At 38.9% G+C, this 144,179-nt stretch overlaps 3 protein-coding genes and 2 pseudogenes across 20 annotated transcripts; 1 reads left to right on the forward strand and 4 right to left on the reverse strand.

Annotated features, from left to right (window-relative positions):
- Window positions 1–4,344: 4,344 nt before the first annotated feature.
- LOC129040191 (zinc finger protein 479-like) lies at window positions 4,345–61,630 on the reverse strand. Its single transcript, XM_054494303.1, has 6 exons — window positions 61,510–61,630; window positions 17,050–17,145; window positions 16,884–16,936; window positions 11,226–11,352; window positions 10,652–10,747; window positions 4,345–5,751 (listed from the first exon to the last, which is right to left on the reverse strand). Exons 1-6 carry the CDS (start codon window positions 61,550–61,552, stop codon window positions 4,607–4,609), a joined length of 1,560 nt encoding a protein of 519 aa, XP_054350278.1. The 5' UTR covers window positions 61,553–61,630; the 3' UTR covers window positions 4,345–4,606.
- On the reverse strand, window positions 55,759–57,603 carry LOC129040769 (tricarboxylate transport protein, mitochondrial-like; annotated as a pseudogene).
- Window positions 61,631–71,355: 9,725 nt separating the features above from the next.
- LOC129040192 (putative vomeronasal receptor-like protein 4) lies at window positions 71,356–105,322 on the reverse strand. 18 transcript variants are annotated; one of them, XM_054494317.1, is made up of 9 exons: window positions 104,584–104,879; window positions 103,852–104,015; window positions 96,442–96,551; window positions 87,003–87,140; window positions 82,668–82,782; window positions 81,168–81,398; window positions 81,037–81,075; window positions 79,097–79,180; window positions 71,356–71,464 (listed from the first exon to the last, which is right to left on the reverse strand). In XM_054494317.1, the coding sequence occupies exons 3-9, from the start codon at window positions 96,452–96,454 to the stop codon at window positions 71,455–71,457; spliced, it is 630 nt and encodes a 209-aa protein (XP_054350292.1). In that variant the 5' UTR covers window positions 96,455–96,551; window positions 103,852–104,015; window positions 104,584–104,879; the 3' UTR covers window positions 71,356–71,454. The 18 variants fall into 18 exon arrangements, 15 of the variants coding, with proteins under 15 accessions (XP_054350292.1, XP_054350294.1, XP_054350293.1 ...); XM_054494319.1 differs by lacking the exon at window positions 71,356–71,464 and having other exon boundaries at window positions 75,569–79,180; window positions 81,037–81,101; XM_054494318.1 differs by lacking the exons at window positions 71,356–71,464; window positions 79,097–79,180 and adding an exon at window positions 80,568–80,903 and having other exon boundaries at window positions 81,037–81,101.
- A 4,389-nt stretch (window positions 105,323–109,711) lies between these two features.
- Window positions 109,712–110,080, forward strand: LOC129040194 (tricarboxylate transport protein A, mitochondrial-like). Its single transcript, XM_054494322.2, has one exon. The coding sequence runs from the start codon at window positions 109,712–109,714 to the stop codon at window positions 110,078–110,080; it is 369 nt and encodes a 122-aa protein (XP_054350297.1).
- Window positions 110,081–112,409: 2,329 nt separating this feature from the next.
- LOC129041500 (vomeronasal type-1 receptor 94-like) lies at window positions 112,410–113,146 on the reverse strand (annotated as a pseudogene).
- Between the last annotated feature and the right edge of the window lie 31,033 nt (window positions 113,147–144,179).

The following is a 144,179-nucleotide window of genomic DNA, read 5'->3' on the forward strand; positions in this document are numbered from 1 at the left end:
GCCACCAAGGCTTGAGGATTGCACTTTCTGAAGAAACAACCCAAGCTGTACTTTGGCCCCTTTTAGCCACAGCTGGATCTGGAGCAGCTGGGATGCAGGGCACCCAGACCATGTCTTCATAAAGCAGTGGGGCCCTCCCTGGGCCTCGACCATGAAACCATTTTTTCCTCCTAGGGTTCCTGGCCTGTGATAGAAGAACCTGTCTCAGATCTTTGACATAACCTGAAGACATTTTCCCCATTGTCTTGGCTATTAACATTCAGCTTCTCTTTACTTTTGCAAATTTCTGCAGTGGCTTCAATTTCTTTCCAAAAAAATGGGGTTTTATATTTTACCTCATGGTCAGGTGCAAACTTTCCAAACTTTTATGTTCTGCTTCCATTTTAAACATAAGTTTCTCATCTCCATCTGAGACAACCTCAGCCTGGACCTTATCATCTATATCACTATTAGCATTTGGGTCAAAAGCATTCAACACGTCTCTAGGAAGTTCCAAACTTTCCCACATTTTTCTATTTTTTTTCTGAGTTCTCTAAACTGTTTCAACCTCTGCCTATTATCTGGTTCCAAAGTAACTTCCACATTTTCAATTATCTTTATAACAGTGCCCCAAACTACCTGTATTAATTTTCTGTATTAGTTTGTTTTCACACTACTATAAAGATACTACCAGAGAATGGGTAATTTATACAGAAAGGAAGTTTAATTTACTCACGATTCTGCATGGCTGGGGAGGTCTCAGGAAACCTACAGTTATGGTGGAAGGCAAAGGAGAAGCAAGTACCTTCTTTACTAGGCAGCAAGAGAGAGGCAGAGCAGAAAAAAACACCACTTATAAAACCTTTGAGAACTCACTATCATGAGAACAGCATGGGGGAAAATTACCCCCATATTCCAATCACCTCCCACCAAGTCACTCCCTTGAAACATGGGGGTTACAATTTGAGATAAGATTTGGGTGGGATAAAATTTTACAGTAATGAATTCAATACAAGTCACAGAATATAGAGTTTTTTGAGAATCTCTGAGGTTTCCTGGTTTCTCTTTAATTATCCACCTTATTAAAATAATCTTTTTTTCAATATTGTTCTGAAAATGCATACAAACTCACACACAAACACACTCACTTGCTACATAACTTTCTTATATGTGTGTGTATATATATATATATATATATTTTTTTTTTAATGATGTCTCACTCTGTCATCCTGGCTGGAGTGCAGGTCTGCCACCTTGGCTCACTGCAACCTCTGCCTCCCAGGAGCAAGCGATTCTCCTGCCCCAGCCTCCCTAGTCACTGGGAATACAGGCACATACCACCACACCCAGCTAATTTTTTGTATTTTTAGTAGAGATGGGGTTTCACCATGTTGGCCAGGCTGGTCTTGAACTCCTGACCTCAAATTATCTGCCCCATTCAGCCTCCCAAACTGCTGAGATTACAGGCATGAGCCACCGTGCCTGGCTGATATATCTTTAGAGTAATATATTTGTATATATAACTCTATGTAAATCAAAACTAAAAGTCTGTTTTTGTTTGTCAGCAGAGAGGCCACATGTACAAAAATATACAAAACAATTTTTTAAAAATATTTAATCAAGACTCAGAAATGTATATTAATTATACTCATGCAATTTTTATGACCATAAAATGACCCTATGGTTAGTAATAATTCAATTGCACATATTAAAATAAAAATGTATAATGAGATTGTAATACAAAGGATAAATACATGCTCGAGTTGATGAATACCTCATATACACTGCTGTGATCATTAACTAATGTATGCCTGTGTTAAAACATCTCATATATGCCATGAGTGTGTATGTACACTATCTACCCACAAAATTTTTTTAAAAATCTAAATAGGGTAAAAAAGAATACAAATTTGATTTATGAGAAAAAAATTATTCTACTTTTTTGCAGTTTAAACCACTGGCAGGACAGGTGTGGTGACCCACGCCTGTAACCCCACCAATTTGGGGCACTGAGGCAGGTGGATCACCTGAGATCAGGAGTTAAAGACCAGCCTGGCCAACATGGTGAAACCCCATCTCTCCTAAAAATACAAAAATTAGCCAGGCATGGTGGCATGTGCATGTAGTCCCTGCTACTTGGCAGACTGAAGGCAGGAGAATCGCTTGGACCCGGGAGGTAAAGTTTGCAGTGAGCCAACATCATGCCACTGCACTCCAGCCTAAGCAACAGAGCAAGACTCCATTTCAAAACAAACAAACAAAAAACACTGGCAAAAAAGAGATTACTAGAGATGTCATTCCCCTACATTAACAAATAGTATACTGTTACCATCTTTTACGTAGAACCTTAAGTAAAATGGGAACCATTAAATTTGATGACAAATTAACACTTCATTCAAAGCACAATAGTTTTAACACATTAAAAACAACTTTGTTTAATGAAAAAATTAAGCTGACACATAATCTTTGAAAAATTTTTAAATTTATTGCATTTTATTACATAAACGTACAATTGATAAAAAACAATCTCTCCTATCTCTGATGAAACAACTGATCAAATACTTTCACAAACAATGGGAAGAGTCAATATGACGGAATCTGAGACTTGAGTTACATTTTTATTTGCTTTTCAGAAACTATTTTTTTACAGAAGAAAGAAGCATACCTCAAAGGTAATTATAAATCTCCAAAAAAATCTACTTCTTTAACATGTATATGGTGTTAGCTTTGGATCTCTTTTACACTCAACACTGATTTCGTGTAATGTCTGAAGTTTCAGTGCCTTCATCTTTCTACTGTGCCTCCTCAGATGTTTATATAGACTTAATTTTTGATTTAATATGTTTTCTCCATTTACTGCTTCTGCAAAAATATTTAGTATAAACTGGTGTTTTCTAAGCTGTAGTTTTTGAACAAATGTTTTTCACATTCATTACATGTTTAGACTTTCTCTCCAATATAAATTCTCTAATGTTCAACAAAGTTTGAGCATCTTCTCCAGATCTTCAAATTTTTCCTTTAATATAAAATGTGTACAATAAAATCTGTAATGGAGGTAAAGGTACAACAATCCTCTTTATGTTTGTATGTTTGTCTTCAGAATAACTAGTCTTTACTTTAAAGGCCTATATTTTCCAAAAGGTCTTTTTACAGTAATCACATTTATAATTTTTTTTGAGATGGAGTCTCGCTCTGTCACCCAGGCTGTAGTGTAGTGGCTCTATCTCAGCTCACTGCAACCTCTGCCTCCTTGGTTCAAGTAATTTTCCTGCCTCAGCCTGCCGAGTAGCTGGGATTACAGGTGCACGCCACCACACCCGGCTAGTTTTTGTATTTTTAGTAGAGATGGGGTTTCACCATGTTGGCCAGGCTGGTCTTGAACTCCTGACCTCATGATCCACCAACCTTGGCCTCCCAAAGGCTGGAATTATAGGCATGAGCCAACACACCTGACCTATAATCCCTTTATTAAGTACAAACTTTCTGATATTGAGTAAGATGTGACCTGATATTAATGGCTTTTCACATTCTTTGTACAATTTTTCTCTAGTATAAATGCTTTCCTGTACCATAAGGTGTGAGAATTTGTTAAAAGTTTTGCCACATTCTTCATATTTGTGGGAGTTTTCTTCAGTTTAAATTATCTTACCTACCGTAACGTGTGACTACCATTTAAAGTCCTTGCCACATTTTACACATTTCTAGAGTTACTCACCACTATGATTTCTCTTTTTCAGAAAAGTTTGAGGTGTGCTTAAATGCTCTGTCACATTTTTATGTATGCAGAGTTTCTCTCCAGTATAAAATTTTTTAGTGAGTAAGCATGGAGAACCAGTTAAAGGGTTTGCCACATTTTTTTCTACAATTGCAGGGTTTCTCTCCAATATCAATTATCTCACATTTATTCATGTTTGAGGACTTTTTAAAGACATTTCCATATTCCTTATTGCAGGGTTTCTCTTCAGTATTAATTCTGTTATGTATAATAAGGGTGCAAGACTAGTTAACAGCTTTACCACATTCTTTGCTTTTGTAGAGTTTCTCTCCTGAATGAATGATCAGATATTATGTAAGGCCTGAGATGTGCTTAAAGGTTTTGTCACTTTTTTTAATGTTTCTAGGGTCTCTCTAATATACATTCTCTTAGGCTTTGGGAGGCTGACAAAGGTGGATCACCTGAGGTCAGGAGTTCAAGAACAGCCTGGCCAACATGGTGAAACTCTATCTATACTAAAAATAAAAAAATCAGCCAGTGTGGTGGCACACGCCTGTAATCCCAGCTACTCAGGAGGCTGAGGCAGGAGAATCACTAGAACCCGGAAGGCAGAGGTTACAGTGAGCTGAGATCATGCCACTGCACTCCAGCCTGGGTGACACAGGGAGACTCCATCTCAAAAATTTTTTTTTTAAATAAATTCTCTTAGGTTCATTAAGGTTTGAGGGTTGGTTAGAGGCTTTGTTACTTTTTTTTTACGTTTATAAAATTTTTGTCTAATATGAATTCTCTTACGTTCAATTAAGGTTTGGAACTGGTTAAAGGCCTGGCTACATTCTCTACACTTGTAGTGTTTTTTTCCAGTATAAATTATTTTATGTATTATAAGGCCTGAGAGTGGACTTTGCCACATTATTCACATTTGTAGGATTTCTCTCCAGTATGAATTACCTTATGTTTAGTAAGGCTTGAATGCCACTTAAAAGCTTGGTCACATTCTTCACATTTGTAGGGTTTCTCTCCAGTATGAATTCTCTTGTGGTCAGTGAGGGTTGAGGATAAGCTAAAGGCTTTGCCACATTCTTCACATTTGTAGGGTCTCTCTCCAGTATGAATTCTCTTGTGGATAGTAAGTGCTGAGGAGCGCCTGAAGTCTTGGCCACATTCTTCACATGTGTAGGGTTTCTCTCCAGTATGAATTCTCTTATGTCTAGTCAGGTTCGAGGATAAGCTAAAGGCTTGGCCACATTCTTCACATGCATAGGGTTTCTCTCTAGTATGAATTCTCTTATGTCTAGTAAGGTTTGAGGAACAGCTAAAGGCTTTGCCACATTCCTCACATCTGCAGGGTTTCTCTCCAGTATGAATTCTCTTGTGGTCAGTGAGGGTTGAGGATATGCTAAAGGCTTTGCCACATTCTTCACATTTGTAGGGTCTCTCTCCAGTATGAATCCTCTTGTGGTTAGTAAGTGTTGAGGAGCACCTAAAGGCTTGGCCACATTCTTCACATGTGTAGGGTTTCTCTCCAGTATGAGTTCTCTTATGTCTAGTAAGGTTTGCGGACCAGCTAAAGGCTTTGCCACATTCCTCACATCTATATGGTTTCTCTCCAGTATGAATTATTTTATGTGTAGTATGGTTTGAGGAGCAGTTAAAGGATTTGCCACATTCTTCATATTTGTAGGACTTCTCCCTAGTATGAATTACCTGCTGTTGATTTAGGTGTGAAAGCATGCAAAATGATTTGCCACATTTTTTACATTTGAAATGTTTCTTTCCAGTATATCTTGTTTTATGTCTATTGGAATTTGAAAATTTACCAAAGACTTTGACATATTTATGAGTCTGAAATATTTTGTTTTGGGTAGTTGACGAACATTGGTTAACTTCATTATAACCTCCTTTGTGCACCTCACATTCACCCACAATTTTACAGCATTTTTTAAATTGTAAATTCTCATGTCCGCATTTTCCATATGTTCTTGGTATTACTTTTTGGAGTGAATCTTTTATGCCCTGCTCTGGCTGAAAGTCTTGGGTGAAATGGGAACACGTAACTGAAAGACATAAAAAGCACAAGTTACTCCACTTTCTGGACTCATATAAATATATTCCACAGATGAAATATATAAAATTATACAAGGTACATTAGCAAAATGCCATATCAAAATACCACAGGCCATAATTCCTTCATAGATGTATAAATGTAACAAAATCATAGTGATCAAAACACCTTTGTTGGAAATTTATACAAAAAGTAAGTGTGGGCACCATGTGAGCACAATATCCAGAGCCATACAGACAGAAAAGAAAAGCCTGCTGTATTTACCCAACACAGCCCTTCCTCATCCCCAATAGAAGAACATGGTGCCTTTAATAACAGCTTTAAGTCTTCTGAGCTCAAAAGTGAATGTTACAACCACAGAAAGACTGCAGTATCATGGGCAGAAGACAGGTGTAGAACGTAGTTACTGACCACTAAGAAGAAATATGAAGAAGTCTTTTAATTGAAAAATAAATACAAATTGCAGACAAAACACATCCTGAGAACATGTTTGTGAGAATCCCAGAATCTCTACCAAAGACAATTGGTGTCATGCTATGACAGGAAGGAGCTGCATTATCAAGATCATGAAAGGTAGTTTTATGTTAGTGTCTAAATCTCAAACAAAGATTACAATGTATATAAAACATGAGGACAACATGGTCCAATCAAAAAAATCAAAAATTTTGTAAAAGCAACTATAAAAATAAAGATGTATATCTTGATTTTTAAAATTTAAGATAATACATATTATGCTCGATGAGAAAAATGGAAAACCAGACACCTAAATAAAATAAGAAAAATAAGAATACCAACAAAACTTGCAATAATAAAAATAAACGATGTGGAGGTAAAAAAGAATAACTGAAAAAATTTAAAAGTAAGAATAAAGTATGTAAAAAATGAAGAAGCTAAACAAACAAACTAGGATGTATACAAAAAGATCTGCAACACAAATTTAAGCAAAGTTTCAGAAGTCACAAACCAGAAGATAATCTTGGGAGCTGCAAGATAAAAGTGAGGTATTATTTATAAGCATAGTCCTCTGAGACAACCAGTGAATTTGTAAACAGAAACCTTGCAGGTCAGAAAAGAACTGTGTAAAATGGTCAAAGGCTGAAAAAAATTTTCATGGTGAGAGTAATAAAACCAGAAAAAATGTACTACAACATAAAGAAAAATAAAACTCTTCCAGAATGAATAAATGCTGGAAAAGCATATAATCATTGCATTTGTCCTAAATAAAATGCTGCAAAGAGGTCTTTCCACTTAAAATAACATGATGAAAAATATATGTAATCATATGAAAATACATAACTTTCTGAAAAACATATGCATATACAAAAAGTAAAATTCTGTGGCATTATTGTGATGGTGCAGAAAATACTTTTAGCTATTTTTTAAAATTTGAAAAATATAAGCATAAAAATAATCATAGAACATAAAAAGATATAATCAGCAACATCAATAAGAAGTATAGGGTAGAATAATGAGGACAAATTTTTCTATGCAACTGAAGTCATTTTTTTACCAATTTAAAATATACTGTTGTAACATTTAAGATGGTTTACAGAATCTACAATGTAGCACAAAGAAAAAATCTTTATAGACACACCAAAGCAAATAAGTCAATTACTAGCATGAGACAAAGATTGATATTATATAATGGTAAAATGAGTCCATTTACTAGGAATCTATAATTATTATGTCTATCTATATGTATACGCATATATAACATCAGGGCTTCAAAATAAACAAAGCAAATATTGACAGAAATAAAGCAAGAAATAAAATAGCAACACAAAATTATAAACATTAAGACCTCATTTTCAATAATAAAAAATTTAAATAAAAAATCAATTAAAAAAACTGAAAACCTGAAGAATATTATATTGTGTATGAATTTATTTTGCATTGCTATAGAAAATAACCTTAGACTGGATAATTTATAAAGAAAAAGATTTTTTTGATTCACAGTTCAGTAGACTGTACAAGAAGTATATGCCAGCATCTGCTTCTGGTGAGGATATGAAGAAGCTTACAATTATAGTGGAAGGCAAAGAAGAACCAAACATGTCACATGCTGAAAGATGATGCGAGGATGAGGTGGAGGAGCCAGGTTTCTTTAAGCAACCAGCTCTCATGTTAATTAATAGAGTGAGAACCCTATGATTACCAAGGGGATTGTGCCAAGTCATTCATGAGGGATTTGTCTCCATGATGCAAACAGCTCTCATTAGGCCCCACATCCAACAGTGGAGATTACATTTCAACATGAGATTTGGAGGGCATCTACACCATATCACAAACCAAAGAGGCTAAACAGACATGTACAGAACTCTCCAGTCAAAAGTGAGTGGATACACAATATTCTTATTTGCACCTGTTGTGTTCTGTTAGAACACATAAGTCTTAGTAAATTTCAAAAGATCAGCCAGGTGCAGTGGCTCACAGGTGTAATCCCAGCAGTTTGGGAGGCCAAGGTGGAAGAATCACTTGGGGCAAGAAGTTTGATACTAGCCTTGGGAACACAGTGAGACCCTGTCTCTACAAATAATTAAAAATTAGCTGGGCATGGTGGGGTATGCCTGTAGTGCCAGCCACTCAGTAGGCCAAGGTGAAAGGATTACTTGAGTCCAAGAGGTTGAGGCTGCAGTGAGCCAAGATTGTGCTACTGCACTACAGTCTGGGCAACAGAGTGAGAAACTCTGAGTCAAAAAAAAAATAAGAAGAGCAAAATCATACAGTATATGTTTTCTAACCCAAACTGATAAAACTAAAAAGAAAAAAAGTAATACTGGCAAATCAAAAATACATGGAAATAAACACACTCTTCACTGTATTCTTGCACAGGGTCAAATAATTTAAATTAATTTAATATTTTTTCTCAAGGGCCAGCATATTTAAGTGATGACTTAATTTGTTAAGATGTCAACATAACCCACAGTGGGGAACAAATTTAATATAATCTGTATCAAAATTCCAAAAGTACATTTATTCCTGAAATATTGTTTAAAATTTTTAAATTTTATTATGAACCAAATCTAGAGAAACACACATGAAAAACACAGAGGCACTATACTTCATAATTTCAAAACATAATAAAAAGCTGCAATAACAGTAACTATGTGGTATTCACAAAAAGACAGATAAAGACATGATAGAGCAAAATAGAAAGCCCAGCAATGAACTCTTCTGTGTATGACCAAATAATCTGCCTCAAGGTTGCCATGAGCAGACAATGGAGAAAATATAATCCCTTCAACAGATAATGTTGAAAACTGGACATCTACATTGAAAAAATGAAGCTGAATGGTTTAATTGCATCACATACAAAAAAATTTTAAACGAAGTACTTAAGACTAAAAAAAACCCAATGAAACTCTTAGAAAAAAAGTATAGTGCAAAGACATGACATTGGTCTTGGCACATTTTCTTAGATATGCCATCAAATGCATGAGCAACAAAGAGGAGAACAGAAAAATTTAATTGGGCTAAACTTCAAAATTTCTGCAATCAAATAGAACATTTAATAGAGTGACAGTGTCTCCCAAGAAATCGGTGACAATATTTGAAAATCACACGTGATAAGACTTAATATTGAGAATATATAAACTACTCCTAGAACTAGACAACAATAATTGAATTACTTGATTTAGAAATGGACAAATGAGCCTGCTGTGGTGGCTCACACATGTGATCCCAGAACTTTGGGAGGCTGAGGTGGGCAGATCACCTGAGGTCAGGAATTCAAGACCAGCCTGACCAACATGGCGAAACCCATCCCTACTATAAATACAAAATAAGCTGGGTGTGGTGGCACATCCCTGATCCCAGCTACTCAGGAGGCTGAGACAGGAGAATCATTTGAATCCAGGAGGCAGAGGTTGCTGTGAGCTGAAATCGCGCCATTGCTCTTGTTGCCTGGGAAACAAGAGCGAAACTCCGTCTCAAAAAAAAAAAAAAGAAAGAAAGAAATGGAAAAATGATTAAACTAAATTTTAATAAAAAAGATATACAAATGGGAAGAAGCATTTGAAAGGTTGCACAGAATTAATAATTTATAGAAAAATGCAAAACATAATCACAGTACAAAACAAAATTACCTTACATCAATTAGGATGGCCACTATAAATTTTTTTAAAACACCAACTGTTGATGATGTAAAGAAATTGAAACCTATGTAAGTTGTTTTTTATGAGAAAAAAGATATATAGGCATCATAAAAATATCATGTGTTCTTTAAATAATTTAAAATGAAATTATTATATAATACAGCAATACCATTTATGAATCTATATCTAAAATGTGCAACACAGTAAAATGAAGACATAAAAGGTACCCTGCTTGCATATTTCCCCACAGCAAGTGGGGGGATAACCAAGCCTCTAAATAAATAAATACATATAAAAAATTAAAAAATTTTCAAAAAATTTGTAAAAACTTTAAAATGTATTTCAAGGCTACAGTAATAAAAACAGAATGGCATGTGCAGAAAAATGGATGACCACCAATGAAAGAGAAACTACTATTCTCACACATTTTAGACATGATGCAAAAAAAATTTTTTTTAATGGTTTAGAGTTTTTCAAAAATATGCAGATATTAGTGTGTCCCCAAAAGCAATGGCAAAGCAGTCAGTTTGTGCAGTCCCTGATAACCTTTAAAGAAAACTTTGGCTCACACTGCGAACTTGAAGAAAGATTATTGAAGCAAAAGTGGAATCCTTAGAGAATTTAACAGCATGAGGCAGAAGGTGTCCCTATGTGAGAGCAAAAGAAAAAAATGACTTGAGCTTCTCAGAAACTCTTTCCATCAAAGCACAGCTCCCCAGACCACACTTTAAGGACTGGCTGCCTCCTTGATTTGTGTACTTGTCATCTGTCTCATCTGCTTCATTCGCTTTCACCTACCTGGGTGTTTGACTACCATCTCATTTCTCTTTATATTCTGGAACTCTTTATGTTGCTCCAGACAGGTGATCAAGTCTGGCTTAGAGACAGCAATACCTGTTTTATTAAGAAAAAAAAGTAACATAGATCATGCTGAATTCTTTAATTACCAAATTAGTATTATGCTTACAGGATATAATAGAAAATTCTAGAAAATTAATAATGATTCATAATAGAACTTCCTAAATATTCAGAAAATATTTTAAATTTGTAGGTCCTTAATTTCACTACTCAGTACTACTGAATCAAAAATTGGTGGCAGCAACTGAATTCTAATGTGTGGGCAACGATATTTTATGCCATGGCATTTTTGGAATTCCCACTAACCTAGAGCAAAAGATACATAAGCTCAGGAAAGGCAAAAGTTCTGGTCAAGATAAAACATCTTGAAGAATTTGTTCTACACCAATGAATCCCCAAGATTTTCTTAAAATCGGAGATCTAAAATTCATTCTTGAAAAGCAGAAATTACCAAAAACATCTTAGAAAAGAGAAAAGAAATATATTAGGAACTATGTATTTAAGTTATCCTCACCCAGGGAGACCAGGTTTCTGTAGTTCTCTAACATCACATCTCTATATAAATTCCGCTGAGCACAATCCAGGCATTGCCATTCCTCTAGAGAGAATTCTATAGCTATGTCTCTGAATGTCAACAGTCCCTGGAAAACAAACAAACAAAACCACTCATGAACACACAAGCACTTACCACATGGCCATAGGCAGAGATTTTTATTTGACTCAAGTTAAAAAAGAGAGTAAAAAGAAGTGGTTCTCACTTATAAGACTGACTAAAATTATTCAATAAGATAATTTTTAACACTGAAGTATTCTCTAACTCTGAGAAAAGAGGATAGCATTAGATCCACAATACCACTGTAGATTTGATACTTTTCTGGATGATACATTATAAAATTAAGGGCATCAACATGGACATGTCTTTTTTTTTCTGTTTTTCTTTTCTTCTTCTTTTTTTCTTTTTGAGACCGAGTCTCACTCTGTTGCCCAGGCTGGAGTGCAGTGGTATGATCTTGGCTCAGTTCAACCTCCACCTCCCGGGTTCGATCGATTCTCCTGCCTCAACCTCCTGAGTAGCTGGGACTACAGGCATGAGCCACCATGACTTGCTAATTTTTGTATTTTTAGTAGAGATGGGGTTTCTCCATGTGGACCTGGCAGGTCTTGCACTCCTTACCTCAGGTGATCCACCCACCTCAGCCTCCCAAAGTGCTGGGATGGCAGGCATGAGCCACTTGCGCCTGGCCGGACATGTCTATTTTTGAGTGCTATATTTACATCATATAGAATAAGTTGTGTATATTTCTCAGATAGAACAGTCATGATGAGTTGGAAGATACCTCTCAAGTCTTGGTATGTGCAATAAACTAAAGATCTTGTGAGATTTTGTTTCAGGAGATTTCGGAGAAAGTCTGAATTTCTGAATTTTTAGCAAGCTCACCAATGTTTCTAGCCTAGTAAGAATATTTCGTCAAATATCCAGTAAATGGCAGAGTCTGGGTTTTTCCCAGTTTCTCTCACCTGTAAATAAAGATAAGAGCCTTCATTTTTAAAAGACAAATATAAGCAAAAGTCATCTAAAAGGAAAGGACAGCTTCCAGATTAAATGAGATGGTTTATGCACTTCAGCTAGTAAATCTCCTAAGTGTCCTTAATAATTAAGAGAATAAGAATTAACTCTAGAGTGGAAAAAATGTCATAGAGATATTGAACCAAGTGAATAAAATTGTTATCAACTTTATTAGGACACATTTTTATTACGTGCTGATGCACACACAATACAACATCACTGCTGTGGCATTTCTCTCCTCTCAGGAAAGTAAATTGTAATCTACGTTTAATTATATATATATATATATATTTTTTTTTTTTTGAGACAGTCTCACTGTGTCACTCAGGCTGGAGTGCAGTGGTGCCATCTCATCTCACCGCAACCTCCACTTCCTGAGTTGAAGGAATTCTCCTGCCTCAACCTCCCGAGTAGCTGAGATTACAGGTGCATGCACCATGCCTGGTTAATTTTTGTTTTTTTTTTTAGTAGAGTTGGGGTTTCACCACGTTGGTCAGGCTGGCCTCGAACTCCTGACCTCATGTGATCTGCCTGCCTCGGCCTACCAATTCTGCTGGGATTACAAGCCAAAGCCATTGAGCCTGGCCTAAATTTAATTATAAAGAAACATCAGTTTTATGCAAAGTTGAAGGTGCAGATAACTTCCCTGTTCTGTAATTTTTACTAGTAATTTTAAGTAGTCTTTCCTTGGCACCCTGGAAAGCAAGTATCTCCTAACAGTTTTTTCAGAACTTCCTGGGTAATAAATGCCACCCTGTTTAAATGAGCATTTTCTAAACCATGTTCTGCATGGAACTAATAGAGCACACAGATGAAACCTCAATATAACATGTTTCATTTTTCACTAATATCCAAAGACAACGGTGTTTCCCCAATAGAAATCTTGAGTATCCACACCTTCTAATGTTCAACAGCTACAATGGGAACATTTTATATATGGTAGGTCATAAATTTATGGTAAGAATTCTGCATGATATACAAGAATTTAAGGTGAAGAGAAATGTATAGAATGCTATGGCATATAGAAAACAAATATTTTTTTCAGAACCCTTTGACTATCATAAAAATCACAAAAAATAGTTGAAACAAACTCACTAGAGATCAACAGCACAAGTAGAGAAGTAAAAACTTCCAAGTTCTGAACACAAGGCATTCCAAAAGGCAGAGTGGACACTGCACTTGATCTGAGACAGGCTCACCCGAGAAAAAGTGATTTGTTTCTTTTCCTCCTCTTTCTCTGAAATGTATTTTCAGGTAAGATGCCCTGGACATATCAAACCTGCATCTTGAGAACATGACTTTAAAGCACAACCTATTCACCTGCTACCACCACACACACCCACGGGCAGAAAGACCGAGGCTTGCAGAAAACATTCACCCATTTTTGTTGTTTATAACTGAAAAGATTTAAGAGCAATGAGAGAACAATGAGCTTCTCCACAACTATTAAAATATAAGTTTCTTTGTCCCTGCCCTCCCCTATCAGAAACCAGCAATTTTCTTTAGAGTAATAGGAGCATGAACCACACTGACCTCTTCCTACCAAACTTAAACAGGGCAGGCAGTGCAGCCTTCCTTTGATGCAAAGGTTGAACTAAACTATCCTGAAAGTATCTTGAACCCCTCAAGTTTATAAGTCACTTGGTAATCTCGGCCCCGCTCTATGCAATGTGATTCTGCAGGATCCAAAAGGGTCCAGGAATGGGCTTTTACAAGTCCCCTGTAAATGCTGATTGTGCTTTCCCAGACACATTATTAGCATTAGCGAGAGAAAGCAGGCACAGCAGAGTCCCTTACACACACCACATTTGTCACAATACTAATACTTCTGCTACAAATAAAGACAACCAATTTCCACCCTGAAATACTATATTTTTGTTGGCTTTTTTAAGTTTACAGGGACAACAGAAGACAGCAATGTCTGAGTAAATCTGCACTTGGTTAACCTGTACACATGTACTAATAAAATGGTTATTAAGCAGGTACTATGTGCTCAGGAGCATGTCACAGAACCCTGTGCTGGGAGTAACACATTCTGTGATTTAATTTTCATAGCACCCTGGGAGTTGGTATTAAGTGCTGAATAATTTTTAACATTTAGATTAAGAGCACAGCACTTTTATTTCTTCTTATCTTTCTCATTAATTTTAAAAAGAAAATGTATAGAATAATTCAATACAAAAAACATGTGAAATGATGCAATTACATAAAAATGGAATAATCAGCTTCCAAATGGCTATTTTGGAAATAATGAAATTAAGGCAGAAATAAAATTTTTGAAACTAATTACAACCAAAATACAACATACCAGAATCTCAGGGTTACAGCTAAGGCAGTGTTAAGAATAAAATGTATATCACTAAACATCCACATCAAAAAGTTAGAAAGATCTCAATTTAAAAATCTAATGTTACAATTAAAAGAATTTCAAAAGTAAGAGCAAACCAACTTCAAAGCTCACAAAAGTCAAGAAATAACCAAAATCAGAGCTGAAATGAAGAAGTTTGAGACATAAATAACTATAAGAAGTTCAACGGGCCACACATGTGCTGTGGCTCGCTCCTGTAATCCCAGCACTTAGGGAGGCCAGGGCGGGAAGATCACGAGTTCAGGAGTCTGAGACCAGCCTAGTCAACATGGTGAAAGCCTGTCTCTACTAAAAACACAAAAATATGCCGTGGTGGCACATGACTGTAATCCCAGCTACTCAGGAGGCTGAGGCAGGAGAATCACTTGAAACTGGAAGGCAGAGGTTGCAGTGAGCCAAGACCGCACCACTGCACTCCAGCCTGGGTGTAAGAGTGAAATTCTGTCTTAAAAAAAAAGTTCAAAGTAACCAGAAGTTAATTCTATGTAAACATAATAAGATAGATAAAACACTAGGCTAATGGAAAAAAAAGAAATAATTCAAATAAAAACAATTAGAATAAAAAGTAAAAACAAAAACAAAAACAAAAACAGATGCTTGTGAAGTTGTGGAGAAACTGAATACTTATACGCTGCTGGTGAAAGTATAAATTTATTTAACCATTGAGAAAAGCAGCTTGGCATTTTGTCAAAAACCTGAAAACAGAATTACCATTCCCAATCCCGCAATTGGGAATTTACCCAGTGAATGTTAGCTTTCTACCATGAAGACACATGCACGTATATGTTTATTACAGCACGATTCACAATAGCAAAAACAAGAAATAATCCTGTACGTCTTCAATGGTAGACTGGATAAAGAAAACGTGGTATGTAAACACCACGAAATATGATGCAACTATAAGAAAGAACATCATGTCCTTTGGAGAAACGTCGATGGAACTGGAGACTGTTATTTTTAGAAAACTAGTGCTGGAACAGAAAATAAAAAACTGTATGTTGTCACTTCTAAGTGGGAGCAAAATAATGAGAACACGTGGACACAAATAAGAGAACAACAGACACTGAGGCTCAGTTCAGGGTGGAGGGTCAGAGGATGGAGAAAATCAGAAAACAAATCTGTTGGATACTATGCTTAGTACCTGAGTGATAAAATAATCTGTACACAAAAACTTCATGATATGATTTTACCTATATAACAAACCTGCACATGTACCCCTGAACCTAAAATAAAAGGTAAAAAAAAAAAATCAGCTGGGTGCAGTGGCTCACACCTGTAACCCCAGCCCATTGGGAGGCTGAGGCAGGCAGATCACCTGAGGCCAAAAGTTGGAGACCAACCTGGCCAACATGGTGAAATCCCGTCTCTACTACAAATACAAAAATTAGTTGGGCGTGGTGGCACACACCTGTAATTCCAGCTACTCGGGAGGCTGAGGCAGGACAATTACTTGAACCTGGGAGGCGGAGGTTGTAATGAGGTGAGATCGCACCACTGCACTCCAGCCTGGAGGACAGAGCGAGACTCCCTCTCAAAAAACAAAATAAAAAAAGCATTTCTTGGAAATTACTATCTTGAAGAAAATATTCAGGCCTAGGCAACCACAGACTGCCAATTAATCTCTGATGACATAACCAAGAAATTTTCACCTGGATCTTACAAATAAGGAAACTACATAACTGTACCAAACCAATTATTGAATCTGGTTTGTTTCATCATGCAACTTATAACAGACTTTTCTTCAAGTCTCTCCCATGGATCACAACCCACAAACCACAGCTGGGCGCTCTATGATTCTTGAATCACACTTTGATCAGATTCTCATTTTTAGAGTGACTCCCATACATCTCTAAAAGGAAAAATGAGGAACTAGGGACCCCAGGACCACAGCTCTTTCCACACATGAATCCTGCACCCTGAGTCAGGATCCTCCCCTGATGACTTTCCCATCCCTGTACAATCTGGGTGAGGTGAGGCGCTGGGAGTGCAGAGCACACCAGAGAGGCCTCCAGTCCAGGGCAAAGCCAGTGCAGAGGAAAAAGAACTCCCAGGGTCCCAGGCCCTGGCCCAGGCACTATCTTGCGGCTGGAGGGGACGAGAGACGAGCTGGGCCAAAGAGGATTTGGGTCGTCAGGCTCTGGAACTGACTGCGAGAAAGTTTGGGTCCTGCTACAGCCACTTTCAGCCGGTTCTAACCAGCCCCCACCCCTCTCTCACGATGACGGACCAGCACTCACCATTTCTCGGCTTCCAGGGGGTCCCGGTCTTTTAGCCATAAATCTGCAGATACCTGCAGGACACAAGGACAAATAGGCTTGGCGTCTAGGAGCAGAGGACACAGAGCAGTGAAGAGAAGAACTGCAGCTCTGGACGCAGAGAAACACAAAGGACCGGCAAACTTACGGAAGTAGCCCGTTCTTTCCAGCTGCATGCCTGATTGGACAGTTTCTAGTCCACGGCTCCTGATTGGATAAGGTTTCAGGCCCCACCCTTCATGCCCTGAGTGAGGGAATATTTGATCAGACACGGGGCTGAGTGAAGCAAAAATAACAGCCTAGGCTGCAGCCTTTACAGGCAGGGCTTCTTCCTTGATCTGAGCCAGGCCAACTTCAGAGGATATTTGCATTTAACCTTGTGTATAATGTCATATGCATTTATAAATGATATATAATATTTATTCATACATTGAAATAATGACAATTATTTTAAAATTTAGGATTTTATGACCTTCCTTGCTGCGGATCCTTTGCAGTGATATGGTGTGACTTTCTGGCTCCACCCAAATCTAATCTCAAATTGTAATTCCCATCCGTGCGCGGTGGCTCACGCCTGTAAACCTAGCACTTTGGGAGGCCGAGGCAGGCAGGTCACTAGTTCAGGAGTTCGAGACAGGCCTGGCAAATATGGTGAAACCCCGTCTCTCCTAAAAATGCAAAAATTAGCTGGGCATGGCTATGTGTGCCTGTAGTCCCAGCTACTCAGGAGGCTGAGGCAGGAGAATTGCTTGAACCCAGGAGGCAGAGGTTGCAGTGAGCCAAGATGGTGCCATTGCACTCCAGCATGGGTGACAGAGAAAGACTTCATCTGAAAGAAAAGAAAAATTGTAATTCCCATTTGTCAGGGCAGGGACTGGGTAGGAGGTGATTGGATCATCGGTGTGGATTATCCTCATGCTGTTCTTGCAGTAGTAAGGGAGCTCTCAAGATACCTAATGGTTTAAAAATGTGGCACGTCCTCCCCGGTTCTCTCTCTTTTTCCACCATTTAAGATGGGCCTTGCTTTCCCTTCACCTTCTGTCATGGTCATGATTTTAAGTTTCCCAAGTATTCTTCAGCCATGTAGGACTATGATTCAATTAAACCACTTAAAAAAATTACGCAGCTTGAGGTATTTGTTTGTAGCAGTGTGAAAATGGACTAATACATGCAGGCAGCCTGAGATTTCAAAAGGGAGGCAATCCTCTGCAGTAAAATATGAGCCACATGTAAATTATGAATTTTCTAGTAGCCAAATGTTAAAAAGTAAAAAGAAAAAGGTGGAGCCAGGCACAGTGGCTCATGCCTGTAATCCCAGCACTTTGAGAGGCCAAGGTGGCGAACCACCTGAGGTCAGGAGTTTGAGACCAGCCTGGCTTACATGACGAAACCCCTACTCTACCAAAAATAGAAAAATTAGCTGGGCGTGGTGACAAGCATTTGCAATCCCAGCTACTAAGGAAGCTGAGACAGGAGAATCGCTTGAACCCAGGAGGTAGGGGTTGCAGTGAGCCGAGATCACACCACAGCACTCCAGCCTGGCGACAGAGAAATTATGTCCCAAAATAACAAAGAAAGAAACAGATGGAATAACAGGTGGAATTGATTGCAACAATTTAATCAGCCCAATATATCCACATTATTATTATTTTAATATGTGATTAGCATGTAATGGTTAATAAAGCATATACATTTTTGAAGGTAAGTCTTCGAATGTAACCTTGTATTTTACCTTTCTAGCACATTGCAGTTCAGACCAGCCACATTCCAGCATTCTGTAGCCATGTCAGAGGTGTTTAAACTAGAGCGACTGCATCTAGAATAGGTGCTGGGTAAAATGGGGCTGAGACCTACAGGACTGCTTTTCCATGAGGTCGGGCATTCTAAGTCACAGATAAATAGGAGATTGGCACAAAATGCAGTTCACAAAGACCTTGCTGATAAAACAGTTTGCAGTAAAAAAGCTACAAAAATCCACCAGTACCAAGATGGAAATGAAAGAGACCTCTGATTGTCCTTACAAATCATTACACACTAATTTTAATGCATTAGCATGCTAAAGACATTCCCACCAGTGCCATGACAGTTAACGAATGCCATGGCAACATCAGAAAGTTACCTTACACGGTCTAAAAAGAAGAGAAACACTCAGTTCTGGGAATTGCCCACCCCTTTCTTGTAAAACTCATGAATAATCCACCCCTTGGTTGGCATATAATCAAGAAATAACTGTAAGTATCCTTAGTGGAGCGGCCCACACTGCTGCTCTGCCTACAGAGTAGCTATTCTTTTATTTCTTTACTTTCCTAATAAATTTGCTTTTGCTTTGCACTGCAGACTCACCCAAAATTCTTTCTGTTCTTTTTTTTTTTTTGTCTTTGAGACAGTTGTCCTGCTCTGTCGCCCAGGCTGGAGGGCGACAATCTCTGCCTCCTGAGTTCAAGAGATTCTCCTGCCTCAGCCTCTGGAGTAGCTGGGATCAGCACTCCAATCGGCTCACCGCAATCTCTGCCTCCTGAGTTCAAGAGGTTCTCCTGCCTCAGCCTCTGGAGTAGCTGGGATTACAGGCATGTGCCACCATGCCTGGCTAATTTTTGTATTTTTAGTAGAGATGGGGGTTCACCATGTTGGCCAGGCTGGTCTTGGACTCCTGACCTCAAGTGATCCTCCTACCTCTGCCTCCCAAATTGCCAGAGTTACAGGCATAAGCCACTACCCCCAGCTCTAAATTATTTCTTGTATCAGATCCAAGAACCCAATCTTCATTTCTGGATTGGGACCATTTCTGGAAGCTTTTTTTCAGTGAATCACAAAGGGATGATCCTAAGGAAACCCCCAACCCAAAGGAAATAGATTGAATCACCAATTGGCTAACCTTTTGTAAGTGGTGGCGTACCCAGGTAAAGAATGCGATCAGGTTAGTAGCCCAATTTAGTGGAGTTAGAGTGTCTCCTAAGACAGATAAGATAAAAGGTCCCTTTTAATAAAAGGCAAGAACACTTGAAAAACTTGTGTTTGAGGTGCAACTTAGAAAGGTTAGAGTCTTTCCTAAGATTTAGGGGGTTAGAGGCCCCTCTCAGTAAAGTCCCTCTCAGCTAAGATTAGATTTGGCATTACGGAATGTTAACCACTATTGTCTTTGTGTTTGTTTGTTTGTTTGTTTTGAGATGGAGTCTCACTCTAGTCGCCCAGGCTGGAGTGCAATGGCGAGATCTTGGCTCACTGCAACCTCCACCTCCCAGGTTCAAGTGATTCTCCTGCCTCAGCCTCCTGAGTAGCTGGGATTACAGGCGCCCACCACCGCACCTGGCTAATTTTTGTATTTTTAGTAGAGACAGGGTTTCACTGTGTTGGCCAGGCTGGTCTCCAACTCCTGACCTCAGCTAATCCACCCGCCTCAGCCTTCCAAAGTGCTGGGATTAGAGGCATGAGCCACTGTACCCAGCCTTGTATTTGTATTAATTTGCCTTGCACTTTTTGCTAATGGCTGTGGCTGACAGAATTAGGTGAGTACAGAATCATGGAACATGTGGAGCTTTTTCCTCCCTAAAGTGGGAAACTTGAGAGCAGATGGGACTGCAAAAAAGACTCTTTCACAACCAAAAGGTGGCCACCTAAACTTTTGATTCAGTGCAATGCATGGGTCTTTCTCTGGCTTTCCTGAGCTCCTCACCTCTCCTGCCCTGCCATAGGCAATGCTTGTGTGTGTGTATCTCTCTCTCTCCCTTTCCTATCTTTTCTGTTACTCTGGGCCACCATCTTGCCCAGAGATCACATGTTGAAACTTCTGGTCAGAAGTCCCTGTAACAGGCCAGGCATGGTGATTCACACCTGTAATCTCAGCACTTTGGGATGCCAAGATGGGCGAATCACCTGAGGTCAGGAGTTGAAGACCAGCTTGGCCAACATGGCGAAACCTCATCTCTACAAAAAATACAAAAATTACCCAGGGTTCTGGTGAATGCTGGCAGTTGCAGCTACTCAGGAGGCTGAGGCAGGGAGAATTGCTTGAACCTGGGAGGCAGAGATTGCAGTGGGCTGAGATTGTGCTACTGCACTCCAGCCTGGGAGACAGAGCAAGACTCAGTCTCAAAAAAAAAAACCCAAAGAAACAAAAAAGAAGTCCCTGAAACAAACAACAACAACAAAATAATGGATGAAGTTTCCCTCTTGTTTTATGTTCTTGGGAGCTTGACCCTGTAGCCATGTGGCAGTATTCTCTCTAGGTTTCTACCATGCAGCATAGAGAAATTTTGAAATTTATGTTATACTTAACTCTAAAAATGATCTTGAGCAGTTATAAACCTTTACGAGCTCAAAATTGGCTGCTGGAGGCTTCTTCTGGGAGACTCCAATGGAGACTGCTCCATGCTGTAGCTCATGCTCTGTCACTCAGGCTGGAGTGCAGTGGCACATTCTTGGCTCACTGCAACCTCCACCTCCTGCGATCAAGTAATTCTTCTGCCTTAGCCTCCTGAGTAGCAGGGATTACAGACACCCACCACCACTCACGGCTAATTTTTGTATTTTTAGTAGAGATGAGGTTTCACCATGTTGGCCAGGCTGGTCTTGAATTCCTGACCTCAATTGATCTGCCTGCCTCTGCCTCCCAAAGTGCCGGGATTACAGGCGTTAGCCACCACGTCTGGCCCAAAAGTCGGCTTAATTAATTGCAGATATTCAAGCTCTAACAGCTGGAGGTCCTTGGAAAAAACAGAGGCAGTGCCACGATAGGCATTTTGGGAAAAACATCTGTTTTCTTCATGAAACCCCAGGAACTGGAACTGGATAGATTACTCTCAAAGTCTAAGGCTCTGTTCCATTTTTGCATTGCATTATCTGATGGTTTTTACCTTCCGGGGTATCAGAAATTACTTCACATTATGAGACAAATTAGATATGTAATAAGTAGGTAGGAAATATACATTTAAGGATGGCTAATGGCAGCTATGGGGAGATACTTGGCTTTTTGCATATTTGAATCAGAGAAGTGTGCTCTTGGCCACCTAGAAGGCATGGAAATGTCCCCGCCCCCCACTGACAGGTAAGATGCCAATGGGAGATGGGCTGATTCCCTCTTTTTGGGATCCAGGTTCCAGTATGAAAATAGGAGTCTTAATTTGGGGGGATCTGTTTTGCCTTCCAGCTGTGCCTACTTATTAAGCTGTGGAAACTGCTTAGTTTTTGCTTTCCTGGCCCTGTTTCTCCTATGGATCCATCTTGAAGCCAGTGTGGTAATCCAATTAAGAAACTGACAAATGAAAAATCTTACAGGTACTTGATCCTCTTCCATCTGTGTATTTATATGTGCTGTGTGTGTAATATGAAGGATATTTGATTAATTGGTTTAAAAAAATAAGAGCTCAAATCAAATATTTTCTCAGAAAAATAGAAACCATGGTGTATTTTAGTTTATATCACTTTAGTAATCATTGGGAAATAAAAACAGATTCACATGCTAGGTATGTAAAAAAAGTCAAATGTGTTTTTGGTAAAAGATTACAAGAAGTCATGGGAATGTAGATTACTTTTGTCCTAAATTAAAGGGTTAAAGGATTGTTTTAAGTTAGATAAAATAGCGCTGAAGGATTAACCAAGTTGTGAAAGGTTTGTAAAAATTTACATCTGGTAAAAGAAATTCTGTGTGTTAACATATTGGCTAAAGTTAAAGGGGTATTCGGTTTTTTATAAATTGAACACTGGAATAAAAGTACAACTGGTTTTCTTTAGAGCACTAATCTGCTCTTTCACAAAATTATAAAGTATTATAAAAGGGTTATAGGAATCTTACCTTATTGTCAAACTGATTAAGACTAGATAGATTTATCTATAAGGTTTTATTAAGAATTAGGTTTGACATCAATAGTACATTAATGCAAGGGTGAGATTTAGCTTTTTTTCATGAACAAGATTTTCATGTAATATTTAAAAAATGAAATATTTTTGTCTGCCCTTTTGAATAAACTGGAGCAAAAGGAAAGGAAAAAAAGATTGTGTGGAAAGTGAAGTCTTCCCTCTATTAGTGAGTAAAGGTTTTTGTCTTTTTAAAATTTTTGAGTTATCATTTTGGTTAGTGAGTGACTTATGATAACCTGGGGTTTGATATTTGACAAACCTTTAAAAAATCAAATTATAAATTATGTATTTTTCTTACCTAAATATCTTTTAGATATTAGGTCTTCTAAAATACAAAAATGACGTTTGGCTTATTTGGTATAAAAATCAAACAGGAAGAAATGTCAGAAAGCATTGTCAGGCCGGGTGCAGTGGCTCACACCTGTAATCCCAGCACTTTGGGAGGTCAAGGAGGGTGGATCACCTGAGATCAGGAGTTAGAGACCAGCCTGGCCAACATGGTGAAACCCTGTCTCTACTAAAAATACAAAAAAAGTAGCCAGGCGTGGTGGCATGCACCTGTAATCCCAGCTACTCAGGAGGCTGAGGCAGGAGAATCACTTGAACCCAGGAGACGGAGGTTGCAGTAGGCAGAGATTGCAGCATTGCACTCCAGTCTGGGCAACAAGAGTGATACTCTACCTCAAAAAAAAAAAAAAAAAAAAAAAGGAAAGAAAGAAAGCATTGTCAAATATGAAATGGTGTTTGGTTTTCCTTGGGCTGTATTTGTATAAATATGTTATTTGTATGTGATTCAAAAAAATGGAAGACTCCCATAATTCCAATATGACTTAGTGTATTTTATTAATAGTAATAATTGTTATATAAAATCATTGTATGCAACAGAAGTAACCAAAATTTGTCAATTGTAGCTTTAATAGTGGCTGTCCTAAGACTTCTTTGTCATCCACAGACAATTGTTGTCTTGTTTTAATCCTCTTTGAAAGGTGATTTATAATCAGGTTTACGACATTGACAGGTGCTCTTAAATGCAGATTTCTGATAACTTTGGAAATTTTGGCAATAGAATAAAGAAAAAACTTTCAGGACTCTCATGGAGAGGTGAAATGTTCATCAATATCAAGCAGAACAGGAGATAACTGCATGGAGTGAACTAATGTAAGACTAAAGTAATCTTTTTGACTTTGCTTAAAATATTACTGATCCATTGTTTTGTTTTTCAGAGTCCTGGAAAATTTTATTTTGAGCTATTTACAGCTTTTAGCAATTGAACAAAATATACTTCTGTAAACAACATTTGGAGCACATTTGTTTCTATCTGTTTTCTCCAGAATTTGGAAACTATTTGTGAGTATTCTTAACTTATGGCAATATAATTTGCATAAGTGCAAAATAATGTTTTCTTCTGCAACAGGACACTGTTGGAGAAATTAGTTATTTTGCCAAGGCTTTGGCTGGAATGACGTGCTTTCCTTTAAGGAATCAAACTTGACTTACAGAGCCAATAAAAGCCCCTTGGGAAAACTGGCTTTATGCCTTGTCTACACAGTCCCTATACAGGGTTCCTAACCTGGGGTAAGTAAATAATGTCACTTTTTGACAGGTTCATGAGCCCCAAGTTATCCCGTGATATCAAAAAAGAAATTTATGCAACTCATATTTGAGGGTATAGACTCATGGCTGGCTCAGCTTTAAAAAGTCTTATCTGAGATTCATTTTATGGAACAGTTTCATCAAATCCAATTTTTAAAACCTATGTAAAAATAATTATTCTTGCTGCACTTCTTACAAATAATCAGGCCAAGTATAATAAAGCAACTTGGTCATACCATGATTTGTCTTTAGTAAAATGGCAGATGGGGGAGAGTAAAAAATTATACTTTAAGAACTATGGTACATCTGTTATTAAATTCTAGATTTATCTGTTGTTGTTGAATTTTTTTTGAAAGAAGTTGAATCTTTGAATAAGCCAGTAACAAGTTCTAAAATTGAGGCAGTAATAAATAGCCTACTAACCAGAAAAACCCAGGACCAGACGTATTCACAGCCAAATTCTACGAGAGGTACAAAGAGGAGCTGGTACCATTTCTCTTCTGAAAGTATTCCAAACAATTGACAAAGAGGGGCTCCTCCCTAACTCATTTAGTGAGGCCTGCATCATCCTGATACCAAAACCTGTCCCTGGTGGGACTGGTGGTAGTGCAGCATGAGAGGGAGTGGGGATGGGGTTTATCCATGGGCCAGGGGTTAGAGGATTCCCTGGGCAGCACACTGCCTGGCTCCATTCTCTTCATATTAGATATATTTGGAGGGTTCGATACACAGAGAAAGAGGAGACCCATCTCAAAAAGTGTGTGAATAGGGGACTGAAATCAAGGACCAATCTTTGGAGGAGGGCTGCTTGTATCCATCTAACTCTGAAAACAGATTGGGGCAGCATGGGATTGGAGGAGAGGAGGGAGCCTCTTAAGAGAAAGGCCCCAAGAGGCTGGGTCCCTGCTCCCTCCCTTCCCCACAAGGCCCCTTGAGCATCTTCCACGGAGGCCCTGTGAGTATCCTGTCCTTCGCTCTGTGTCTAGAAAATCAAAGTTCTCCAGGAGATGTAGCCACTCCAGGTGGCTGGAAAAAATGACTATTTTCAGCCCAAGGAGCAATTTTGGGTCTGTTTTCAGGCAATGAAGTGGTTAAGTGAGAATGAGAGAAGAGGACCCAGTAAATTAGCAGAAGGGAGGAGAAGACTGACCCAGAGCCTGGAGTTCCACCAGACAATTCTCAAACTAGGGTCTAGAAACTCTTCCTCAAAACGGCTAGTGTTCAATATTTGCAGCTTTGCCAACCCATGTCGATTGCAATGACTCAAATCTGCAGCTGTAGCATGACAGCAGCCTCTCGCAGACAACCCGTGAATGAAGCTGCATGGCTGCAATCTCATAGAACTTTCCTTACAGGCACTGAAAACTCCAATTTCAAAACATCAAGTATGATTCTTCTTTTGGTTTGTTCGACCATTTGGAAATGTAAAATTCATCCTTGGCTCATGGGAGACAGAAAAGCAGGCAGGTACAGGCTGCACTTTGAAAAGCAGGCAGGGACAGGCTGCACTTTGATGACCTCTGGCAGAAATAAAGGTCAGAGGAGGAGATGACAGGAGGGGGCAAGCCCAGCCACCTCACAGCTGAGATTTACCCCAGGAGGGGTCCCTGCCAGCACCACCCTACTTATCCCTCATCTTGGCTTCAAGAGCAGTTCAGGTGAAGAGCAGGGGAACAGAAAATATCTCAGCAATGAAAAGGAAGGAGATGCAGGGTCGGGCAGCCATGTGGATGGATGGCACTCAACAGTGCATGCTACCACAGCCATTGTTTTTATTTTTTATTTATTTTTTATTTTTTGAGACACAGTCTTACTCTGTCGCCCACGCTGGAGTGCAGTGGTGTGATCTTGGCTCACTGCAACCTCCACCTGCTGGGCTCAAGCAATTCTCCTGCCTCAGCCTCCTGAGTAGCTGGGATTACAGGGGTGCACCACCATGCCTGGCTAATTTTGTAATTTTAGTAGAGACGGGGTTTCACCATATTGGCCAGACTGGTCTCAAACTCCCGACCTCGTGCTCCGCCTGCTTTGGCCTCCCAAAGTGCTGGGTTTATAGGCATGAGCCACTGCACCCAGCCTAATTTTTATATTTTTAGTAGAGATGAGGTTTTGCCATGTTGGCCAGGCTGGTCTTGAACTCCTGATCACAGGTGATCCACTCGCCTTGGCCTCCCAAGTGCTAGGATTACAGGTGTGAGCCACTGCACCCGGCCAACAGCAGCCATTTACACCAAGTTGAGCAAGGTGTGACCATCCCCAGGGGGACCGTGGTGGGGGCTCTGTGTGGTAGAGGACATTCTGTATTCTGCACTTACATGGAAGCTCCACATAGGGAGCCACTGAGGCCTGAGACCCAGGGACACACCACCCGATCATCACCCCCAGGCCTTTCTGCCAAGACCAGACAATGCCCAGTGCAGGCAGGTGGTCTGGGATTGGGGTCTAGGGTAGGAGTGCATGTTCCTACCTGGCCGGTGCCCTGACCTAGACCTGTCTGAGCTGGCTGCATCATCTCTTGTTATTCTGCCTATGTCTGGCCTATATTCAAAGGTCCAGCTGGCCATTCTGGCCACACCATTCCCTGGCTCCTCTGCCAGGCCCAATTGTGCCTGACCTACCTAAGCCAGCCCTACCTGCCCTGTGATCACCAGAATCCTGCCAGCCAGAAGGACCCCTTTTTTCCCCTGAAATATCCACAGGAGCCTGTCTTTTTTATGCATCTATTTATCAAGACGGAGTCTTGCTCTGTCGCCCAGGCTGGAGTGCAGTGGTACGATCTCAGAGGAGCCTGTCTTTTGCAGGGGCCACAGCTCAGGGCCAGCTTTCTGGAAGCCCCAGAGTCAGATGTACTCCTGTCCTGACTTCCAGCCTTCCAGTACTGGCTATCATGTCTTTTGGGGATCACTCAGCACTGGGAGCTGCCTGAGGCCCCCACATGGCAGAGAATATGCTGGTCATGACAGCCTCAGCCCAAGACCCTGGCCCAAGAGCAACAACCAGTTGGTTCTAGTGTCTGGATAGTGACAACAGGTGAAGCCATCTGCACAAACACTGCCTTCAATCTGGTCCAGTGACAGACTGGGGGGCCACAGACCAGCCCCCAGGCCAGCCCTGCCCAGTGTCTCCATCAGTGTGCCATGAAAAAAGGACCCTGTACTCAGCCAAAAGCTGAGCCCTGACCTGCCCACCCACCCTGCCCACGAGGGACTCTGACTTCAGGCAGAGGCAGGCAGCAGAGTTGTCAACTTCTGTGATTCTATCCCAGGGCCCACAAGGGCCTCAGGAGACCCAAAATGAGCTGAGCTGAAGGAGTCAGGGAGGGGCCTGCTGAGTGACGGGCAGTGTGGGCCTGGGCATGAGTCGGCACTACGAGCACATGGCCTGGATCCCACTGGAGAGGAGGCAGCAGGGGAGAGTCCTGCAGAGCCCTCACACACTCCACTCACCTCCCAGGTACATACAGGGCCCATAAGCCTCCCAGGAGACCCAGGAATGGATCTTTCTTGATCAAGAAAAGAGGCAACCCCACCCATACCCACACAGGCCCTGATGCCCACACACATCAGAGAACAAAGCTTTTGTGCCCACGGTGGGGCAAAGGGGGAATGTCCGCTTCTTCCCCCTGTGGATCCCATAACACTTGCTCCTCCTGGTGCTCCACCCCCACCCAACAGGGTGCTGACTGCAACCAAAGTGCCGCATGGAAAGAACAGCCCATGGATGGAGCACAAGAGGCGCTATGTCCTGAACGGGCCATGCTGGGTCTAAGGTGATATTTCCCAATCACAGAGTCTCTAACTTTGCCACCCACTGGCCCTGTGCTTCCGCTTCCCTTGGTGGTCCAGGGTAACAATCCCACCCTGAAGGCTGGAGGACCACAGAGGCCACCACCCCCGGTTAAATGTCTGCATTGTGAAAGTGGGGGGCAAGAGACATTCCCTGCCTTGGGTCTCTTGCCTTGGGACTGATGTGCATCAGGCCACGGCCAGCCCAGCCTGCTGGAGAGGGCTGTGCTCCCTGTGCTCTGTGTGGGGAATGGTGCTCACAGTTCTGGGTCACTACCGTTGACTCCCCCAAAACACAGGGCAGATGTGCTCCATTATATAAGCCTTCGGTCAATACCAGAGAATGAGCATCAAATTCACTCCTGTGTGAAGCTGGCTGCCCCAAGGCATTTGGGTTTTGGGGTGAGATAAGGGTCTGGAGTCAGCATCAAAGTGTTCTGGTTTTGGAAACGCAAGAAGTTCTCTGCAGCAATCTGAGGTACAGGACATGGTGCTAGGTCTGTGCTTTAAAAAAGTCTAAGAGGAGGGGGTGCCTGGGAGGAACCCTGAAGCCAAGGGTAAGCGTTTCACCTTTCCTACCTCCCCACCCCACCAGAGACATTCCACAAAGTCTCATGACAAACTCAGAATAGCAAAAAAAAAAAAAAAAAAAAAAGGAGGCAGGATGCAGGAAAGTGGAGGGGAGGGAGGGGGTAATAAGAGATTACAGGGGATCATCTGGCCCAATCCTGAAACACCCCTGCCACATAATGCCCTATCAGTCCTCTCAGACACCTGTGGAATCTGAGGTCTGGAGGAGGCGCCCAGAGCCTGGATAGGCAGCTGGCAGTCTGGAGCCCCCGAGGTCCAAGCAGACACCCTCCAACCCTCAGCCGGAGGTAGCCAGACCCCCAGCTCATTCACTTGGAAATCACTCAAGTTGGCTGGGCCACTGCCCCTCCCTAGACCCTCCCCTTTCACTTATCAGGCAACAGCCTTCCTGCAAAGCTGCCAGGCTAGGGATGAGGATGCCTCGGTCCCCCTAGGAATTGGCTGTCCCCAAGGGGCAGGTGCCCGGCAGCCGCCCACCAGGCCACTGCTCTCTGCTTACTGCCTGGAGCCTGGAGCCCGGAGCCCATGTGAGGAGCAGGTGGCTCACGGAGCACTTAGCCTGGCCAGGTACTGTAGGCACTGCATTATGGGTACCATGGTACCCCTGCAGGTTGGGGTTGGCACACCCTTCCCCGGCTGACCCCACAAACCCTTCTCAAAGACCCACCAAGTTCCACCTGACTTTGACAGCCGGGGCCCCACAGCCCTGGGACATTGGCCCGCTACCCTACTCCTAGCGTTCAGCACCCCTGGAGGGGAGACCCATTAGCTCGCCAGGTAGGAAAGCAGGGTGGGGTCAGTGGTGACACTAGACGGTGTCACCTTGTCGTGCCGAGCACTGGGGGGCTGGACATGAGCTCACACACTCACACTCACACCCTCCAAAGTCCAACCTCTTGCTTTGGCCAAAGCTGGCCAGAAACTGGGGCCTGGGGACAGAGGAGATAGACATCTCCGTGCCGGCTTCCTGCAGTGTCCCCATGGTTGGGTGTCAGTTCTGCCGCTGCAGGTGCCACATCAACCGCTGCACCCAGGTGGCTCCAGCCGCCATCTTCAGGAAGCGAGGGCAGCAAAACCGGGCACTGGCCCCACGGTGTCACTCACACCTGGCAACCACTTTCCACGCAGGTGCCTCTTCCGCCTCCTCAAAGCCTCAACCCGCTGAACCCAGGCCTTTTCCTTGTGCTGGCTGAGTCTTTCTTCACCTGCTGCTCTCCAGGAGCTTTGAGGAGGCGCTGGCCACAGGGGTCACAGCCAGGCAGAGCACAATGGCGCAGGCCGAGACGCCCAAGGCGGAGAGGGCACCTTAGCATCTTTAACTGGTGCCTTCCACTACCGGAAGCTATGCTGCCCCCCAGGCCCGTCTATGGCATCCGCAGAAGGAGGGTTATGAGAAGCAGGCTGCTCATTATAACTCCAGTTCTGGGCCCCTTAGACGTGGGATAGAGGGGGACAGGCAGAGCTGGGATGTGACTGTAATGGAGATGGGTCTGTCAAGGGCTGGCTGGGAGCTCCAGCCTCCTCTCTCCTTGGTAGGGGGCCTGAGGCCCATCCGCAGCTCTCTTTGACTCCTTTTATTCTGCAGAACACCCAGACCCCAGCCTTCTCATGGGAATCATAAGACGCATGAGGCCCAGGGTTCTTTCTGCCTCTTCCCAACCATGGTCTTTGTATTTCCCCCAAGGAGTGTCTAACTCCTCGAACAGAATTGAGGCCCAGAGATCTGTATGCTGTAGTCATTGAATTATGCCAAGGTTCTAGAAAGTAACCACACAAAATGAAGTGCTTAATATTTCTGTGTTAAATGAATGAATCCCAACCAGAACCTTCTTAGATATCTGAGTGGGCACAGGACCCCTTTTCCAGCATGCAGGGACCCTGATCTGTCTATATAACTGATGGCGACTAGCTGGAAAAAAGAGAGTCACACTTTCTTTAAAATGGAAAACAGGTTATTAATTTGTCTTGATGAATAAAACAGATTTGCTTTCTATGTGCTATTTTAAATACAGTGTAAAAAACGTGGCAAAGCCTTTATTGTTCACACTTTACTCAACATCAGATAATTCATACTAGAGAAACACTATACATGTAATGGATGTAGAAAGAGTTTGATTTAAAATATAAACCTTAGAAATGACCAGAATTCATACGGAATTCTTCCATAGGGAAACTTTTCAAATGCAATAAATGTGAGGAAGTATTCAAAAATCAAGTCTAAATAAACATCAGAGAATTTCCACGAGAAAGTACAAAGGCATTAAAATTTTAAAACTTCACATTAAACAAGAATATCTAATATAGAGACTAATCTAAAGTCAAAACAATTAGATCATTTATTTGTATGTTTCAATGAAGCAAGGGCTTTGTATTTGGACAGGTATAATTATATTTCAATGGATACTCATTTTGTATTGTCATTATTCGCATTTTTTTTTTAGAAACAACTATTATTGATGTAATTCAACTTTCAATTTGGTTGACCCTATCCCTACATTCCTAGTGTTTATATGAAAACATGTGACCTATTGTTGCTGCATCAGAGCTGGGAGAGGCCATTCTACATGAATTTCTCCATGGAACCTTCATGGCAAATGTAAAATTAAGAAATAAAAATAAAAATAAAAGTGCCAGGCACTGTGGCTCATGCCTGTAATCCCAGAACTTTGGAAGGCCATGGCAGGTGGATCATCTGAGGCCAAGAGTTCAAGATTAGCCTGGCCAACATAGTGAAACCTCATCTCTACTAAAAATACAAAAAATTAGCCAGAAGTGGTGGCAGGCACTTGTAATCCCAGCTACTTGGGAGGCTGAGTCAGGAGAATTGCTTGAACCCAGGAGGCTGAAGTTGCAGTGAGCAGAGATTGCGCCATTGCACTCTAGCCTGGGCAACAGGAGTGAAACTCCATCTCAAAAAAAAAAAAGAAAAAACAAATTTAAGGAGAGATCCTCTTTGTGGTTTACTTAAAGTCTGCATGAGGGAGGTGTTCTGGAAGTTATTCTTCTCTATTAAAGCAAGAGTGAAAAATCCTGAATTTTTGAAATAAATAATTTTACCAATCATCTCTCCTTAAAGGATAAAAAAGCTGGCCAGTCTATTAAAATACCAGTGTATTATAGTAAAAATTTAAAGTCTTGAATATTATTCAGTGTGATAATTTTTTTAAAAATTACAGATACCAGAGAAAAGTAAAGACAACACCTCCATGAAAGATTTTAAATGTGTTTTAAATCAATGTTTCCTAAATAATTAACGTTAGTCTTTAAAAATAGAGAAAGGAAGTATCTAAGATAATTACATCAGAGAAAAAATAATGCTTATTCAGTGTTTGTGACTGTATTTTGACCAAGAAGAATATAGTGGATTTTGGAATGCCTTACTTAGACTATGTGGGAACTTAATTTTAATTAATACACTAAATGGTTTTCAGTGTTTTCACAGTGATGTGCAATAAATGAAATGTTATCCTGCCACCAATGTTAAACTATTTTCTTTAATCAAGATAACAATATACTATTGGGTAACACAGTGAAATGACTTATTTAGTAATCATTTGTTCAGAGAACTTAAAACAAATAATTTGGTGACTATTATTGTCAAAATTTCATTTCTTTTTTTTTAACCTTTTGGTAACTACAGGAAGATTATGCCAGTTATGATAAAGATCATATAGGAATGTGGTCGGCCAGGTGCAGTGGCTCACACCTGTAATCCCAGCACTTTGGGAGGCCAAAGCAGGTGGATCAAGAGGTCAGGAGTTTGAGACCTGCCTGGCCAATATGGTGAAACCCCGTCTCTACTAAATATACAAAAATTAGCCAGGCATGGTGGTGCACACCTGTAGTCCCAGCTACTTGGGATGCTGAGGCAGAAGAATCACTTCAACCCGGGAGATGGAGGTTATAGTGAGCCAAGATAATGCCACTGCACTCCAGCCTGGGTGACAAAGTGAGACTCTGTCTCAAAACAAACAAACAAACAAACAAAAATATAGGAATGTGATTGGAAGCCATAATTTCTGAATTTTAAATTATTATTTATAAAAATTTACTGAATATTGGCTGGGCTCAGTGGCTCATGCCTGTAATCCCAGCACTTTGGGAGGCCGAGGTGTGTGGATCACGAGGTCAGGAGCTCAAGACCATCCTGGCCAAGATGGTGAAACCCTGTCTCCACTAAAGATAAAAAATATTAGCTGGGCGTGGTGGTGTGCCTGTAATCCCAGCTACTTGGGAGGCTGAGGCAGGAGAATCGCTTAAACCCACGCAGCAGAGTTTGCAGTGAGCCGAGATCACACCACTGCACTCCAGCCTGGGTGACAGATCGCGACTCTGTCTCCAAAAAAAAAAAAAATTCTCATCAAGAAGTTGGCAAAGGATATGAACAGACACTTCTCGAAAGAAGTCATTTATGCAGCCAACAAATATGAAAAATTGCTCATTACTGGCCATTAGATAAATGCAATCAAAACCACAATCAGATACCATCTCACGCCATTTAGACTGGTGATCATTAAAAAGTGAGGAAACAGCAGATGCTGGAGAGGACGTGGAGAAATAGGAATGCTTTTACACTGTTGGTGGGAGTGTAAATTAGTTCAACCATTGTGGAAGACAATGTGGCAATTCCTCAAGGATCTAGAACTAGAAATACCATTTGACCCAGCAATCCCATTACTGGGTATATACCCAAAGGATTATAAATCATTCTACTATAAAGACACATGCACATGTATGTTTTTTGAGGCACTGTTCACAATAGCAAAGACTTGGAACCAACCCAAATGCCCAGCAATGATAGACTGGATGAAGAAAATGTGGCATATATACACAATGGAATACTATGCAGCCATAAAAAAGAATGAGTTAATGTCCTTTGCAGGGATGTGGATGAAGCTGGAAACCATCATTCTCAGTAAACTAACACAAGAACAGAAAACGAAACATTGCATGTTCTCACTCATAAGTGGGAGCTGAACAATAAGAACACATGGACATAGGGAGGGGAACATCACACACTGGGGCCTGTCAGAGGGGTGGGGGGCTAGGAGAGGGATAGCATTAGGAGAAATACCTAATGTAGATGACGGGTTGATGGGTGCAGCAAACCACCATGGCACGGGTATACCTATGCAACAAACCTGCACGTTCTTCATCCATGTCCCTGCAAAGGACACAAACTCATTCTTTTTTATGGCTGCATAGTATTTCATGGTGTGTATGTGCCACATTTTCTTTATCCAGTCTATCATTGATGGACATTTGGGTTGGCTACCATTCAGGACATAGGCATTGGCAAAGACTTCATGTCTAAAACACCAAAAGCAATGGCAACAAAAGCCGAAATTGACAAACAGGATCCAAGTATAGGTTTTAAATACCACATTCTGATCACTTAATTGAGGTGAGAGAAATATAATGCAATAGTCCAGAGCATCAGATCAGGCAGTCAGCACTGTGGCAAATGTGGAGACAGATTAAACATGATGATGGTGTCTTTCTTAGAGAGGTAGATGAGGCCTATTCCAAATATATATATAGCAGACACATTTGAAATTTGGGGTAGAAATTGAAGTGAGCTCTCTGTAATCACTCTGAGGTCTTAGGATACCTAGCTACAAGTGGTGTCATCACGTGAACAAATGTGACAGAGATGAGATGGGGACTTGGGAAATATAAGTTTCTTTTTCTTTTATTTTCTTTCTTTTTTTTTTTTTTTTTTTTTGAGACAGGGTCTTGCTCTGTCACCCAGGCTGGAGTGCAGTGGTGTGATCTCGGCTCACTGCAACCTCTGCCTCCCCAGTTCAAGTGATTCTCCTGCCTCAGCCTCCTGAGTAGCTGGGATTACAGGTGTGCACCACCACGCCAGACTAATATTTGTATTTTCAGTAGAGACAGGGTTTCACCATGTTGGCCAGGCTGGTCTCAAACTCCTGACCTCAAGTTATCCACCCACCTCGGCCTCCCAAAGTGCCAGGATTATAGGTTTGAGCCACTGACCCGGCCTAAATTGAGACAGCTTTAGAATGTTAAGCAGTGATAGAGTTTGGATGAGTTTCCCCACCCAAATCTCACATTGAAATGTAATCCCCAATGTTGGTGGTGGCGCCTGGGGGGAAGATTGGATTGTGGGTGCGGATTTCTTCTGAATAGTTTGGCACCATCCCTCCTGGTACTGTCCTCCCAATAGTGAGTGAGTTCTCAGGAGATCTTGTCATTTAAAAGTGTATAGCACCCCCGTTGCCTGCTTTACAAGCTCCTGCTTCCCCTTCCACCATGATTTTAAGCTTCCTGAGGCCTCCCCAGAAGTAGATGCTGGTGTTTTGCTTTCTGTACAGCCTGTAGAACCGTGAACCAATTAAACAGCTTTTCTAATCAATTACTGAGTTTGAGGTGTTTCTTCATAGCAATACAGGAACGGATTAATAGAGTTTATTTGCACAAACAGCAATTTATGAATCAGAGAGCACCAAGTTATGGTTTCTTTGGGGGCTCCAAGGAGGGTCTCGTAAAAAAGGTTTTTGTAAAGGGCATCAGAAAGAAAACGAAATTCAATATCTGATTGGTTACAGTTATATATTGCATTTGCACCCATCAGGTGGAAATGTCTTGGTCATGTAATGAGAGCTTTATTGGCAGCTTGTGCTTGGTTAAGCCTAATTTTTTTTCTCAAAGTTAGTAATTTACAGGAAATTCCTTTGACGTAGTTAGGTTTCCTTAGGAAGAATCCCAGGGCAGCATGGCCACTTCAGTGTAAGTGCCAGCTATTCAATTATTTTAACCCTCCACAGAGGGCCTGGTTTTCATCACATTTTTCAAATGTATGGCAAGCAAGGTCTCAAATCCATGACTGTTCTCCCAGCCTAACTGTTCTAGGCCCTGTGGAAAATTCTAACTTTCCACTTCCTTTCCCACATTCCCAAATGCCAACCGTTCTTCTCCAAATCACAACATTATCAACTATTAGTCTTTTATTAAGTTTTAAAACAGACACAGCATTTTAATTGTTTATTTTTGTTTCACAGTGTGGTGGATGGCTCTTCTAAAAATATGTGTCTGTTTGTGAACATTTCACATGACAGGGAAGCAAAGGGTAATCACCTGACACTCTGCTGTAACAAGTCTTTGCGCGTCTAATTTTCCCTAGGCACACACACCTTACCAGAATATCTCTGGGTTGAGGTTTCTTTTTGGAACCTTTGCAGGGTGATGTGTCCTCAGCCACTGTCCTGTCTTTTCCTGGTTCTGAATATTACAACCATCTGGGGATGACCCACGATACCCACAAGAGCCATGTCTTTTGGAGTGTCCAGTAAATATCAGTCCTTCTGTCATCTTCCAGAGGAGAGTCTGAGATATTGGGTGGAGCCTCTCAGAGAAGCAGCTGGATGTCCTCATGCTGAGAGCAGTTTCCTGATATACCATTCCTCTAAAAAGCTAACTGCTTAAACATTAAAAAAAATTTTCCCTCAGCCCCAGTTTTTATTCCTCACAGACACATTGGTGGTCAGCCAATCAGGTGCTGGTATTGAAGGGAAAAGGCCCAAATGCATCTTGCCCTCCTGTTTCTCTCAGGTTTGTGAAAGGAGAATATCCCAAAGTAGAAGTAAAACCCACCCTAGTGAGGTAATCTATGAACTTGCAAAGCCAAATACACATCAGACACACAGGGGGCAAGTGCATTGTCTTCCGGGAGGGTGGTGATCAAGTTCTTTAGTGAGCAGGATGTGGGGAGGAGATTCTCTCAAGTGATTGACAAATGAATCCAATATGTCTGTGTTCCAGTGTGGTGATTCCTCAAGGATCTAGAATTAGAAATACCATTTGACCCAACAATGCCATTACTGGATATACACCCAAAGGATTATAAATCATGCTACTCTAAAGACACATGCACACGTATGTTTATTGTGCCACTATTCACAATAGCAAAGACTTGGAACCAGCCCAAATGTCCATCAATGATAGACTGGATAAAGAAAATGTCGCACATATACACCATGGAGTACTATGCAGCCATAAAAAAGGGTGAGTTCATGTCCTTTGCAGGGACATAGATGAAGCTGGAAACCATCATTCTCAGCAAACTATCACAAGGACAGAAAACCAAACACCACATGTTCTCACTTACAGGTGGCAGTTGAACAATGAGAACACTAGGACACAGGGCAGGGAACATCACACACTGGGGCCTGTCAGGGGGTTGGGGGCTGGGGGAAGGGATAGCATTAGGAGAAATACCTAATGTAAATGATGAGTGGATGGGTGCAGCAAACCAACATGGCACATATATACCTATGTAACAAACCTTCAGGTTGTGCACATGTACCCTAGAACTTAAAGTATAATAATGAAAAAAAAAAAGTCTGTGTTCCAGTCAGCACCGCCTCTCCAGGTGTTCATCACCTTGAATATATTTGTTCACTTATTTCAACTTCTGCTTTTCATTAACCGTATACTGTATTTTAACATTAGAGCTTGAAAGATAAAAAACACAAATGTTTTCTAAGAGAAAAATAGGTAGATTTCAGAAAAAAAATCATATTCCATTGGTTAAAAATTCTCATGTACTGCTTTTATTTTGCAGAGTGAGTGTAGTAAGATTCTGAGGTCTGTTCTGTTTTAGCATGATTTCAGACAGAATCGCAGGACTTGGTTTTGGGAATGCTACCTTGGAAAAGAAATAGAGAAAATGTCTCTCTCTTTACGCCTGTGTAAAAATAAATACATTTCTACAAGAAAGTGTTACAGATTAACACATGAATTACAAACGTTCATGAAAATGCCAGTTACACTCTTGTACAGGGTGGAGAATTTGTGACAGTTGGTAATTCATTTTTTTCTAGATGAGTTTCTACTTCATACGGAATATTTATAGATATATGATAAAGAAGTATTTGCCACTACACATACACCTCTTTGCTCAGCTAGCATATAACCTAAAGCAATATGATTGTCTAGTACAAGCTTAGCCAGTGAATCAGTAGCTTTTTTGTTGAGCTACAATGAATACAACAGTTTCATCTGTAATTTTTTCCAAGGTTATAAAAATATTTTAAGTCACGTGTTCATGGGAACAACTCACCAAGGCAAAAGCATTTTTCCAATAAAATGCATACAGCTCTTTTGCTGTATAAAAGCCAAGCAGATAATTAGCAGATTTCCTCCAAATGGAGTCTTCATCTAAAACAGATTGGTGGCCAAGCTTGGGGAAAAGTTTGAGAGAATTTGTCCAGTGCTGGGTTTCTTCAGAGCTGTGTATAAATAGAGGGGTGACCAAATATCCTAAAAGACATTGCCCTTCAACTTAGCAGCACAGGTAGTGGCCAAGAAAACCTAATATGGTTCCTTCCAACAGGTTTGCAGGGTATCTGTTTCTTCATAGAAATCTTGTTTAAAAGAAAAACTCAAATTTTACTATTGTATTTTTGTATGATTAATATTAAAACTAATTTTAAGAAAAACCTTATAAATAGATGTATCTAATCTCAATCAACTTTGACCATACAAGATAAGACTTCTATAAACCTTTTATAACTCTTTTAATTCTTTTCTCTTTTTTTATTCTCTTTCTCCGACTTTTTATATCCATTTAGTTTAGCTCTCTTTTTTATTTTTTGAGACAGAGACTCATTCTGTCATCCAGGATGGAGTACAGTGCACCATCTCAGCTCACTGCAACCTCTGCCTCCCGGATTCAAGTAATTCTTCTGCTTCAGCCTCCCAAGTAGCTGGGACTACAGGCGTCTACCACCATGCCCAGCAAATTTTTTTTTTTTTTTTTTTTTTTTAGTAGAAAACGGGTTTCACCATATTGGCCAGGCTGGTCTCAAACTCCTGGCCTCATGATCCACCTGCCACTGCCTCCCAAAATGCTAGGATTACAGGTGTGAGCCACTGCACCCACTCGAGTTTATCTCATTTTCTTTGGCTTTTATTCTTTCAATTTTATGCAACCTTTAAATAAACTCTAAACTCAGCAAAACTGCCTTTTAAGAAAAAATCACATCCTCATGTCTCCTTTTTAAAATAAATTTTTTCACCAAGAAACACATCTTATTTTCTTTGTACACTCTATGTAGAATTGTTTCTCTTCTTAACAATAGTTTTAGTTATATCTTAACCAGAATTTTAATTCTTAGTAATTTTAACTCATAGTGAAATTCTAAGAAGTAAGCAATTTTAACTATTAGTCATATACTAACAATTTATGAGTACAGATTTTATGATTTTTTAGAAACGTAGGATTTTAAATGGAAACATCTTTTTTTTTTTTTGAGATGGAGTCTTGCTCTGTTGCCCAGGCTGGAGTGCAGTGGCGCAATCTCGGCTCACTGCAACCTCCACCTCTTGGGCTGAAGTGATTCTCCTGCCTCAGCCTCCCGAGTGGCTGGGATTACAGGCGAGTGCCACCATGCCCAACTAACTTTTCATATTTTTAGTAGAGATGGGGTCTCACCATGTTGGCCAGGCTGGTTTTGAACTCCTGACCTTAAGTGATCTGCCTGCTTTGGCCTCTCAAAGTGCTGGGATTATAGCCGTGAGCCACTGAGCCCAGCAGGAAATATGTTTTAATGTGGAACAGGATGTATTTACTTACAGATCTAAATATCTTTTGTTTTTGTGAAATAAACCTTTAAGAAAACTTTATAAATAGGTGTATCTAATCTCAACCAACTTTGACCATACAAGATAAGATTTCTATAAACCTTTTACAACTCTTTTTCTCTTCTCTTTCTCCAAATTTTTATATCCACTTAGTTTATCTCTCTTTTTTGTTTTTAGAGACAGAGTCTCACTCTGTCACCCAGAATGGAGTGCAGTGCGCCATCTCGGCTCACTGCAACCTCCGTCTCCCGGATTATATATATAAATTTGGGATGGAGTCTCACTCTGTCACCCAGGATGGAGTGCAGTGGCACTATCTCTGCTCACTGCAACCTCCATCTCACGAGTTCAAGTGACTTGCCTGCCTCAGCCTCCTGAGTAGCTGGGATTACAGGTTCCCACCACCACACCTGGGCAATTTTTGTATTTTCAGTAGAGACGGGGTTTCACGATGCTGGCTAGGCTGCTCTCGAACTCCTGACCTCAGGTGATCCACCCACCTCAGCCTCATTTAAGTTAATTTGATATCATGTAGATAATATACAAACACGTAGATAGACATATAAATACATGTAGACGCAAAATATACCTTACACATGTATGTATCTAAAAGCCCTAGAGATGCAGGAGTTCATTGTAAAAGAGTAGAGCTTCAGACCTGAGAGCAACCTGTCTACCCACAACTCTTGGGGCTCCATGAGGAAAAATAGAGGTACCCTGCCAAAGACAGAGGAGCCTGTGGTGCTTTATCTGTGTTCTTCAAGGGGTCCAAGGCTGCTAGAAGTTTCCTTTAGGTTCTCTCACATGGTACCAGAAGGTTGCAAAAGGAAGATGAGATAGATAGAAGTAAACAGAAGAGTTAATTCTAGAAAAGGCAGTTTGAGAAGATTTAGGTTTCCAAAAAGCCAGTAAAGTTTTACATTATCCTTGGCAAAAATCATGTCAGCAAGAGAAGAGACAGAGGGAGCACACATAGTTAGCATGAGTTTAGGGAAAGAGGAATTGAGTTAACTGAGAAGCTTATATAAAAAAACCCACAGGTCTCAAATTAATATATACATAAATAGCCTGAATGTCAGTTATAAGTGGACTTTTGACTGTAGAGCTCTTAAATTTTTTAAAATTAAATTTTAGCCAAGTAAATAGCAAACATTACTTGTTTTTTTCTTTCTAAAGTTTACATCAAGATGAAATTTTGGAGGTGGGACATTTCTGTTTACTGGAGGTCTAGGGTAATTACTATTTAAAGCTGTTTGTCTTTGGGAAATGTTTAGTAAATGTTTCCTATCTTCCAAACCACAGTATATGGTTTTATTTATGTCAGGAGAGAAGGTTAAATGAAAAAAACAAAACAAAACGTTTCTGTCACACTCTAAATATGAACCAAAATTTTAAATTAAAGGTATACCTGAACTAGTGACTCAAAACCAACACAAATAAACATGTGTGAGACCAAATCCAAGAAATCCTGCATAGCTTTAACTAAAGCTCCAAAAAGAGCATAAAAAGTGTAGCTTTTCCATGATTAAAACACCTATTAAAAACGGCTTCCTGCAAATGGGGTGCAATCTACATTTTCAGGCCACATATTCTAGTGTCTCAACTTCTCAGTTTACCATCAACCCACAAAGGCCAGTCAGAAGATGGAAAGCAATGGTCGGTAAAACAGAAGAACAAAAAATTTCTATGGGGTAGAAAAGGTTCCAAATGTGTACTCCAAATGGCCGAGAGTCATACAAATGATAGAAAACAAATAAATTAATCATTATAAATGTTTCTTGCCTAAGCTAGAGGTACTAACCGAGAAATAAAATTTTGACGGTGAGTCTAAAAACCTTCAATTTTTTTTTCAATTTGATTTCAGCTGCAATGCTGTTTTTCTAATTACCTGGACGTTAACATTTCAAATACATGGTAAGGTTTACATCTTTGAGGGACTGAGAAAGGCCTGGGAAAGGTTAAAGTATGCGTTGTAAATCCTGCAGCAAAGTCAAGCAGGCAATTTGAGCACGTAAAGGGTTTTCTTGAGGTGGTGAAAGAAGAGCCCTCTGAAAATGTTATGTAGTTATTATACAGTTAATAGTTATTCATCTTGGTCTTAAACTTTTCTGTGGCTGGATATTGTTTATGGATTACACTCTAATTCACAGTTTCTGATGTCATTTCACAATGTCTAAAAAATATGACCTATTGAATGTCTACTTTCATGAAGTTACTGACATAATTTTGAACCCAAAATTTTAAATTTTTAAATATTTTTCTATGGAATTTGAAAATAATATGTATGCTCTTTATACTAGTTAATAATGCTATCCATTTGTTCATATGATAACTAATCAAACTGTCTTAAATGTTAATGAACACTCTTTATGTTTACTTATTTGTTGTATCTAAAAACAGTTTATTTTTTGACAGTTTAATGTCACCTAATATTATTTTTAATGTTTCAATTTCTCATTTACATGAATGTTTGTGTTGTTTATTTTAGTCTTACAGGCATTAAAACTGTCTGTGCAAATGCCTTGGAATAGTGTGTAACACATAGTGAATTCTATGTATGTGTTCAGGGCTGTTTCATCACATTTTAATCTGTCATACCCTTCTTCATTTACCGTCATTTTGTGTTTGTCCTTATTCAAATTATGTTTGTGCCCTGACTACATATTCATGGAAGAGAGAAGGTAGACTCAGACTTCCATCCGGATTAAACACAAAGTTAACTAACATATCTTCTTAGTTCACTTTGGATAGAATATTATATTTGTTTTATAATATAAATATGAATTTTAAGTGCAGCATGAAGAATAATCTTCCCCATCTTACAAAAGAAGATCATCAGACATTGGATCATTCATGAATTACCCAAAGCTGTATTCTCTCAACAATTCTCTTTATTCTTACATCTTAACCTCCATGAAAATCTAGAGGCATGAAGTGCTAGAAATTAGAAACAAATTTGCAGAAAAGCACAAATTGTCAAAATTAATCCAAGAAGAAAGAGAATATATTAATATACTTATAACAGGTAAAGAGATTGATAAGATTCCTTCCCAGAAAAAAAGGCTCAGATAGCTTCACTGGTAAATTCTACTAAACATTTAATGAATAATTAATACCAATTCTACACAAACACTTGCAAAATATAAAAGGGAAAAGAAAACAATTCATTTGTTGAGGCCGGTATTACCCAGTAAACAAAACCACATGAAAGCATCAAAAAAAAAAAAAAGAGAGACCGTTATTCTTCATAAATATAGACCCAGAATTTTTTTTTTGAGATGGAGTTTTGCTCTTGTTGCCTAGGCTGCAGTGCCATGGGCCCATCTCAGCTCACTGCACCCTCTGCCTCCTGGGTTCAAGTGATTCTCCTGTCAGCCTCCTGAGTAGCTGGGATTACAGGCACCCGTCACTATGCCTGGCTAATGTTTGGTATTTTTTTTAGTAGAGACGGAGTTTCACCATGTTGGCCAGGCTGGTCTCAAACTCCTGACCTCAGGTGATCCACCTGCCTTTGCCTCCCAAAGTGCTGAGATTACAGGCATGGGCCACCGCACCCAGCCTAGAAGTCTTTAAAAACTCTAGAAAACTGAATTCAGCAACACATAAAATGTTAGACACAATGACCAAGTGGAATTATCTCACTAATGCAAATATCAGTCAATGTAATATACCATATTAATAGAATAGAGGACAAAACCATAATTATTTCAGTAGACACACAAAAGCATTTGACAAAATCTGTTACTCATTAACAATAAAGCCTCCAGAAATCTAGGAATAGAAAAATCTGCTTAACCTCTCCTACAGAGCATCTATAAATATTTCACACATCCTAGTAAAATATAATAGAGGACATATTGGTATGTCTTACTTTATGGTTTTAAAAATTAACAACACATAATAAAGATAATTTATTTACCTAGAAAACAAACACTTTTCTAAAAACATTTCTATTGCATGTGATAAAAGTGGAAATTAAGATAAAAAAGAGTAGTACTGTTGAGAATGACTAAGATTTGGTATCATTAATTTTCTTATTAGCAATTAAAATATTATCAATAATTCTAACAAGACACAGGTGCATTCTCCCCAGCAAAAAGGCACCATCACATAAAATCCTTATGTTATACATAACAAAAAGTATTTTATATTTGAAACATGGTAACATTGTCATAACTACATTCTACTAAAAATGTCACACAATACATACTCCAAAAAATTAGAACTTTCCTTGGGGACGTATGATTTTTCTAAAGATAATTGTGTTCATTATTCTGATAATCAATTCCTCCAAAGGTAAATGTGGCTATCTGGGATTCTGGGAATATCCTGAAAAGTTACATGTTCTAAAAATAGTTCCATTGAAAAAAAACACCATAAAGCCTAGACAATGTAACATGTGCTTAACTGCAGAGTTTAGTTCTAAGTGCTAAAGTAAAAATAAAAGGGCTGGGCATGGTGGCTCACACCTATAATCCAAGAACTCTGGGAGGCTGAGATGGGCAGATTACTTGAGGTCAGGAGGTCGAAACCAGCCTGAGCAACATGATGAAACCCTATCTGTCCCTAAAAATACAAAAAAAAAAAAAAAAATAGCCAGGCATGGTGGTGGGTGCCTGTAATCCCGGCTACTCAGGAGGCTGAGGCAGGAGAATCGTTTGAACCCAGGAGGTGGAGATGCGGTGAGCTGAGATAGTGTCAATGCACTCCAGCCTGGGCAATAGAGTGAGACTCCATCTCAAAAAAATAAAATAAAGAAAGAAGCAGAGCCAGCAGAAAGAAGGGAGGATGAGACAGTCCATCTGGCAGGGTGAGGCTTCCTACAATAGGTTGATAATAAAAGGGGCATCATTTCTTGGGTTTTTACAGCTCTCAGGGGTAGATGTGGTGCCATACTAGAATCAAAGTAAGGGAGATGAACCTGACCAGCCTAACTAAAGCCAAAAGCCTCAAGGTTCTGCAAGTCTAAGAAAAGTGAGATAGAATATGCAGCCTGCAGTCAAAGTGAGATAAATAGGGAAGCTAGTCAGTCCCTGCCTTGGCTGATTTGGGAAGGAAAGCCAACTGTACTGATACATTGGGGTTTGAATTGACCCAGAGTTTTTGTAGAGAAAAATTTAATAAGTTAATTTAAATGTTTTCAGGTTCATGTAGAGAAGAAAACAAAAATTCCAAGACAATTTTTTTTTTGAGGAAAAAACCCTCAACCCGAAATACTGAAAATCTTATCAGTTCAGGCTTGTCAAGTATAATCACACAACGTAATTTTTTTAAATATGCAAAATAAAGGACACAAAAATTAATTTTGTTCAAAAATAACAACAATCATTAAACACTTGTACCACTAGACTTCAAGGAATTCCGAAGCAGATGTACAGAAAATATGTAAGCTAGGCCTGGTGGCGCTTGCCTGTAATCCTAGCATTTGGGAGGCCAAGGCAGTAGAATCACTTGAGGCCAGGAGTTTTAGGCTAGCCTGGTCAACATAGCATAACCTAATTTCTATAAAAATACAAAAATAAAAAATATATGCATACATAGTTAAAATATTTAGATAAATATAAGGGATATGAGCAAAGTAAAAAATATGAGCTAAAGTATAAGTAAAAGAATGAGCTAACAATGCCAGGTGTGGTGGCTCACGCCTGTAATCCCAGCACTTTGGAAGGCCGAGGCAAGCAGATCACGAGGTCAGGAGATGGAGACCATCCTGGCTAACACGATTAAATCCCATCTCTACTACAAACACAAAAAATTAGCTGCGTGTGGTGGCACATGCCTGTAATCCCAGCTACTTGGGAGGCTGAGGCAGGAGAATTGCTTGAACCCAGGAGGCGGAGGTTGCAGTGAGCCAACCTGGCGCCACTGCACTCAAGCCTGGGCAACAGAGCGAGACTCCGTCAAACAAAACAAAAACTTAGATGTCAGGACAAGGAGAAAAATGAGTGGAAAATATGCAAGTCAGAACAAGTTAAAAATGAAATAAGAGTGCTACGTCTAATGGTTTGTTGTTGTTGTTGTTTGGTTTTGGTTTGGTTTGGTTTTTGAGGTGGAGTCTCTGTCGCCCAGGCTGGAGTGCAGTGGCACGATCTCGGCTCACTGCAACCTCCGCCTCCCGGGTTCAAGCGATTCTCCTGCCTCAGCCTCCTGAGTAGCTGGGATTACAGGCGCCGGCCACCACAGCCCAGCTAATTTTTGTATTTTTAGTAGAGATGGGTTTCACCATGTTGGCCAGTCTGGTCTTGAATTCCTGACATCAGGTGATCCACCCGCTTTGGCCTCCGAAAGTGCTAGGATTACAAATGTGAGCTACCGTGCCTGGCCTGGCCTAACGATTTTTTGAACAAAATTGAGAAAATATGGCATGCTTAAACATTTTAAAGAACTAATAAAACATCAACCAAGGAAAGTACAAAAAATATTTAAAAACATCATAATAACTAAAAAGCTTAACACCAAAATGAAGTGATTTAAAATCATTGAAATATAAAATGTGAATCAACTTCAAAGCAACAAGAGATTTTTAAACCACATTTGGCATCTTCATAGAATTCACAAATCAATGGATATTATGTTCAAAGTTCTGAGTTAAAATATCTGTCAATTTTGAATTGCATACCTAGTTAAAAATTTTTTAAGATCAAAGATAAAATGTAAAATAATTCATATAAATAATATAAACTAAGTTTACTTCAATTATTTACATCTTTAATAAACTTATTAATTACATTAGTCAATACATAAATAAAATGCTGTTTCCTATTGTGAAACATATAATTTGTGAAGCATTATATGTTCAAAATTTTGTCTCCAAAACAGGTAACATTTTGAATGAAGAAAACAAAAATTTAATGATTGGTATAAAAATAAATTTCAGGAAAATGAAAGGTTTGTATGATGACATAATTAACAATAGAAAGGACAGAAATCTCAATATTTGTTTTTACACATTTTGGAGGGAAAGTAACCCTGAGATATTAAAGTGCAGAAAATAATATTAATTATATTCTTGAGTTTTCAAATCCCTCTTTCCTTGGTACTTACAGAACATCCAGCACAGGCCCAGGATTCCCTGGGTGTTTCTGCCAAGGAGACTGTCCAGTGGAAATAAAGCAGAAAGCCATGTGCACAAAGATGGATGGATGCTCACCTCCAAGAGACCAGTGGGTGCAGGTTGCAGAGGGAGCTGGGTGAGTGCAGTTTGTAGAGGGAGTTGTGTGGGTGCAGGTTGCAGAGGGAGTTGGCCCGTCTTGGAGGTCCAGGGAGGGGCTACAGACACCATCCTTGAAGTGGGTCCTGGAACTCCACTGAGCCCTCCTGCCTACAGGGGCCTTAGAGGGTCCTGGGGGAGACCAGCCTGGGTGCCCTGTCCTGTCCGTGGCCCCTGAGTCCTACCTCACCCGCTAGCTTTTTTTTTCTTACAGAGGAATCAGGGTGGCAACCCCAAGGCAGCCTTGCTAGCGGAAGGATATCAAAAGTGTCGGGGTGATGGGAATAGCATTAAATCTATGAATTACTTTGGGCAGTACGTCATTTTCACGATATTGATTCTTCTTATCCATAAGCATGGAATATTTTTTCCATTTATTTGTTTGTGTCATCTCTTATTTCCTTGAGCAGTGGTTTGTAGTTCTCCTCGAAGACTTCCTTCATGTCCCTTGTGAATTGTATTCCTAGGTATTTTATTCTCTTTGTAGCGATTGTGAATGGGATTTCATTCATTATTTGGCCCTCTGCTTGTCTATTATTGGCATGTAGGAATGCTTGTGATTGATTTTGTATCCTGAGACTTTGTTGAAGTTGGTTATCAGCCTAAGGAGTTTTGGGGCTGAGACAATGGGGTTTTCTAAATATACAATCATGTCGTCCGCAAACAGACAATTTGACTTCCTCTCTTCTTATTCGAATACCCTTTATTTCTTTCTCTTCTCTCATTGCCCTGGCGAGAACTTCCAATGCTGTGTTGAATAGGAGTGGTGAAAGAGGGCATAGTATCTGGACTGGATAGCACAGTGTCTCACCACTTCCCTTGGCTGGAGGAGGGAGTTCCCTGGCTCCTTGCACTTCCTGGGTGAGGCGATGCCCCAAACTGCTTCTGCCCTCCATGGGCTGCACCCACTGCCTAACCAGTCCCAATGAGATGAACTGGGTACCTCAGTTGGAAATGCAGAAATCACCCGTTTTCTGCATTGGTCTTGCTGGGAGCTGCAGACTGCAGCTGTTCTAAGCAACCCCACTTTCTCTCTTTTTGCTCCTCAAAGTCACTAAGGTTTTAAGAGCTAACACTGAAGATCAACTTTGTATTTGTATACATGTTTTATTACAGAAAATTTAAAACATATACAAAATAAAACAGTATAATACAACTGTTACCCAGGCTCAACAACCTGTGCCAAGTTTGTTTTATCCATACTTCAACCCATTTTCTTCCCAGACTTTATTATTATTTTTTTCTGAAATAAGATGTGCGCTAATTGAAGGTAAAATCTTGGCTGAGCAAAATGGCTTAAGCCTGTGTAATTCCATCCTTTTGGAATGACAAGACAGGAGGCTCACTTGAGCGTAGGAGTTTGAGAGCAGCCTGGGCAACATAGTGAGACCACATGGCTACTAAAAATACAAAAAATAAATGAGGCATGATGGTGCATGCCTGTATTTCCAGCTACTTGGGATGCTGACATAGCAGGATCCCTTGAGTCTGGGAGGGTGAGGCTTTAGTGAGATGTGATTGGGCAGCTACACACAAGCCTGGGTGACAGAGTGAGACTGTCTCAAAAAAAAAAAAAAAAAAAAAAGAAAGGATTAATCTTACTGTACCTTTTTAAACATCAATACACACATATAAACAATTTTTCTTTTAAGAATAGAAGTACCCAAGTTAATAATCATTAACGTGAACCCATTTGTTACTCAGACTTTATCTTTTAATTAGTTTTTTTTTAAATAAGATGTGAGCTCATTGAAAGGTCCAGTCTTGGCCAGGCATAGTGGTTTGCATTTGTAATTCCATCCCTTTGGGAAGCCAGAGCTCACGAGTTTGAGACCAGCCTGGGCAACATTACAAGACCTCACTTGGGCAACATAGTGAGACCTCATCTCTACAAACATTTTTTAAAAATTAGTTGGGCATGATGGTGCACACTTGTAGTCCCAGCTATTTGGGATGCTGACATGGGAGGATCGCTGGAGCCTGGGAGGTCAAGGCTGCAGTGAGCTGTGATTGCACCACTACACTCCACCTGAAGTGACAGATTGAGACGCTGAGAAAAAAAAAAGGTAGAATCTTAACTGTACCTGTTTGACACATCAATACATCCATATAAACAATCCCCCTCGTAAAAATAAAAGTACACCACTTAACAATATTGATATGCATGGGAATTACCATGCATGGGAATTTTTTATTTCTTTTAGTTTGGGTTTGTATTGAAAGGAAACACCTAGAAACATTACGTAAAATCTAGATTTTGAAAAAAATAGACCTGAACTTGGTTTGAGAATTTCAAAATAGACATGAGTTTTGTCTGAGAATTTGTCTTTCTAACAAAGTACAGATCTTACAGCACATGGTAGATACAAGGTCTCTTTTATCTAAAATAAATAAAATTTGATGAATAAACATTTTAAAATTTGACCTGTGGCTAAAGGATAAATCAAAACACCTGTGCAATGGGTTATCTGTAGAAGTATATTTTAATGACAAACTATTAACAACCAAAAAATGTTATAATAATTTATTAACTAGCATGAGCAAAATTCCTATTATGGTATCTATGAAAATGCTTTCTTAGAGTAAAATATTCTCTTATCTTGCAAGGGCACTGGTTAATAACAGCAAAGATTTGGAAGTCAATGTCTCATAAAGTAAGTAGCAGACCCCTTTCACACCCATAGCTGGCCTTCAGAGTTATCGAAAAAATGGTCATTTACACAAGAGCAGATAATTTTCTTAGGTTCTATTAAGTTTATATGTTAATGTACAAAATTTAATTCAGTTTTCTTATAAGATTATCTGACAAAATTTTATATGTTATAATATCACAATATATTATGTAATATAATGTAATATAATAAAATTTTGTCAGATATGGTGTCATATATAATTGGTTATTTTATAAAACATATAATATATAAAAAACAAAATTCTGTCATGCTATCACAATGTATTATATCATCTATATTATATATGATTATATATCATGTATTTTATATCATCTATATTATATATGATTATATATCATGTATTATATTATGATATCACAATGTATTATGATATATATCATATGTATAATACATGATATTATATCACAATATATTATGACATCATTATATATTATGTCTGACATATATTACAATATATTATATTGCATTATATATTATATTATATTATATAGTCCAGCTAATTGACATGGCCCAGCAGACTGCCCAGGGCGGGAACTACCTCCATGCCAAGAATATCATCCAAGGCGATCTCAAATCTAATAACATTTTTTGACACAAAGATGAGTGACTCTCGTCTGACCACAGTGAAGACACAGTGAAGCAGGGCCCAGCCCTTGGAGAAGCCTTCAGGTTCTGTTTTATGGATCACAGCTGAGGTGACTTTTTTGCAGAACCTGAACCCCTTCAGCTTCCAGTCAGACGTCAATGCCAGTGTGGCTGTGCTCTAAAATCCCATGACTGGCTCAGTGCCTTACAGCCACATTGGCAGCTGTGACCAGATTATCTTTATGATGGGCTGTGACTCTTTGTCCCTGGACCTCAGAAAAATCTCCAGCAACTGCTGCAAGCCGTGTGGTACCTGCTGTCTGACTGCCTCAAGTTCCAGTAAAAGGAGTGACTCCTTTTGCCCCAGACTCTGACCACAATTTTTCTGCTTCAAGGGTCGCTCCCCAAGATCGAGGGGAATACCTCTAAACCTTCCTTTTATCAAACCCAAGCTGATGAGTTGCCTTCCTGGCTACTCAGCACAGGCTGTCTTGAGCCTTAGATCTCACTCTCAGCCACTAGGAAGCCAATCTTAGCCCGCCATGCCAAGGACCCCTGCCCACCAACTAATCAATGTTTTATCACTGTCCTGATGTTGCATCAGGATCTCATATCCCCCACCCTGTTAGATGAGGGGGTCCCCATGTGCTTTCCCAGTTCTTCTAAAATTGGAAAACTCTTAAGGATTTAGCCCCTGCCCACCTCCATCATGTTGTTTCTTGGCTTAGGAGATACCTCTAAATTTGGGGAACTCCTTCATCTCTCATGGCTAAAATTTGTAGCAGGGATTTCACTCAGAACCTCTCTGGAGTTTGTGCCTGATGTGACTTCCACTGGACTTTGGGGTTCTCAGCACGTCATGTATTTTGGGGGTTCCCTTTTTGTTTTCTTCTCCGTTCAAGGACTGCTGTCTTACTTCACCAAATTACAGAGAATTTTGATGAAAAAAACAATAAAGTGTTTCAAATAAAACCTTCCCAACCTTTGCCTCTGGGGAAAATATACTTTTTATTAAATTATTTATGTATGTGTTTGACCTATGCTCTAAGAAGAGACACTACTCACTTCACACAAGGTTGTTAGTTATTTAAAAACTTCCTTGAAAAGATTGTCCGAACAGAATCTTATATAAGATGTAAAGCAAATTAACCGACAGGTCTGTAAAAATTGTCTCCCAACAGAGTACAACACGCCCTTAAGATACAGAAATATTGGGACAACCAGTATAAAAAAACACTGTGAAGCTTTCTCAAATAATTAAAATAGAATTGCCATATTCTCCAGCAATTTCACTTCCAGATATATAACCAAAGAAGATAAAATTAGTATCTAGAAGAGACATCTGCACTCCTATATTCATTCCGGAATTATTTACAATGACTGAGACATGCAAACAATCTAGGTATCCATTAATAGATGAATGGATAATTATGGAATATTTATATAATGGAATATTATTCACCCATAAAAAAGAGAATTCTGCCATTTGCAACAATATGAATGAAACTAGAGGACATTAGGTCAAGTGAAATAAGCTAGACACAAAATGACAAATACTGTTTGATTTCACTCATATATGAAGCCAAAAAAGTCAAAGTCATAGAAACAGTGTGTCCACATGCAGAACCTGAACCCCTTCAGCTTCCAGTCTGACATCTATGCCAATGTGGTTCCTAGGGGGTGATGGGTGAAAGAAATGAAGACATGTTGACCAAAAGTGGAAAGTTTTAGATATGAAATAAACAAGTTCTGGTGATTTAATGTATAGCATGGATGTTCATGAATGTTGTCTTAGGCTATCCTTAATTCTGTAATAAAATACTTCAGAATAGGTAATTTATACAGAGTCTAAACTTAGTTCTCACAGTTATGGAGGCTGAGAAGTCCAAGACCAGGGCACCAGCAGGTACACATAATCGTACCTGCTAATTACATTAATTGTCAAATTAACTATATATATATATATATATATATATATATATATCTCAAACACTATATATATATGTATGTATTGGAGCATCACATTTTAACCCTATATTCTTTTTATGAAAACGTTTCTCTTGCACAACTTTATTCTCTCTTTCCCTCCTAGTTTGGGTACTAATGATTAAATCTACATATGTTACAAACACAACAATATGTTTTTATAGTTATCTGCTTATATAATTTTATTTGTTTGAAATAAGCCAAAATAAGAAAAAAGAGCACTTGTATATTTACAGGTTTGTTTTGTTAAACCTCTTATTATTCATTGCATATTTTAATCCTTCAGTTTTACTATTTTTTTTTAAATCTTTGTGGATACAAGTTATTATCTGGACAGATTTTCTTAGCCCAATATATCTTTTCTTGAACCCACCTTCTTTGTGATGTTATTGGCAAATAAGTTTCTTTATGTTATAGCACTGAAGATCCCATTACAAACAATATTACACAGTTGCTTTTGCCAATCAGTTCATATGAGAAAAAATATTTCTTACATTGCTTTAAATATTTGTTACATTTACTAGTCCTCGTTGTCTTTTTTGGGCATTGAAATTATCTGGAATTACTTACATTCAGCCCGAAAACTTATTTTTATTCTTTCTCAAATGATTTGTCTGCTATAAAAAATTGCCTCAGTTTTTATTTATCTGAAATGTCTTTTTTTAAATTTTTTTAAGTGATAGTTTTTCTGAGGATAAAATTTACAGTGGACAGTTTTTTGTCTTTGAGCACTGAAATATATATATTCTTAGAAGTTGAAAAGCTTTTAAGAAGAAAAAAAATTCAAGACCTGAGAACGTTCAGTGATTTGAGAAATTCAGAAAGGAAGGAAATGCTTCCTAAGGAGTGAGCCACAAGTACTGTATGGGTATAGATAATGTGCACCCTACATAGGTGTGATTGTGGATGTGTGGATGTTTATGTATAACTTATTTGTTGTAAAATAAAATGTTCAGACTATATTTTAAAGAATTTATATGAGACAGTCTGGGTTAATCAAGATAAATGGGTAAAATTAAAATGATAAGATTGGTAATAATATTGACCACACAATAAATAATACTGATGATAGGATATCTGTTGTTTTTATCAGAAATATAAAATATGATTCCTCTTCACCATTAAGATGACCATGTTTCACTTATGATACTATTAAAAACTGCCCTTTTTTTCCAAGCTGATATTAGACTCATAGCCAACACCTTCCTCCTTTTCTTCTGTATCTTCACACTCCCTCTGGATTGTAGGCCTAAGCCCACTGACATCACCTGTCACCTGGACCTTGTCCACTTAATGATGCTCCTCACTATGAGCTTCTTGGCATCTCCATACCTGTCTGAGTCACTGTATTTTCCGAATGATTTCAAGTGTAAGGTATTCTTCTACATGCATAGAGGGATGAGGGCTCTCCATCTGCACCACCTGCCTCCGGAGTGTGCTCCAGGCTGTCACCATTACCCCCAGCACCTCCTGGTTGGCAAGAATTAAACAGAAATTCACACTTTGCATCTTTCAATTCTTGGGGTTCTCAGTTTGTCTCTCAGTAGTAACCTGCCCTCCTCCACTGTGGCCTCTTCTAGTGTGACCAAGACCAATGTGCTAAGTATCAGTAAATACTGTTCACTTTCTTACATAAGCCACATCATCAGGAGCCTGTCTCTCATGCTGCCATTGCTTATAGATGTCTTCTTTGTAGCAGTCATGTTGCTCTCAAGGGCGTATGTGGTAATTCTTTTGACCAGACATCAGAGACAATCCCAGTACCTTCCCAGCACCAACCTCTCTGCAAAAGCCTCCTGAGAGAAAAGGGCCACCAGACCATTCCAATGCTGGTTAGTTGCTTTGTGGTCATGTACTGGGTGGACCTTATCGTCTCATCATCCTCAACCCTGTTATGGGCTTATGACTCAGTCATCATGGGTGTCCAGATGCTTATGGGCAATTTCTATCTGTTAGTCCTTTTATGCTAATTAGTTCTGATAATAGAATAGTCAAAATTTTGCATAATGTGTGATATAAATATCATAGGTGATTAATAAGTTATGAAAATAATTATCTGAAAAACAGATTTTGACATCAGATTATTCAAGAAACAGATGATTTGATATATAATTTTATTACACTTTTATTTCATCTAAATACTTTTGAAACCTATGCTGCCAAGAACTTGGTGGTTTCTTTAGTTTAGAGTCCACCATCAGAGTCCTCTGTGTCCATAAGTTTTTTTATATTTAATTTTGACTTTCTAAACTTTATATAAGACAACTTTTCTATCTTCTTGAAGTGTACACTTAAGATGCTCCTGTTGGTAAATAAAACTTCTTTTTTTTTTTTTTTTTTTTTACTTTTGAAGATAATTTAGTTTACCCTTATTTATTAAAAATATGCTAGGTATGTATCCTATCATAGGTCGAACAATAATTTTTCAGCATTTTTTTTTTTTGGAGATGGAGTCTGGTTCTGTTGCCCAGGCTGGAGTGCAGTGAGTGGCGTGATCTCCGCTCATTGCAAGCTCCGCCTCCCGGGTTCACGCCATTCTCCTGCCTCAGCCTCCTGAGTAGCTGGGACTACAGGCGCCCGCCACCACGCCCGGCTAATTTTTTGTATTTGTAGTGGAGACAGGGTTTCACCGTGTTAGCCAGGATGATCTCGATCTCCTGACCTCGTGATCCGCCCGCCTTGGCCTCACAAACCGCTGGGATTACAGGCGCGAAGCCACCGAGCCCCACCCCAATAATTTTTCAGCACTCTTAATATTTCCTTCTCAGTTTTCTGGCTCTGCCTGGGCTGTGGAGATTTTACTCTCACCTGTGTAGATTCTCTCTCTCATGGCTTTTAATGTTCTTCATTCTCTTTGGTGTTATGCAGTTTGAATTATTGTGTTGGATATCTTTCTTTATTGCTTCTTTTTTTTTTTTTTTTTTTTTTGGAGACGGCGTCTTGCTCTTTCACCCAGGCTGGAGTGTAATGGCGCGATCTTGGCTCACTGCAACCTCCACCTCCAGGGTACAAGCAATTCTCCTGCCTCAGCCTCCAGAGTAGCTGGGATCACAGGCGCTCACTACCACGCCCGGCTATTTTTTTTGTATTTTTAGTAGAGATGGGGTTTCACCATATTGCCCAGGCTGGTCTCCACCTCCTGACCTCAAATGATCCGCCCACCTTGGCCCAAAGTGCTGGGAATTACAGGCATAAACAAAGTTTATGTGATATCAAATTTCTTCCAACTCGGCCAGGCGCAGTGGCTCACACCTGTATTCCCAGCACTTTGGGAGGCAGAGGCAGGCGGATCACTTGAGTCCAGGAGTTCCAGACCAGCCTGGCCAACATGGTGAAACCCCATCTCTACTAAAAATACAAAAATTAGCTGGGCATGGTGGTGCGTGCCTGTAATCCCAGCTACTCAGGAGGCTGAAGCAGGAGAATCACTTGAACCTGGTAGGCAGAGGTTGCGGTGAGCCGAGATCGCGCCGCTGCACTCCAGCCTGGGCAACAGAGCAAGACTGTCTCAAAAAAAAAATCTTCTAACGCTTTTTCCTCGTACCTTATTTTCTTCTGTGCTTCATACTTGTTATTTACATTTTATTTTTTGCAATAGGGTCCGGTTTATTCTTTTTTGGCAGGGTGATCCTGAGGGTGGTGTGTGTCACCCTCTCCTGGGCGGAGGGAGGGCCGGTGGGCCAGTTAAAACAATGGTGGGAGAAGCGCTGGTGGGGGGCGGGATTTGGCGGTCAGGGGTGTAACCCCGAGAATGCGGTGAAACCAGGCCGAGGCCCAGAGGCAGCTGCGGTAGGCCAAGGCAGGGTGGAAGGCAGTGGACTGGGACCGGGTCAGGGCGACCGTGCCAAGGACCCAGGCCACACGGGCACCCTGGGAGGCAGGGCGCAGTGTCACATGACGCAGAACATGAATCACAGGCCCAGGGCTCACAGTAAGCACATGGACAAGTGGGCACAGACTCACAGGCCAGATGGACCTCCAGCCACGGCCGGGCCAGACGTGTGGACACAGGGGCAGTGTCACATTCAGACCACGGGGAGACATGGCACTAGGGGACGCATGGACTTGATGCCACAATGCACACGGCAGGCCACAGAGCTCGAGGGACGTGGGCAGGGGCCTTCTGGCATTTCTGCACTGGAATCATGTGAGACAAGGGTGGCGGCCCGCTCTGGAGGTGCCTGCAGCGGTCCCCTCACGGCTCCTCCAGGCTTAGTCCGTCTTCCACACTGTTGAGCAGCTTCCCCACCTCATGGTAGAGGATAAACACTGTTACCATTATCCTTGGTAACATCCAGGCAGACCCGGCCCAGGTGGGGGACAGTGCGGTTGGAGAAGGCCTTGAGCCCCTCCTTCCTTAGGATCTGCAGCCACCGGCCCCTGTGTTCCGCTTTTGTGCGCCTCCAGGCCCCGCATCCGGGTCTCGATCCCGGCAGAGGAGCGTTTCCCAAGTCACTGGCTGCGCCTGCAATGGCCCCGAAGACCCCAGCGACCAGCGGGTCCATGGGCTTTCTGGGGTCGTCCCTTCGGTACCAGCGGTGCAGGGAGGTCAGGAGAAGAAGCGGATGGCCTGGTTCCAGCCCTGCTTCAGCGCGGGGGCCGTGAGGCCCCGGTGAGTCCCCTTGTTCCCGCACGGTCTCCCTAACCCGATGGGAGACTTCTCTGCACTGGAGGTCTGGGGAGGTCTGTGCGTTGATGAACTTCACTTTGATGGTGTCCATGGGACATACGACCACCACGGCCTCGGCCACGCGGCGCTCCGGCGCACCGCAGCCTGAGCTGCTATCAGGCCGTCCCTGGACATCCCGCGTGTGGCTGCTGAGGAACTGGAACGTGCGGGACCCGGGGCCGCCTTGGGGACTGAGCGGCAGAGTAGGGAGCGGAGTGCGAGTTGCCGGCGCGGGACACGGTAGCCGCGACTGTGCGCACGCGAGATCCATGCGCGGTGCCTGGCAGGTAAGAAGGCTTGTCTGGCCGCCGCTATGACCTCCCGCGCTCCGTGGGGAACTCACACGGATTTCGATGCCGCGGGCCAGGGCACCTGCTGGGGTCGCCTTCCCCGGAGCCTCCGCTGGGCCTTCTGGGACGCGGCGCGGCCATGGCGGGCGGAAGGCGGGCGCCAGGTGTGGTCTGAGGTCCCAGCCTCCTGAACTCCGTGCTGGGACCTTAATTTGGTTTTAACACAAATAAATATCTCAATAAAAATAAAAAGGGATGTCTTGGCTTCTAATTTTTGATAAAAGCAATAGCATATGTTGTATAGGATAGTGCATTGGGGTAAATGGGTTTTTTATTATTTTTATTTTTTCTTCAGCACACTGACATTGAAAGGGGACAGTTTTTAGGTTATTGATGAGCAGTTTTCCCTCAGATAGGCCTTAGTGTAGGGGTTTCTGGTCATGTAGATGAGAGGTAGGCTGGGATTAAAAGTCGTTATGGCAGTAACAACCTTCTGAGAACCAGAAAATTCAAATCCCTCTCATGATACTTTGCTAATATCTCCCGCGTTTGCTGTGCCTTCCCTTTGTGCCTCTTCCCACATGTGGTTTCTTGCACTTGGCCCAGCTATATTCCACTGTTCTTTTGACTCCATGCTTCTTAACCTGGTGGCAGTGGTGAGGGAGTGAGGAGATCTCTAACGTTCTGAGGAAGCCTCAGACTTAGCACTGTGAACTGGGGTGTGGGGTTACTGACCTTTGAAGAGTTCCCTGCCCCTCCTGTACATGCAATGCCAGGACAAGAGCACATTCCTGTCCCTCCTTGTCCATGGTAGGGGAAACATGCTTCTTCTCCATGCTCTTAACTCCCAGTTGAAGTGGGCCTTGAACAGTGCCCTGTAAATTAATGGTTTCTTTTCTTTATGGGAGATGCTTCTGTGCAGAAATGCGGGTGTTGGCCTTGTTTCTCCATCCTCAGTTCCGTTTCTCCCCAGTGCCCTCTGGCTCAGGTTTGGATGCTCTTTCTCTGCAGATTAGGCCTCGTGTTATATAGAGATGTGAGGGCTGTGTCTCCAGAGTTGTAGCAGTGGATGGGATAGTGGTCCCTCCTTACCCGCACTGTGTGGGAGCATCCTCAGGATTCTACCCCATCTTCCCTGACAGGCCTTGTAGGCTTCCTAGAAAAATTATACACAACGGTGTAAACCCTATGTCTGTAGACTCCAGGGTTTCTCATTCTCCTCACCCACCCACACACAGCCACCAGGAACTAGTTCAAAAGTTCTGGCTTAATTATACCAGTTTACATGGTCTTCAGCGTGCACTTAAAAGCCTGGGACCTGGCTTCTGCATCCCCTGATACTGGGTTTGTAGTCTGTCCTGTGACCTCAGTTCTCTAAAGGGCTCAGGAGAAACCATCCATTCATTTGCAGTTTCTCCAGGGTTTTTGTTTGTTTGTTTAGTGTGTAGGAGCAACTCTTTGTCACATCTCTACATCTACAAACTTAACTCAGAAACTAATGTTTTTAAATATATTTCTTTTCTGTCATACTTTTGGTGCTCCTCTATCTATGCTAATTGTTCTTCAGTATTTTTTTTATATTTGTATGTCTTTATTTTAACACCAGGTTTAATTCCTTCTTAATCTAATTCGTAACTTTTCTTTCATTTATTTCCACATGTAACTTTCTTTTCAGACATTTAAAGTCTTGTTGTGTGCTTCGAGTGGAGGAGGTCAGATTATAATTGACATTTGTTCTTGACTACTGGACATATCACTTTAGCCCTGATTGCAGTTATACCTGAAGCCAGATCTACCCTTAACATGTATTTATTTTACTATTCAATAAATATTAACTTATCATGAATGGTATATATTGTTAGAGTTGTGGTTTATGGACCTGAATAGACAAGAAAATAAAAACCAAATTACATGGCTTCAGGGGGGTATAATTTTTTATTAAGTTTTTGGTTAATTAAAACATTTTTGTCTTTCTGTGATTTGCAACCTTGAGTGATTGCCTTGAAATAGGAACCAGAGTTAAAACTGAAGTAGTAGGTGTTGGTGAGATTTTGATGGCTAAGAGCATCAGGCTCATTTTGTAACTGAAAGGGAAATAAGAACACATTACCAGTTCCATCTGACCACAATGCATTTGAAATAATCACCATGGCAACCCATGACTTGTATTTCAGAAGAGAAGAATTGGAAATAAAAAGACCAAGCATAAAGCTGACCCAGTCCAACATGGATCTTTGTCTTTAAAACATATCTGCAATACTCATGTAGGCAGTGTGTAAATAACTTGTCAGAAATTAGCTTTTATGCCAATGTTCTTCTTGAATTTTCAGGATTTTGTTTCTCCAGTAGTAAGTGTGTTACTGAGCAAAAGGGGCTTTCTATCCAAAACACTAGAACTCAAAACTGTGACACTGGGTTTTTCTTTTTAAGAAAAAAAAAAGCTTCTTATTATAATTTTTGTTTATATTATAATTATGTAATTGTAATTGTAATTTTATTATGTTTATTATAATTTTATTTCAGTATCATTTAGAGTACAAGTGGTTTTTGGTTACATGGATGACTTATATAGCAGTGAATTCTGAGATTTTAGTGTACCTGTCACCTGAGTAGTTTATATGGTACCAAATAGGTAGTTTTTTCATCTCTCATCCACCTCCCACCCTCTGCTTCTGAGTCTCCAAAGTCCATTATATCACTCTGTATGCCTTTGCATATGTATAGCTTAGCTCCCACTTATAAGTGAAAAATAATAGTATTTGATTTTCCATTCCTGAGCTATTTCACTTAAAATAATGGCCTCACACCCCCTGCTCTGAAATTAACAGCCAGCAGGGGTGTCCTTAGTATCAAAACAAGTGGGCCACACAAAGCCCTCGAGGTCTCCAGGAACCCGGGTCCATGGGGTGAAGCCCTGCAAGGGCCAGATGGGCTGGGTGGAAAAGCTGACCAAGTCTTCCTTCCAGCCAAATCTGGAAGAAAGTCCCCTTGCCTGGAGCAGTGTTCCTGGTACCCACGCCTCTATGGGCATCCCTCAGCACAAAGACCTTCTCCAAGGGGGATGGCCCAGCCCTTCTAGGGCAACCAGCCCAGCTCCAGAAGCCCATGGGTCATCCCCACCCTCACCTGATTGAGCTGCCCCTGAGGCTAAGGCCCAGCAGCATGAAGGGACTTCCACAGAAACCAGGGCAGTAGGCTGCTCTCTGGCGGCACTGGGGGCTCAGGGTCTGGCTAGCCTGTCCCTGGCTCAGGACACATGCCTGGAAATTAGGGTTTTCTCCTCTGCTCTTAGCATCTCCTGGGTAAACCAATAATTACCCTCCTTCATGTCTCAAAATTCACATCCATGTAAAAGGTGCTGCTGAGGGTGACATTTCCAGGAAGCCACAGCCCATGTCACCCCCCTGCAAAGCTGTGGCCTTGTCCGTGGGCAGGTCAGGCGGCAGAGTTCTCCCAAAAGCGAGTGAACTGGCGCTCTGGCTGGAGAGCGCAGGGCAGCAGCACAATGGACAGCGTCTGGGACCTCAGGCCAGTTACATGGCAGCTTAGGAAAGCCGATGGCTCCCTGGGCTGGAGGAGGCGCGATGCTCTGGAGGGAAACCAAGCTGAACAGCAGGTGGTGGGGTGAGGCTGAGACCCGCCCGATTTGGGCAAAAGCGAGGTGCACTTCGCAGCATCACACCCGCCTCACTGCCCAGCCCAGACCTGCCCCTCAAGTCCCTCTCCGGACTCACTCCCCTTAGTCAGGGGTGGCACAGAATCAGTGGCCAGCATAGGTTTGGAAACAGAGAGGTCCACACGGCTTGCCCCTTCCTCCGGGGATGCGCACCACCACTGAGCCTGGCGCTTGCTGGCACTGTAGGCTGATAGCCCCGCGACGGATGGCCGAAAACGGTTAAGAAACTACTCCTCCCAGAATGCCGGGCGAGGCGCGCTCCCCGCTGCCCCTTCCTCCGGGTATTCGCACCAACCCACCCCTACTCCCGTTGCATGCTGGGATTGTACTTTCGCAGCCCTGCGACAACATCCAGAAGCGGTTAAGAAACTACTCCTCCCAAGGCGGGCGGATCACGAAGTCAGGAGATCGAGACCATCCTGGCTAACACGGTGAAACGTCGTCTCTACTAAAAATACAAAAAATTAGCCAGGCGTGGTGGCGGGCGCCTGTAGTCCCAGCTACTCGGGAGGCTGAAGCAGGAGAATGGTAGGAACCCGGGAGGCGGAGCTTGCAGTCAGCCGAGATCGCGCCACTGCACTCCAGCTTGGGTGACAGAGCGCGAGACTCCGTCTCAAAAAAAAAAAAGAAAAAGAAAAAAAAGAAAAGAAACTACTCCTCCCAGTATGATACCTGGCGAGGCGCGGAACGCGCTACCCCTCCCTCCAGGTATCCTCACCAACCCCACTCCCGTTGTATGCTGGGATTGTAGGCGATCAACGGCCGGAAGCGGCTTAGACTACTCCTGCCAGCATGCCCGGCAGGAGCGCACCGCGCCATGTCTCCCTCCAGGGATCCGCACCGCCCGCAATCCTGTTTCGTGTTGGGATTGTAGTCCTGCAAGCCTACCACTAATAGCTGGGTGAGGATAAGAGACTACAGCTTCCCCCATTCCCAGCAAAGGTCCCTCCTCCACCGAGCTCCTCCAGGCTTCCAGTGCAGTTCCGCCGTGCGGGGGGAAGCTTTGCTATTCACAAACCTCTCCTGCCCGCGAGGAGACCGGCTTGGACGGGGAGGCTGATCTCACCTTGTAATTGTGACACGGTGTCTCCCCAACGTGCCGGCTTCATGACTTGTGCCCAAAGTTTGATTTCCCGTAGACCAGGCCAAGAGTCTCTCACAGCCTCCGCAGCAGGGTTGCCATGGTAACGCTTGTCCGCCTCAGTAGCCGGCTCGACCCCGCCCCTTTCCCCTCTGAGGGGCCGCTCCTTTTAGCCCCGCCCTCCGATTGTCCCTCCCCTGGCCACTCCCGTTCAGACATGCGCAGTGCTGCCCTTTGGTACCTCGCGGGAAGCTCCCTCGTGAGTGTCCGAAACAGTTTACTGCCTCATGTGAAGGTACCCAGTCTCTAGTAACCTGGCACTTCCCTTTTGAAAACCACCTTTTTTTTTCTGTCTCTCTGGGCTGCCACGAATCCCCCTGTGCTCCCCAGATGCACCTGTTGGACCCCGGGCTGGCTGCATGGCCCACGCCTGGGTCAGGCCTCGGGCAGGGACGCTCCTGCCACTGTGATAAAGATGAGAAAATGTCCCAGGGGAAAGGCCTGACCCTGCTGCATCCAGTCAGGAAACTGCCATGGGGAAGGGACCCCCTAAACTACTTTGCGAGCCACATCCACCAGTTCTCTGTCCCCCACCCAGGCTGGTTCCCAGGCCTTGGGGTCCTAGTGTGGACCTCCCGGCCGTAATTAACGCAGGTGCAGGGCCAGCGAGGCGCCTTGGTCCCTCCCAACATATAAGGGAAGTTTGCGTGGTGAGGTTTGGATAGTGTCTTTGTTTTTGCCCTGAAATAGGGTGCCTTGGAAAAATGTTTATCCCTTTTTAAATACTCCCTGTGGAACCACTTTTAAGACTTTGCCGGTGGAAGTTAACAGTGATCACTTTTTGAATCCATTTTTCCATTTGCTTTTTTAGATTAACCCGTAAGTACTCTACACTACACGCTTCTGAAACTGGGGTAGGCACAGTGTCAGTTCTGTGCAGGGCGGACGCAGCAGGACAGAATCTCCCTGGGCATACTTCTGGAACATCTATTTTACTGCAAGATTTTGAAGAAACAAATTTAATTGATTTCCAAGGTAAGAAATTAAACCTTGAAAAATAGACTAAAGAGTCATCTGCGCCTGACATATCAGACTTTCGGCAGGAAGAAAACTCTTAAGGAGAGTATATTGTCCATTATTATAAATAGTGAAAATGAGAAATCATAGCAAGTCCCTTGAAAACCCTGCCCTGCCGGTTTTCTAATAGGTCCTTGGTATGGTTTTGAAGTGTGTTCACATTTTGAATATGCAAATTTGGGGTTTTGACCAAGCTTTGCAAGTTTTCAGCTATGAGTTGTTTATTTGTTTTTGTATCATATTTAATTTTTCTGTATCTCCCTCTCCTTCTCGGACTCAGTCATTCCACAGGTCTCCAAGGCTCTTTTCTTTTTCTTCAAACTTATTTCACTCTTCAGATTGGATGACTTCCATTGCTGTCTTCTGTTTCTGCTCTGTTTATAAACTCAAAGGTCTTTTTAATTTTTCATTTTATTATCTTTCTATTCCATTCTTTTTATCATTTCCATTTCTCTGCTAAGGCTCCACATGAGTTAATTCATTATGAGGATATATTCCTTTACCCCCATGCACATACTTATAATAGCTGCTCTCAAATCCTTGTCTGCTGATTACATCGTCTTGGACATCTTAGAAATAGCTTCTGCTACCTGCCTTTTATCTTGTGTATAGATTACATTTTAACGTTTCTTCACGCATTTCATGAATTTTAATATTGTGTACTAGAAATTATAAATAGTATTTATAGAGACTCTAAATTCTGTTGTATTCTTTTGAAAAGCATTGTTGTTATTTGAAGAGGGGTTAATCTGACTGGATTCATACAGCAATGCCTACCTCCCCTACAGTGGACACAGTTGAAATCCTCATTCAGTTACCACACACACATGCATATATTGTATATAGTTGTTCATTTCCATGTAACTATATATAATATTTAACCAGATTTTATCACTGTTACCTGTGAGAGTGTTCAACAAGCTACTCTAGCATTACTGAAAGTCAGAACCTCAGTTTTGTTTGCTTATTGGATTTTATATAAATGAGATTATATATTATGGATACTTTTACATCTACTTTTCTTTTATGTGTTTTTTTGTGATATTCATCCTTGCTGTTGCAAATACCTATAGTTTGTTCATTCTAAAAAGCATTTTTTACACTGTGGTAAAATATACATAAAATTAACCATTTGCACCATTTTTAAGTATGAAGTATGGAGGAATTAAATACATTCATATTGTTTTTCAGTCACCGTCCCAATCCATAGAGAACATTTTTTATCTTGCAAAACTGAGTGTCTGTGCTCATTAAACAATAGTTCCCAGTTGCCCTCCATCTAGCCCCTTGGAACCACTCTTCTACTTTGTTTTCCTATGAGTTTAATTACCCTAAGTACCTCATGTGAGTGGAATCATACAGTATTTATCATTTTGTGACTGGTTTATTTTACTTAGCACAATGTCCTTAAGGTTTATCCATGTTGTACTATGTGTCAGAATTTCTGTACTTTTGCTAAGTGAATAATATTCCACTGTATGTAAAAACCACATTTTGTTTATTTATTCATTGATGTTGATGATTCAAACACTACTTGGGTTGCTTTCTCCTTTTGGCTATCGGGAACAGTGCTGCTAGGAACCTAGGTGTATGTATATCTCTTTGTGTGCCTGCTTTCATATGTTTTGAGTATATTCCAGAAGTGAGATTGCTAGATCATGAGGTAATTGTATGTGTAACGTTTTTAGGGACAACCATACTGTTTTCCATAGCAGATGCAGCATTGTACATGCCCACCTGTAGTTTCCTAGTGTTCTAATCACTCCACATCCTCACCAACACTGTTATTTTCTATTTTTTTGATAGTAACTATCCTAATGGGTGTGAGGTAGTATCTCATTATAGGTAAGATTTGCATTTGCTAATGAGTAGTTGTCTTATCTTTTTATGTTTGTCAGTTTACATCTTCTTTAGAGAAATATCTGTTCAAGTCCTTTGCCCATTTTTGAATCAAGCAGTTTGTTTTTTTATTGTTGAATTATAGGAGTGCTTTATGTAGTGGGATATTAATCTCTTATCAGATATGTGATTTTTGTGATTGCAGATATTTTCACCCAGGCTGTGCACTGCCTTTTGACATTGTTGATACTATCCTTTAATGTGTAAAACTTTTTTTTTCCATAAAGTCCAATTTGTCTATTTTTTCTCTTGTTGCTTGTTGTTTGGTTTTCTATTCCTAAAATCATTGCCAAATCTAATGTTACATTATTTTCTACCCATAATTTATTCAAAAATTTTATAGTTTAAGCCTTTATGTTTAGGTCTTTTATCCATTTTTATTTTTTACATGTAAGGTAAAGGTCCAACTTCATCCTTTTGCATGTGGATATCCAATTTCCCCAGCACCAATTGTTATAAAGACAGCCCTTTATCCATTGAATGGTCTTTGCATCCCCATGGAAAATCATCTGATAATATAAATGAGCTCTCTATACTGTTTCACTTGTCCATATGTGCGTCTCTATGGCAGTACCACACTATTTTGGAACTTTGTAGTAAGTTTTAGATTGAGTAAGTGGGGTTTTCTTTTTCAAGATTTTTTTGACTCTTCAGGGTCCCTTGAGAGTCCATATGAACTTCAGGCAGGATTTTTCTATTTCTGCAAAAAAGTCATTGGGGTTTTTACCTTCTTGGTTACTCCCCACATATTTTATTCTTTTTGATGCTATTGTAAATGGGTTTGTTTGCTTAGTCTCCTTTTCAGATTATGTATTATTATGATATAGAAACACAAGTGATTTTTGTATGTTGATTTTATACACTGCTACTCTGCTGAAATTAGTTGTAATACTTTTTGTGTGGATTTGTGAAATCTCTAGGTTTTTCTACATAAAATTATATTATCTGTAGGCAGGGGTAATTTTACCTCTGCCTTTCCAATCTGGATACAGTTTGTTTCTTTTTAATTCTTAATTGTTCTGTCTAGAACTTCCATTACTATGTGGAATAGAAGTGGCAAAAGCAGGAACCTTTGCCTTGTTCTTGAGCTTAGAGGAGAATCTTTTCTGTCTTTCGCCCTGGATTATGTTGTTTGCTGTGGGTTTTTAATATGTGGATTTCACAGTGCTGGTGTTCTCATTTTTAAATTCTTAATTTGTTGAGTGTTTTTACCCTGAAAAGATATAGAATTTTATAAAATACTTTTCTTCCTGCATCCATGAGGTAATCATTTTTTCCTTTCATTTTGTTAATGTGTATGCATTGATCAATTTTCATATGTTAAAAATTCATATGCTAAGGCATCCTTGCATTCTAAGAATAAATCCCACTTGGTCATGTTGGGATCATCTTTCTTACATGCTGCTGAATTTGGTTAGCTAGTATTTTGTTGAGTTTTGCATCAGTGTTCATAAGGGATAATTTGTAGTTTCCTGTAGTGTCTTTTTCTGGCTTTGGTATAGGGTAATGCTGGCATCATGGAATAAGTTTGGAACTAATCTCTCCTTTTCGATTTTTTGGAAGAGTTTGAAAAGGATTTCTGTTCTTTCTAAATGTTTGGTAGAATTAACTAGTGAAGCCATCAGGTCAAGGGCTTTTCTTTGTCAGCAGGTTTTTTATTTCTGATGTGATTTCCTCATTCGTTATGGACCTATTGAGATCCATATTCTTTCTATTCTTGGTCAGCAAGTCTTGGCAGTTTTTCAATACCTAAGAATTTGTCCATTTTATCCAGGTTGCCCAGTTTTTTGTCATACGGTTGTTCACAGTACGCTCTTTAAAACATTTTGTTTTTTAGAATCAGTAGTAATGTCCCCATTTCATTTCTCATTCTACTGTTTTGAGTATACTGTCTTTATTTTTCCTTAGTGTGGCTAAAAGTTTGTGAATTTGTTAACCTTTTTGAAGAACCAAGAACCAACTTTTGGTTTTGTTGGTTTTCCCTGTTTTTTTCTGGTCTCTATTTTATTTATCTCTAGTAGGATCTTGATTATTTTCTTCTTTCTGCTTATTTCGTGCATAGCTTATTCTTTTTCTCATTCGTTAGGTCATAAAGTTAGATTATTGATTTGAGACCCTTTTTAAATGTGCTTATAGCTGTAAATTTCTGATCTTGACACTGCTTTTGCTGCATCCCATAACTTTTGGTATGTTATATTTTCATTTTCCATCCTCTCTAAGTATTTTTTAATTTCCCTTGAGATCTTTTTCTTTTACTTATTGGTTGTTTAAGAGTGTGTGGTTTATCTTTTACAACTTTGTGAGGGTTTTAGTTTTCCTTCTGTTATTGACTTAATTTGTGACCTAACATAACAGTCCACCCTGGAGAATGCCCATGTGTACTTGAGAAGAGTGTGTATTCTCTTGTTGTTGAGTAGAGTATCCTATATGTCTATATCTGTTAAATCTAGTTGGTTTGTTGTGTTATTCAAGCCATTTATTTCCTAGCTTATCTTCTGTCTGGTGATTATGTTCATTACAGAGAGTAGAGTATTAACATCTTCAACTATTGTTTTAGATTGTTGACTTCTCTCTTCAATTCTGTTAATTCGTGCTTTATATATTTTAATGGTCTGTTATTAGGTACATGCATGCTTATAATGTTTATATATTCTTGCTAAAGGAACCCTTTTTGAGTACATAATGCCTTTGTTTTCTTTTGTAACATTTTTCAATTCAAAGTCTATTTTGTCCAATATTAATATAGCCAACCCAAATCTCTTCTGCTTATTATTTGCATGAAATATCTGTTTTCCTCTTTTCAATTTCAACCTAGCTGTGTCTTTCAATCTTATGTGAGTGTTGTACAAACATGATACTTGGATCATGTTTTTCAGTCTGTTCTGTTCATCTCTGCCTTTTAATTGGATAGTTCATTTACATTTAAAATAATTATTCATAAGTAGACTTCTGTCATTCTGCTATTTGTTTTCTGTATACCTTATATCTTTTTGTTTTACATTTTCTACAATATTTTCTTCTTTTGTGTTGGGTTGTTTTTTTTAGTGGAACATTTTAACTTTTGATTTTCCTTTGTGTATATTCTATAGCTTCTTTTTGTGATGACCATCATGGTGATGACATTTAACATCTGAATTTATTTAATTGCTGCATAGTACTATATTCAATTACACGAACATAGTATAATTTTTAAATCTCTTCTACTTTTGATAGTCATCATTGGGATATTTAATATAATTTAGTTTTCAGGTAAGTATTGAGTGTACATTGAGTGGAATGTACAGAGTTCCATGTATCCTCTCCCCACACCCAGCTTCTCCTCTATTATTAACACCTTACAGTAAAGTGGCATATTTGTTACTCTTAATGAACTAATATAGAAAAGTTACTATTAACTAAAATCTAAAGTTTGCATTTGAATTCATGTTTTCTGTTTTACATTCTGTGGATTTTGACAAATGCATAATGACATGACACGTATCCATCATTGTGTTATATAGAATAGTTTTATTGTCTTAAAATATCCACTGTATCCCACCTATTCATCTTCCCTTTTTCACCCCAAACTTTTGGAAAGCGCAGATCTGCTTACTGTGTCCATGGTTTTGCCTTTTACAGAATGTTATATAGTTGGAATCCTCTAGTATGTAGCCTTTTCAGACTGTCTTCTTTCACAGCCGTATGTATTTAAGGTTCTTCATGTCTTTTCAAGCCTTGACAGCTCATTTTCTTTTATCAGTGAAAAATGTTCTGTTGTATGGTTTCACCACAGCTAGTTTATTTACTTACCTGTTAAGAACATTATTTACCTATTGAAGAACATCTTGGTTGGTTCCATGTTTTGGCAGTTATGTATAAAACTGCTCTAAACAGTCACCTGCAGTGTTTTGTGTGGATGAAAGTTTTCACCTCTTTTGGATTAAGGCTAAAGAGTGTGATTGATGGATTTTATGTAAGTGTATATTTAGCTCTGTAAGAAACCAGCAAACTGTCTTCCAAACTGGTCATAGGACTTTGCATTTTCACTAGCAATAAATGAGAGCTCTTTTTACTCTACATCCTCACCAGGATTTAGTGTAGTCAGTGTTTTGGATTTTAGCCATTCTAATATGTGTGTGGTAGTATGCCATTGTTATTTTCAATTTCCCAATGACATAGCTGTTGAGCACATTTTCATATGCTTATTTGCCATGCTTATATGTTCTTTAGTAAGGTATCTGTATCTTTTGCCATTTTATAATTGGGTTGTTCATTTCTTATTCTTGAATTTTAAGAGTTCTGCGGTTTTTTGCACATTTTTGATAGCAGTCTTTTATCAGTTATGTGTTTTGCAAATATTTTCTCCCATTCTGCGGCAGTTTGTCTTTTTATTTTTTTAAGAGTGTCTTTGGCAGTGCAGAAATGTTATTTTTAATATGGTTCAACTTAGCAATGTTTCCTTTCATGGATCATGTTTTGTTTTGTTTTTGTTTGTTTTTTTTTTTTTTTGAGACGGAGTCTCGCTTTGTTCCCCAGGCTGGAGTGCAGTGGTGTGATCTCAGCTCACACTGCAACCTCCGCCTCCCAGGTTCAAGTGATTCTCCTGCCTCAGCCTCCCAAGTAGCTGAGACTACAGGCACATGCCACCATGTCCAGCTAATTTTTGTATTTTTAGTAGAAACAAGGTTTCACCATGTTGGCCAGGATGGTCTCGCTCTCTTGACCTCATGATCAGCCCACCTTGGCCTCCCAAACTGCTGGGATTACAGGCGTGAGCCACCGTGCCTGCCGTTTTTGGTGTTTTATCAAAGGAGCAAAATCTGAGGTAATTAAGATTCTGCTCTTTGTTATCTTCTAGGAGTTTTGTGGGTTTTCCTCTCACATAGGTCTATGATCCATTCTAAGTAATTTTTGTGAAAGTTGTCGGGTCTGGGTTTAGGGTTTTTTTTCTTTTTTTCTCTTGCATGTGGATGGTCAATTGTCCCAATACTGTTTGTTGAAAAATTATTCTTTCTCAGTTGAATTGCCTTTGTCTTTCCTCAAAGATAAGCTGACTATATTTTTATGGGTCAATATCTGAGCTTTCTCTTTTGTTTCATTGGTCTGTTTCTCTATAATTTTTTACCAATACCATGTTGTTTTGATTACTGTAGCTTTATAGTAGTACTTACAGTTGGGTAGTGTCATTCCTGTAACTGTTCTTTTAAAATAATTTCTTGGTTCTTCTGAGTCTTTTGCCTTTCCATATAAACTTTAGAATCAGTTTATCAATATCCAAACTAACTCTGTGGAATTTTGATTGGGATTGCATTGAATATGTAGATGTAGTTGGGAAGTACTGACATTTTAACAATGTTGAATCCTTCTTTTGTTATGTTTGTAACTAAGAATTTCACTGTTATTGGTGCTAGTGTAAATGTCACTGAATTTTTAAATTTCAAATTCTAATTACATTGCTGATATATAGGGCAGTAATTGACATTTGTATATTAATCTTATATTGTGCAAAGTTGCTATAATTGCTCATTAAAATTGGTTATTCTAAGATTCTGTTTTGTCATCTTTTTGTATTTCTCCATAGGCAATTATATCATCTGTGTAAAAAGACAGTTTTATTTCTTCCTTCCCAATCTATGTACCTTTTCTATTCTTGTCCTATTGCATTACCTAGGGCTTTAGTACAATGTTATATAGGAATGGTGAGAGGAGACATCTTTGCCTTGCTCCTGATCTTAGCAGGAAGGAATCTAGTGTTTCAACATTCAGTATGAGGTTAGATGCAGGTTTTTATAGACATTATTTATGAAATTGAGGAAGTTTTTCTCTATTTCCAGTTTGCAGAGAGGTTTTCTCATGAATGGGTTTTGGATATTGTCAAATGATTTTTCTGAATGTATTGATAAGATCTTATCTTTTTTAAACTTAATATGATGAACTAAGATGAACTAATTTTTTTAAAGATAGAGTCTTGCTATAGTTTGCTGAGAATGATGGTTTCCAGCTTCATCCATGTCCCTACAAAGGACAAAAACCAAGCACCACATGTTCTCACTCATAGGTGGGAATTGAACAATGAGAACACTTGGACACAGGAAGGGGAACATCACACACCGGGGCCTGTTGTGAGTTGGGGCAGGGAGAGGGATAGCATTGGGAGATATACCTAATGTAAATGACAAGTTAATGGGTGCAGCACACCAACATGGCACATGTATACATATGTAACAAACCTGCACGTTGTGCACATGTACCCTAAAACTTAAAGTATAATAATAAAAAAAAATAGAGTCTTGCTATGTTGCCTAGGTTTATCTTGAACTCCTGGCCTCAAGTGATCCTCCCTCCTTGGCTTCCTGCTGCATTAGGATTACAGGTATGAGCCACCACACTTAGTCTAATTTATTTTCAAATGTTGAACCAGCCTGGCATGCCCGTAATAAATCTCTCCGGGTTGTAGTATATAATTCTTTTATTTTTTACCTTTTTGGACTTAATTTCTTAATATTTGGGTGAGGACTTTTGCATCTTTGTTTATGTGAGATATTGTTCTTTATTTTTTTTTCTTGTCTTGTCTAAATTTGGCATTATGGTAATTCTGGCCCCATGGAATGAGTGAAAATATTCACTCTGCTTCTGTTTTCTGGAGGAGATTGTAGAGAGTTGGAATAATTTCTCTTAAATATTTGCATAAATATACTAGTTATCTCATCTGAGCCTGGTACTTTCTGTTTGGTAAGATTATTTATAATTGACCCAATTTCTTTAATAGATGTAGTACTATTCAAATTATCTATTTCTTATTGTGTGAGTTCTGGTAGGTTTCTTTCAAGGAATTTGTCTGTTTCATTTAGGTTATGAAATTTGTGGGCACAGAGTGGTTTATAATGTTTCTTTATTATTCTTTAATTCTTCATTGGATCAGTAATGATAGATCCTCTTTCATTTCTGGAATTAACACTGTGTCTTCTCTTTTCTTCAACTGAAACTAAAAAGGAACATTTTAAAAAGTGAAAGCTATTTTTGATAAACTATCGAATTTCCCATGAACAAGCATTCTGATAGGAAATCATAGTTTCTTTCCTACAACTGTCCGTGAAAAAATACAATGGTTGGCAGAAAAAAAAAGAAATAGGATAGACCATAAATTTACTGGAGAAGAAAAAAATAATAATTCCCAGAATTAAATTGTCGGCCAGTTTGAAAGCAGGTAAAATGTAGGTGCATTATCCCTACTCTTTCTGAATAATTTTACAACCCTCTGCAACAGGAGCTTCTGTCACTGCAGAACCAGAGTCACCTGTGGAAAGTCCTTGCTGAAGCCATCTCCCTGTCCACCTGTCCCTCAGGCCCAGGGGTCATGAGTCCTTTCTCCAATAAGTCATTCAGTTGGCTGGCAGCAAACCCTGGTAAGATTCTGCATGGCAGCTACTTTTTATCTTAGATGTTAACAGAAACTCATGATGAAAAGTCTTCAAGACCTAAATGCCCAAGTCCCTTACTGTATCATTTTGAGTATTAGGAAATCAGTCGGAGGTCTTTTCAGCATCTATGAAATCACAATGCAAAAATAGCCCCAGCTTCATACGGCTGATTCTTGGTATCTCTGTTCTTCAAAGTAGGGTAAGCAAGATGCCACAAAAGGCAGGCCGAATGCAGCATTATCCTCACTCCAACAACAGAACTATCACTCTTTAAGTAACCCAGCGGGTCTTTAAGATAAAGAAATTATAAAACATAAGGAAAAACTTATCTTGAGAGGAAAAATTTTACAAATCAGAGGAAAATCTTCTAGAACTTTGCATCATATAACAAATAAATTATATGTCCTATTTTCCTCTGAGTACATCATACTTTTAATTTTTAGCTTGAAAACATCAGTTGCTTAAAAAACACAGAGACACAAAACAAAATCCCAGAAACGTAGAATTATTTTTAAGCTGATAAAGGAGTAACACACCACTGACTTCTCAGGGAAAAGCTTTCAAGCAAAGCAGTCATTTCTGGTGGGGATTATAAGAGGGAGTTCTCATGGTGAAATGGTGGAACTAATCCAGAACAATCCAGATTTTTAGTATTGACAAAGGGATTTAATCAGTTGCCCAGGAATACTCACTTGGAAATCAAACTTCCATCATTATTCTTGGAAGCATTTCTGGAATTTTCCCTTTGGAAACAAGTATTTATCTTCAAAAATACCAGACAATAGAAGAAAAGAAATAAAAAAGGAGGCAGAGGAAGATGAATCTTACTTAGGCAGGGACTGAAAGGGAATTAGTGCCCATAGGCCACCTTTTTCAGAGCCCACTGTGTGACGGCTTTCCCCAGGACCACACGTGTCCCGCTGAACAAGAAGAGTCCGCAGGGACCTTCACCTTATCCCTCCCCAACATCAAAACCAAAATGGAACAACCTACCATAAGAATACAAATATATATCACAACTTGCATTACATTTATAGCATGCAGAATATCTAATTGCAAATTCAAACAGTGGAAAAACAAATCTACTTGCCTCCTGGCTACAGCCTTACTCTTTTAAGAGAATGTGGTCTATGCTTTCTAATCCCATCACCAAGGATAACCACAGGTTAGTGTGGCATAGAACCACCTCCATGCAGAGGTAAATACGCATTTATTTTTATAAAATAAGAATCATACTCTGTACTTTTATACCATAATTTTAGAATATAACAGTTCTGATCATTTTATAATTATTTGAAACAACCTCTGTACCTATATAACATTAAATCAAAAGAACATTTCATAATTTTTCCATTTTCCTATTGGACATTGAGTTTGCTCTCATGAAGTTTATATTTGTGTGATGATTTGGGGAAAGTTTCTCAGCCTCGCTAGATTGAAAACCTTGTGATGGTGGTCACTGTTTTATTCTTTTTTTTGAGACAGAGTCTTGCTCCATTGCCCAGGCTGGAGTTGGTCGGCTCACTGCATCCTCTACCTCCCAGGTTTAAGCGATTCTCCTGCCTCAGCCTCCTGAGAAGCTGGGATTACAGGCACATGCCACTACGCCCAGCTAATTTTTGTATTTTTAGTAGAGACGGGGTTTCACCATGTTGGCCAGGCTGGTCTCGAACTCCTGACCTCAGGTGCTCCACCTGCCTTGGCCTCCCAAAGTGCTAGGATTACAGGCATGAGCCACCATGCCCAGCCCTATTCTTATTTCATAAAACTACCTGAAACATATCAGGTAGATTGCAGCATCTGTTTGAATGAATGAATCAATCTCTCCTTCAAATCTTGGCTAAAATCCGCCTCATCCACAAAAGTTCCTGACCCTCACTTCAATCATGAACCTCTTTCTCTTCTATAATTTCCCCCGTAGCTGTTTTTTTTGCAACTTCCTGGCAGGAAAAAGAGGAAACATGCTATTTATTGAGCACTATTCTGAGTCAGGTATTTATTGAGCACTATTCTGAGTCAGGGACTGTGGTAAATACATTCAAGAAGAAGGTCAGCATCAGAAGGGCTTTACGTCAGTCTAGACAACGTGCCCCAGAGGGTCCTTGATTGAACATTTGGTGACAGGCATGTTGGACTTGTGCTCTAGTCTGAGGTACAGCTCTTATGGCACAGACTGACCCTGGATCAATTATGGCTCAAGTCCCACCTGGAGATCTCTGTTTCCCATGTCTAGGTTTCTCAAGGAGGACAGAAGCTCAGAGCACCCTGCACTTGGGGATCAGCCATAGGAGCTGCTCCCTGGATGGGGAGATGGGAGCTAGCAGCTCACAATGGGGTCACAAGGTAAGTTCCAAACAGCTCTGTCACAGAGAGTGTCAGCAGATCTTTGTGACATCAATTGCAAAGAAAGGGAGCATGTGAAGGAGAAAGCCCTGAGTGATGTCACAACTCATTTCTGGGCAAAGGGAGAAGAAATTAGCACCCTGAGGCCCTTCTGCCTTATTAACCCATTGCCCATTGCACTTATTCTCAGGGGCTCCTGCCAAAAATAGAGACATTATTCCACCTCCACCTCCTCAAATTATAAGCCAGAAATATGAGTGAGTTATCATTCAAGTTATATCCTTTTCTTCCTCCTTAAATGATATTTTCACCACTAATAAATTTACCAAAATTGTGCTTCACATGTGTAATACAGAAGAAACAGGGCTTCAACACTGAGTTAATGAAAAACAACCTAGGACATTTATTTTTCTTCACACCATAAATTTTGAAGAGCTTTTACATTATGCTGTGTGTGTTACAACATTATATGCTTAAGCAGTCAAGCAAGTATCTCATATCTGAATTCGAAAGCTTTAGAGTGTTGACAAAGAAGATGTACATATGTATGTGATGCTGCTGGCCTAAGACAGGCCACTGCTGCTGCACACAGAGCAATTGTATGTTAACAACTGCTGTGCTAGGGGCGTGTCCCCTGAAATTAGTGTCGCTAGCATAGAGTTTAAAATATTTATGAGTCCCAGACATGGCATCACGGTATTTAACTATTATTACATTAGTTACTTTTAGTCACTGTTTTATTAGAACATTTTAATGTACATTTGTTCACAGTATAAACAAACTAAAGTTTTTTGTTTTGTTTTGTTTTTTGCTTTGTTTCTGTTTTTGTTTTTAACTTTTATGGTTGTGTGTCCATGGACCCCTACAAGGGGTCTCTGTTTGATCTCATTTCTGTGCTGGTGATATCTAGGAGTCTCATAATATGGGGCATGTTATAATATACCTTTTAAAATGAAGAAAAAGTGGTTACATATAGATTCTCCTACATCAAAAAAAGACACAAAACCTGGCAGGTTTCTTTGGGTTATGAGAAACCAATTCCTAGTTTGAGTGATAACCTGGCCCATTCAATGAATGTAATGAAAAGCTGCTACTTTTAAACGGAGCACAGAATAATAGAAGGCCCTGCAAAAAGTCCAGAGTGCAATGCAAGCTACTTTGCCACTTGTGCCATATGACTGCAGATGCAATGGTTTTTGAGGTGTCACTGGGAGACAGGAATGCTGTTGTATCTTTGATAGGTTGGTATACATAAAGCCTGGTGTAGGTCCTTATAATTTTGGAGCAGAGCCTTAAAATCTTCTGCAGATAATTCTTTCTTCTTCTTCTTCTTTTTTTTTTTTTTTGAAACAGTGTCTGGCTCTGTCAACTAGGCTAGAGTTCAGTGGCATAATCATGGGTCACTGCAGCCTCAACTTCCTAAGTGCATGCTATCCTCCAGCCTCAGCCTCTTGAGTAGCTGAGACTACAGGTGCATGCCACCACATTCCATGGATTTTTAAATTTTTTGTACATATGGGGTCTTGCTGTGTGTGCCCAAGCTGGTCTTAAAATCCTTGCCTCAAGCAGTCCTCCTGCCATAACCTCCCAAAGTGGTGGGATTACATTTGTGAGCCAACACAATTAGCATTGCCTTTTGAAACTATTGTAAATGGAATTGTTTCTTCATGTCATGTTGAGATTGTTCATTGCTAGTGTATAGAAATTCTATTAATATTTTTATATTTATTTTAAATCATGCAATCTTACTTAACTCATTTATTATAGTGGGTGTTTGTGAATTTTCTTTTTTTTTTTTTTTTTTTTGAGATGGAGTTTCGCTCTTGTTGCCCAAGCTAGAGTGCAATGGTGTGATCCTGGCTCACTGCAACCTCCGCCTCCTGGGTTCAAGCAATTCTCCTGCCTCAGCCTCCCGAGTAGCTGGGATTATAGGTGTGCATTACCACACCTGGCTAATTTTTTGTATTTTTAGTAGAAACGGGGCTTCACGATGTTAGCCAGGCTGGTCTCGAACTTCTGACCTCAGGTGATCTGCCCGCCCCGGGCCTCCCAAAGTGCTGGGATTATAGGCGTGAGCCACCACACCTGGCCGAATTTTCTAGAAATTTTTATATACAGGATGTCATCTGAATAGGCTTCCAATCTTTATCTGAAGGTCATGAATTTATTTTTGTTCCATGATATTTCTGGCCCAAAACCTCCAGTGTACTGTTAAATAGAAGTGGTAAAAATATATTCTTGTCTTGTTTCCAAACTAATGTTCTCACACCCAGGATTTCAACATTATGCATGATACTAGCTGTAGGTTTTTAATAGATGTCTTAAAGCAGGTGTAAAAATTTTGCTTGTGTTTCTAGTCTACTTAGGGTTTTTTCATAAATGGGTACAGATTTGTCAAATGTTCTGTGTTTTTCAGAATGATCATTTTGATATTTTATTGTTTTATTAAGCTGTATTATATTGACTGATTTTTGGATGTTAAATTTGCATTGTGAGATAACCCCTCTTGGTAATGGTGTCCAATAATTTTCATTTGTGACTACATTTATTTTGTCATTATTTTGTGGATTTCTATGTCAATATTGATAAAGGATAATAGTCTATAGTCTTGTGATGATTTTTGCTTGACTTTTGTCTGGGTAATACTGGCCTCATGGAATGAATTGGTAAGTTTCTTCTGTTATTCAGTTTTTTTTTTTGTGGGGGAGTCAACTAAAAGACCTGGTTTTAACTCATTATTAAATATTTGGTCAAATTTACAAGTGAAACTGTCTACTGAGCTTTTCTTCATAGAAAAAGTTTAATCTCTTTAATTGTTATGGGTATATTTATGTATTCTACTTATTCTTGAAATTACTGTAATAATGTTTGCATATTATCCAGTAATCAATTTCTAATTTGTAGCATCCCATCTTTTTATATTTTCATTGCAATAAAAAGTAAAAGAAAGAATAATGTGGAAAGACAAAGATTTTGGCAATCCATGTTTCCACAGTGTCTCAAGGCCCTCTGTTGTAGGGAGGAGATTATTGTACTTGTTGCACTTAATATTCACATATGTTAATGAAGTAAATGGGGCCCATCATCTAAAGTAAATTAGAGAAATTTGCAAAATGTTTAACCAAAATGAAAGTTTGTGCCTACCTCTCTTTTAATCAATATTTACACTGGACGGGAATATAAATTTGAATAAAAACAAATACAAAATGATGCAGTAAATAAAGAATGGCATGAAAAGATAAAAACCTAATATATCAGAGTTGTTTAGTACAGTGGCACAATCTCGGCTTACTGCAACCTCCCTCCGCCTCCCAGATGCAAGCAATTCTCCTGCCTCAGCCTCCTGAGTAGCTAGGATTACAGGTGCCCACGACCTTGCCTGGCTAATTTTTTGTATTTTTAGTAGAGACAGGGTTTCACTATGTTGGCCAGGCTGGTCTTGAACTCTTGACCTTGTGATCTGCCCACCTTGGCCTCCCAAAGTGCTGGGATTACAGGCGTGAGCCACCACACCCAGCCTAGAGTTGGTTTAAATTTTTTTAGAGACAGGGTCTCTGTTGCTCAGACTGGAGTGCAGTGGCAAAATTATAGCTCACTGCAACCTCAAACTTCTGGGCTCAAGTAATCCTCCCACCTCAGCCTCCTGAGTAGCTTGGGTCTACAGGCACTTGCCACCATGCCAGGCTAATTTTTAAAATTTTTTCTAGAGATGGGGTCTTGCTATGTTTTCCAGTCTTGTCTTGAACTCCCGTGTGCAGTCCCACAGCAGCATCTCAAAGTGTTGGAATTACAGGTGTGAGCCATTGTACTGAGCTCCAGAGTTGTTAATACTTAGGATATATGATGTTTTAGGCACAATTCCAAGCCATTTGTGTGTATATATTTAATAACAAAGAGTTGAATGTATAACCCAAAGTTTCATGTAAGTGAGGAATTTATACCTTTGTAATCATATTAGGTGACATTAAAATCATTTTAGAGGCCAGGCACAGTGGCTCATACTTATAATTCAACAGTTTGGGAAACCAAGGTGAGAGGATAACTTGAAGCCTGGAGTTTGAAACCAGGCTGGGCAATGTCTACAAATTAAAAATTAGACATGGTGGCATGCACCTGTCATCCCAGCTACTTGGGAGGCTGAGATGTGAGGACCGCTTAAACCCAGGTGTTTGAGGTTATAGTGAGCCATGACCATACCATTGCACTCTAGCCTGGGTGACAGAGTGAGATCGTATCTCTAAAACAAACACACAAATATCAGAGAAAGAACTTTTCTTGTAGAAAACAAATAAATGAATACAAAGAGTGTTAAATAACTTTTTATAAGTTGTACTGATCAGGTAGACAAATATTATCTTTAAGCACTCAAAAGAAAATAAAATAATTTTGAAATATCATAGAAGATTATTAAAATCTCAAGAGTTTAGGCTTTAAAATGTACTACTAACTTTATAAAAGCAAAAGTCTTACATGTGATATTTTCTAAGTACCATGAAATGGCAATAGAAATAATCATTTAAAGTGTAACCAACCAAAAAATAAAGAAAAGAAAAAAGTGTAACAAGTAATATATAACCACATAGTAATTTTTTAAAGATCATTTTAAATAACTACTAGAGGAAACAGAATCCAAATGTGGTTACTTTTACAGAGTCAGAGTATTGCTAAGAAGGAGGAATTTTGACTGGAGCCAAATGACTAAATTCAGGTAATTAAATCTAACAATACTATCTTAATATTAAGGAAAAACAGTAATTCTGGCCATAAACATGTATTATTCCTTTCCATGGAGGATTATCTTTTAAAAGTTTCTGCAGTATATAAATATACATTCACGTAATAATAAAAATTACCCTGCACAATAATCCCAGCATATGGTAGATATTGGCGGTGGTGTTCTAAATGAAGAACGTTGAGATTTCCAGTGAGACATTATTCTGCAACAAAATATCAATGTGAAATATTTTACTTATGGATGCATGGTGAATATTTGATGTTTTAGAACAAAAAGGTATTTACAAATCTAATTTGATGCAAACATCTGGAAATACTCAGAAGTTACAAGAATTCATAAAATACCCACCAAAGCTAATAGAAAACATGGGACCTTCCAGGACGAGAAGTAAATTAAAAGAACCCAGAGGAGAAATCAAAGTGAGAAACCAGTGCCCCCTTCAGGTACTGGATGATCACAGGGACCTCAAGACTGGGGATTATTCAACTACCTTCTTGGAATAAACAAAGAAAGTTCTGATTAAAGTTATTTCATGTAAAATCTCTCAAATACAAAACCAAAATTATTTTCAAATTATAATTTCTCACATACTGTGAAGTACAAAAGAAGCTAAGCTACCAAGATGAAGAGTTAGAAGAAATTAGACATCATACAAAATTCAGATATTGAAAATGTGTTTAAAATGTTTAAGTGAAGTAAATGGTAAAAAATAGAAAATGAAAATAATTTTGGCAAAGTAAGAAACTATAAACTGAACAAGTGTATTTGGAAAAGAACCATGAAGAAGCTGAACAACTGAAAAATAAATTCAATGCACAATGTTTGGGATTAGGCTGAACTGATAAAAATAATAGTGAATTATAATATTTAGAAGAATAAATATCACCAGATAAAGAAAAGGTAATAAAAATATGAGTATAATTATGTGTATTAAAGTAGAATAAAAACAATTAATTCACTAGAATACATAAAATAATCACAGTTGTAAAACAATTTGCTATTTTCTAAAATCGTAAACCAGACATAAATCCTCAAATGTATAATTGTACTATACCAAAAAGATATAAAAATACAACTCAACATAAGTCAACTAAAATACTAAAGATAAGCAGAAAACTTAACAGAAGTGTGAGAAAGAAAAGTGAAACCACCTACAAATGTAAGAGCAAAATGTTGAAAGCCTGTGTAGAGTCAGAAAGCAGAGAAATAGTGCTGAGAAAAATTATTATTGTTCTTATAACTGGATACCTGGCTAAAATATCTTTAATGAATTAGGGTAGCGTAAACAAATGTGTAGAGTAAAACATTGGTAGATTTTATAAATAAGAGGAGCTTCTTAACGATGTAACTCAAGAAGACAGAAAAATTTCCCTGTATAAACTTTACAAAATCAAAATGAAATGTAAGAAACTTCTAAGACATATGGGACATCAGTCAAAGTGGACATCAAACTTAAAAAAACACCCAAGTTCTTGGCAGCATCAGTTTCAAAATTATTTAGATATAATAAAAGTGTACATTTACACCTTTTAGTATTAATTAAAGTAAGTTATCTGCTACTAGAATGATTTAACTGATGGCAGAAGAACCCATTTTTCAGAGAATTGTTTTTATTATTAATTTATTTTAAATCTATGACACTTCTGTTGTATATTTTTCAGAATATTGGTTCTTCTTTTATCTGAACTGAGGAGCACCAAAGGACTGCTCATGGCATAGGCATTGACTACCAGACTCTGAACTTGCTGGTTGATCAGGCCATATGCCCACAACATTGCTGAGGAGAAGGAGATGATGAAATCCACCCAATAGATGACCACAGAGAAACTTGCCAGCAGCAGTATGGTCTGGATGGCCCTTTTCTCAGGGGAAGCTCCTGGGGAAGGACCTTCACCTGGTGAAGGTGGTGGGATCACCTCTGATGCCTGAATAAGAGAGTCAGCATGTATGCACTTGAGAACAGCATTATTCCTACCAGGAAAACATCCCTAAATCTTGTCAGAATAAGAAATGTGGCCCTGATGATGAAGCTCATGGGGAAAATTGAGCAGTACTTACCTATATTCAGCACATTTATCTGGGTCACATTGGAAGCAGCTACAGTGTAGAAGATCCTGTTACTACTGAAAGACAAGTTGAAGAAAACATGGATAATGTAATTTGAAGATTTATGTTTAAACCTTGCCTACCAGGAGGTGCTGGAGCTGATGGTGATGGCCTGGAGCACGCTCAGGAGGCAGATGGTACAGATGGAGAGGCCCCACATCGCCCTGCTCAGGTAGGAAAGTGCCTTACACTTGAAGTCATTCTGGAAGTTCAGTGATGCAAACAGGTGTGGAGACTGCAATAATAGTGCAATGAAGAAGTTCACTATGTGGACGAGGGTCAAGTGACAGATGATCAAGTCAATGGGTTTTAGTCTGTGATCCAGAAGGAGAGTGAAGATGTGGAAAAGGAGGAGAAAAGTATTGGCTGAGATTCCAACAGCAACTTGTAAAACAAAGCAGTGTTTAACAGTAACATAAATGGTACATATGTACATTGTAGTGGCAAAGAGGAAACATATTTGTATATCTGAAAAAAGGTTTAGACATCATCAGTGCTGTTCTATAGTTAAAATTATCACAACTATGATTATGTTTATTTCTCCCAATTATTAACACTTATGATGTGATATAAATTATTAGAAAATACTTCTTCAGCATTATATGTATTTATTTACACAATACTTCAATATGTGTGTGAGACACTATACATATATATGTCAGCATTACATATATATAGAATCAGCATTACTTTTATGCCAAGCAACATATATATAATGTGTTTGTGCATAATAGTTTGTTTTGTTTTATAGAGACAGCATATTTCTCTGTTGCCCAGGCTTGTCTCAAGCCCTGGGCTCAAGTAATCCTTCTGTCTCGGCCTCCAAAAGTGCTAAAATTACAGAAAGTAGCCACCATGCTCAGCCTAGGTACACACATACATATATACATATATACCTAATATATGTATACATATACAGTAAGTGATCACTTAATGTAATCATTAGGTTCCTAAAAACTGACTTTAATCAAAATGATATACTGTGTAATGAAGCCAATGTAACTATAGACTAATAGATATAAACAGGTGCTAAGTTTCTATGGAATAAAAAATACTTTTACACTTAAAATTGCACATTTCCAAAATCTATCAATGATATTAAGTGATGATGTAGTGTATGTAAAACACCAGCATATCCACTATCATGTCTATGTAATGTACTCATTTTCTATGCTCCTGTGGTTCTTGGCCTTACTCTTTAGAAAACTTTGCTTTACTATTCTATATTTCACTGTTTAATATTCAGCACACACAATGGTGACAGGCATCTATGTGACACAAAAGTGTTTGTATGGCTGAGCTGAAGCAATGGTAAAAGAACCACCATATGCTAATGGTAAAAGAAAAGAACCACCAAAACACGCAACTGGAAAACAAAGAATGTCCAAGTGAGTCTTTGTAACATGACATTCATTTCAGCCTGCATGTTTCTGTTTTCTCCAAATTTGTATGTTAAAAGCAAACCACCAGTGTAATGGTATTAGAAGGTAGGACCTTTGGGAAGTAGTTAGGACATTTTCAACAAAAGCCCTAATAAATGGGATCTGCGCCCTTCTATAAGAGGTTCTAGGGAGCTGGCTCACCTTTCCAGTTGTGTGAGGACACATGTAGAAAGTGCCATCTCTGAACTAGGATACAGGCCCTCACCAGACAATAAATCTTCCAGTACTTTGCTCTTGAAGTTCTCAGCCTCCACCACTGTGAATAATAAATTTATGTTGTTTATAACCTACCCAGTCTATGATATTTTGTTATAGTATCTTGAATGGACTAATAAGACAGCATCGCTCTGACACTTTCTCTTCTCTATTTCTCTTTCACATTTCAGGACCCTTGTGATTATATTAAGCTCACCCTAGTAATCCAGGATAACCTCCCTGCTTTAAAGTTAAGTGACTATAACCTTTATTCCATCGGCAATGTTATTTCCCATTGCTGCATGACCTAATATATCTGCAGTCTGGGGATTAGGATGTGGACACCGTTGGAAAAGCATTAGTCTGTTTATCACCAATCTTATTCACTATTTTTATTAAATATTATTCTGGCCGTCTTCTAATTTACTTTAAATTTGAGAGATCCATTATATAAACTATTTTCATCTCAGAAGAAAATTGTTAAAATCTAGCTTTCAATTTTTGGAAAGACAGTCACCATATTTCTTCTCATTTTGACATCTGTGAGGTTGTATCGAAATATTTACATGGCGATGCTATTCTTGAGATTTTAATGGAGGGATAGCCTCCCATGCCTTTAAAAATATTTAGATCTTCTATGGAAAAGATTCTTTTTTGAAGTTTAATCCAGATGTTTTCACATTAGAACCTTTTGTAAAATTTCACTGAATAAGTTTGCAATGATATTATCATGTTATTTTTCTAGATGCAGGCATTACTATTTCAACCATATAAATCAATTTAATGCTGAGAACAGTTTAGCTGATGACACCAATAAATAAATAATGGAAAAGTGCATAGGCATTCAGATCGTTTCCCTGAGATGAAAGGAAGTTTACTTATGTTTTCAATGCAGACATTCTGCTAGTGTTCTTGGCTTCAACTCAGAAGGTCATATCTGGTGTAGAATATTGCTCTAAAACTGACTAATATGTATGAACATATAAAGAAAATATTGTATATTTTGTTAAATTATTATAACACTTTTCCTACATCTTAATCTACTGAAGGAATACATTTATCTTTAATACAAAAACCAAATAACTGATAATTACTACCAACGTATGGAACCATGCTAAGCACAGTTGATTTCTACTGCTATGTGGGAACAAGTGTAAGATTAGTATAAAGGCACAATAATTTCCACATTTTAAGAATCACAGTCCAGTACCAGTAAAATAATATTTGGGCACGAACCACTAATATATGTGTAATCATTTAGTAACTATATATGAATTATTTTACTAATATACTGCATCTATCACAAGTCATATCCCCAAAATAGTAAAATTTATCACATAAAAGAACATAGATAATAATGTTAATATTTTCATTTCTTACCTCACAGGGTATTTAGCTCATGACCACTAACTTTAGCTCCCTCTTTCTAAACATCACATACCACAAAATGAATGTATACATTAGATTTTAAAATGTTGGCTTTCTTGAATGTGACTCTCAAGAGCATTAGTGTTCAGCCTGGACAGGAGAGCACCATGGTTCTGTGAATTAGAGTTCAGAGAATAAAGCACAACACATAGTATTTAAACTTCAGGTAAAAAATGAATAACTACTTCAGTGTATGTATCTCCAAAGTATCACATACAAATATTACATTCAAGTATGCAAAGTATTTCATAGTTATGCTAAAAAGTTACGGTCATCTTTCTGAATTTCAAACTTAACTACAACTTGAATTGTTATTTGGTGAATCTGGAAACCCCACCATGAAAGAATTATGAAATTTAGATAACATGGTTAGTATCATAAAAACAAAATAGAAAAAAACATGAAAGTCATATCGGTCAGAGTATAAAGGAGAATTTGCCTCTAACAGCTGCCTTAAAATACATAAATCTGAATGTACATCTCAGCATTTACTGTTAGCAGTGACAACCAGATTGTTGGCCTGAGCGTGAAGCTCCTGAGCACTCAGATAATGCAGTTAAAGTTCGTTCTTAGTATTATGGCTTCACTGTAGGCTATCTTAATATTGTAAATTCAAAAGCAAGAACATAAGCACAGATAAAGGTGGAAAAAATAGCACCATCAAACAGACTAGGTAAAAAAGTTTTCTAATGTAGACATCCGAAGTAATAGGAAAACATGTTCAAAAGTAAGAAGCTATTTATAATATCCTAAGTGCTATTATGCATAAAAAATATTTTGGAGAAAATAAAATCTGATAAAATCTATTTTCTCATATTTATAGTAATATATTGTCTCATATTTATAGTAATATATAATTTTAGAGTTTTATCATCTTATAAATCATATTATTTAATACAGTTCTTTGTACTCTGCCTTTATGTATGTGTGTGTTTTGCTTTATTATTGTATTAATTAATGGCATTATTTTGTTAGTAAATTTTTCCCACATTCTATGAACAGCATTGCACAACCTATTGCTGTTCTTGGACAGCATAAGTCATAATGAAGTTTTCAGGTGACAAGGCCAGGGTGAGTTTGTTAACCCAATGGCAATATTTGGCAACCTGAGAAACACAGCTGACAGCAGCGGGAAGTAAAACACCTTTCCACCTAGATTAATTCCACAAAATTACCTTTATGAAATGCATAAACGGTGAAGAATAAATATAATAAACATTAGACAGTAGTGAGTAACTGATAAAACAGCTACTATTTTTTCTTGGAATTTGAAATTAGTGTAGGAACAGCTAGAAACACAGTGCTGCTGACAAGGAAATTATAACTTAAAGACATTTAATTCTCAGCTTTCCCAAGGAAAGGAGAAAACAGAATAAAAAAGCAAAAGTAGGAGACAGAAAAACACACAAAATGTTTGACCACAAATCTTGTGTTATAAATTTTGGGAAACCCTATAAACCTGTTTGGAAATATGTTTTTGTAATCAATACAACCTATTCCAGCGAAATATACAATTCTTATGTCAAAATGCTTATGTGGTGTTTTAGTATCAGGTATCTGTGCATCACAATAATGAGAAGATCGTAGTCATACCAATTGCATTCAACTGGAGAATTTGGAGGAAAGTGGAGGGCATGCCTTGTGTACCTGAGGTCTCCGATTCAGGAACAGTCAAGGTCCTTCTCTTCCCAGACATCGTCTCCACTATGCATGGAAGCCAGGGGCTTTCAACACAAATTATTTTAAGACAAATTCATTCAAGTTCAGAAATATAGCAATTGTCCACTGAGTATGTTCCTTAATATTTTGATGCCCACATGGACCACAAATTTATTTTATCATCATTTGTTCCTTTCTGTGTTTTACTTATCCTGATTTCATCCTCTCTGTTTTCTATTTTAAAGAAACACACATACTTGATGACGATATGCCTGCTGAATACAGACAATGATTATTCGTGTTTTTAAAAACCAAATTTACTTGTCACATTTTGGACTGTGTTTTATTGAACACATTGCAGTTGGTAGTCTTCAGAGGTATAAGCAGAAATACTAAATCAAGAGGATGTTTTATAATAAGAAAATACCATTGTTTTAAATATTGCAAATTATTTTCTCATCACAAAATAACCTCACCCAAACTAATACACAGAGTACTTTAAAGTTTTGGTTTACTTAGAAACAATACCATACTAAAACAATTTACTTTAGGAAAAGATTTCAAAGCACACTGAGTATCACCTCCTCCCCATTTATACAAGGTAGTAGTTAGCTCAACAGAAATTTAATAAACAGCAGAACATTATATTTTCAGATAGTTTTAATATCACAAGAAAAAATCTCTATTGGCAATTACTATAATGAAATGAAACAAAAGAATCTGGGTATCTGCTAAAATCTTATTACTGTAAAATGTTAGACATATCTTGTGTTTTTAACATCCTAATTTGAAACAGTTCTAAAATATCAGAATTATATAAAGCAGTCTTCAAAGTTTAAAGCAAGAAGTATGACTAAATAATTTTATTAGTTCAGATTTCTGTGTTTACAAATTAACACTTCACATAAATGCAGAAAGTTGTAGTTCAGCTAATTATATTGAGAGTTCAGCTATTATATTGAGAAAAGTCAAATGTATACAAATTCAAGTAGAACATCCCAAAATCTAAATGTTTTTCTACAAATCTATAAATTTATTACTTCATAAGATTAATTATTTTGTATCTGGAAACACCTTCTTATGATAGTTAGAATTCAATGAACCACAGACTGAAATTATTAGGAGCTAATTCTAACAACTAGCTAATAAAATTCTATCTCAATTCACCACTCACCTAGACTTGTGAGCACCCACTGTTAATGAAGCTGAGAAGCAGACACCCAGGTGAGTCTTTGGAGTGAGTCTGTGTATGTGAGATCAGATCCAACAAGCGGTTATAGGGAAGTGATGTTGTCAACTCATCTCCCTCCAGGCCTACAATTGTCATGTCGCCTGTAGAAAAAGGATTAAGAGCAGATGTTGAGATTGGTGGAAAAAGGAGCCACCGAAGGGAAAAGTGAACTTACCTATCTGAGGAGGAGCAGCTGGGTTCCACGCTTTTCGTATCTGAAGATCACTTACACAAGTCAACTTTGCCTGGTGAGTTGGATGATCTCAGTATTTGTCAACAAAACAGGATTCTCCTAATAACACTCCTGTCTAAGTAATGAGAACGTCATGTCAGTCTTCCCAGTGTGACTCTGGTGACTTAAGAATGTTTTCATAGTAAATACTGAAGTTTCTTATAGCAGTAGGAAGCCTTGCACCATGATAATTTTCTTTTTTTAATTGGCAAAAGTAATTGTGTATATTTATGTGGTACAATGTAATATTTTGATTTATAGGAAGATCCAGTCAAGCTAATTAATATATCACCTGACCAAATTGCTAACAATCTATTCTTTTAGCAATTCTGAAATATACAATATATTATAAGAACTCTGGTCATCATTCAGTACAATAGATCACTAAAACTTCTTTCCCCAGCCTAACTGAAACCTGTACCCTTTGATCAACATCTTTGCTATACCCATTCCACCCCCACCATAGCCTCTGGTGATCACCTTTCTTCTCTGTTTCTATGAGATCAACTTTTTTAGCTTTCATATATGTGAGATCATACATTATTTGCCTTTCTGTGCCTGGTTTATTTTCACTGAGCATAATGTCCTCCTGTGTCATCCATAGCCGTTCAAATAAAACAATTATTGTAATCCAATGACTTTAGGGTCCCAGCTGGACTATAACTACCTTTTTGAGAAAGAAAAAAAAGTCTCCTCTGACTGACATTCCCAGATATAGTGCTCTGTTCTCTAGGTGACACAGCCCTGCTCCAGGGTACCTGGCATTGGAATTCGAATGCAGGCTGCATTTTAACACTTATTTCCCCCACCTATTTCATCAATTTTCTTTATGGAGGGTAGAAAGAAAGGTTCCATCTATTCAAACAACACCAAGGGTTAGGATCGGCACTGTTCTTTGCAATACAGCTTATTTAGACATGGATTTCTAAATGGCCATGCCTCCCATGGTGATGTGTTCTGTCAACCCCAACCTTCAGTCTCCTCGGTTCCTTCTACTCAAGAGCCATTGGATCTCACATATCCAGCAGGAGAACATCCACATTTTAAACACTATTCGGTTTTGATTTTGTGACAACAACTAGCCACATCTTTGTGTAATTAACTCTAACTTTAACCTTAATTGTTGTTATGACTATCATATTTGTGGCCCAGTTTCTTAACCAAACACTATCTTGTGTTAAAGTGATTTCTTTTAACAAACCAATACATTTTTTTACCAGGGTACTAGATCAAACTGTTTAGTTTTATTTTGAAGTATCTCTCTCACATTTCATCTCTAATGCTCAAGCAAACAGTTCCCACACTCAACACCTGCCCTGCAGACTTCAAATGTTTGCAATTATATGTCTTCCTGCTTTCTCCAACCCGGTACACTATAATCAGCTACTATCACTATGTTATCATTGACAAATCCAGCTAACTTATTAGATCTTATTTGTTTGCCTCCTCCTCTCAAAATTCTCTCATTTCAAATAAAATAAATGGTTTCTAGCGCACTTCCCCAACACTTCTGTGTCTTTATTTGTGCCTGACTTTTCTTTCCTTCTTCCAAACTGGCTGGACAGTACATATGTCTGAATAAAGCACTGGGCTGTGGCTTATTTGGAAAGAACCTGGAACTGTGCAATAAATAGATGCTTGTAGTAAAAAAAAAAAATCTGAAGCAGATTCTGATGAGTTAAAATGTATGTATTAAATCCTAGACTGACCAGTAATTAAATAACTCAAAGAAAAAAGCCATATAGATATTAAAATATAAGATAAAATGTATTTACTTAATGCAAAAGAAAGCAGTTAAGGAAAGAAAAAAATGAGACATGTAGAAAACAAAATTTAGAAACATTAAATATAAAAGTACTCAACAATCAACATGCAAGAGTTTGCCAACTGGGATGTTAAAATCAAGAACCAACTCTGGCCGGCATGGTGCCTCTTGCCTGTAATCCCAGCACTTGGGGAGGCCGAGGCAGGAGGATCACCTGAGGTCAGGAATTTGAGACCAGCCTGGCTAACATGGTGAAAACCCATCTCTACTAAAAATACAAAAGTTAGCCAGGCATGATAGCACATGGTGGCGATTCTCCTGTCTCAGCCTCCCAAGTAGCTGGGATTACAGGTGTACACCACCATGCTCAGCTGATTTTTGTATTTTTAGTAGAGACAGGGTTTCACCATGTTAGCCAGGCTAGTCTCAAACTCCTGACCTCAGGTGATCCACCCACCGCGCCCTCCCAAAGTGCTGGGATTACACGTGTGAGCCACCGTGCCCAGCCAGAGCATGCTTTTTATCTATCATGCAAGAACTCAGAGGGAAGATGGCTATCTGCAAGCAAGGAAGAGATAGTTCGCTGAGGAATTGAATCAGCTGGCACCTTGATCTTGGACTTTTCAGTCTCCAGAGCTACAAGAAAGAAATACCTATTGTTTAAGCTACTAAGTCTATGGTATTCTACTATAGCATCTAAAGGATACTAATACAGATTTTGATATGGAGAAGTGGGGTCCTGATATAATAAACACCTAAATGTGTAAGCAGCTTTGGAACTGAATGATGTGTGAAGGCATCAAAGAGTTTGGAAGTGCATATTAAAAATATGTAATCAAGCTGAATTGTGATGAGGGCTCAGGAAGAAAATACAACTGCAGAGAAAGTTTTCATCTACTTAGAAAATATGTAAATAATTTTGAAGACAATGTTGGTAAAAATATGGACATTAAAGGCCAATCTAATGAGGTATGAGACAGAAATGAGTAACATTAGAAACTGAAGAAAAAATAGCCACAAATAAAATGAAATACCTAGGAATCTACTTAATCAAAGAAGTAAAATATCTGTATAATGAAAACTATAAAACACTGATTTTTAAAAAATTGAAGAGGACACAAATTTTTTTTTAAATTTGCTCTTTATAGATTAGAAGAATCAATATTGTTAAAATGTCTATACTGCCAAAGCAATCTCAGTTTCAATGCAATTCCAATCAAAATACCAATGACATTCTTCACAGAAAAAAGAACAAAATTCTAAAATTCATGTGAAACAAGACCCAGAAAAAAACTAAATAAAACAAAAAGAATAAAACTAAGGGAATCACATTACCTGACTTCAAATTATACTACAGAGTTATAGTAACCAAAACAACATGTAATGTGTATATTATTTACTGTACAAAATAACACAGGAGGTAGATTGTTCAGAATTCATATGAGATAAGGTTAATGATGAATAATGAAGATTGTCAAGAATTCATATGAGATAAGGTTAATGATGAATAAATGAGCAAAATAAAAATGATGATGATTGGGATAATGTCAAACAGTTTAGAATGAACATTGATGATGTGAGGTATATTGTTTCTTCCAGACATACAAAAATGTTTCTTCTATGTCATTAAGATGAAAACAATTTTTACTTATGTTGTCATTAACAAGTGCCTTTATTTTTCGAGTTGGCATTGGATTATTCGTCAACACCATTTTTTTTCTTTCAAATCTTTACATTTCTTCTGGATCCCAGGCCTAAGTTCCATGACTTGATCATCTGCCACTTGGTCCTCAGTCATATTCTAATGCTCCTTACTGCAGTGGATTTTTTTCCTCAAGATGTGTTTGAATCACTGAATTTGGGAATGGCTTTAAATGTAAGCTATTATTTTACACAAAAAGGGTGATAAGAGGCGTCTCCCTCTGTCCCCCCTGGCTCTTGAGTGTGCTCCAGGCCATCACCATCAGTCCCAGAAACTCATGGTTGGCAAGGTTTAAACATAAATTTACAAATTACATTACTAATGTTTTCTTCTTTTTTTGGTTCTTCAATTTGTCTTTTAGTAGTAGTCTAATCTTCTTCACTGTGTATTTTTCAAATGTGACTCAGACTGATCTACTGAATGTCAGTAAACACTGCTCACTTTTCCCCATGAACCTCATCATCAGGGAGTGAAATTATCCAGGGATGCCTTCCTTGTCAGAGTTATGCTGCTCTCAAGTGCATTCATGTGGATCCTCTTTTTCAGAAATCAGAAGCAATCCCAGCTCCACAGCACCAGCCTCTCTCCAAGAATCTCCTCAGAGAAAAGGGCCACCCAGACCATCCTGCTGTTATGAGTTGCTTTGTGGTCACGTATCCTATGAACCTTATTTCAACATCCTCAATCCTGTTATAGGTGTATGACCCAGTTGTCCTGAATTTCCGGAGGCTTGTGCTCAATGCATATGCCACTCTTAGTCCACTGGGACAAATTAGTTCTGATTAAAAAAAAAGTATTCTGCAGAATTGTAACTGATGTGCCACCAATTTTAACAAGCTATTGATGAAAAACATTTTCTGAAAAATAGTCACGTGCTATTATTTAAACTGCTCAAGTAGCTCATTTTTTATCTGATTTAACCAATGTGTATAAGATCACCTTTTAAAATTATATATGAATACTTCTGAAGCTGATATTACTAAGGACTTTAGAGCTCGCTAAGTTCAATGTCTACCATAAATTGATATTCTCATATCAAATCTTTTTCTCTTTCATTTTAATTTTAACTTTATATTAGTAAATGTTTCTTTTTTCTTAAAAGGTACTCTTAAGCTCCTATTGGTAATCAAATCTCTCAAAATTTTAGCTTTTGAAAATATTTTAATTTACCCCTACTTTAATAAGTAGGGATATTATGGTATTATGTAGGGGTATTAGGTATTATGACTATTCAATTGTATCTTTAATATCATGCTTCCTCATTAGAATTTTCCTGATTCTGTAAAAATTACGTCAATTTGGATTTTATATTGAAAATCTAGAATTTATTTAAAAGGGTCTAAATAAAATTTGCATGTGGCTAGACATTAGTTTGGTTACACTTAATTTTTCCATTTTAATTGGGATATGATTGACAAATAAAAATTGTATAAGTTGTATCACCTTACATATATGTTCTAATAAAGTTATATATTGTGAAATTATTAATATAATCAAGTGAATTAACATGTCCCTCACACCTCACCTAGTTGCCTTTTCCTGGTGTGGTGAGACTATTTGAGTTTTATTTTCTTAACAAAGTTCAAGTGTACAATACATTATTAATAACTATAGTTATGGAACAAAAGGCAGCAGAAACCTCTGCAGACTTAAATGTCCCTGTCTGACAGCTTTGAAGAGAGTAGTGGTTCCCCCAGCACAGAGTTTGAGATCTGAGAATGGACAGACTGCCTCCTCAAGTGGGTCCCTGACCCCCAAGTAGCCTAACTGGGAGGCACCCCCCAGTAGGGGCAGACTGACACCTCACATGGCCGGGTACCCCTCTGAGATGAAGCTTCCAGAGGAACAATCAGGCAGCAACATTTGCTGTTCAGCAATATTCGCTGTTCTGAAACCTCTGCTGCTGATACCCAGGAAAACAGGGTCTGGAGTGGACCTCCAGCAAACTTCAACAGACCTGCAGCTGAGGGTTCTGATTGTTAGAAGGAAAACTTAACAAACAGAAAGGACATCAAAACCCCATCTGTACATCACCATCATCAAAGACCAAAGGTAGATAAAACCACAAAGATGGGGAAAAAACAGAGCAGAAAAGCTGAAAATTCTAAAAATCAGAGTGCCTCTCCCCCTCCAAAGGAACGCAGCTCCTTGCCAGCAACAGAACAAAGCTGGAAGGAGAATGACTTTGACGAGTTGAGAGAAGAAGTTTTCAGACCATCAAACTTCTCTGAGCTAAAGGAGGAAGTTCGAACCCATCACAAAGAAGCTGAAAACCGTGAAAAAAGATTAGACGAATGGCTAACTAGAATAACCAGTTTACAGAAGTCCTTAAATAACCTGATGGAGCTGAAAACCATGGCACAAGAACTACGTGAAGAATGCACAATTCTTCAGTAGCCAATTCGATCAACTGGAAGAAAGGGTATCAGTGATTGAAGATCAAATGAATGAAATGAAGCAAGAAGAGAAGTTTAGAGAAAAAAGAGTAAAAAGAAATGAACAAAGCCTCCAAGAAATATGTATTTGTTTTTATTCAAATTTATATTCCTGTCCCATCTAAATATTGATTAGAAGAGAGGTAGGCACAAACTTTTATTTTGGTTACATTTTGCAAAGTTCTCTAATTTACTTTAGATGATGGGCCCCATTTACTTCATGAACATATGTGAGTATTAAGTACAACAAGTACAATAATCTCCCTACAACAGAGGACCCTGAGACACTGCAGAAACATGGATTGCCAAAATCTTTGTCTTTCCACATTATTCTTCCTTTTACTTTTTATTGCAATGAAAATATAAAAAGATAGGACGCTACAAATTAGAAATTGATTAGTGGATAATATGCATACATTATTACAGTAAGTTCAAGAATAAGTAGAATATATGAATAGAACCAAAACAATTAAAGAGATTAAACTTTTTCTATGAAGAAAAGCTGAGTAGATAGTTTCACTTGTAAATTTGACCAAATATTTAATAATGAGTTAAAACCAGGTCTTTTAGTTTACTACCCCTGCAAAAAAAATAACTGAATAACAGAAGAAACTTACCAATTCATTCCATGAGGCCAGTATTGCCCAGACAAAAGTCAGGCAAAATCATTACAAGACTATAGACTATTATCCCTTATCAATATTGACATAGAAATCCACAAAAATAATAACAAAATAAATGTAGCCACAAATGAAAATTATTGGACACTATTACCAAGAGGGGTAGCTCACAATACAAATTTAACATTCAAAAATCAGTCAACATAATACAGCTTAATAAAACAATAAAATATCAAAATGATCATTCTGAAAAACACAGAACATTTGACAAATCTAGACCCATTTATGAAAAAACCCTAACTAGACTAGAAACACAAGCAAAATTTTTACACCTGCTTTAAGACATCTATTAAAAACCTACAGCTAATATCATGCATAATGTTGAAATCCTGGGTTTGAGAACATTAGTTTGGAAGCAAGACAAGAATATATTTTTACCACTTCTATTTTAACAGTACACTGGAGATTTTGGCCAGAAATATCATGGAACAAAAATAAATTCATGACCTTCAGATAAAGATTGGAAGCCTATTCAGATGACTTCCTGTATATAAAAATTTCTAGAAAATTTGGCCAGGCGTGGTGGCTCACACCTATAATCCCAGCACTTTGGGAGGCCGAGGCGGGGGGATCACCTGAAGTCAGGAGTTCGAGACCAGCCTGGCTAACATGGTGAAACCCCGTTTCTACTAAAAATACAAAAAATTAGCCAGGCGTGGTGGTGTGCGCCTGTAATACCAGCTACTTGGGAGACTGAGGCAGGAGAATTGCTTGAACCCAGGAGGCGGAGGTTGCAGTGAGCCAAGATCACGCCATTGCACTCCAGCTTGGGCAACAAGAGTGAAACTCCGTCTCAAAAAAAAAAAAAGAAAAGAAAAGAAAAAAAAATTCACAAATGCTCACTATAATAAATGAGTTAAGATTGCATGATTTAAAATAAATATAAAAATATTAATAAAAATTCTATATACTAGCAATGAACAATCTCAACATGACATGAAGAAACAATTCCATTTACAATAGTTTCAAAAGGTAAGGCTGATTGTGTTGGCTCACAGATGTAATCCTACCACTTTGGGAGGTTATGGCAGGAGGACTGCTTGAGGCAAGGATTTTGAGACCAGCTTGGGCACACACAGCAAGACCCCATATGTACAAAAAAATTTAAAATCCATGGAATGTGGTGGCATGCACCTGTAGTCTCAGGAGGCTGAGACTGGAGGATTGCTTGCACTTAGGAAGTTGAGGCTGCAGTGAACCATGATTATGCCACTGAACTCTAGCCAAGTTGACAGAGCCAGACACTGCCTCAAAAAAAAAAAAAAAGAAAAAGAAAGAAAGAAAGAATTATCTGCAGAAGATTTTAAGGCTCTGCTCCAAAATTATAAGGACTTACACCAGGCTTTATGTATACCAACCTATCAAAGATACAACAGCATTCCTGTCTCCCAGTCACACCTCAAAAACCATTGCATCTGCAGTCATATGGCACAAGTGGCAAAGTAGCTTGCATTGCACTCTGGACTTTTTGCAGGGCCTTCTATTACTCTGTGCCCAATTTAAAAGTAGCAGCTTTCCATTACATTCATTGAATGGGCCAGGGTATCATACTCAAACTAGGAATGGGTTTCTCATAACCCAAAGAAACCTGCCAGGTCTTGTGCCTTTTTTTGATGTAGGAGAATCTATACGTAACCACTTTTTCTTCATTTTAAAAGGTATATTATAACATGCCCCATATTATTGGACTCCTAGAAATATCACTAGCACAGAAATGAGATCAAACAGAGACCTCTTGTGGGGGCCCATGGGCACACAACCATAAAAGTTAAAAACAAAAACAGAAACAAAGCAAAAAACAAACAAAAACTTTAGTTTCTTTACACTGTGAACCAATGTACATTAAAATGTTGTAATAAAACAGTGACTAAAAGTAACTAATGTAATAATAGTCAAATACCGTGATGCCATGTCTGAGACTCATAAATATTTTCAATTCCATGCTAGCAACACTAACTTCGGGGGACACGCCCCTAGCACAGCAGTTGTTAACATACAGTTGCTCTGTGTGCAGTAGCAGTGGCCTGTCTTAGGCCAGCAACATCACATACATACATACATCTTCTTTGTCACCACTCTAAAGCTTTCGAATTCAGATATGAGATACTTACTTAACTGCTTAAGCATATAATGTTGTAACACACACAGCATAATGAAAAAGCTCTTCAAAATTTATGGTGTGAAGGAAAATAAATATCCTGAGTTGTTTTTCATTAATTCAGTGTTGAAGCCCTGTTTCTTCTGTATTACACATGTGAAGTATAATTTTGATAAATTTATTAGTGGTGAAAAATCATTTAAGGAGGAAAAAATGATATAAGTTGAATGATAACTCACACATTATTTCTGGCTGAGAATTTGAGGAGGTGGAAGTGGAATAATGTCTCTATTTTTGGCAGGAGCCTCTGAGAATAAGTGCAATGGGTTAATAAGGCGGAAGGGCCTCAGGGTGCTAATTTCTTCTCCCTTTGCCCAGAAATGAGCTGTGACATCACTCAGGGCTTTCTCCTTCACATGCTCCCTTTCTTTGCAATTGATGTCACAAAGATCTGCTGACACTCTCTGTGACAGAGCTGTTTGGAACTTACCTTGTGACCCCATTGTGAGCTGCTAGCTCCCATCTCCCCATCCAGAGAGCAGCTCCTATTGCCGATCCCCAAGTGCAGGGTGCTCTGAGCTTCTGTCCTCCTTGACAAACCTAGAAATGGGAAAGAGAGATTTCAGGGTGGGACTTGAGCCATAATTGACCCAGGGTCAGTCTGTGGCATAAGAGCTGCACCTCAGCCTAGAGCACATGCCCAACATGCTCATCACCAAATGTTCAATCAAGGACCCTCTGGGGCACATTGTCTAGGCTGATGTATAGCCCTTTTGATGCTGACTTTCTTCTTGAATGTATTTACCACAGTCCCTGACTCAGAATAGTGCTCAATAAATAGCATGTTTCCTCTTTTTCCTGCCAGGGAGTTAAAAAAAAAACAAACAAAAAAAACAGCTACATGGGAAATTATAGAAGAGAAAGAGGTTTATGATTGAAGTGAGGGTCAGGAACTTTTGTGGATGAGGCAGATTTTAGCCAAGATTTGAAGGACAGATTCATTCATTCATTCAACAGATGCTGCAATATACCTGATATGTTTCAGGTATTTTAATGAAATAAGAATAGGGCTGGGCATGGTGGCTCACGCCTGTAATCCCAGAACTTTGGGAGGCTGAGACGGGGGGATCACCTGAGGTCAGGATTTCAAGACCAGCCTGGCCAACATGACAAAACCTCGTCTCTACTAAAAATACAAAAATGAGCTGGGCGTAGTGGCGTGCACCTGTAATCCCAGCTTTTCAGGAAGCTGAGGCAGGAGAATCGCTTGAACCTGGGAGGTAGAGGTTGCAGTGAGCCGAGATCATGCCACTGCACTCCAGCCTGGGCAACACAGAAAGACTCTGTCTCAAAAAATAAAAATAAAAAAGAATATAACAGTGACCACCATCACAAGATTTTCAGTCTAGTGAGGCCGAGAAACTTCCCCGAAATCATCACACAAATACAAACTTCATGAGAGCAAACTCAATGTCCAATAGGAAAATGGAAAAATTATGAAATATTCTTTTGATTTAATGTTATATAGCTACTGAAGTTGTTTCAAATAATTATAAAATGATCATAAGAACTGTTATATTCTAAAAGTATGGTATAAAAGTACAGGATAATTCTTATTTTATAAAAAATAAATGCGTATTTACCTCTGCATGGAGGTGGTTCTATGCCACACTAACCTGTGGTTATCCCTGGTGATGATATTAGAAAGCATAGACCACATTCTCTTAAAAGAGTAAGGCTGTAGCCAGGAGGCAAGTAGATTTGTTTTTCCACTGTTTGAATTTGCAATTAGATACTCTGCATGCTTTAAATGTAATGGAAGTTGTGATATATACTCGTATTCTTATGGTAGGTTGTTCCATTTTGGTTTTGATGTTGGGGAAGGATAAGGTGAAGGTCCCTGCGGACTCTTCTTGTTCAGCGGGACACGTGTGGTCCTGGGGAAAGCCGTCACACAGTGGGCTCTGAAAAAGGTGGCCTGTGGGCACTAATTCCCTTTCAGTCCCTGCCTAAGCAAGATTCATCTTCCTCTGCCTGCTTTTTTATTTCTTTTCTTCTATTGTCTGGTATTTTTGAAGATAAAAATTTGTTTCCAAAGGGGAAGTTCCAGAAATTCTTCCAAGAATGATGGAAGTTTGATTTCCTAGTGAGTATTCCTGGGCAACTGATTAAATCCCTTTGTCAATACTAAAAATCTGGATTGTTCTGGATTAGTTCCACCATTTCACCATGAGAACTCCCTCTTCTATAATCCCCACCAGAAATGACTGCTTTGCTTGAAAGCTTTTCCCTGAGAAGTCAGTGGTGTGTTACTCCTTTATCAGCTTAAAAAAATAATTATACATTTCTGGGATTTTGTTTTGTGTCCCTGTGTTTTTTTTTAAGCAACTGGTGTTTTCAAGCTAAAAATCAGAAGTATTACGGAAGTACTGATGATGTACTCAGAGGAAAACAATAAAGCATATGATTTATTTGTTATAAGATGTAAAAGTTCTAGAAGATTTTCCTCTGATTTGTAAATTTTTTCCTCTCAAGAAAGTTTTTCCTTATGTTTTATAATTTCTTTATTTTAAAGACCTGCTGGGTTACTTAAAGTATGATAGTTCTGTTGTTGGAGTGAGGATAATGCTGCATTCAACCTGCCTTTTGTGGCATCTTGCTTACCCTACTTTGCAGAACAGAGATACCAAGAATCGGCCTTATGAAGCTGGGGCTATTTTTGCATTGTGATTTCAGAGATGCTGAAAAGACCTCTGACTGATTTCCTAATACTCAAAATGATACAGTAAGGGACTTGGGAGTTTAGGTCTTAAGACATTTCTTCATGAGTTTCCGTTAAAATCTAAGATAAAAAGTAGCTGCCTGGAAGAATCTTACCAGGGTTTGCTGCCAGCCAACTGAATAACTTATTGGAGAAAGGACTCATGACTCCTGGGCCTGAGGGACAGGCAGACAGGGAGATGGCTTCAGCAAGGACTTTCCACAGGTGACCCTGGTTCTGCAGTGACAGAAGCTCCTGTTGCACAAGGTTGTAAAATTATTCAGAAAGAGTAGGGATAATGCACTTATATTTTACCTGCTTTCAAACTCATTGACAATTTACTTCTGGGAATTATTTTTTCTCTTCTCCAGTAAATTTATAATCTATCTCATTTCTTGTCTTTTCTGCCAACCATTGTATTTTTTTAGGGACAGTTGTGAGAAATAAACTATGATTTCCTATCAGAGTGCTTGTTATAATTCCATTCTACTTTTCTGTGAAAATGTGCAACCTTCCAACTCTCAGTCATCATCTTTCCCCTTTCTCAATTCTTATTTTGCTTCTTGCAAGTGTTTTTCTTTTCTTTTCTCTTTTCTCTTTTTTTTTTTGAGACGGAATTTTGCTCTTGTTGCCCAGGCTGGAGTGCAATGGCATGATCTCTGCTCACCGCAACCTCCACCTCCTGGGTTCAAGCAATTCTCCTGCCTCAGCCTCCCAGGTAGCTGAGACTACAGGCATGCGCCACCGTGCCTGGCTAATTTTGTATTTTTAGTAGACACGATTCTTCTCCATGTTGGTCAGGCTAGTCTCGAACTCCCAACCTCAGGTGATCTTCCTGCCTGGGCCTCCCAAAGTGCTGGGATTATAGGTGTGAGCCACCATGCCTGGCTGCTTCTTGCAAGTTTTTGAACATGTTAATGAAGAAGCAGTTGAGTCATTTTGTGAAATAAATTTCCATTTACAAACACAGCAAGATGACACATTCATGGACTCCAAACATAGGTAGAACTGTCCCTCCTTATTTCTGCATTCCTGGATTCAACAAATGCGAATCAAAAATATTTTAATAAGCTTTCTGTACTGAAAATTTACAGAATTTTATTTTTCTTTTCACTATTCCCTAAACAACACAGCATAACAAAAATGTAGGTATTAAAAGTAATCTAGAGAAGATTTAAAGTATGCAGGAGAATATGCATAGGTTATATGTAAATACTATGCCATTATATATAAAGAACTTATACATCCATGCATTTTAGTATCCAAGAGGACTCCTAGAACAAGTCCTCCAGAAATAGCAAAGAAATACGATAAAGAATTTACAGTGTTCATAAAAGTCTAGCTGCTTACTAGAACAGTTCGATGAAATAAAAGGCAGACTGGAAACTGCCCTTGGCCTGTATGGCTTGGCTGGCAGCCCCTGGCTTGCATGCCCCTTCTAGCAAGATGCACGTTAAGGCCACTATGTACAGCTGAGGGAGAGTCAGGTGGCTCTTCACCAGGAGCAGATCACATCCTTCTTTTGTCTTCACCAGGAGCAGATCACATCCTTCTTTTGTCTTCACCAGGAGCAGATCACATCCTTCTTTTGTCTTCACCAGGAGCAGATCACATCCTTCTTTTGTCTTCACCAGGAGCAGATCACATCCTTCTTTTGTCTTCACCAGGAGCAGATCACATCCTTCTTTTGTCTTCACCAGGAGCAGATCACATCCTTCTTTTGTCTTCACCAGGAGCAGATCACATCCTTCTTTTGTCTTCACCAGGAGCAGATCACATCCTTCTTTTGTCTTCACCAGGAGCAGATCACATCCTTCTTTTGTCTTCACCAGGAGCAGATCACATCCTTCTTTTGTCTTCACCAGGAGCAGATCACATCCTTCTTTTGTCACCTTTCTGCCTCTTAAGAGTGTCATGCTGAGAGGCATGCCTTCTTGATGCAGAAAAGAATTTGCTGGCAAGCTCTGCCAAACATCCGTTTCCATGTACTTCCTATGTACCCACAGTTGCAGATCATGGGAAATTAGATAGTTTATCAAAAACAGCTTTCACTTTTTAAAATGTTCCTTTTTAGTTTTGGTTGAAAAAGACAAAAGACACAGTCCTAATTTCAGAAATGAAAGAGGATCTATCATTACTGATCCCATGAAGAATTAAAGAATAATAAAGAAACATTATAAACCACTCTTTGCCCACAAATTTGATAACCCAAATGTAATAGACAAATTCTTTGAAAGAAACAACCTACCAGAACTCACACAATAAGAAACAGACAATTTGAATAGTACTATATTTATTAAAGAAATTGGGTCAATGATAAGTAACCTTACCAAATAGAAAGTACCAGACCCAGATGAGGTAACTAGTATATTTATGCAAATATTTAAGAGAAATTATTCCAACCCTCTACAATCTCCTCCAGAAAACAGAAGCAGAGTGAATACTTTCAAACTATTCAATGGGGCCAGGATTACCATAATGCCAAATTCAGACAGAGACATTACAAGAAAAAAATGCAGGACAATATCTCACATGAAGAAAGATGCAAAAATCCTCACCAAAATATTAAGAAATCAAGTCCAAAAATGTAAAAAATAATTATATACTGCAACCCAGTGAGATTTATTACAGGCATGCCAGGCTGGTTCAACATTTGAAAATAAATTAGGCTAAGTGTGGTGGCTTATACCTGTAATCCTAATGCAGTAGGAAGCCAAGGAGGGAGGATCACTTGAGGCCAGGAGTTCAAACTAAGCCTGGGCAACACAGCAAGACTCTGTCTTTAAAAAAAAATTAGTTCATCATATTAAGTTTTAAAAAGATAAGATTTCATCAATACATTCAGAAAAATCATTTGACAATATTCAAAACCCATTCATGAGAAAAACTCTCTGCAGACTAGAAATAGAGGAAAACTTCCTTAATTTCATAAATAATGTCTATTAAAAAAACCTGCATCTGGCCGGGCACAGTGACTCACGCCTGTAATCCCAGCACTTTGGGAGGCTGAGGTGGGTGCATCATGAGGTCAGGAGATTGAGACCATCCTGGCCAACATGGTGAAACCCCATCTCTACTAAGATACAAAAAAGTAGCCAGGCATGGTGGTGCATGCCTGTTGTCCCAGCTACTTGGGAGGCTGAGGCAAGGAATTGCTTGAACCCGGGAGGCAGAGGTTGCAATGAGCTGAGATCACGCCACTGCACTCTAGCCTGGTGACAGAGCGAGACGACATCTCAAGAAAAAAAAAAAAAAAACCTGCATCTAACCACATACTGAATGTAGAAACACTAGATTCCTTCCTGCTAAGATCAGGAGCAAGGCAAAGATGTCTCCTCTCACCATTCCTATATAATATTATACTATAAGCCCTAGGTAATGCAATAAGACAGGAATAGAAAAGGTACATAGACTGGGAAGGAAGAAATAAAACAGTCTTTTTGCACAGATGATATAATTACCTATGGAGAAATACAAAAAGATCACAAAACAAAATCTTAGAATAACCAATTTTAATGAGCAATTATAGCAACTTTGCACAATATAAGATTAATATACAAATGTCAATTACTGTCCTATATATCAGTAATGTAATTAGAATTTGAAATTTAAAAATTCAGTGACATTTATGCTAGCACCAATAACAATGAAATTCTTAGGTACAAATATAACAAAATAAATATAAATATAGAATCTATATGAAGAAAACTACAAAACTGTGAAAACATCAAAGACGATCTAAATAAATGGAGAGATAATCCACATTCAAGTAAAGAAGGATTCAACATTGTTAAAATGTCAGTACTTCCCAACTAGATCTACATATTCAGTGCAATCCCAATCAAAATTCCACAAAGCTAGTTTGTGGATATTGACAAACTGATTCTAAAGTTTATATGGAAAGGTAAAAGACTCAGAAGAACCAAGAAAACAGTTATAGGAATGACACTACCCAACTGTAAGCACTACTGTAAAGCTACAGTAATCAAAACAACACGGTACTGGTAAAAAATAATAGAGAAACAGATCAATCAAACAAAAGATAAAGCTCATAAATTGACCCATAAAATATAGTCAGCTTATCTTTGAGGAAAAAGCAAAGGCAATTCAATTGAGAAAGAATACTTTTTCAACAAACAGTACTGGAACAACTGGACATCCACATGCAAGAGAAAAGAAGAAAAAAACCCCTAAACCCAGACCTGACAACTTTCACAGAAATAGTATACTAAGAATGGATCATAGACCTATATAGAAGGAAAACTCACAAAACTCCTAGAAGATAACAAGGAGCAGAATCTGAATTACCTCAGGTTTTGCTCCTTTGATAAAACACCAAAAACGCTGGGGGCGGTGGCTCATACCTGTAATCCCAGCACTTTAGGAGGCCGAGGTGGGTGGATCATGAGGTCAGGAGATTGAGACCATCCTGGCCAACATGGTGAAACCCCATCTCTACTAAAAATACAAAAATTAGCTGAGTGTGGCAGCGTGTGCCTGTAGTCCCAGCTACTTGGGAGGCTGAGGCAGGAGAATTACTTGAACCTGGGAGGAGGAGGGTGCAGGAGCTGAGATCGGCCACTGCACTCCAGCCTGGGTGACAGGGCGAGACACCATTACAGAGAAATGAAAATTATAAAAAGAATGGGATACAGAGATAATGAAATGAAAAATTAAAAAAGACCTTAGAGTTTATAAACAGAGTAGAAACAGAAGACAGCAATAGAAATCATCATCATCCAATCTGAAGAGTTAAACAAGTTTGAAGAAAATGAAAAGCTCCTTAGAGACCTGTGGAATGACTGAGTCCGAGAAGGAGAAGGAGAGACAGAACAATTAAATATAATACAAAAGCAAATAAACAACTCATAGCTGAAAACTTGCAAAATTTGGTCAAAACCTCAAATTTGTATATTCAAAAGATGAGCACACTTCAAAAGAAAATATACACAAAACCATACCAAGGCCCTATTAGAAAACTGGCAGGACAGGGTTTTCAAGGGACTTGCTATGTTTTCTCATTTTCACTATTTATAATAATGGACAATATGCTCTCCTTAGAGTTTTCTTCCTGCAGAAAGTCTGATAAGTCAGGCGCAGATGACTCTTTAGTCTATTTTTCAAGGTTTAATTTCTTACCTTGGAAATCAATTAAATTTGTTTCTTCAAAATCTTGCAGTAAAATAGATGTTCTAGAAGTATGCCCACGGAGATTCTGTCCTGCTGCGTCCGCCCTGCACAGAACTGACACTGTGCCTACCCCAGTTTCAGAAGCGTGTAGTGTGGAGTACTTAAGGGTTAATCTAAAAAAGCAAATGGAAAAATGGATTGAAAAAGTGATCACTGTTAACTTCCACCGGCAAAGTCTTAAAAGTGGTTCCAAAGGGAGTATTTAAAAAGAGGTAAAGATTTTTCCAGGGCACCCTATTCAGAGCAAAAACAAAGACACCGTCCAAACCTCACCACACAAACTTCCTCATGTGTTGGGAGGAACCAAGGCGCTCTCTGGTCCTGCACCTGCGTTAATTACGGCCGGGAGGTCCACACTAGGACCCCAAGGCCTGGGAACCAGCCTGGGTGGGGGACAAAGAAGTGGTGGATGTGGCTCGCAAAGTAGTTTAAGTGGTCCCTTCCCCATGGCAGTTTCCTGACTGGATGCAGCAGGGTCAGGCCTTTCCCTGGGACATTTTCTCATTGTTATTATAGTGGCAGGAGCGTCCCTGTGCGAGGCCTGACCCAGGTGTGGGCCATGCAGCCAGCCCGGGGTCCAACAGGTGCATCTGGGCAGTACAAGGGGATTCGTAGCAGCCCAGAGAGAGAGAAAAAGGTGGTTTTCAAAAGGGAAGTGCCAGGTTACCAGAGACTGGGTACCTTCACATGAGGCAGTGAGTGAGCTGATAGTTTCCGGACACTCACGAGGGAGCTTCCGGCGCTGGACCAAGGGGAGCACTGCGCATGTCTGAAGGGGTGTGGCCAGGGGAGGGACAATAAGAGGACGTGGCTAAAACGAGTGGCCCTTCAGAGGGAAAGAGCGGTGTCGAGCCGGCTACTTGCGGGGGGGGGGGGGGGGGGGCCGCAAGCGTTACCATAGCAACCCTGCTGTATCGGCTATGAGAGGCTCTTGGCCTCTACCTGGTCTGTGGAAAATCAAACTCTGGGCACAAGTCATGAAGCCAGCACGTTGGGGAGACACCGTGTCACAATGACAAGGTGAGATCAGCCGCCCTGGCCAAGCTGTCTCCTAGCGGGCAGGAGAGGTTTGTGAACAGCCAAGCTTCCCTCCGCACGGCAGAACTGCACTGGAAGCCTGGAGGAGCTCGGTGGAGGAGGGACCTTTGCTGGGAATGGGGGGAGCTGTAGTCTCTTATCCGCACCCAGCTATTAGTCGTAGGCTCGCAGGACTACAATCCCAGCACTAAACAGGACTGTGAGCGGTGCGGATCCCTGGAGGTAGACATGGCGCGGTGCGCCCCTGCCGGGTATGCAGGCAGGAGTAGTTTTAGCCGCTTCCGGCCGTTGATCGCAGGCGATCAACTACAATCCCAGCATGCAACGGGAGTGGGGGGTGGTGCAAATGCCTGGAGGAAGGCGCCGCGTGGTGCGCGCCTCGCCAGGCATTCTGGGAGGAGTAGTTTCTTAACCGCTTTCCGCTGTTGGTCGCAGGGCTACCGGCCTACAGTCCCAGCAAGCGCCAGGCTCAGTGGTGGAGGGCAGTCCTGGAGGGAGGGGCAAGCCGTGTGGACCTCGCTGCTTCCAAACCTATGCTGGCCACTGATTCTGTGCCATCCCTGGCTAAGGGGAGTGAGTCCGGAGAGGGACTTAAGGGGCAAGTTGGGGCTGGGCAGTGAGAAGGGTGTGACGCTGCGAAGCGCACCTCGTCTTTGCCTAAATCGGGCGGGTCTCAGCCTCACACCACCTGTCGCTGCTCAGCTCGGTTTCCCTCCAGAGCATCACGCCTCCTCCAGCACAGGAGCCGCCTGCTTTCCTAGGCAGCTGTGGAACTGGCCTGAGGTCCCAGACGCTGTCCATTGTGCTGCTGCCCTCCGCGCTCTCCAGGCAGAGCGCCAGTTCACCGGCTTTTGGGAGAACTCGCCGCCTGACCTGCCCGCGGACAAGGTCACAGCTTTGCAGGGGGTTGACATGGGCTGTGGTTTCCTGGAAATGTCACCCTCACCAGCGCCTTTTACATGGATATGAATTTTGAGACATGAAGGAGGGTAATTATTGGTTTACCCAGGAGATGCTAAGAGCAGAGGAGAAAACCCTAATTTCCAGGCATGTGACCTGAGCCAGGGACAGGCTAGCCAGACCCTGAGCCCCCAGTGCCGCCAGAGAGCAGCCTGTTGCCCTGGTTTCTGTGGAAGTCTCTTCATGCTGCTGGGCCTTAGCCTCAGGGACAGCTCAGTCAGGTGAGGGTAGGAATGACCCATGGGCATCTGGAGCTGGGCTAGTGGTCCTGGAAGGCCGGCCCATGCCCCTTGGAGAGGGTCTTTGTGCTGAGGGATGCCCACAGAGGCCTGGGTACCAGGAACACTGCTCCAGGCAAGAGGCCTTTCTTCCAGATTTGGCTGGAAGGAAGACTTGGTCAGTTTTTCCACCTTGCAGGGCTGCACCCCATAGACCTGGGTTCTTGGAGACCTCGAGGGCTTTGTGTGGCCCACTTGTTTTGATACTGAGGACACCCCTGCTGGCTGTTAATTTCAGGGCAAGGGATGTGAGGCCATTATTTTAAGTGAAATAACTCAGGAATGGAAAATCAAATACTATTATTTTTCACTTATAAGTGGGAGTTAAGCTATGCGTATGCAAAGGCATACACAGTGATGTAATGGACTTTGGAGACTCAGAAGCAGAGGGTGGGAGGTGGATGAGGGATGAAAAAACTACCTATCTGGTACAATATAAACTACTCAGGTGACAGGTGCACTAAAATCTCAGAATTCACTGCTATATAATTCATCCACGTAACCAAAAACCACTTGTACTCTAAATGATACTGAAATAAAAATTATAATAAACAAATTTATAATAAAATTAAAATTATAATTACATAATTATAATATAAACAAAAATTGTAATAAGAAGAAGCTTTTTTTTTTTTTTTATTCTTAAAAAGAAAAACCCAGTGCCACAGTTTTGGGTTCTAGTGTTTTGGATAGAAAGCCCCTTTTGCTCAGTAACACACTCACTACTGGAGAAGCAAAATCCTGAAAATTCAAGAAGAACCTTGGCATAAATGATATGTCTGACAAGTTATTTATACACTGCCTACATGAGTTTTGCAGATATGTTTTAAAGACAAAGATCCATGTAGACTGGGTCAGCTTTATGCTTGGTCATTTTATTTCCAATTCTTCTCTCCTAAAATACAAGTCATGGGTTGCCATGGTGATTATTCCAAATGCATTGTGATCATATGGAACTGGTGATCTTTTCTAATTTCCCTTTCAGTTACAAAATGAGCCCGATGCTCTTAGCCATCAAAATCTCACCAACACCTACTACTTCAGTTTCAACTCTGGTTCCTTTTTCAAGGCAATCACTGAAAGTTGCAAATCAGAGAAAGGCAAAAATGTTTTAACCAAAAACTTAATAAAAAGTTATACCCCCCTGAAGCCATGTAATTTGGGTTTTATTTATTTTATTGTCTATTCAGGTCCATAAACCTACAACTGTAACAATATATACCATTCAGGATAAGTTAATATTTATTGAATAGTAAAACGAATATATGTTAAGGGTAGATCTGGCTTCAAGTATAACTGCAATCAGGGCTGGTGTGATATGTCCAGTAGTCAAGGACAAATGTCAGTTGTAATCTGACCTCCTCCACTTGAAACACACAGCAATACTTGAAACGTCTGAAAAGAAAGTTACATAGGGAAATAAATGAAAAGTTATTAATTAGATTAAGAAGGAATTAAACCTGATTTTAAAATAGACAAAGACATACAAATATAAAAAATACTGAAGAACAATTAGCCTAGATGGAGGAGCACTAAAAGTATGATAGAAAAGAAATATATTTAAAAATATTATTTTCTGAGTTAAGTTTGTAGATGTAGAGACCTGACAAAGAGTTGCTCCTACACATTAAACAAACAAACAAAAATGCTGGAGAAACTTCGAATGAATGGATGGTTTCTCCTGAGCCCTTTAGAGAACTGAGGTCACAGGGCAGACTACAAACCCAACATCAGGGGATGCAGAAAGCTTGCAGGTCACACAGGCTCCAGGCTTTTATGTGCACCCTGAAGACCATGTAAACTGGTAAAATTAAGCCAGAACTTTTGAACTAGTTCCTGGTGGCTGTGTGTGGGTGGGTGAGGAGAATGTGAAACCCTGGAGTCTACAGACATAGGGTTTACACCGTTGTGTATAATTTTTCTAGGAAGCCTACAAGGCCTGTCAGGGAAGATGGGGTAGAATCCTGAGGATGCTCCCACACAGTGCTGATGGGGAGGGACCACTATCCCATCCACTACTGCAACTCTGGAGACACAGCCCTCACATCTCTCCTATATAACATAGGGCCTAATCTGTGGAGAAAGAGCATCCAAACCTGAGCCAAAGGGCACTGGGGAAAAACTCATGGAACTGAGGGTGAAGGAACAAGGCTAACACCCGCATTTCTGCACAGATGCATCTCCCATAAAGAAAAGAAACCATTAATTTACAGGGCACTGTTCAAGGCCCACTTCAACTGGGAGTTAAGAGCATGGAGAAAGAGCATGTTTCCCCTACCATGGACAAGGAGGGACAGGAATATGCTTTTGTCCTGGCATTGCATATACAGGATGGGCAGGAAACTCTTCAACGGTCAGTAACCCCACACCCCAGTTCACAGTGCTAAGTCTGAGGCTTCCTCAGAACATTAGAGATCTCCTCACTCCCTCACCACTGCCACCAGGCTAAGAAGCATGGAGTCAAAACAGTGGAATATAGCTGGGCCAAGTGCAAGAAACCACATGTGGGAAGAGGCACAAAGGGAAGGCACAGCAAACTCAGGAGATATTAGCAAAGTATCATGAGAGGGATTTGAATTTTCTGGTCCTCAGAAGGTTGTTACTGCCATAACGGCTTTTAACCCCAGCCTACCCTCTTATCAACGTGACCAGAAACCCCTACACTAAGGCCTATCTGAGAGAAAACTGCTCGTCAATAACCTAAAAACTATCCCCTTTCAATGTCAGTGGGCTGATGAAAAAATAAAAATAATAAAGATTTACCCCAATGCACTATCCTATACAACATAACGCTATTGCTTTTAACAAAAATTAGAAGCCAAGACATCCCTTTTTATCTTTAGTGAGATCTTTATTTGTGTTAAAACCAAATTAAGGTCCCAGTGCGGAGTTTAGGAGGCTGGGACTTCAGATCACAGCGGGCGCCCGCCTCCCGCCCGCCGTGGCCATGCCGCGCCGAGTCCGGGAAGGCCCAGCGGAGGCTCCGGGGAAGGCGACACCAGCAGGCGGCCTGGCCGGCGGCATTGAAATGGGCGTCCGCTCCCCACGGAGCGCGGGAGGTCGTAGCTGCAGCAGGACAAGCGCTGGCACCAGCCGGGCACCGCGCATGGAACCCGCGTGCGCAGTGTCGCGGTCACGGCGTCCCGGGCCGGCACCGCGGCCTCGGCTCCCTGCTCTGCGGCTCTGTCTCCAGGGCGGCGTTGGGTTCTGAATGTTCCAGTTCCACAGCAGCCAGACGCGCGATGCCCAGGGACTGCCTGACAGCAGCGCTGGCTGCGGTGCGGCCAGGGCGCTGGCGTGGCCGAGGCCATGGTGGTGGTATGTTCCATGGACGCCATCAAGGTGAAGCTCATCCACGGCCAGACCTCCAGTGCAGAGGAGTCTCCCACCAGGTTAGGGAGATTGTGCGAGAACAAGGGGACTCACCGGGGCCTCATGGCACTCACGCTGAAGCAGGGCTGGAACCAGGCCGTCTGCTTCTCCTCCTGACCTCCCTGCACAACTGGTACTGAGGGGACAACCCCAGCAAGCCCATGGACCCGCTGGTCGCTGCGGTCTTCGGAACCATTGTGGGCGCAGCCAGTGTCTTGGGAAACGCTCCTCTGGATGGGATCGAGACCCGGATGCGGGGCCTGGAGCAGCACAAATGCGGAACACACCGGCCTACGGCTGCAGATCCTGAGGAAGGAGGGGCTCAAGGACCTCTACAACGGCACTGTCCCCCGCCTGGGCCGCTGGACCGCGTCTCCCTGGATGTGACCAGGGATAAGGGTAACAGTATTTATCCTCTACCAGGCGGTGGAGAAGCTGCACAACAGTGTGGAGGACGGACTAAGCCCAGAGGGGTCATGAGGGAACCCCCCAGGCACCTCCAGAGCGGCCACCACCCTTGTCTCACATGATTCCAGCGAGAAATGCCGAAAGGCCCCTGCCCACGTCCCTCGAGCTCTGTGGCCTGCCCTGTGCATTGTGGCGTCAAGTCCATTTGTCCCCTAGTGCCATGTCTCCCTGTGGTCTGTATGTGACACTGCCCCTGTGTCCACAAGTCTGGCCCGGCCGTGGCTGGAGGTCCATCTGGCCTGTGAGTCTGTGCCCACTTGTCCATGTGATTATTGTGAGCCCTGGGCCTGTGATTCATTTTCTACGTCATGCGACACTGCGCCCCGCCTCCCGGGGTGCCAGTGTGGCCTGAGTCTTTGGCCCTGTCATCCCGGCCCGGGTCCAGTCCACTGCCTTCCACCCTGCCCTGGCCTACCACAGCTGCCTCTGGGCCTCGGCCTGGTTTCACTGCATTCTTGGGGTTACACCCCTGAACCCCAAATTCCGCCCCTCACCAGCGCTTCTCCTACCATTGGCTTGACTGGCCCACGGCCCCTCCCTCTGCCCGGGAGAGGGTGACACCCACCACTCTGAGGATCACCCTGCCAAGGCAGAATAAACCGGATCCTATTGTAAAAAATAAAAAATAAATTAAAAGTATGAAGCACAGAAGAAAATAAGCTACGAGGAAAAAGGGTTAGAAGATTTTTCTTTCTGAGTCAGAGTCTTGCTCTGTTTTACAGGCTGGAGTGCAGTGGCCCGATCTAGGCTCAATGCAACCTCCGCCTCCCGGGTTCAAGTGATTCCCCTGCCTCAGCCTCCCGAGTAGCTGGGATTACAGGCATGCCTCACCATGCCCAGCTAATTTTTGTATTTTTAGTAGAGATGGGGTCTCACCATGTTCACCAGGCTGGTCTGGAACTCCTGGCCTCAAGTGATCCGATTGCCTCTCCCTCCCAATACAGGCATGAGCCACTGTGCCTGGCCCGGTTGGAAGAAATTTGATATCACATAAACTTTGCATACTGGAAATATACTTATAATATTTTAAATGTAAAAAGTATTATAAATATATTTATATTTGTAAATATTAATATATTAAATTTAAATATTTTAAATGTTTAGGTAAAAAATGAGGAAAAGATGATATCAAAATAATTTTTGAAAGAGCAGGAAACTATAAACTGAATGAGGAAATTTGGAAAAGAGTCAAATAGAAATGGAATAATTTAAACAAAGAAATTTAATATACGATATGTGAGTTAATTATAAAATTAGACTACGTTGATGAGAGAATTAGTGAACTGGATTAATGAACTGGAATTTTGAGCAGAACGAATATAACCAAATAAAAGAAAGAGAAACAAAATAATAGTAATATGAATTTAATTATACATATGTGAAGAATAGAATGACAAAGAATAAAGCACAATTATTTCACTTGAATTCATACAAATAATAAGTCATACTAATAAATAATTATTTACAAATTTCTAAAAGTAAAAACCAGACATGTGCCTAAAAGAGACACTGTGCCTGAAAGCAAGCAATAAAGACGCTGGGTGTAGTGGCTCACATCTGTAATCACAGCACTTTGCGAGGCCAAGGAGGGCGGGTCACTTGAGGTCAGGAGTTCAAGACCAACCTGGCCAACAAGGTGAAACCCCGTCTCTACTAAAAATACAAAAAAATACAAAAAACTTAGCCGGGCATGGTGTCAGGTGCCTGTGATCCCAGCTACTCTGGAGGTTGAGGCAGGAGAATCGCTTGAACCCGGGAGGTGGAGGTTGCAGTGAGGCAAGACTTCAGCCTGGGTGACAGAGCAAGATTCTGCCACCAAATTCAAAAAAGAAAAAGCAATAAAGAAAGATATCCAACACAATAAGTCAAACTGCATAACACCAAAGAGAATGAAGAAACTTCAAAGCCATGAGAGAGAGAATCTACACATGTGAGAGCAAAATCTCCACAGCCCAGGCAGAGGCAGAAAACTGAGAAAGAAATATTAAGAGTGCTGAAAAATTATTGTTCAACCTATAACTGAATACACAGCTAGCATATATTTAATAAAGAAGGGTAAACTAAATAACCTTCAGAAGTAAAACACATACACACACACAAAGAGAAATTTTATCTACCAACAGGAGCATCTTAAGTGTACACTTCAAGAAGATAGAAAAGTTGTCTTATATAAAACTTAAGGGATCAAAATTAAATATAAGAAACTTGTGGACACAGGGGACTATGATGGTGGACTCTAAACTAAAGAAACCACCAAGTTCTTGGCAGCATAGGTTTCAAAAGTATTTAGATGAAATAAAAGTGTAATAAAATAATATATAAAATCACCTGCTTCTTGAATTATTTGATGTCCAAATCTGTTTTTCAGATAATTATTTTCATAATTTATTATCATCTATGATATTTATATAACACATTATGCAAAATTTTGATTATTCTATTATCAGAACTAATTAGCATAAAAGGGCTAACAGATAGAAGTTGCCCATAAGCATCTGGACACCCATGATGAATGAGTCATAAGCCCATAACAGGGTTGAGGAGGATGAGATGATGAGGCCCACCCAATACATAACCACAAAGCAACTCACCAGCATCAGAATGGTCTGGGTGGCCCTTTTCTCTGGGGAGGCTTTTGCAGAGAGGTTGGTGCTGGGAAGGTACTGGGGTTGTCTCTGATGCCTGGACAAAAGAATTACCATGTATACCCTTGAGAGCAACATGACTGCTACAAAGAAGACATCTGCAAGTAGTGGCAGCATGAAAGACAGACTCCTGATGATGTAGCTTATGTAAGAAAGTGAACAGTATTTACTGATACTTAGCACATTGCTATCGGTCACATTAGAAGAGGCCACAGTTGAGGAGGGCAGGTTACTATGGAGAAAGAAACTGAGAACCCCAAGAAGTGAAAGATGCAAAGTGTGAATTTCTGTTTAATTCTTGCCAACCAGGAGGTGCTGGGGGTAATGGTGACAGCCTGGAGCACACTCCGGAGGCAGGTGGTGCAGATGGAGAGCCCTCATCCCTCTATGCATGTAGAAGAATACCTTACACTTGAAGTCATTCTGAAAATACTGTGACTCAAACAGGTCCGGAGATGCCGATAAGCTCACAGTGAGGAGCATCGCTAAGTGGACAAGGGCCAGGTGACAGGTGATGAGGTCAGTGGGCTTAGGACTGCAGTCCAGAGGGAGTGTGAAGATACAGAAGAAAAGGAGGAAGGTGTTGGCTGTGAGTCCAATACCAGCTTGGAAGAAAAGGGCAATTTTTAATAGTATCATAAGTGGAATATGGTCGTCTTAATGGTGAAGAGGAATCATATTTTATATATCTGAAAAAGCAATAGACATCCTATCATCAGTATTATTTATTGCATGGTCAAAATTATTACCAATATTATCATTTTAATTTTACCCGTTTATCTTGATTAACCTGGAGTATCTCATATAAATTCTTTAAAATGTAGCCTAAGCATTTTATCTTACAACAAATAAGTTATACGTATCTGAAACTTCCATACATCCACAATCACACCTATGTAGGGTGCACATTATCTATACTCATAGAGTACTTGTGGCTCACTCCTCAGAAAGCATTTCCTTCCCTTCTGAATTCCTCAAATCACTGAACATTCTTAGATCAAAACTTTTTTTCTTCTTAAAAGCTTTTCAACTTCTAAGAATATATACATATTTCAATGCTCAAAGATGAAAAAATGTCCACTAAAAATTTTATCCTCAGAAAAACTATCAATTAAAAATAAATAAAAAATAAAGACATTTCAGGTAAATAAAAGCTGAGGCAATTTTTTGATAGCAGACAGATCATTTGAGAAAGAATAAAAATAAGTTTTCAGGCTGAATGCAAGTAATCCCAGATAATTTTAATGCCCCCAAAAGACAAAGAGGACTAGTAAATGTAACAAATATTTAAGGCAATATAAGAAATATTTTTTCTCATATTATCTGATTGTCAAAAGCAACTGTGTAATATTGTTTGTAATGGGATCTTCAGTGCTATAACATAAAGAAATTTAATTTATTTGCCAATTACAGCACAGAGAAAGTGGGTTCAAGAAAAGATATATTGGGCTAAGAAAATCTTTCCAGATAATAACTTGTATCTACAAAGATTTAAAAAAATACATCAGAAAAAGTGAAGGATTAAAATAACATAATGAATAATAAGAAGTTTAACAAAACAAACCTGTAAATACACAAGTGCTCTTTTTTCCTATTTCAGCTTATTTAAAAAAATAAAATTATGTAAGCAGATAACTACAAACTGTTGTTTCTAACATATGTAGATTTAAACATTAGTACCCAAACTAGGAGGGAAAGAGAGAATAAAGTTGTACAGGAGTAACGTTTTCATAAAATGAATATAGGGTTAAAATGTGAAGCTCCAATACATACATACATACATACATACATACATACATATATATAGTGTAATTATCAAATTAATGTAATTAGCAGGTACTATTATGTGTATCTGCTAGTGCCCTGGTCTTGGACTTCTCAGCCTCTGTAACTGTGAGAAGTAAGTTTAGACTCTATATAAATTACCTGTTCTAAAGTATTTTATTACAGAAATAGGGATAGCCTAAGACAACGTTCGTGAACATCCATGCTATGCACTAAATCACCGGAACTTGTTTATTTTATATCTAAAAGTTTTTATCACCGTGTCTTCATTTCTGCCACCCACCACCCCCTAGCAACCACTGTGGACTGTTTCTATGACTTTGACTTTTTTGGCTTCATATATGAGTGAAATCAAACAGTATTTGTCATTCTGTGTCTAGCTTATTTCATTTAACCTAATGTCCTCTAGGTTCATTCATATTGTAGCAAATGGCAGAATTCTCTTTTTTATGGCTGAATAGTATTCCATTATATAAATATTCCATAATTTCTTTAGCCATTCAGCTATTAATGGATACCTAGATTGTTTGCATGTCTCGGTCATTGTAAATAATTCTGCCATGAATACAGAAGGGCAGATGTCTCTTTTAGATACTAATTTTATTTTCTTTGGTTATATATCTGGAAGTGAAATTGCTGGATAACATGGCAATTCTATTTTAATTATTTGAGAAAGCTTCACAATGTTTCTATAATGGTTGTACCAATATTTCTGTATTTTTAAGTGTATATTGTACTCTGTTGGGAGCCAATTTTTATAGACCTGTTGGTTAATTTGTTTTACATCTTATATAAGCTTCCATTTGGACAATCTTTTCAAGGATGTTTTTAAATAACTAACAGCCTTGTGTGAAGTGAGTAGTGTCTCTTTTTAGAGCAGAGGTCAAATACATACATAAATAATTTAATAAAATTATGTTTTCCCCAGAGGCAAAGGTTGGGAAGGTTTTATTTGAAACACTTTATTTTTTTTCAGCAAAATTCTCTGTATTTTCATGAAGTAAGGCAGTAGTCCTTGAATAGAGGAGAGGACAAAAAGGGAACCCCCAAAATACATGATGTGTTGAGAACCCCAAAGTCCAGTGGAAGTCACATCACGCACAAATCCCATAGAGGTTCTGAGTGAAATCCCTGCTACAAATTTTAGCCACGAGAGATGAAGGAGTTCCCCCAATTTAGAGGTATCTTCTCAGCCAAAAAATAAAATGATGGAGGGGGGCAGGGGCTCAATCCTTAAGAGTTTTCCAATTTTAGAGGAACTGGGAAAGCACATCGGGACCCCCTCATCTAACAGGGTGGGGGATATGAGATCCTGATGCAACTTCAGGACGGAGATAAAACATTGATTCATTGGTGGGCAGGGCTCTTTGGCATGGCGGGCTAAGATTGGCCCCCTAGTGGCTGGGAGTAAGGTCAGGCTCAAGACAGCCTGTGTTGAGTAGTCAGAAAGGAAACTCATCAGCTTGGGTTTGATAAAAGGACGATTTAGAGGTATTCCCCCCCATCTTGGGGAGCGACCCTTGCAGCAGAAAAATTGTGGTCAGAGTCTGGGGCAAAAGGAGCCACTCCTTTTACTGGAACATGAAGCGGTCAGACAGCAGGTACCACATGGCTTCAGGCAGTTGCTGGAGATTTTTCTGAGGTCCAGGGATGAAGAGTCACAGCCCACCATGAAGATAATCTGGTCACAGCTGCCAGTGTGGCTGTAAGGCACTGAGCCAGTCATGAGATTTTTAGAGCACGGCCACACTGGTGTAGACGTCTGACTGGAAGCTGAAGGGGTTCAGGTTCTGCATAAAAGTCACCTCAGCTGCGATCCATAAAACAGAACCTGAAGGCTTCTCCAAGGGCTGGGCCCTGCTTCACTGTGTCTTCACTGTGGTCAGACGAGAGTCACTCATCTTTGTGTCGAAAAATGTTATTAGACTTGAGATCGCCTTGGATGATATTCTTGGCATGAAGGCAGTTCATGCCCTGGGCAGTCTGCTGGGCCATGACTATATAATATAATATATAATGCAACATAATATAATATAATATAATATGATATATTGTGATATAATATATGTCAGACATAATATATAATGATGTCATAATATATTGTGATATCATATCATGTATTATACATATGATATATATCATAATACATTGTGATATCATAATATAATACATGATATATAATCATATATAATATATACGATATGATACATTGTGATATCATAACATAAAATTTTGTTTTTTTATATATTATATGTTTTATAAAATATATATGTGACACCGTATCTGACAAAATTTTATTGTATTACATATTACATATTGTGATATTATAACATATAAAATTGTCAGATAATCCTATAAGAAAACTGAGTTAAATTTTGTAACAACATTAAACATATAAACTTAGTAGAACCTAAGAAAATTATCTGCTCTTGTGTAAATGACCATTTTTTTTGATAACTCTGAAGGCCAGCTATGGGTGTGAAAGGGGTCTGCTACTTACTTTATGAGACATTGACTTCCAAATCTTTGCTGTTATTAACCAGTGCCCTTGCAAGATAAGAGAATATTTTACTCTAAGAAAGCATTTTCATAGATACCATAATAGGAATTTTGCTCATGCTAGTTAATAAATTATTATAACATTTTTTGGTTATTAATAGTTTGTCATTAAAATATACTTCTACAGATAACCCATTGCACAGGTGTTTTGATTCATCCTTTAGCCACAGGTCAAATTTTAAAATGTTTATTCATCAAATTTTATTTATTTTAAATAAAAGAGACCTTGTATCTACCACGTGCTGTAAGATCTGTACTTTGTTAGAAAGACAAATTCTCAGACAAAACTCATGTCTATTTTGAAATTCTCAAACCAAGTTCAGGTCTATTTTTTTCAAAATCTAGATTTTACGTAATGTTTCTAGGTGTTTCCTTTCAATAAAAATCCAAACTAAAAGAAATAAAAAATGTATAGGTAATTCCCATGCATATCAATATTGTTAAGCGGGGTACTTTTACTTTTACGAAAGGGATTGTTTATATGGATGTGTCGATGTGTCAAACAGGTACAGTTAAGATTCTACCTTTTTTTTCTCAGCGTCTCAATCTGTCACTCAGGGTGGAGTGTAGTGGTGCAATCACAGCTCACTGCAGCCTTGACCTCCCAGGCTCGAGCGATCCTCCCATGTCAGCATCCCAAATAGCTGGGACTACAAGTGTGCACCATCATGCCCAACTAATTTTTAAAAAATGTCTGTAGAGATGACATCTCACTATGTTGCCCCAGTGAGGTCTTGTTATGTTGCTCAGGCTGGTCTCAAACTCATGAGTTCTGGCTTCCCAAAGGGATGGAATTACAAATGCAAGCCACTATGCCTGGCCAAGATTGGACCTTTCAATGAGCTCACATCTTATTTAAAAAAAAAAAAACTAATTAAAAGATAAAGTCTGAGTAACAAATGGGTTCACGTTAATGATTATTAACTTGGATACTTCTGTTCTTAAAAGAAAAATTGTTTATATATGTGTACTGATGTTTAAAAAGGTACAGTTAAGATTAAACCTTTCTTTTTTTTTTTTTTTTGAGACAGTATCACTCTGTCACCCAGGCTTGTGTGTAGCTGCCCAATCACATCTCACTAAAGCCTCACCCTCCCAGACTCAAGGGATCCTGCTATGTCAGCATCCCAAGTAGCTAGGAATACAGGCATGCACCATCATGCCTCATTTTTTTTTTTTTTGTATTTTTAGTAGGCATGTGGTCTCACTATGTTGCCCAGGCTGCTCTCAAACTCCTACGCTCAAGTGAGCCTCCTGTCTTGTCATTCCAAAAGGATGGAATTACACAGGCTTAAGCCATTGTGCTCAGCCAAGATTTTACCTTCAATTAGCACACATCTTATCTCAGAAAAAAATAATAATAAAGTCTGGGAAGACAATGCATTGAAGCATGGATAAAACAAACTTGGCACAGGTTGTTGAGCCTGGGTAACAGTTGTAATATACTGTTTTATTTTGTATATGTTTTAAATGCTCTGTAATAAAACATGTATACAAATACAAAGTTGATCTTCAGTGTTAGCTCTTAAGACCTTAGTGACTTTGAGGAGCAAAAAGAGATAAAGTGGGGTTGCTTGGAACAGCTCCAGTCTGCAGCTCCCAGCAAGACCAATGCAGAAAGCGGGTGATTTCTGCATTTCCAACTGAGGTATCCAGTTCATCTCATTAGGACTGGTTAGGCAGTGGATGCAGCCCACGGAGGGCGAGCAGAAGCAGGTTGGGGCATCACCTCACCTGGGAAGTGCAAGGAACCAGGGAACTCCCTCCTCCAGCCAAGGGAAGTGGTGAGACACTGTGCTATCCGGTCCAGATACTATGCTTTTCCCACAGTTTTTGCAATCCACAGAGCAGAAGATTCCCTTGTGTGCCTATACAAACAGGGGCCTGGGTTTCAAGCACAAAACTGGGCAGCTGTTTGGGCAGACACCGAGATAGCTGCAGGAATTTTTTCTTCATACTCCAGTAGCACCTGGAACCCCAGCGAGACAGAACTGTTCACTCCCCTGGAAAGAGGACTGAATCCAGGGAGCCAAGTGGTCTTGATAAGCGGGTCCCACTCCCGTGGAGGCCACCAAGCTAAGAACCACCGGCTTGAAATTCTCACTGCCAGCACAGCAGTCTGAAGTCAACCTGGGATGATTGAGCTTGGTGAGGGAAGGGGTGTCCACCATTACTGAGGCTTCAGTAGTCAGTTTTTCTCTGACAGTGCTAAAGAGGCTGGAAAATTTGGACTGAGCAGAACGCAACAGAGTGCAGCAAAGCGGTTGTGGCCAGACTGCCATTCTAGATTCCTCCTCACTGGGCAGGGAATCTCTGAAAGAAAGGCAGCAGCCCCAGTCAGGGGGTTATAGATAAAACTCCCATCTCCCTGGGACAGAGCACTTGGGGGAAGGGGCAGCTGTGGGCACAGCCTCAGTGGACTTAAACATTTCTGCTTGCTGGCTCTGAAGAGAGCAGCAAGATCCTGAAAAGCAGGATTCTCTCAGCACAGCACTTGAGCTCTTAGACTGCCTCCTCAAGTGGGTCCCGGATCCCCATGCCTCCTGACTGGGAGAGACCTCCCAGCAGGAGTCAACAGACACCTCATAGAGGAGAGCCCCAGCTGGCATCAGGCCAGTGCCCCCTCTGGGACAAAGCTTCCAGAAGAAGGAGCAGGCAGCAATCTTTGCTGTTCTGCAGCCTCTGTTGGTGACACCCAGGCAGACAGGGTCTGGAGTGGACCTCCAGCAAGCTGCAGCAGACCTGCAGAAGAGGGGCCTGACTGTTAGAAGAAAAACTCACAAACAGAAAGCAACAACATCAAAATCAACAAAAAGGACCCCCACGAAAAACCCGAGCCAAAGGTCATCAGCCTCAAAGATCAAAGGTAGCTAAATCCACAAAATGAGGAAAAAACAGTGTAAAAATACTGAAAATTCCAAAAACCAGGATGCCTCTTCTCCTCTAAATGATCACAACTCCTCTCCAGCAAGGGCACAAAACTGAAAGGAGAATGAGTTTGATGAATTGACAGAGGTAGGCTTCAGAAGTTGGGTAATAACAAAACTCTTCTGAGCTAAAAGACTATGTTCTAACCCAATGCAAGGAAGCTAGGAACCTTGATAAGAGGCTACAGGAACTGCTGTAATAACCAACGGTTATTATAGAGTCACCAGCTTAGAGAAGAACATAAATGACCAGATGGAGCTGAAAAACACAGCATGAGAACTTTGTGAAGCATACACAAGTATCAATAGCCAAATTGATCAAGTGGAAGAAAGGATATCAGAGATTGAAGATCAACTTACTGAAATAAGGTAGGGAGACAAGATTAGAGAAAAAAGAATGAAAAGGAACAAAGCCTCCAAGAAATATAGGACTATGTGAAAAGACCAAACCTACAATTGATTGGTGTACCTGACATTGATGGGGAGAATGGAACCAAGTTGGAAAACACACTTCAGGATGTTATGCAGGAGAACTTCCCCAACCTAGCAAGACAGGCCAACATTCAAATTCAGGAAATACAGAGAACACCACTAAGATACTCCTCGAGAAGAGCAACCCCAAGACACATAATCATCAGATTATCCAAGGTTGAAACAAAGGAAAAAAAGTTAAGGGCAGCCAGAGAGAAAGGTCAGATTACCTACAAAGAGAAGCCCATCAGACTAACAGTGAATCTCTCTGCAGAAACCCTACAAGCCAGAAGAGAGTGGGGGCCAATATTCAACATTCTTAAAGAAAATAATTTTCAACCCAGAATTTCATATCCAGCCTAACTAAGCTTAATTAGTGAAGGAGAAATAAAATCCTTTCCAGACAAGCAAATGCTGAGGGATTTTGTCACCATCAGGCCTGCCTTACGAGAGCTTCTGAAGGAAGCACTACATATGGAAAGGAAAAATCTGGTACCAGCCACTGCAAAAACACACCAAAATATAAAGACCAACGACACTATGAGGAAACTGCATCAACTAATGTGTGAAATAACCAGCTAGCATCATGATGACAGGATCAAATTCACGCATAACAATATTAACTTTAAATATAAATGGGTTAAATGCCCCCAATTAAAAGACATGGACTGGCAAATTGGACAAAGAGTCAAGACTCATCACTGTGCTGTATTCAGGAGACCCATTTTATATCCAAAGACACACATAGGCTCAAAATAAAGGGATGGAAGAATATTTACCAACCAAATGGAACACACACAAAAAAGCAGGGGTTGCAATCCTAGTCTCTGATAAAACAGACTTTAAACCAACAGAGACCAAAAAAGACAAAGAAGGGCATTATGTGCTGGTAAAGGGATCAATGCAACAAGAAGAACTAACTATCCTAAATATATATGCACCCAATACAGGAGCACCCAGATTCATAAAACAAGTTCTTAGAGACCTACAGAGAGAATTAGACTCCCACACAATAATAGTAGGAGACTTTAACACCCCACTGTCAATATTAGACAGAGCAGTGAGACAGAAAACCAACAAGGATATTCAAGACTTGAACTCAGCTCTGGACCAAGCAGACCAAATAGACATCTATATAACTCCCCACCCCAAATCAACAGAATATACATATTTCTCAGCACCACATAGCACTTATTCTAAAATTGACCACATAATTGGAAGTAAAACATTCCTCAGCAAATGCAAAAAGAATGAAATCATAACAAACAGTCTCTCAGACCACAGTGCAATCAAATTAGAACTCAGGATTAAGAAACTCACTCAAAACTACACAACTACATGGAAACTGAACAATCTGCTCCTGAATGACTACTGGGTAAATAAAAAAATTAAGGCAGAGATAAAGAAGTTCTTTGAAACCAAAGAGAACAAAGACACAATGTACCAAAATCTCTAGCACATAGCTAAAGCAGTGTTAAGAGGGAAATTTATAGCACTAAATGCTCACATCAGAAAGCAGGAAAGATCTAAAATCGATACCCTAATATCACAATTAGAAGCATTAGAGAAGCAAGAGCAAACAAATTCAAAAGCTAGCAAAAGGTAAGAAATAACTAAGATCAGAGCAGAACTAAAGGAGGTAGAGACACGAAAAAAGCCTTAAAAAAAATCAATGAATCCAGGAGCTGGTTTTTTGGAAAGATTAACAAAATAGGTAGACCACTAGCTAGATTAATAAAAAGGAAAAGAGAGAAGAATCAAAGAGACACAATAAAAAGTAATAAATGGGATGTCAACACTGATCCCACAGAAATATGAACTACCATCAGAGAATACTATAAATATTTTTATGAAAATAAGCTAGAAAATCTAGAAGAAATGGATAAATTCCTGGACACATACACCCTCCCGAGACTAAACCAGGAAGAAGTTGAATCTCTAAACAGACCAATAACAAGTTCTGAAATTGAGGGAGTAATTAATAGCCTACCAACCAAAAAAAAAAAAAAAAAAAAAAAAAAAAAGCCCAGGCAGGACCAGACCAATTCAGAGTCGAATTCTACCAGAGGTACAAAGAGGAGCTAGTACCATTCCTTCTGAAATTATTCCAAACAACAGAAAAAGGAGGACTCCTCCCTAACTCATTTTATCAAGCCAGCGTCATCCTGATTCCAAAACCTGGCAGAGACACAACAAACAAAGAAAATTTCAGGCCAATATCCCTGATGAACATTGATGCAAAAATCCTCAATAAAATACTGGCAGACCAAATCCAGTGGCACATTAAAAAGCTTATCCACCACGATCAAGTCAGCTTCATTCCTGAGATGCAAGGCTGGTTTAACATATGCAAATCAATAAATGTAATCCATCAAATTAACAGAACCAATCACAAAAACCACATGATTATCTCAATAAATGCAGAAAAGGCCTTCAATAAAATTCAACACCCCTTCATGCTAAAAACTCTGAATAAACTAGGTATTGAGGGAACATAATTCAAAATAATGAGAGCTATTTATGACAAACGCATAGCCAATATCATACTGAATGGGCAAAAAAGCTGGAAGCATTCCCTTTGAAAACTGGCACAAGACAAGGAAGCCCTCTTTCACCACTCCTATTCAACACAGTATTGGAAGTTCTGGCCAGGGCAATGAGGGAAGAGAAAAAAATAAAGGGTATTCGAATAAGAAGAGAGGAAGTCAAATTGTCTGTTTGCGGGCGACATGATTGTATATTTAGAAAACCCCATTGTCTCAGCCCAAAAACTCCTTAGGCTGATAACCAACTTCAACAAAGTCTCAGGATACAAAATCAATGTGCAAAAATCACAAGCATTCCTACACACCAATAATAGACAAGCAGAGGGCCAAATAATGAATGAAATCCCATTTACAATTGCTACAAAGAGAATAAAATACCTAGGAATACAATTCACAAGGGACATGAAGGACCTCTTCGAGGAGAACTACAAACCACTGCTCAAGGAAATAAGAGAGGACACAAACAAATGGAAAAAATATTCCATGCTTATGGATAAGAAGAATCAATATCGTGAAAATGACGTACTGCCCAAAGTAATTCATAGATTTAATGCTATTCCCATCACCCTGACACTTTTGATATCCTTCCTCTAGCAAGGCTGCATTGGGGTTGCCACCCTGATTCCTCTGTAAGAAAAAAAAAAAAGCTAGCGGGTGAGGTAGGACTCAGGGGCCACGGACAGGACAGGGCACCCAGGCTGGTCTCCCCCAGGACCCTCTAAGGCCCCTGTAGGCAGGAGGGCTCAGTGGAGTTCCAGGACCCACTTCAAGGATGGTGACTGTAGCCCCTCCCTGGACCTCCAAGAAGGGCCAACTCCCTCTGCAACCTGCACCCACACAACTCCCTCTACAAACTGCACTCACCCAGCTCCCTCTGCAACCTGCACCCACTGGTCTCTTGGAGGTGAGCATCCATCCATCTTTGTGCACATGGCTTTCTGCTTTATTTCCACTGGACAGTCTCCTTGGCAGAAACACCCAGGGAATCCTGGGCCTGTGCTGGATGTTCTGTAAGTACCAAGGAAAGAGGGGTTTGAAAACTCAAGAATATAATTAATATTATTTTCTGCACTTTAATATCTCAGGGTTACTTTCCCTCCAAAATGTGTAAAAACAAATATTGAGATTTCTGTCCTTTCTATTATGTTAATTATGTCATCATACAAACCTTTCATTTTCCTGAAATTTATTTTTATACCAATCATTAAATTTTTGTTTTCTTCATTCAAAATGTTACCTGTTTTAGAGACAAAATTTTGAACATTATATGCTTCACAAATTATATGTTTCACAATAGGAAACAGCATTTTATTTAGGTAATGACTAATGTAATTAATAAGTTTATTAAACAAGTAAATAACTGAAGTAAAAGTTTATATTACTTATATGAATTATTTTACATTTTATCTTTGATCTTAAAAAATTTTTAACTAGGGATGCAATTCAAAATTGACAGATGTTTTAACTCAGAACTTTGAACATAATATCCATTGATTTGTGAATTCTATGAAGATGCCAAATGTGGTTTAAAAATCTCTTGTTGCTTTGAAGTTGATTCACATTTTATATTTCAATGATTTTAAATCACTTCATTTTGGTGTTAAGCTTTTTAGTTATTATGATGTTTTTAGATATTTTTTGTACTTTCCTTGGTTGATGTTTTATTAGTTCTTTAAAATGTTTAAGCATGCCATATTTTCTCAATTTTGTTCAAAAAATCGTTAGACAAGGCCAGGCGCGGTGGTTCACATTTGTAATCCCAGCGCTTTCGGAGGCCAAAGCGGGTGGATCACCTGATGTCAGGAATTCAAGACCAGACTGGCCAACATGGTGAAACCCATCTCTACTAAAAATACAAAAATCAGCTGGGCTGTGGTGGCCGGCGCCTGTAATCCCAGCTACTCAGGAGGCTGAGGCAGGAGAATCACTTGAACCCGGGAGGCGGAGGTTGCAGTGAGCCGAGATCGTGCCACTGCACTCCAGCCTGCGTGACAGAGACTCCACCTCAAAAACCAAACCAAACCAAAACCAAACAACAACAACAACAACAAACCATTAGACGTAGCACTCTTATTTCATTTTTAACTTATTCTGACTTGCATATTTTCCACTCATTTTTCTCCTTGCCCTGACATCTAAGATTTTTTTTTTTGTTTGACGGAGTCTCGCTCTGTTGCCCAGGCTTGAGTGCAGTGGCGCCAGGTTGGCTCACTGCAACCTCCGCCTCCCGGGTTCAAGCAATTCTCCTGCCTCAGCCTCCCAAGTAGCTGGGATTACAGGCACATGCCACCGCGCCCAGCTAACTTTTTGTGTTTGTAGTAGAGATGGGATTCATCGTGTTAGCCAGGATGGTCTCGATCTCCTGACCTCGTGATCTGCTCGCCTTGGCCTTCCAAAGTGCTGGGATTACAGGCGTGAGCCACCGCACCTGGCACTGTTAGCTCATTCTTTTTCTTATACTTTAGCTCATATTTTTTACTTTGCTCATATCCCTTATATTTATCTAAATATTTTAACTATGTATGTATATATTTTTTATTTTTGTATTTTTATAGAAATTAGGTTATGCTATGTTGACCAGGCCAGCCTAAAACTCCTGGCCTCAAGTGATTCTACTGCCTTGGCCTCCCAAATGCTGGGATTACAGGCAAGCGCCACCATGCCTAGCTTACATATTTTCTGTACATCTGCTTCGGAATTCCTTGAAGTCTAGTGGTACAAGTGTTTTGTGATTGTTGTTATTTTTGAACAAAATTAATTTTTGTGTCCTTTATTTTGCATATTTAAAAAAATTACGTTGTGTGATTATACTTGACAAGCCTGAACTGATAAGATTTTCAGTATTTTAGGTTGAGGGTTTTTTCCTCAAAAAAAAAAAAAATTGTCTTGGAATTTTTGTTTTCTTCTCTACATGAATCTGAAAACATTTAAATTAACTTATTAAATTTTTCTCTACAAAAACTCTGGGTCAATTCAAACCCCAACATATCAGTACAGTTGGCCTTCCTTCCCAAATCAGCCAAGGCACGGACTGACCAGATTCCCTATTTATCTCACTTTGACTGCAGGCTTCATATTCTACCTCATTTTTCTTAGATTTGCAGAACCTTGAGGCTTTTGGCTTTAGTTAGGCTGGTCAGGTTCATCTCCCTTACTTTGATTCTAGTATGGCACCACATCTACCCCTGAGAGCTGTAAAAACCCAAGAAATGATGCCCCTATTATTATCAACCTATTGTAGGAAGCCTCACCCTGCCAGATGGACTGTCTCATCCTCCCTTCTTTCTGCTGCCTGTGCTTCTTTCTTTGTTTTATTTTTTTGAGATGGAGTCTCACTGTGTTGCCCAGGCTGGAGTGCATTTGCACTATCTCGGCTCACTGCAACCTCCACCTCCCAGGTTCAAGCGATTCTCCTGCCTCAGCCTCCTGAGTATCTGGGATTACAGGCACCCACCACCATGCCTGGCTATTTTTTGTTTGTATTTTCAGGGACAGATAAGGTTTCATCATGTTGCCCAGGCTGGTTTCGACCTCCTGACCTCAAGTAATCTGCCCACCTCAGCCTCCCAAAGTGCTTGGATTACAGGTGTGAGCCACCATGCCCAGCCCCTTTATTTTTACTTTAGCACTTAGAACTAAACTCTGCAGTTAAGCACTTGTTACATTGTCTAGGCTTTATGGTGTTTTTTTTTTCAGTGGAACTATTTTTAGAACATGTAACTTTTCAGGATATTCCCAGAATCCCAGATAGCCACATTTACCTTTGGAGGAATTGCTTATCAGAATAATGAACACAATTATCTTTAGAAAAATCGTATGTCCCCAAGGAAAGTTCTAATTTTTTGGAGTATGTATTGTGCAACATTTTTAGTAGAATGTAGTTATGACAATGTTGCCATATGTTTCAAATATAAAATACTTTCTGTTATGTATAACATAAGGATTTTATGTGATCCTGCCTTTTTGTTGGGGAGAACTCCTGCAACAACAGTTCTCAAACTTATTTGTCCAGGGGAATCTTTTCTTCCACTGAACGTAATTGGGGAGACACGGCCTTAAGCCTTGAGCAGAGAAAGAGACAAGAAACTGTTGGCTCACTTACAACCAAGTATTGTGTTTATGTTTTTGGTTTTTATGAAACTGAGGTGCTGTTTGAGGTTCTAAATGAAATTGGGTGGTTGAAGAGAGGCTGGTATCCCTGTAGACTTAGCTAGCCATGAGAGGTTGCCTTTTGTTGAAGGAGGTGCTTTACAAAGGGAAATAGGGTGTCTCCTGGGCATCACATTAGCACTTAAATACATTTATCACTGAAATGAAATGAAATGATGAAATGATGAAATGAAATGAAATGATGAAATGAAATGATGAGATGAAATGATGAAATGAAATAATGAAATGAAAGGATGAAATGATGAGATGAAATGATGAAATGACGAAATGAAATGAAATGATGAAATGGAATGATGAAATGAAATGATGAAATGACGAACTGAAATGGTGAAATGAAATCAGGAAATGAAATGATGAAGTGAAATGATGAAATGAAATGAAATGATGAAATGAAATGAAAAGATCAAATCATGAAATGAAGAAATGATATGAAATGATGAAATGAAACGAAATGATGAAATGAAGTGAAATGATTCAATGATGAAATAATGAAATGAAATGATGAAATGATGATGAAATGAAATGATGAAATTAAATGACGAGATGAAAAGATGAAATGAGATGAAATGAAATCATGAGATGAAATGAAATCGTGATGAAATGATAAGATGAAGTGAAATGATGAAATAAAATGATGAAATGATGAAATGACAAAATGCAATGATGAGATGAAGTGATGAAATGAAATAATGAAATGAAAGGATGAAATGAGATGAAATGATGAAACGATGAAATGAAATGAAATGATGAAATGAAATAATGAAATGAGGAAATGAAATGATGAAGTGAAATGATGAAATGATGAAATGAAATGATGAAATGAAATTAAATGATGAAATGAAATAATGAAATGAGGAAATGAAATGATGAAATGAAATGATGAAATGATATGAAATGATGAAATGAAATGATGAAATAAATGAAATGATGAATTGAAATGAAATGAAATGAGATGAAAAGATGAAATGAAATGAAATGACGAGATGAAAAGGTGAAATGATGAGATGAAGTGAAATGATGAAATGAACTGAAATGTTGAGATGAAATGATGAAATGAAATGATGAAATGAAATGAAAGAATGAAATGAAATGATGAGATGAAATGATGAAATGATGAAATGAAAGGATTAAATGAAATGAAATGATGAAATGAGGAAATGAAATGAAATGATGAAATGAAATGAAATGATGAAATAGATGAACCAAAAATACTTACTCATTTTTTTTCTTGGCATCCTTCTAAGAGCATTTTAGTGAGGTTAATTTCTAAACCTAAATTGCTGTTCAATGGCTATAGAGTTGGCCTTTGCACCACAGGGGTTTCAACTGTGCAGGTCCACTTAGCAAAACCAACAATTCTACATCCTTCTCCACACCCTGCCCATGAAAAGGGTGAGGAGGAAGACCTGTTTGATCATCTACTTCCATTTAATAACTAGTAAATATATTTTCCTTATGATTTTCTTTTTGTTTTCTCTGGCATGTTTGTTAAGAATACAGTATATAAGACATATAACATATTAAATATGTGTTAATTGACTGCTTGTGTTATTTGTAAGGCTTAAAGTAGGCTATTAGTAGTTAAGTTTTGGGGGAGTCAAAGTTATAGTGGATTTTCTACTGTGCAGGGGGGCCAGCACCCCAACCTCCGTGTTGCTTAAGGGTCAACTGTACATGTTATTTCCTTTCCTGTAAGAGAAAAATGATGAGACGGTCTTTTCTCCAATAAGTGTATTCAAAATGTAGCAGACTTGAAATGTGTTGGCGCCACCATTTTGAGTCTCACTTTGAAAACTTATTATTAAAAATCTTACTAAAGCCTACCTTACTCTTCCAACCTTAGAAAAAATGTTACAAAGAAAAGGGGTGAAACCATGCTAGTTTGCCCTGAAATTTGAAATTATCTTTTAAAAATATATTTTTACATTAATTACTTCCAAAATAGAGATCGGTTGCATACAAATGGCAGGTCACCCTAATCCACCCTATGACTGCACTTAGATTCATGAGGAATTGTGCCATCTAGAAAGGGCAGAGAAGAGGAGCCACATGCTTTGATTCTGTTGTCACTGTGTGCTTACTGCAAGGAAGAGGGCATGTTTGTCTATTTTTATGCTAATTATTATCCAAGTTGTTAATGATTTAGGCTTTCAGAACCATATAAAGATTTTTTTCCTTTCAGATATAAACTATCTTGCACTGTTCTTCTGATCATATGAGGGATAAATTTGCCTAAATATTCTTCAGACCATAATATTATGTCCATATAAATGCCAGTAGCAAGAGTAGAATCAACCACAACTGCCTTTGTAATTATTTAAAGCATGTGTGCCTATAAGTAATTGGCATTTTATATAATCAAGAATCTTTGATATAATAATCTCTCAACTATTTGAAACATGGCTCACATATATTAATTTTGTATGCAAATATATATATAATATCATTGTATATGAAACTAAATTTTGGACTTTAGAACAGCTTCTTAGAATCTTGACTTAAATGTCCACAGTAATATTTGACTTAAAAAAATTTAGCACACTGTCACTATGATGAAAAAAATTACTATATGAGTATTTAAAAAATTTTTCCACGCTAACATTTAGAATATTCTCACATTTGTGGTTAAAACCTATTGTGATTGTTCTTAGAATTTAGAAAACAAATGTTCCAGAAAGTTTGAAGAGAAGCACTTTAGTCAATTTGTATTTGTTGAAGCATGAAGAAATGGCATTTCATTGACATTTTAAAAACTATTCAGATTCCCTCTTTGAATTCAAGTGTTTCAAAGATATCTTATTTTAAAATACCAAAATAAGAATAGAACATGAAGGGCTGGTTATGAGTAATATGATACACTTTTATGAGAGGATGAGATTACAATAAGAATACCTCCTCTCATAGAATAGCCAGCAAGTCTCCACTAAATAACAGTGCCTTGATTTTATAGATGTTTAATCATGCATATTGAGTTAATGTGAACCATTTGTAGACACAGGAGTTTATTAAAGAATTATATAATATCTTTCAAGTATTTAGAATAGTGTTGAAATTAAGCCTGCATCCCCACGATTTTCAGAGGTGCTGATGCCTAGTAAACTCTACCCATTGCATGCCAAAATTGGCTTAAAGCCCATCCATTACCCAAGCTACACTTCAAGCATCAAGGCTCAAAAATCTAATTTTAAATATGCAAGAGTTTGAGGAATTCACTACTCACACTTTCTTGAACAGTCTATCCAAGTGCATCAAGCAAAATGTGAGTAAAGAAATTTTGACCAAAGGATTGATAGTAATGTTGAATACATTTAATAGTAGATCTAAGATTAAAAGGTGAGAGTGAGGGTGAGAAGAGTGTATGAATGCTTCGTGTTCTGACAAAGAGAATGTAGCACCCATGTCCTACCTGCTCGGTTGCATTGCCAGTGCCCACGGTAGGCTATTTTATCCAGGTTTGATCCAGGTTTTTAGGGTTTTTTTGTTTTGTTTTGTTTTTTTCTTTTCAGGAGAGTTAGTCCAAGACCAATAACTCCATAACTGCTAGATTTGGAAGACTTCAATAGTGCTTAACATTTTGTACATAGATTTATAACAGTTTTCTTTTCCTTTTTTTCTGAGAGATTCTTTTCAATATACCCCATCATGGTTGAACTCAAAGTCATTGCTTATTTAAAATCTACAACTGCTGACGTTTTGTATCCTTCGCATTCCAGGTAATTGTTTTTTTGTGCATTTTGTGTATTTTTCTCCGTCAGTCTACCTAGATATTTCTTAGATTTAATATTTTAATATTTTTCTGAAAAAGTGAGCTTTTGCATTTTTAAATATATAGTCAGTTGCTTTACTTCTGCTTTTTCATGTACTATTTCCTCCTTTTGTTTTTAGTCGGAGTCTTGCTCTGTTGCACAAGCTGGAGTGTAGTGGCGTACTCTCAACTCACTGCAACCTCCAGCCCCCACGTTCAAGCAATTCTCCCACCTCAGCCTCCCGAGTAGCTGGGATTATAGGTGCATGCCACCATGCCAGGCTAATTTTTGTATATTTAGTAGAGAGTGGGTTTCACCATGTTGGACCAGGCTAGTCTCGAACTCCTGACCTCAGGTGATCCACCTGCCTCGGCCTCCCAAAGTGCTGGGATTACAGGCGTGAACCATGGCGCCTGGCTATTTCCTTCATTCTTTATGTTTATTTTACTGGTTTTATATCTCTCTCTCTCACCGTTTCTCTCCTCACATTCACTTTGCAGTTGTCAAATAGCCCAGGTGATGTTACAGATTTACTCCTTATAAAAGGAGGCATTACACATTACACATGCATCTTAGTGGCCTTTCAAAAGTGTTCATTTGTATTGACTATTCACCTTTAAAATATTTCAATATTCATTAAAATAGCTTCCAACCAATATTATTAGACTTATGTTTCTAGCTTTCTTTTTTGTATTGATATCTACCTTCATTGCTGTTTGTTTAGGAAATACATTCTGTGTCACGTTATTTCCGTGAAAATTGTTTGAATTTGTGGTATGGTCTAGAAAATGTTAATTTTTGTAAGTATTCTGTATGAACATGAAAATGACATGAATTATAATATTCATGTTCCTTATATAACATTTGCCTTTTTAAAATCCACTAGCTTCTTTTAAAACTTACTCTTTTAATTTTTTCTTGTATCTATTACTGAAAGATGTGTGTTTGAAATGTCTATATTGATTTGGGGGCTTATCCATTTCTACTTTCTGATATTTTTGCTTTATATAATTTGACTCTCTCTCTAAATACGTGTGTGTGTGTGTGAGAGAGAGTGTGTAGTGTGTGTGTATATATGTATATATGTATCAGGCTAATGCACATTTAAGTCATCACATCTTCTTAATAACTTAAAACTTTTATCACATTGGTTAGACTAACTTATTTTAATAAATGTTTCTAACTTACATTCTATTTTGTCTACATAGCGACTTTTTAAAAAATTGTATTCACGTGGTATGTTTGTATGTATATCATATATACATACTATCTATATTGTTTGAACTTCAAAGTTTCTGAAAATTTATGTATTAGTTGCCTCTCTTATAAGTATGATAGAGACGGATTTTTAAATTTTGCTAATCTTTGTATTTTAACAAAAACATTATCTACTTAGGTTTAAGTTAATCTTTGATCATTTATACTTAATTTGTTTTATTAATTTGTTGTGTGTATATATATATATATATAATGCCTCATTTTCTCCTATCAGTTTCTGTCTTCTTGTTTTTAAATTATGACTTTTATTTTTATTGTTTTCATAGCTACAACAGAGAAATGCATAATGTCCAGTGAATTTATTAAAGTTCCAAAGTCGGTCGCGCGCAGTGGCTCACGCCTGTAATCTCAACACTTCGGGAGGCCGAGGCGTGTGGATCACGAGGTCAGGAGTTGGAGACTAGCCTGACCAACATGGTGAAACCCTGTCTCTACTGAAAATACAAAAATTAGCCAGGCATGGTGGCACGCGGCTGTAATCCCCGCTACTCAGGAGGCTGAGGCAGGAGAATTGCTTGAACCTGGGAGGCAGGGGTTGCAGTGAGCCGAGATGGCGCCACTGCACTCCAGCCTGGGCGAAACAGTGAGTGAGACTTCTTCTCAAAAAAAAAAAAAAAAAAGTTGCAAAGTCATACTCACCTTTCTGCTCTTGTCAGACAATTAAGGGGTCTTTGAATACTTCAGCCCTAATAATTTGCTTCCTAACATACATATTGCAGTGCTTATCTAATTTTAAATATCTTTTTGTTTCAACACCTAATTTTTTATTTAATCTATCTGTATGTTTACAATATATTTTGCTCTGTGTTCATTCTTTGATTTCAGAACTTCAACCTCTCTGAAGCATGTTTTCAGAGATTCTCTTTAGTTTCTTTAGTGGAATTCTGCTGGTGGCGTGTTTTTTTTGTCTCTAAATATGTTATTTATCCATAGGTTGATGAATATTTTTCTTGGTTGAGAATTTCAGAATGGCATTATTATGCTTAACAAATAATATTGTTTATTTTACCTTTCATTCTTTCAGATTTCAATATGATTAAAGGTAATTTGATTTTTCTAGTGCTAATTGAAATATTTTTCCCTTCCTGATTATTTACTATTTCTCTAGGAGATACGTAGGTGTAGGTTTATCTCCAATGTAGCTTGCTTAGCATGCATGGAATTTTTGAACATGCGGATTAGTGTCTTACAAAAGTCTAGAGAACTTTCAGCCAAATACCATCACATATTGTCCCTTCCCAGTTCCCTTCTTCTATGAGAACACTCACTAAACACATGCTACACTTTCTTACTGTATCTTCCATGTCTCTTCATGATTCTGTCCACATTTTGCATTTTTAAAAATTTTTTGTAATGCATTCTGAAATATTTATGAACTCTCACCATGGCCATGTCTAATCTGATGAGTTCATTTTTGAGTTTTTAATTTAAAATACTATATTTTTATACAAACTACTTTTCAAATTTGCTACATCAATTTTTTAGTCTCCTACAAATATATTCATTTTATTTTAAATTTTTTTAAAGCAAATGTGCTTTATAATCTAACTGATATTTCTACTAATGAACCTTTGTGGATCTGTTTGTACTCTTTTTCTGCTTTCCTTTCAAATGATGGAATATCATTTCCTTGCGTACTTAGATGCCTTTGAATGACAAATATTTATTTTTCTCTGAAAATTATTTTTGTGCACTTTTGTGGATTAGTAAGAAGAAAATTTGCCAAAGAGAATTTGAATTTTTTTGTGAGTCTACTAAAGGCACCACCATTCTGGGACCACATTATGTTAATTGTTGGCCTAAAGGTGTTTGGACGTATGTTTGGACTGCACATTTAAACAATTTTTAAATTAATTTCTGTAAATCATTAATGATTGAGTTTCTTTAAATCTGTCCAATCTCAAGTCATTTTTATTTGCCGTTTTCAGGGAATGTGAAATGGGATTAATTTACCTCTGATTCTTCTTTATACTGGGGATAGAAATTTTGGTTCTAGCTTTAGGGAGGAGCTCCTGTGTGATGCCCTATCTTGGGAAAAACTATGTATTTCTTTACTGTCCTGTGTGATGTATGGCAGTAGGAATCTGCACTCATTCATTTTGGTACATGTCCATAGGGCAAAATCAGTTTCGGTGTTTAGGTATATTTTGTCTGCTCCCTGCATTCCCATGGTTTTGACCTTGTATTTTACTTTTTTTTGTGAACATACCAATGCTTCCATTTTTTTCCAGTAATATAATCAACTATATTATGAGAAACAGAAAAATTTTTATAAAACACAAATTTCATGTTTTCCTACTCTAATTGGCTTTTACGTAAAAATACAGGTAAAATTTTTTTGTGCTTTTTTGCTATTTCTGTTTTGCTATTCTCTGTTTGTCTATGTCTTCTCCACATAGACACAATTAGGGAATTTTGTACACTCTTGTGCCAACTGCTTTGATAGTAACAAAATGTATTTGTCGAACTCCTAGGTATAAAACTCAAGTATCCACAATTTAAATTCTTTTTCCCTCACTTCTATTATGTTTCCAGTCTCAATAGAAATCGATGCCAATCCAGAAATACAAGCATTATTCTAATACTTCTCACACATTACAGATATAGATTAAATTTTCTAGATCTCCTTAAATACTATCATTTTTCACTACTTGTATCTTAACTGTTAAGTTCAACATTTTCTATAATATTAATATATTGTGAAAATTTCCTGACTTTCTTATTTGTCCCAGGTTCAATATTTTGCAGTCTGTACCTCACCCTGTGAAGCATAAACATTGTACATGCTGTACAAATAATACATAGTTCATGTGCTTAGAGATTGCACAATTTTTATTTGGTTGACAATAGCTAATGTTTTCTTCATTTTCTATTTCCTGATTTTTCTTTATTTAGTATATACTACCTTATCATAAAAATAAGAGCGTTTTAGAAACTAAAGCAAAAGCAACCCTAGGAATAAAATGCACAAATAAAATATATAAACGTACAGTTAGATGTACCACGTACCCTTCTAATTTATTTAGACATTTAATTTTAGTACAATTTTAAAGTCTGTGTATTATCTGTCATCGTCTTAGTATTTTTTATGTAACGAATTTTGTAAATCAAAAAGTCTCAATGTCATTATAAACTATCTTGGCAGAGGTTGATCTCCAAGGAATAATTTCGCTCCCAAATTATGCCAATCAGAATTTCACTCTACCATGATTCTTTTAATCAGTTTCAGAGGAATAATAAATTTCAAAATTGTTCAAGGTACTTGTTGTAGTTCAAGTACATTTTGACAGGTGTAAAACTGTAGACAGACTGATACAAACATATTCTAATTGACTCAAAAGTATATGGGACCTATTTTAAAATCTAGATTTTAAAATGTCGTGTCAATATACACATGTTCTCCTTGTGAAATAATTGCTTTTTATACTCTGGATAGAATAATTTAATCTTTCAACCTTCAATTCACTGTTAAAAATAAAATATTACATAACGATATGCTTATAAAAATAATTCACAACTAGCTTTTCAATTCAGAAATGTATGTGAAAAATCATCAAGCATCTAATGGATTTCAAGGAGAAATGGGTTAGTAATTTATTCCATATGTCTCCATTTTTCCTAGACTCAAGGCTTCCTTTAAAATAATTGTAGGCATTTAAGAAACCATGTAAACTAAAAAGAAGAAATTGTGACACTGCCGTTTAGGTTTTTTAAATCTTTGGACATGAATCAATATATTTTTTAATTTTATCTTAATTAGACACTGTGAGTTCACCATCTTCCTGTCAGTATAGCATCCAAGCTGATTATCATAGATTACAAGTTCAACTATCAACTGTGTTCTGAGAGTCTAAAAAAATAAATGAATGTATTCGTTTGGGTATTCTTAAAGCAGGAGTGAGGACAGTGAAAGTGAGACAAGGAAGAGAGAATAAAATAAAACAGGAAAGACAGAAAAGCCAATACCACACATGTTAAGAGGCAAGTTCCTGTGTTAGATATCTGGGCTTAATTCTATGGGAAGCTATGTGGAACATGCCTCAGGATTACATCACTGAATCCAGGGAGATTCTTCTTAGTTACCCTCACCTTTTCTTCCCAGTTCATGCCCAGTAACGAGCTCCCGTGCTGCTGGAGAAAGTCCTCAGCTAGAAACAGGTGCAAATTCTGGAGATGAGACCTTGTAGAGTGTTAAGAATAGTTTTCTTCCCAGCAGCTACAGGTAAGGAATAGGGGCTCGGCTATTAATACATCTGCTACAAATCAATAAAGCCTTTATGCTCCTTTTGGTGATCGACAATGTATTTAAAAATATTAGATGATCAAGAAGGGCTGCAGAAAGGAGGAAACAGAAACAAGCAGCTCACCTCTTGGTTTATTTTTATTCATCAGTTTCAAGGAAAATGTGTTGGGAGTTCCTGGCATAGAGAATGTCACAAAGACATGTTTCAATAGTGGTGCTATCCCTAGGGCAGAGAAGACCCAGAGAAAGCCCAAGTGGCTGCTGGAACAAAGTCAGACACCGTGCCACCTGTCCACACTCCTTGGCTCTGCCATCATGCTAAAGATCGGTTTAAAGGACTGGCTTCCCTCTCCCCAAAATTAAAAGAGCACAAACTGAGAAACTGAATGTAGGAGACGGCAGTGGATTAGGCTGTTCTCAGGGGTCACCTCAGGTTTGGAAGCATTCTTTCAGATTAATCCATCTCAGGCCATCTGCAGAGAAGAAAGGTGGTACCTAACTTTTTTTCTTGTCAGCATTTGGTAGGGGTGTTTTATTGACCAAATATGTTCCCACAACTTAGTTTTTTGTAACTAACTAAATATAGTAGATTTTTAAATTTTATTATCAAAATCTATAGACAATTTCTGATTAAAATAGACTCTACATCTATGTCCTGCTTTTCTTCTTATTATTAATTACATTGCTGTATAAAAGAACAAGACTTCAGAATCAAGAATATCTTATCTCTTGGCACTGAATTTATACAAGGTGCTCTTTCTTTAATGCTGTCTCAAAGGACATATTTTTACTCATTAAAAAGGAAGATCGGAATCTAGTTGTATGCACTGCTCCGACATATTAATAATTAAAATTAGGAGGTAAATGTGGTCAAAGCTATAGAAAGACTTGAGATGTCATTTATATTGATTACTGTATAGCACTCTACAAACAGAAATTGTTAAATAATAGTTTATATAAATATTTTGTAGCATTTCAAATATTTGAGTGCCTGAAGTTTCTCCTCTTATACAGTTCAGATTATCAGTTTGAAGACTTACTCCACTAGTTAAAATGTTTTTAGTCTCGTTTGAGTATTATATAAAAGCAATTTTCAGTTAAATGTGTTCTGCTTACATAAAACATTACAAATTAGTATTTAATTACATTTTCATGTTCCTATAATGTCTTTAGAAGATTTTCATATTATTACCTATCAATATATGTATGCTTTGTCAAAGAAAAATCAAACATATATATCATTGAAATTGAAACTTTTGAAAAGTACTTATTAATTCTATTGAAAAACCACATCCATAGGAACAATTACAATATAATATTGTGAACATGTAAGTATATATCCTATGTCTATTTTATATATAAGCATACATGATTAAAAATATAGTTAAGAATTTTTAAACCTAGTAATATAAAGTAAAAATTAGTTAAACTTCTGATGATTATTTGTTAATTAATATAAAATTATTTGGATATGGGTGATTTTAAATAAACAAAAATATTAAATTACATGACAAAAATTCTTTATGATTTTTATATTGGTTTTGTCACTTTATTGCACTATTTTATTTTAAGATGACCTGCCTTGTTTAAAACACTGTATTCATCTTAATTAAATTAAATTCCATTTGTAAAAAAATTAACAAATGATTTGCTCTATTATACAGTGTGGTTATAAACTGAGTCAGTATCTCAAGATTTATCCCCATTATCGTCATCTGTGGCCCCATTTGTTTTATAAATGTATTATCTTTTTCCATGCCTGTCACATCTCTATTGCTCATTCATTTTTCTCTTTGTCCCTTATAGGGAGCATTGCCTATCTCTAGATTAAGCAAAAGTTGCATCTTAACAAAGCACAATAACCTGCTCAATCTTTCTCACACAGAGAAATGTTTGTTAAGTAATTAAAGTGTAGATGATGATACAAAGAGCTTGATTAAGTTAGATGCCAAAGTACCCTTGCGATTCAGAATATGAATGGTATTTAATTTCTTTGAAATCAATAATTGCTGAGTAACATTAATTAATGCCAATATTTCAGAAGTTGTTCCAGTTAGTGAAATGTATACAACATGCAAAAGTTTCAGAACTCTGAGGGCAACATTATTCTATAATTAAGAATTAAGAATTAATTCACTTTAATTATTGGGGAGAAATAATTATTAAGAATTAATGACTGAGAAAATGTTTTCATTTTTTATTTAGAAAATTATTTTGTGCGTGAGCATTACTGCAAGTTTTGCAAGAAACATAAATTTAAAGAAACAACTATGTGCACAGATGAATTTAATAACATCTTGATATTTTCCACGATTACAGTTTTATTTGGTAAATCATTAAATGCACATCATCTAAAGATAATAAATGAATCTTGGAAATCTTGTAGGTAAGGGTAAATATTAGGATGCATCCAATTACATTTACACACACATACAATTACATTTACACACACATACATGCACACACACTCACTGATACACATGTGTGTATATATATACATGAATTTACTAATTGATTTTAACTAATATTTATAAGAGCCAGGAGGATTGATATATATTGTTGAACCTGAAAAATGTTTATTATATACATGTTTAAAATACACACAGAAATAAATAGTAATTGCACTAGGCATTTGGAACTGTACTAAAAAATAACCTGTGAACATTTTGTGATCACTACAAATTCTTACACTGAATACATATTTTTATTTTTATAATATTAATATGTTTGATACATGTGTACATTTTTTACAATGTATTATTTTATTTTTATCATAGAGTCATGTCATACATAATAAAATTTCAGTCAAAGATGGATTACATATGCAAAAGTGGTCCCATGAGATGATAATACATATTTTTACATACTTTTCTATGTTTAAGTAGGTTTAGATACATAAACTCTTATCACTGTGTTCTTATTTCCTGCAGTATTCAGTATAGTAATGTAGCATACAGGTTTGTAGCCTAGGAGAGAGAGGCTATACCATATAACCTAGACGTGGTAGGCTGTACAATCTAGGTGTTTGTAATATTCTCTGTGATGTTTGCAAAATGATGAAATTGCCTATGGATGCATCTGTTAGAAAGTATCCCTATCATTCAGTGATGTGTGACTGTACTAAAATGCTCAATCTAAGTTTCAATGCCCTCCATAAAATTGTTGTACTGTGAAATACAAATCTCTCACCCATGGCCTGAATATGTTCACAAACTAAGCAGATCATGGGGAGGAGAATGTGCTGGCATCGCTAGGATGATTTTCTCACACTACATGAATAATATCTCCAGACTTCGCGAATAGGAGCCACTTTCACAGAGTTAAAGTAGACATCTCTTTGCTGGGAAATTTACCAAATGGGAGTATGAAGTGTTTTTAAAAGAAACTTGTTTATTTGTAGCCGGTAGGCCTACAGTGGCTCATGGCAATGGTTGAGGTTGCTAAGATTTGGTGGAAGGAGGCAAAATGAAATGGCCACTTATATGGTATATGGATCACTTGTTTCTGTTGAGTTACAGATTCAGCTGGCTATTTCTCCCAATGTTAGTTATTTGGAGAAAAAAAACATGATGGTAATTTTGGAGTAACAAATAAAATATTTGATGAAAGCAAATTTATTAAGGGTTAGACAAACTACAAGATAATTTAGGCTGCAAAGTCAACACGAGACTTCTGGCCCAAATTGTGCAGAGTTTGGGTCCAGCTGCAAAGTTCAAAGGAAGAGGCCATATAAGACGATTCTCACTTTTGACACCAACTGCCAGTTCAGGGGTTTCCCCAGAACACCCTCAGTTTCAAGAATTTACTAGAAAGACTCACAGAACTCATTGAATGCCATTGTACTCATGGTTTATAATAGAGAAAGGGTAGAAATTAGGACCAATCAAAGGAAGAGACATATCACACAAGGTGGAATCTAGGAGGATTTTGAATGTTAAGTTTCCATTGTCTTCAGGACATATTACCTGTCATTGTTGTACAGCAATAAACATGGAGTACTACCAACCTGGGGAGCTCACCTGATGCTAAAAAGACACTATTTAGAAAATGAAAAAACAAAGGAAAGGATGAGATAAGATGACCTTCCACATTAAGGCCCTGGAAAAAATAGCAAACTCAACCTAAAGCAAGCAGAAGGAAGAAAATAAAAATTAGAGAAATTAATAATTTATAATATTAATCATATTTGTTTGTATTGACTAATATTAATTCTTGACTAACTTTTTAAAAAGAGAAATATTCACTTCCCAATTTATTCTGTGGGGCCAGTGTTACTTTGATACAAAAGTTAGTCCAAATAGCATAGAAAATAAAACTACTGTAAGTACAAATGCAAAATTCCTCAAAAAACACTAACAAATCAAATCTAGCAACATATAGAAGAATTATACACTATGACAAAGTGAGATTTATACTAGTAATCCCAGGTTGGTTTAACAGCCCAAAATCCATTATGGTAATACATCTTATCCATAGAATAAGAAACAAGAATTGCGTGATCATCTCGATAGATTCAGAAAAGACATTTAACAAAATCCAAATGCTTTAATGATTACAAATAAAAATAAAAACTCAATGAACCAGGAATAGAGAACTTTCTACACCAGATACATGGCACCCGTGAAAAGCCAACAGCAAACATTCAACTTAGTGGTGAAAGAAAAGATACTTTCCCGCAATGGTCCGAGATAAGAATAAGATATATACTTTGACCTGTTCTAGTCAACATTGTACTAAAGATTTTATGCAGGGCAAATCGGCAAGTAAAGAAATAAAAGTCACCCATATTGAACAGGAAGAAATAAAACTTTATTTGCAAATAACATTCTTGTATATAGAAAATTTTAAGGAATCCACTGAATGATAGAACTAGTAAATTCTTTCAGCAATATTACAGCATTCAAGATAAATATACAAAAATCAATTGCAGACATCTACAATGAAAACCTCAAAATGAAATTAAGAAAACATTTCAATTTACAATAGCATCAAAAAAAGAAATAATAATTAATTTGGAAAATGTGATACAATATTTTACTCTGAAAATTAAAAATTATTGTTTAAAGAAGATCTAAATAATTAGCAAACATCTTACAGCCATGAATTGGAAGATTTAATATTGTAGTACTTTACAATTTGAACTACAGATATGATGAAATCCCTGCAGGTATCCCAACAGACTTCTGTCTAGAAACTGACAAGCTGATTCTAAAATACACATGGAATTGTAAGGGACTCAAAATAGCCCAAATAGTCTTGAAAAAAGAAAACATATTAGGATAATTCACACCCCCATGCTCCAAACCTTACTGCAAAGCATCAGTAATGAGGACAACACAATACAGATGAAGGAAAAATATATAGATTGATGGAAGAGAATTGAGAGTCCATATATAAAACTATGTATCTATAGTCAATGGAGTCTTACAGTGGTGCCATGTGCAATTCAATGAGGAAGAGACAGTCTTTGAAGAAACTGGGTCAACAACGTACATGTACACGTATTATTTTGCAACATCACCACTTGCAAAATAATAAATTCGAACCCTTACCCCAAAGCATACAAAAATATTAACTCAAATGAATTAAAGACATACATGCCAGAGCTAGAATAAAGCATATGGGAAAATCTTCAGGATTTTGGATCTAGCAAAGAAATGGCTGTAACACCAAAAACATGAGCAACAAAATAAAAATTAGATATTTAAAATTTCTTAAAAATTAAAGACATTGATGTTTCAAAGGACAACCAAGCAACTCAAAAGGCAGCTCAAAAATTGCGAGAAGATATTTGAAAAACACATATCTCTATGTCTGTATATATATGTATCTTGAATATAGAAAAATTGTTTTAACTCAGTAACAAATATCCCAACTCAAAACTGATAAATGATAGGAATAGATGTGTTTCCCAAGAAGATACACGAACGGTCAATAATCCCATAAAAAGATACTCAATAGCATCACTCATCAGGCAACTACAAATCAAAACCACAGTTAGATACTCTATGGCTAGAACTGGCCACTTTGGAAAATAGTTTGATGGCTTCTAAATATATTAAACATAGAATTGTCATATGACCCAGAAATTTATTCCTAGGTATACACCTAGATTATTGGAAAGAGGTGTTCAAACACAAATTGTACACAAGTATTTTTAGCAGCAGTATTTAAAATAGCCAAAGGCTGAACACAACTCAAATGTCAATAAAAATATTATTAAACAAAATGTTATATCCATGAAATTGAATATTATACAGTTATAAAAAGAAATAAAGTACCAATACGTACATGAATCTTGATAGCATTTTGCCAACTGAAAGAAGCCAGGCACAAAAGGCCACCTATTGTATGATTCTATTTAGATGAAAATAGAATAGGAAAATCTATAGAGACAGAAAACAGATTTGTGGTTGCTTAGGATTGAGTAGGGGATGGGGGCATAGGAGGTTAACAGCTAAAGAAGGTGGGGTTTCTTTTTGAAGTGATGAAAATGCTCTAAAATTCATTATGATGATGGCTGCACTTACCTGTGCATATACTAAAAGCCATTGACTTGTAGACATTAATGTGTGCACTCTACACTATGTAAATTATATCTCAATAAATCCTTTCAAAAACACACAGAAGAGTAAGGAGTTTTGGAGTGTTGAGGATGGGAGGCAGTTTGAAATACTGAATAGGTCTCATTGAGAATGTGAGGTTTCACTAAAGACTTGAGGAAGTTGAATGAGCTGATCAATGGATATACGGAGGGCTATCTTTCCAAGCCAAGAAATTACCTAGAGTCTTGGTCATAAGACAGCAGCATGTTGGCATGTCCAGAGGACAGTGAGGTGGCCAGGACCACTGGTAAGATCAAGGGTGAAGACATAAAAGGATTTTGGCGGTTAACATGGGGCAGATCATGATGGGCTTGCAGACCATTGTAAGAATTGTGGCTTTTAGTGTAAATGAAATGGGGAGACAAATCATTATCCCATTATCAATATTTTAGTAAATTGGATCCATGAACCAAATCCAATGAGATTAAATCAATTAGTAATAATATGCAAATTTGTATGAAAACTACAAGAATTGAGGGAGGAGCCAAGATGGCCAAATAGGAACCGCTCCGGTCTACAGCTCCCAGCGTGAGCGACGCAAAAGACCGGTGATTTCTGCATTTCCATCTGAGGTACTGGGTTCATCTCACTAGGGAGTGCCAGACAGTGGGCACAGGTCAGTGGGTGCAGCCCACCATGCGAGAGCAGAAGCAGGGCGAGGCATTGCCTCACTCAGGAAGTGCAAGGGGTCAGGGAGTTCCCTTTCCTAGTCAAAGAAAGGGGTTACAGACGGCACCTGGAAAATCAGGTCACTCCCACCAGAATACTGCACTTTTCCGAAGGGCTTAAAAAACGGTGCAACAGGAGATTTTATCCTGCACCTGGCTCGGAGGGTCCTACGCCCACGGAGTCTCGCTGATTGCTAGCACAGCAGTCTGAGATCAAACTGCAAGGCGGCAGCGAGGCTGGGGGAGGGGTGCCCGCCATTGCCCAGGCTTGGTTAGCTAAACAAAGCAGCCAGGAAGCTCGAACTGGGTGGAGCCCACCACAGCTCAAGTAGGCCTGCCTGCCTCTGTAGGCTCCACCTCTGGGGGCAGGGCACAGACAAACAAAAAGACAGCAGTAACCTCTGCAGATTTAAATGTCCCTGTCTGACAGCTTTGAAGAGAGCAGTGGTTCTCCCAGCACGCAGCTGGAGATCTGAGAACGGGCAGATTGCCTCCTCAAGTGGATCCCTGACCCCTGA

The sequence above is a fragment of the Pongo pygmaeus genome, chromosome 6, assembly GCF_028885625.2.
Source record: "Pongo pygmaeus isolate AG05252 chromosome 6, NHGRI_mPonPyg2-v2.0_pri, whole genome shotgun sequence".
NCBI lineage: Eukaryota > Metazoa > Chordata > Mammalia > Primates > Hominidae > Pongo > Pongo pygmaeus.

Bases quoted from the DNA above. Each gene is read 5' to 3' on its own strand.
- LOC129040194 (XM_054494322.2), top strand. From the start codon at position 109,712: ATGGACCCGCTGGTCGCTGCGGTCTTCGGAACCATTGTGGGCGCAGCC.
- LOC129040192 (XM_054494308.2), bottom strand. The intron at 82,783-87,002 runs GTGGGTGCTCAC...TATTATTCACAG, and splicing joins GCTTCTCAGCTTCATTAACA to TGGTGGAGGCTGAGAACTTC. The intron at 81,399-82,667 runs GTGAGCCAGCTC...TCTGGATCACAG, and splicing joins GTCCTCACACAACTGGAAAG to ACTAAAACCCATTGACTTGA.
- LOC129040191 (XM_054494303.1), bottom strand. From the start codon at position 61,552: ATGAAGCCGGCACGTTGGGGAGACACCGTGTCACAATTACAAG. The intron at 17,146-61,509 runs GTGAGATCAGCC...TCCCTCACTCAG, and splicing joins CACCGTGTCACAATTACAAG to GGCATGAAGGGTGGGGCCTG. The intron at 10,748-11,225 runs GTGAGGATAACT...TTAATAAAACAG, and splicing joins CAGAAACCTGGTCTCCCTGG to GTATTGCTGTCTCTAAGCCA.